At 42.6% G+C, this 144,179-nt stretch overlaps 2 long non-coding RNA genes across 4 annotated transcripts in view; one reads left to right on the top strand and one right to left on the bottom strand.

The window, feature by feature from the left end:
* The window catches only part of LOC308591793, a 94,893-nt gene extending 72,933 nt beyond the window's left edge, over positions 1-21,960 (bottom strand). Inside the window, exon 1 of the long non-coding RNA XR_014010266.1 lies at positions 21,898-21,960. This is a non-coding gene — a long non-coding RNA (uncharacterized lncRNA). The remainder of the gene's footprint in view (positions 1-21,897) is intronic.
* A 9,668-nt stretch (positions 21,961-31,628) lies between these two features.
* On the top strand, positions 31,629-129,599 carry LOC308591792. Of its 3 annotated transcripts, none has more exons than XR_014010263.1 (4): positions 31,629-31,693; positions 33,768-33,996; positions 54,430-54,484; positions 129,367-129,599. It is a non-coding gene; the product is annotated as an uncharacterized lncRNA (long non-coding RNA). The 3 variants fall into 3 exon arrangements; XR_014010264.1 differs by lacking the exon at positions 129,367-129,599 and adding an exon at positions 57,118-57,171; XR_014010265.1 differs by lacking the exons at positions 54,430-54,484; positions 129,367-129,599 and adding an exon at positions 40,807-41,384.
* The last annotated feature ends 14,580 nt before the right edge of the window (positions 129,600-144,179 follow it).

Raw genomic sequence — 144,179 nt, 5'->3', positions numbered from 1 at the left:
TGCTGGCTCCCTCAGCCAATAAAGCGAGATGAGCACCGCAACCCCAGAGTTGGCCACGACTGGACCTAATGGTTAGGGGTCCCTTTACCTAGATTCAACCAGAGTATAGACATCATGGCTGGTAGCTGTAGCTGAAAGCAAAGAAGTCTATATCAAGGCCAAAGGCAGCCAATTTGATGCTGAGTTAAGGTTAATAGGGAAAGCCAACCTAGCTAGGCTTCATATGAATACTAGAATTTACTCCTCCCATGTTGACTGCAGTAAGAACAAGTTGTCAATAGAACTGTGTGCTCCCCGTTTCCAATTTGGGGATGATCTGCTGCCAATTCAACCTGGATCTAGTTTTTGAAGCAAATGGGGGCCATGCACAGTTTAATTAGGGTTTAAAATCCTAATTAAACATGTCTACCACCACTTGTAGAAGTCTGTTCCACTGTCAAACAGCTCTTACTGTCAGAAATGTCATTTCTTGTAACTTGAAGCCTTTGGTTCAGGTTCTAGCCTCTGGAGCAAGAACAAACTAACTTGCTCCATGTGACAGCCCTTCAGATATTTGAAAATAGTTATCATATCTTCTCTCAGTCTCCTCTTATCCAGGCCCTTGATCATTTTGGCCACCCTGCTTTGCACATGTTCCAGCTTGTCAACATCCTTAAGTTGTGGTGCCCAGAACTACATACAGGATTCTAGATGTGGTTTGACCAAGGCAGAATAGAGTGGTGCTATTACTTCCCTTGCTTGGGATCATAGGTGCCAACTCCCTGGGGCTCTGGGTGCCTGAGCACCTACACAATTCCCCATGAAGGGGCCAGGCACCCACAAATTTCATCACCAGGGCCATGCACAGTGCATGGTACCCATGGCGCCAGGCACCCATGGTCGCAAGGCCAAGCTGGCAATCCTGCTTGGGACAGCCAAAAATAGCATCAGGGCTTTGGGGCTGCTGCATCACATTGTTGACTCATGTTAAGCTTGAGGTCTAAATCCAAGTAATTTATAAAGGTGTTGAACAACAACGGTCCCAGGCCAGAACCTTGTGGCACCCCACTTTTCACTTTCCCCCAGGATGACAAGGAAATAATTAGTGAGTATCCTTTTGGTGCGGTCAGTCAACCAACTACAAATACACCAAACAATAGCCTCGTCCACCCCACATTGCACCAGCTTCTCCACAAGAATATCATGTTCTCTCTCCCTGTACTGCACTCCTTTCCTGCTTCTCCTTTCAATGTCCAAGCTGAGAAAGGGACAGGGGTATCATTCAGGAAAGGGACATAGCTCAGTGGTAGAGCACCTCTGCATGCAGAAGGTCCAAGTTTTAATCCCTGGCATCTCCAGGTAGGGCTATGATAGGTTCATGTCTGGATCCTATTCAATTCCTGCTGTTAAGTGTAGACAGTACTGAACTAGCTAGACCAGAAGTCTAACTCTGTATAAGACATCCCTGTGAGCTCCTGGGCTGCTGTAGCCAGTGGCGAAGCTACCTGCTCTGGCACCGGGAGCGGCGTACACCTGGGGGCATGGCTGGCACATGTCCCCAGGGTGCGTGACGTGCCGCCTGTGGGGGCATGACTCATGTCGGGGGGGGGCGTGGTGAGCGGCGCACGTCCTGGGGGTGTGCAGTGAGTGCCAAGAATCCCAGGGGGGTAGGGGTGGCCGCAATGTCCCCCCCCGGATGGCACCCGGGGTGGACCGCTTCCCCCGCCCCCACCTTCGTCCGCTAGTGGCTGTAGCAACTCATAAGAAGCTGTTAGTCCTACTGACTCCTTTGCTGCATGAACCAAAGGACATTTAACCACAATATGAAATTATATAGAGAGCCTCGGCAACCCGTTGGGAAGATTTGTTTTAAAGCACAAAGAGAACTGGAAAGACAATTACAATGGCAATCACTGTAAAACAACTAAGAGATCATGCACTGAGCACGCTAACTCAGATTAGAAAAGATCCTCGCCTCATTTAATAGAGAAAATACATATCTAGATTGGCCAAGTCATTAACAACAGAAGCACCTTTAAATTGAAATAATAAAACCATAGTCATCATAAGGAAGCTTGAGAGAAACCAGGCCAACATATGGTTGCAAGGTGTAATTAGAAGCCAGCTTGAAAGGAAGCAACATGCCTTTATTACTTTCAGAAGCCGTTTAAAGAAAGGATGGAACTCTCGTTTCAGCTGAGCTGGGTGTGAAATCAACAAGATCACAACAGAAACAACTCTCTGGACCGTATCCAGACAAGTACGTTGGGTTTCGCACTTGGCATGGTGATGAAACTGATAAGTTTAGCTAGATCTATCGCTGCTTAGAACACGTTGAGAATACCCAGAATTACAGGGGTTGGGGGTGCTTCTATAAATTTTTTATTGATGCAAGTGGGATGCCCGGTGACTCATGGTAAACCTCTGGCATTTCTCGGAAGATGTTCTACTCATCAGTGCTGTATGTGCACCCAAGGGAAGTAGGAAAGGACTGACATTGTAAAGTTTCACAGAGCTGAATGACTCTAGGTCAGGCGATTTCATGAAACCAAACTTGAAAGTTTCTCGCTGTTAGTAACAGCTAGACCGATATCCTAAGAAACAGACTGCTGCTATGTTGTCTTAATTTCTGATTTCTTGATTTTTAAAAACATATTTGATATTTCATTTTCTTACATTTATTTCTCCACTTTCTTCCATTACAGAACTTATGGCAGTATATGTGTGGTTCCCATTTATGGTTCGTATACTGATTTCTGTATCTTAATGTACTGTTCTGTTCCCATACTGGGAACCTTAAGTATCCCGGGCAGAATACCAGTTTAATCATCGTCATCATCATCAACAATATGTTGGGACAGGGGTGAAGAACATCAGGCCTGGGGACCAAATGTGGCTCTCCAGGCCTTTCTATATGGCCTTTGGGACTCTCCCCAGGCCATGGCACTCACAGGCCATGCCCTGCTTGAGGGTTTTGCTGCACTGGAATTAATCCTTTAATTCAGATAATGGCTCCTTGCTTGTCTGGATGGACGACAGAGAGGGGTAGGTATGTGTGTGTAGAAACTAGTCTACTGTACAAAGGCAAAATTAGAGACTTTTTTAGTGCAAATGTTCCCCAATATAAACAAGTTTGGATGCAGTTTTGCCCAATATGCACAATTTTTGCAAAGAGATTCCCCCTAATACAATGTATTTTGTATGTTATTTTTATGAATATATGCATTTATATGCACACCTTATCCTTTTTATCCCTTTTAATGTGCTGGAGAGATGCACTGCAAAATTAGGAGAAGAATTTTTTTTTGAAGTACAGTGGTAATTTGATTCGTTTCTTGTTTCAGGAAGTGTAAATTTGGTGAGTTTTCCTTTCAGTGTGAACTGATTTGAATTTCTCCCTCATCCCTATTGGCAAGGTAACTTGGCACTCATTAAGAGGTTCATTAAGCAGAGAGAGACTCCCCAGCTCATAGTGGCAGAGGGCCTTGATGAGGTAACAGGAGAGTTAACCTGCTTTGAGAGTTGTTGCTGGTGTTTTTATATTTATATATATATATAACAAATTGCATTTGTTAGTCAGCTTACTTTCAAAAAATCTCCAAGCAACTTAATAACAAAATAAAAAACAAACAGCTAAAAAGAATAAAAAGTCAATTTTAAAAGTATGTACAGAGGTACCTTGGGTTACAGACGCTTCAGGTTACAGACTCCGCTAACCCAAAAATAGTACCTTGGGTTAAGAACTTTGCTTCAGGATGAGAACAGAAATTGCATGGCAGCGGTGCGGCGGCAGTGGGAGGCCCCATTAGCTAAAGTGGTGTTTCAGGTTAAGAACAGTTTCAGGTTAAGAACGGACCTCCAGAATGAATTAAGTTCTTAACCCGAGGTACCACTGTACGCACTAAATTCCTAAAATGATCACCTAGGAATACAATCAGACAGAGAAGTCCTACCCTACCCTACTAAAAGCCTGGGTAAATAAAAATGTCTTGACCTGACACCTGACACCTTAAACCTGACAACGATGACACCAGGCATTTTTTTAAAAAAAAAACTGGAGAGACCTTCCATAGATGGGGAGCTATCACTGAAAAAGACTGTTCTTGTGTGGTCACCCTCTGCACCTCCCTAGATGAGGCAGGTGGAGAAGGACCTCTGATGAAGATCAAAGGGTCTGGGCTTGCTCCTGTGAGGAGATGGGGTCCTTGAGGTCCAGTATATGTAAAGACCCCTCTGAGCGAAATGAACATAATCATATAACCTATAGACAAGGAAAAACTACTACTTTTCCAGCTATTATGTGGATAGTTTAAAGCCTCTGCCACCCCAATCTGAAACTGGCTAGCCTTCCTCTAAATGGGTGGTGAGGAACCTTTGGCCCTCCAAATGTTGCTGAGTATCAGCTCCCACCATCCCTAGCTGTTGGCCGTACTCAGACTTGACCCACTGGAGAGGAAGGTGAGGTGCCTTTCTCAAGCGGTGGAAACCTAAGAGGCACTGCCTGCCATGCCCCTGCTGCCACACTGCTGTCTCTGCTTGCAGCTGAGAAGTGGCACCAGCAGCGGTTTCCAGCGAGATCTCACCAAAATCTTGTGAGACCTCACAGAGCACCTGAGATCTTGTGAGGCTTCCCCAAGATCTCAGTGGAAACTGCTGTTGCGGGCACAAGTGTTGCTGTTGGTGTTTTGTGGCAGCCGCTGCCACACAACACAGGTAAGAGAGTAGCAATACCAGTGGGGGTGAGGAGTGGCAGCCGGAGGGAACAGCATGTTCCAATTTTGCCTCAGTCTGCAAAACTGGATGGGCTGCCATTGGTTGTACTTGCTGGGGCTGATGGGAGTTGTAGTTCAACAACATCTGGAGATCCAAAGGTTCTCCACCTCTAGCCTTTTGCTGTTATAGTGATTTCAGATGCGGTTGTGATTCAATATTATAAAACATAGTTACTTTTTGTTGATTTTAGCATGTTTATGTTCTTTCATATTATAAGCTGCCTGCCATTTTTAGCAAATAAATTAGGTAAGAGAAACTTTTGTAAACAGCTAACTAAAATATTGTTATAGAGAAGAACATTCTGCTTCTTAAGGAATGGCGTACTGACATTTCCCAGCACATTCCTTTATAAAAAAAACAATGTCATGTACTGTCGTCGCATCAGGAGCATCTGGCTTTGCAGGACCCAGAAAAAAAATGACTATACTTAAGAGTCGTGGTTTATTATGAAGTGTATCATAGCTGGTTTATAATTACTTCTGAAGAAAATTGCAAGGCAACTTGAACAGCAGCAACACTCAAAGACGTACATTATTAAGGAAGATTAAGGAATTTCTCCCAGGAAAAGAGACTTCAGAGTGACCTAATTGAAGTTTTTAACATTCTCAAGGGAACTAACAGAAATTGGTTCATGCAAATTCTTCACCCTTTCAAAAGAACACAAGTTCTAGAGAACATTATCTTTAAATAAATAAAAAGGAGTTTAAGATCAAAAAGAAATAAGAAGAATAATGTAGGATAATTTGGCTTGGCTTGGGCAGACTCTTCTGGGTCATTTGTTTTACCTCCCCACCCTCCACCCCAAAGATGTAGTGTGCTACATCACATAAGAAATGCAGTTTGTAACTTTTTATTTATTTGGCAACTTTGGAAAGCACTGCAGACATACTTCTCCCTTACATTAAAGTAGGGATGCTGAATTATTTCATTCGGTCCATATTATTAAGCAAACTCTCCTGATTTGTGCTCCTGGGTTAGTATTTTATTCATTTTGTCATCATCATCACCATCCTACCCTTCCTCCTAAAGCAGTCCAGGGCAAAACACACACATGTGATGAAACTATATAAAACCAATTCCATTATAGACACAGACTGGGAAAGATCTTTACTTAAAAGGCTCAACTTGAGGAAGGAATGTCTTCAGCAGGTCGCCAAAATATAGCAGAGATGGCACAATACAGTTTTTGAGTAGAGTAAGTATGAAAATGTATATTTTCAGGATAATAGGCATATAAAAGCACATAATTTAGGGTAAAATATTTACAAAAACAATATGAATGTTCCCTCCAATCACAGCTTGACATGCAAATAGGACAGAATGGACCTATGAATATATACATGCAAAACAGTTCTGCAGTGGCAAAACTGAGACTGAGGAAGAAGCAGACAGCCAGGACCACCCTCTGGACTGGTTGTAAGTAAGAAGGCAGGTGGTTTGGAGGAATCAAGACTGAGGCTGGTTAGGCAGTGTCCCATATGCCCTAATGGACCAGCATCTACTGACAGCAATGTAGCTTCTCATCTTGCTAAGAAAGGACAGGAACACATACAGCTCACAGAGCAGAGAGATGTGAAAGTGTCTCTTACTAGGTTGTGGATAAACATAAAGAGCAGGAAGCATAATGTACTTGCACTTCCTGTTTTCTCACATTACACAATGCCTGAAGCCACTCTTGGATCTCAGGTCTTGGAACCAGGCTTTTCAAGACTCTGGATACAAGTTATGCAGCAGCTCAGATACTGCAAAATTATCCTAATTAACGTGAAATGGGGTACAAAGGTGGGGCAACCAAACAGTCTGTTTGCTTTGATCTCAAACATTCAGCTCAGCCTAGGGCCAGTTTTCCTTAACTGATGATACTATGGCATCACAAATCACAAGTGAAGGTGAAACTGACCAGAACAAAGGCAAAATTGGGAGATTCTTTTTCAAAGCCAGAGGGAAGGAGATCACCTTGAACACAGGGTGTCTCCTTCCCCAAATAGGGAGAGTTTTCAGTTTAGGTCTGTAGCTTGTGATTTTATGGTGTGAGCCCACAATGCTTCAGACACAAGGTGGTGAAAGAAAACACAGTCACACGGTGCCTGTTATTAAGGGGAACAAACATACACTCAACTAATCTTTGAAGAAAATAGTATTTCAGATTTTTCACAAGATAAAATAAGCAGGTACAAAGCAAAATCACTTGGAAATTACATCTTGGGTAAGAAGGTTTGGTTTTGCATAAGGCCTTTTGCACATTATGAAATACAGGACAAACAAGTGCAACACATTCATCTCTTAAAGCTGTGTGATAATTGTCACAGAAGAGCAATTCAGTTCATCAACCCTCAAGGTTTCTTTCATTGATTAATTTTTTACATGTTTCACCATGGCTATCCAAAACAGGGGTAACAAACATGTAAGAATAAGTCCATGAAAATGTGTAAAGAAAAAAATCAAACCCTAAGTATAGTTAATAAATAAAATGGGTTTATCCAGAAGGAGTTCTGTCAGGTTTAGAACACTAAATTAAGTATCCAAGTCATTGGAACTGTGTGTGAGTGTTTATTGCTCATGAAACATTTGTGTTGTTTTGAGAGTTTCTGTTCCTTTGGTTATTATTTCTTGCTGCCATTTTCATTTTTCTTTGTTGCTTTTGTTCTTGTAATCCTCATTTGTCCACAGTTCTCCTTAGTCTGATTGTCTGTGATAAGTTCATGTAATGTATTTATGGCTGTCCATGATGTCATCACATCATGGCATCACCTGCAAAATCATGTGGACCACCACATCCAATAGGCATCTTGGAAAGTCTGGGGAAAATGAAGTTGAGGGACAACGAATATGGTAACAAAACGAACTGCATCACAGCAACACACAAGTGTGTTTGGAGCAAGTACTTTAAAACTGTTGAAAATAGGAGGCACTTTTAGATTAGCCTAGGACAGGCTTCCTCAGCCTTGGCCCTTCAGATGTTTTGAGAATACAATTCCCATCATCCCTGACCACTGGTCCTGCTAGCTAGGGATCATGGGAGTTGTAGGCCAAAAAATCTGGAGGGCCGAGGTTGAGGAAGCCTGGCCTAGGATAATTTGTCATTTTGAAGCTCATCAACATGACAACAGAAGTAAATTATTTTTCTGTGAAATCATCTATAACTTGAACTTAGTGTCCACTGAAATCAGTGGACAATAGTCATAATTATTCACTTGTCCTACTAAGTTCAGTGGGACTTACAGTCAACTAACAGTCTGGATCCAATCCATAGTATATTTTAGGTAATGATGCATATAGCTCTAGCCAAATCCAGGTCAACATCAGTACACCTATGCATGGAAATTATGCTGTCAGAGCAGGCCCACTTAAAGGAAAGGACCTAAGTTAGCCATGTCCATCAATTCTGCTCTGAGTAGAACTCAGAGTAGAACTCAATGGGTACAAACCCATTGAACTGAATGAAAATTAGTTTCTGACCTGGTAATGGAGGTGTATCTATAGAGAAAGGAAATTGCTGGCTTCTCAGTCATATTAAGAAAAATGAGAAGGGTCAATCACTATTGGGGTCCATTCCTAATAAATGGTTGTTGTTGTTATTCCCATTGGACGGTTTCCCAACCCAACCACTCAAAATCACCAACAAGTAGATGTCCACACCTTAGTGAATCTGTCTCTCTTGTCTGAAATGTTGGTCCCTTTTGTAAGACTTCTGACCAAAGAGAAAAGCAAAACAAGTTCTGTTGTGAATATCACGGAATCACTTCAAGATCAGGGCGAGGTCCACTCATTAATGAATGTCATTTGAGATAATTAAGTAGCCCTTTCTGGCTGGTTGGACACAGAGGATGCACAATGTTTACTGGAAATCCCATGGGAAGCCTGGAAGGCTTGGCCTCCAAATAATGTTTCAATTTGTTCCAAACTGGGTATCTTGGAGGCTGGCGGCAACGGCTGGAGGCAATGGCTGTGCAGAATCAGCCTGAGGGATCTCAGACCTGCTAATCTCTGGTAGGTAATTATATTCTGACTGAGGCTAAATTAACAAATATATAATTTGCCAGTTTAGATCTCCTCCTTATTACAGAGATGTAGGAAGTAGTACCTATAATACTGCTTTTCCCAGGCTCCCTTTTATACCTCCAAGGCTTGATGCACTTTATTAATGCTTCCATCTTACAGAAGGGGAGCCATGATAGTCTGCTGCAGCACAAACAAAGAGGCAATTCTTAAATCACAATACCCAGCCAATGAAGTAGACCAAAAAAGCAGGTCAACAAAGAAAGCCTGGTACCCAAAAATAATCTACAATAGGACAGACTCCACACAGAAAGTGACAGAACACCACTTGCAAAGTACAACTGCCAGGTCAAACTGCTCCAATGGATGCACTGATGACTAGGGTAGGGTTGCCATATTTCAAAAAGTAAAAACCAGGACACCCACAACGACCTTTTATTTTTATTTTTATGAAACCACTGAAATTGTTGACCCACAATTTTCCGATTGACTTGCCTAAGATCTATGACAAAGCACTGCCTTTTGGAAATTCCCCCCCAGACGTCAATTACGCCTTTGAAATCCCAGTAATGTCTGGAAAAATCTGGATGTATGGCAGCCCTAAGAGCCTAGGGATACCAAACCAGCACCCATGGGTGCACTTGCACCAACCAGCTAACACCTTCCTTGCTGCCCCGAGGAGGACCATTCTCCCCGTGCTGCAAGTTGATTTGTGAAAAAAGTAATCTATTCTCACCCCTTCCCGCCTTATTTTACCTCCACAACAACCCTATGAGGTAGGTTAAGCTGAGAGAGAGTGACTGGCCACCAAAAAGCTTAACGGTTTAGAAGGGACTTGATCTCTGCTCTCCCAGGAGCCAACACCATGAATGGAAGCTTAAGCACCAAAACACCTTATTAGGACACCTACAATTTGGAACTTCCTCACCTTAAATATGAGACAGGCACTGTCTTGATTATATTTTTGGTGCCTATTAAAGATCTTCGTTTTCCAAACAATCCTCATTTTAAGTGGAGTTTTCTACCCCACTCTATACTGGACTTGAAATGTGTGTGTTTATCACTTTGGGATGTTTTGTGGGAAATGTTTCAGAATTAATTAAATTAACAATTCACCGTAGCTTGTGCAGACTGACCCTATGCATGCAAGCCTTGTTGAGTTCAAGTGAGCCTAGGCACTCTTTCTCCATGTGCAGGCAAGGCTGTATTAGATTTGCTTCTGAGTGAACATGCACAAGACCGCTTTCCAGCTTCTGTCTCTTTCTCTCCCCCTCCTTTCTGCATTACATAAGAGGGACAATCCTGTGAAGTACGTTATGCTGAGAGTTAATGATTGTCTCAGGGTTGCTCACTGAGCTTCATGGTTGAGTGTGGATTTGAACCCGGGTCTCCTTAGTCTTAGAACATCACTCTAATTGCTGCATCATATTGGTATAACCTTGTAATGCAATGTCTTTGAGAATTCCCCTCTTTCTAAGCAGAGATTTTATGTTTGTAGGTTAATTCATTGGCAAGTAGTTTGTCCTGCTAAAGCTATTGCATGTATATTCCCATAAGTAGTAATACAAGCCAACTTGGATATTGCTGACCAGGTAACCTATCTGTCCCTTGACGCATGCATTTGCTAAATATTTTCACTCTCAGACAATAGAGATTTGTATTCTTAAGCCTCTGCATTAATCTCAGGGACATGGAGACTCAAGTTCCCCTCCTACTGTGAAATGCATTTTATACCACACTCCAGTGTTGATGTTTTACCAAAAATTTAAAATGACCTTATTGTTCCCCACTCCATCCTAACATTCATGGGGAAATAAGGCAAAGAAGCTAATTAAGAAATAAAGATTTTGGTCTTCTGCACTTATGCTTGCTTTCCTTTCTAATAAAATATTTAAGCTAAATTGAATTTAACTTAACTTGATGACTGTTTAACCTTAGCAGTCATCAGTTTACTGCAGTTATTTCCAGAGTGTTTTTTTAAAATAGAAAAAAAAAGCTTAAACATCTTTGGCACTTTACCAAAAATGCTCTGGCATCCTCTCTTTGACTGTGAGTTTATAATTCCTGATTCACCGGTGCAATAGTTTAAGGAAAGCAATTTTACAATATTTTTCATTTATAAGAAAACAGATGGAGACGAACGTATCTGCAATTGGGGCTTGCTCAGTTTAATTTATTTCTCAGAGTAAAGTAAAAGATAACTGTGAGGTTGGCACAAGCCAAATTCCATAATGGCATTGCTTGCAAATTATATATATATATATATTTGAGATTACTGTCATGGAGAGAAGCAATTCAGTGTCACTAAGGCATCCCCTTCCCCCATGCAGGCTAAACACTCTCCTTCTTCATTTCCAAATGCTGTCTTTCAAAGAAGAGCTACCCCACAAAGAGAATTAAATTTAACCTCCTCTCTGCAACTTGCTGCAAAACAAACAAACTTCCTAAAGTGACATTTCCATTAGACTTGTGTCTCTTTGTTTTTTTAATGGGAGAGGGATGAAAATTACTGTCACATCGGCATATTGTGAAAATGTCATTTGCAGTGAGGAAAAATCCTCACATGCTGTATTAGTCTTCAGAGCCTTTCATTTCATTCATTCTGACTAACACAGTAGGAAACTCACAGCCCATCAGGGACCTATTGAGGCAGGAACCATTGCAAGCTGCTTTTTTTATTTTTTAGAAACAAAAATGATGTTTATTTCCAATGTTTCCTCTAAAATGCTGAAGGTGGTGACTACAGTTCTTCCCCGACCCCCTTTTAAAAAAATCCTCACAACAACCCTCCAAGGTTGGTTAAACTGAGAGATGGTGATTGACCCAAACTCACCCACCCAAGGAATTTCATGGCTGAGAAGGGGGTAGAACCTGGGTTTCCTAATCTGACACTGCACCACACTGCCTTTCCACATGTTGTCTTGAGAATGAATCTTGCTTTGCCAGATAATAGAGGAGACAAGAATAACATGAAGCCTGCAGCTTCTGGGTAAGGTAACCCTTTAGCCTCCTTTGGTCTCAAGGAGACAGAAAGGGACCCTCTCCCTCACTAGAGGGGGCCACAAAGCTTCTTTTTCTGCCATCTGTATGCAGCTTTCTAGCTACACCCACTGCCTCCATTATCTTGCTCATGAGTAGGCCCACAAGCAGGTTACTGCTCATGAGGAAGCATTCAGCAAGGTTGAATTTCCCAGATTAGGCAGTCGGGATTATTGCCCGGGTGGAAAATCACTGAGTGTCCTGGAAAATCCTGGGCGTTTGGCAACCCATGTTGACTACTTTGCATCTCCATTTACACAGATCAGGTAGGAGGTAAGATCTTTGTAAGATCTTTGCCTAATTCCACGTAGAGCTGAAGAGACAGTATTGGATTAGATAAACAAATGATATAAGGCAGCTTCCTTTTTCTCCTTTTGTTATAACACTAGAACACAGGTCAAGCACATCAGGCCGAATGTTGGAAGATTCAGGACAGACAAAAGGAAGTACTTCTTTGTACAGCACAGAGCTGGACTATGGGATCTGATCTGACAAGAGGTGGTGATGCCCATCAGTTTGGATGGATTTAGAAGGGAGGCTTTGGCAGATGACCCTATCAGTGGCTACTAACCTTGAACAAATAAGGGGTTAGGGTTTGGACTCCACATTCTAATATGTGTTTTAAAAAATACTCATTGGAGCCCTTAACACCTTAAAGTTTGTCTAGTTCTGGCTTAGAGACTTCTGGACAAGGACAGTATTGGCCAGAGCCAAATCTGAATCTGCTACAGACCAAACACAGACACTGAGGACCAAAGACAGAGGGAGCAACATGAGAATGGACTAGCAAGGAATGAACCTACCACCCCCACCCCCACAGCTGCTCCAGCCTTCTGGAATTTTGCAGACAAGCAACTTGCTTGGTCTACTTCTAGGAGTAAGTTATTACTCCAAGTACTGAAAGAGCAGCATGTGCATATTCTTAAAATATTTTCTTGGGACCACTTTAGAGGTCACCTGGAGTGGCATGGTTGCTGGTTTTCTTGGCATTGCTTCCAAGCCATTCCAGGTTCCACCCATGTGGTTAAACTGAACTTGTATGGTTACACAGTGTGGCAGTAAATGGGGGTTGGGTTATTTTTCATGTTATAAAAGCATGCATATGCCACTAAACCATGAGGGTGGAAGCTTTATACATTCCTGGAGTGGTGTGGGAGCAGTCATGGAGGGGAAGCAACTATATGGGCACCAGATAATGTATAAAGCAGCCTTGAGTGATTCAAAGTCAGGATCCTGGACCACTGCCAATTTGGGTGGCCAAGTGTCCTACATTACAAAGGCCAACCCTCTATTTGAAGGACTGTCCAGTCCAAGTTCAGTTTCAAGATAGAGAATGAAAGGAAAGGAAAGTAGGGGCAACTTGAAGTTACCTGTCAACTGTTAGCCCCTGAACAACAGACCAAGCAGGGGCATGGTTACAGTCTTTAAGATGTATAGTATTTCTACTGAAATTATAACCATTAGCAATTATTCCTTTGCACTGAGCTGCGTAAATCAGCACATGCAAATTGTATGCAAATTTACATGCTTTTTTGTGTATACCCCTTTTTGAGCTGAACTATATTTGTCCAGGAACTGTCTTCCTCGTTTCACCGCAGCATCAGCTTTTATTGGTGACTATGGTGTTGAATTAATTTATCTCATATTTTTTATGATAAACACATCACATTAGAATAATACAAACATTATTGTGCAAATTAACATTGTAGTCCAAATTAATAGTCTGCATTATATTTACCAGGGAGTATGGAAAAAGGTCGTGTAGGAGGAGAGTCATATTATGGGCCCTGATTAATCATACTTCATTAGTGCAGACAGGAAGCCATAAAACAAAATTACATTTGTGAGTCAATTGCTGGAAGAAGCAGAGCCAGAGAGTTGTAGTACAAGAATGATCCCCTTTCCTCACTCTTTCTCCCAATGAAACACCTCTGGAACACTCTATAATTGACCATGAAAGAAGCCGCTTTAGATGGGAAGCAGATTAAAAGACTTAAGGAACTTGTTTGCAAAGCTCACCTCCTATCCATTCCACAGTATTCAGGAGCCAGGCTTGTGCATGAGCTAAAGTTAGGTTAGGTTGTATTAAATTCAAGAATTGCTTCCCACAACAAGAAGTCTGGAAGCAATTTAAGACAAACAAAATATAGCAATAAAAATCAATAAATGTACTGAAAACCCCACCAAATAAAAAAGAAAATCAAATCATGGATGCTGTCCAAATGCCCAGGAAAACAAAAATGTCTTTTCCTGGTGCCAGAATGATGATGCCAGGCAGGTCTCCTTGGGGATATTATTCCATAGATGGAAGCTACTACAGAAAAAGCCTATGGTTTCACCACCACCCTCTAGACATGCCTTGGAGGTGACATTCAGAGAAGGGCCTCAAAAGATGATCTTAGGACCTGGGAAGGGTCATATGGAGAAAAGGCTGTCATATAGGTACAGTCATACCTCGGGTTGAATGTGCTTCAGGTTGAGCACTTTCGGGTTTCGCTCCATGGCAACCTGGAAGTAACGGAGCATGTTACTTCCGGGTTTCGCCGCTCGCGCATGCGTATACGCTCAAAATGACGTCACGCACATGCACGGAAGTGGCAAAACATGATCCGTGCATGCACAGATGCGCCATCGTGTCTTACGTTCTATTCAGGATGCGAATGGGGCTCCGGAACGGGGCTCCGTTCACATCCCGAGGTACCACTGTATAGGGATCCCAAGATGTATAACACTTTAAAGGTCAAAACCAAAACTTTAAATTCAGCCTAGAAACAAATTGGTAGGCAGTGCAGTCAGGCCAGAACCAATGTTATAGGTCCAGGCCTGTCCCAGCTAAAAATCTAGCCACTGCATTCTACACTAGCTACAGAAGTGACTTGCTTGGTAGGGCGAAGCTGCTATGATGGCTTCCTGGCAGGTGGGTCACAGTTGCTTACTGGGAAGGGGGGGGAGCACCAGGGAGGTTGGCATGGTCAAAATGGAGAAAAGGTATATTTTGTAAAACACCATTCTCCGCTTATCTGGGAACCTTGTACAGTATACTCACCCTAGGTGACAAGGTGAAGGGCCATAGCTACATGGTAGAGCAACTGCTTTGTATGCAGAAGGTCCCAGTTTCAATTCCTTGGTATTTCCAAGTAAGGCTGGAAGAGACTTGTATCTGTAACCTCGAGAGCCACTGCCAATTCAGCATAGACAGTACTGAGCTAGAAGGACCAATGGCCTCACTCAGCATAAGGCCATCTTCCTATGTGTGGCTATCTACATGGTTACATCTCTCTTTCAGTATCTGGGAGTCTTTACACATCTAAGGTGGGCTCTTTAGCTTAAGCCATTTGGTGCTATACTGCATTTCATCTCAAAAGCCTTTACTGTCTTCTCTGGTGGTTATCCTTGTAGGAGATCTGTAACTGCTTTCCATCTGATGAACAGGAGGCCTTAAAAGTTCAGTGTGTTTGTGCGTGTGTTCTTGGTTTGGGGGCTGCTTGTCTTCCTTTCCTTTCCTTTTTTAAACGTGTCATCATGATATATGGGCATTGCACTCATTGCGGCTTGTCAGGCTAGATCAGGCTGCATCTTGTCACACAGAGAAACAAATGAAGGCAATATGACTGAGTTGCAGATACATATCACAGGCCATTATAAAGTTAATAAAAACTTTCTTTGATGGGAAGTGCATTTGATGTGTTCTCTGAATGTGCCTCGGATCATGTTGCCTTCTCCCCCTGCCACAAGTCAGAATCTCCAAATCTTTCATTCTTCCATTTAAAGTACTTAACTGGTTGAATTCCATGCTACTGAGGCATGCACCAAACCACCCTGTCCCTGATTCCACCCCTCTCCTTTTTCTTCTCCCCACTGAGCCACACTGTTGTTGAGGATACTGCAGAAAAGCAAAACAAAATTCTAATGAAGGTGATATTGTAATAAAAAGAAGTATATTACAATGTTAACATTTATTAATATTAATGAGATTACTATGGCTTCTTATTCATATCTGTATTAATTGACTCGACAACTGGCAGAGGGAGCCTGAGAAAATGAATGCATAAGCAGGAAGTAGAGACAGCAACTCTTTGACATTTATAGAAGGGAAGGGTGCCTCTTAAGTGTAAAAGATGAGTGAACTGGTTTTAGTGGAGGAAAGAGGGATCTGAAGGATGGACCAACCAGGATTGGAGGCAATGTGCCTCTGAATGCCACTTGCTGGGAGTGCTAGTGGGGACTCAGTTTGCATTTAAAGGTGAGCCTACCTAATTTGTACTTTCTGAAACAGTTTGTGAACCAAAAACACACGCATCCTTCAAAATTCGCACTTCTCCGAATTTTTCCATGCAGTTCTCCAGCCAAGTAATGTATGCACAAATGCAAAAGCAAGTTTGAAAAGCATATATCACTGAAAATGACATATACAAATGCATTTAAATAGGCCAAATTGCATGCAGAAATGTATTTAAATAGGAGAAATTTGTACTAAAATGCTGGTGAATTTTTGCGAGGCTTTCAAAAAGAATTGCAAACTGACGTGGAAATTTGGGGTACTGGATTTAAGATTGGGAAAATGAGAAACAAAGAAATCAAAGCTTGTCAAATTTGCCCATCCCCAGCTGTTGTGTTATGCTGTTGTGTTGTGTTATGCTCAGGTCCTGCTTGCAAGCTCCCTGTAGGCATCCAGTTGGCCATTGTGAGAACTGGATGCTGGACTAGATAGGCCTTTGACCTGATCCAGAAGGGCTCTTCCTATGCTATGATGATTCATTTTTTAGAGTCACAGAACTGTAGAGTTGGAAGAGACTCTGAGGATAATCTAATACAACCTCCTGCAATGCAGGAATATACAGCTGTCCCATATGGGGATCTATCCTGCAACCTTGGTTTTAATGCCAGTCAATCTTTTGATTTGGTTCACCTGATTCATACATTACTTATATATATATATATTTAAAAGAAGCATGAATTTTAGATGAGAATTTTCTATCTTGCAAATCAGGAGCAGGCAGACGTCAGGCTAGTGGGTTCCGTTTTGTCTTCAAGTGAGAACCACCAAACCTGGCCTGCTTCCAATTATTAATAATTAAAGAATTCTGAGAACAGGAATTTGTTCTGAGTACCAGAACTCAATGGAGCTCACAGCCTCACACATATATCCACTCCCAATTATCCCAAGTTTTCTTCATTTCATCAAAATTTATGGTGACAGAGGGATGGTCGTTCTGCTGCTATTGTTAAAAAACCGGAAATCAGAAATCCTTGTCAACCACCCAGAAAATCTGGTCACAACCACACTATACATTTAAAACACTCTTATACACCACTTTAACAGCAATGGAGAATCCTGGAAACTATGGCTTTCTAAGGGCGCTGGGAATTGTACATTTGTGAGGTGAGAACCCTTAACAAACTACAGTTCCCAGGATTCTCTGGGAGAAGCCATGACTGTTAAAGTGGTGTAAGAGTGCCTTAAATGTACTGTGCTGATGTGTACAGGGTGTATACAGGGCCCATGATACATGCAATCCGTATGCATGTGGACTCTTTTGCATCATCACTTTCACATAAGTTTGTGTGAGTGGAAGCAGGGCCTGTGGGCATGATCCTCCTCTTGCCTCTGTTCAATTGAACATGTGAAAGGGGCTTCTATGCCTCCCAGTTCAAGCTGCACGACGCTATCTCCTGGCTGCCCCCACCTCAGTTGGGCACTGTGTTGCAAGGGCTGGAGAGATTCCCCCCAAATCAGGAAGCCATTATTATTCTTGATGAAACATCTGTCGACCTCTAAGATGAACATCAATCAATTTCTGAGCAATTAACCCAACAAAGACTAGTACCCACCATTTTGCTCTGTTTCAGCAATCAACAGGGAGCTTATGTTAAAGTTACTACATAAGTAGCACCTCACACTGTGTAGGCTGTAATACTTGAACCCTGATTCCTTGCCGAATGTAGGCAGGGTTGCTAGGCAATAGGGACATATTTACATCTATGGTGGGAATGTCCAAAAACCAAAGCTTTAAGGGTTATTGTTTTCTAAGTAATTGGATCAATTGTTTTTGGCTATACATACCCTGAAGATTATTGTATGCATTTTTTTATACTTGCCTAGTTTTGGTCTTTGTTTGTGCTTGTGCCTGCCCCCCCCCCCAATTATGATATGATTTTTTAAAACTTAGTTGTGTGAATTATTGTGTAATTGATCTCATGTGTAGGATTTATCATAACTCAATAAAAATCTATACAAAAGAGAAAATGAAACAAAGAGATGCAGCAACATTATCTCTTTTACAAAAGCAAGAAGCAAACTGCTTTGAGCCTAGGGAAACGTACCAAAATTTCATTCTTAAACAAAAAACATTATTTCCTTTTTCAACCTTTGATTTATAGAATTGGGATAATTTCATTTCTCACTGGTTTTTCAGAGGTTAAAGCATTTTAAGATGTTAAATAAATAATATCAATAAGACTATTATGGGGAACTGGGCTACATTCTAGGGGAGCCAGGTTGTTCAGGAAGTACCTGGGAGGTTGTTCCACAGCACCTGAACTATGCTGTGCCTTGGTAACTGAAGCTTACAGGAAGTTTTGGATGAAGTTATATAAGTACAACTACAGTATATATGCAATGCCTCTTTTGTTTAATATATGCAACTTGCAAAAGTATGAAGTGGCCACAGCCTTCATTTTGCCAGCCAGTTGGATGGAGACAGATTTAAGAGAGATACCTCAAAAGGTGTTCTATTAGGCAAATTTACAGGGCTCAATGATTAATTATACCCATAATAATCCACTCCCATAGCCACAGGCCCAAAGCGGCTATTACTCAGAATATAAATACCAGCCTCTTTCTCACAGGCAACTCAAGACACCATGGAGTCTGCATTAGTGAAAAACCCTTGGAAAACATTCAGTGACTTTCCCATTCATACTAATCTCAGGAATAAAATTACAGTCTGGAGCTGCATGGAAGGGAAGGGCCATGGCTCAGTGGCAGAGCATGTGCCTTCCATGGAGGCTACCTCAGGTTAAATCTGAAGCATCTCCAGGGAGGACTAGGAAAAGAAGTGCCTCACCAGGTGGGGCAAAGCTGTTATGCTAGCTTCTTGGCAGGTGGGTCCCTGTTGCTTAGTGGGTAGAAAGGGGAGGCAGAGGGGAGGCTGGTGTGGTGTAAACACAGCAGCAGGGATGGCATATTGGCCTCACTAGTCTGTTTGCACCATGCCAACACACATTTCCATGCATGTTTTAAGAGTCATTGCCCACTCTCCTCTCAGGGATTTAACTTCTCATGTCTTCCAGGGGAGGGGAATGAAATCTGAACAACTCAAACACATAATGTATGCACATTAACCATATTTTTGAAAATGGTATCCCAGCATGGCCACAAAATGCCAAACTGGGACATTGTCTTAGCAGAAACAGGTGCCAGAAAGTGGGGGTTATCCCTGGGAAATAGGAGAGAGTTGGGAGCATACATGTACATGTGTGCCAGTCCCACCCCGCAGGAAGAATTTACCTCCAGATTCTTCCAGATGTTCTGCCTGAGCAGGATGATTCAAACTCACAGCAAGTTTCCCTCTGGGCAATATTCGGTGGCAACTATAGGCAAGAAATTACCATTGCCAAGAAACTCTGGTTATAGGGAATGAGCTTTCTACTGTGGAATCTGCCTTTAGCCTTTGGAGCATGGTAGTGCAATTAGGCTCATAACCAGAAATGCTGTGGCAAGAGGAGGTCTAAGGGTGTCTGGGGGTGGAGTGAGGTAAATCAAAGCAAAGAAGTAAGAATCTAAATATCCAGAGCTTAATAAAGTTATTTATCCATTTAGTTGTTACCTGGATAAATTCCTCCCTCCAGAAGGAGCCCAGGGTGATGTACAATAAAAGATTAAAAACAACCAAATGCATCAAATAGATAAAATAGAAAAGAATGAAGCCATTAAATCACAGAATTCAGTTGCAGCCATTGGTTATTAACCCAGCAGCATTTCATTTTCTAAAAAGCCATAGTAAACAAGGAAATCTTCAGGTGGTGTTTGAATGTAAAAAATGAGGAATTAAAGCAAATGCAACTCCTGGGGGGAGGTGTTCCAATGTCAGGGGGCCAGGATAAAGAAGACCCTGTCACACAATTTGAACCATAAGTCCTAGTGGAGTCCACAAGCAGAATATCCTCCCACCTGACCTTAGGGATTGGGTTGGCTGGTATTGGAGGAAGCATCCTGCAACTACTGGGACCCTGAGCTCTTTAGGCTTCACAAACCAACACCTTGAGTCAGTCTGGTACCACACAGCCAGTTATGTCCCTGCATTCCATATTGAGTAAATATAGTTTAGAAAATGTAAAACGACATGTCTAGTGACTCTCAGTTGTCTCAGTCCCTTTGTATTCATTAGCTGGAGCAATGGAAGATTTTCGTGGTAGAACAAAAAAACAACATGGCTAATTTGGTCCCTTAACCTGGCAATTGGGTAGAATTGCTTCACAAATAAAAGGTTCAGCACTTAAAAGAAAGATAATAAGGCTAAAGCAACTCCTCCATGAGGAAAAGTTACAACGTTTAGGGCTTTTGCTTAACAGAGCAAGAAAGGCAACTCACCACCTGGCGCAGGGCAGGGCCTTACATGTCTTATAGGAACTGCTGCTGTGGCTACCACCCAGGAGGACTCCCCTGCTCAGTACCTGAGGGCCCCAGTCCTGCAACTCACCCCCTGGCCCAGGGCGGGGCCTGATGGGCTCTATAGGGGATTACTGCCGCTGCTGCCGCTGGGCAGAGAAGGCTCCATTTTGTTTTGTTTTTGTTTTTTTGTTTAAATTGCTGTTATTTTTTACCTATGTCATTTTAAACTGTGATATTAATGCTGTATTATTAGTTTTAGATTTTGATTTATGTGGAAATTGTTTCCCATTTGGTTGTGTATTTTTTGATGTGGTTTATTTACTGTTTGTAGGGACGTGGGTGGCGCTGTGGGTAAAACCTTAGCGCCTAGGACTTGCTGATCATCAGGTCGGCGGTTCGAATCCCTGCGGCGGGGTGCGCTCCCGTCGTTAGGTCCCAGCACCTGCCAACCTAGCAGTTCGAAAGCACCCCTGGGTGCAAATAGATAAATAGGGACCGCTTACTAGCGGGAAGGTAAACGGCGTTTCCGTGTGCTGCACTGGCTCGCCAGATGCAGCTTATCACGCTGGCCACGTCACCCGGAAGTGTCTTCGGACAGCGCTGGCCCCCGGCCTCTTAAGTGAGATGGGCGCACAACCCCAGAGTCGGACACGACTGGCCCGTACGGGCAGGGGTACCTTTAGCTTTACCTTTATTTACTGTTTATGGCTTTTGTAATTATGCAAATCTTGTTATGCTGTAAGCTACCTTGAGCATTTTTTTTTAACTGTGGAAAGGCGGCATACAAATAAAAAATGATGATGAAATGATGATAATGGGTGGGGACATGACAGAGGTGTATATAAAATTATACATAGTGTGGATAAAGTGAGCAAGGATGTATTTTTTGTCCCTCTCCGAAAATCCGAGAACCTGTGAGATTCAAGACAGACAAAAGGAAGTACTTCTTCACCCAGTTAAACATAGGATTTACTACCACAAGATGCAGTGCGGGTCACCAACTTGGACTGCTTTAAAAAGGGACAATTTATTTATTTATGACATTTATGACATTTATATTGTTTTTTAATTTCTCTGTGTGTGTTTGCTGCCCTGTCCTTCCTCTCAAAGGAGCCCAGGGCAGCAAACACACAGAGAGAAATTAAAAAAACAATATAAAAACAAATTTAAAACATTTGAAAACTGTTAAAAACTTCTGAAAGCAAGAAAAACGCAATAAAGCATCCAAGTCAAATTTAAGAACAGGCATAACCGAATCATGTGTCTGGATACAGAGATCTTTTCTGCGGGTGTCTGAAAGTAACAATTAGGTGCTTGCCTAATGTCAATAAGCAGGGACTTCCAAAGGACAGGGGCTGCCACACTCAAAGAATGATTCCTTACAAGTGAAGAGCAAACATTGTGTAGCACTTAAGTGGAACATCAGTCAAATTAATCGAGGAGAAAGAAGGCTACCAATGGCTACTAGTCATGATGACTATAGTCTATATTACCTCCAGTATGAAAGATGGGTTGTGTGGTGTTTGCCTCCTTGGATGCATCAAGGGAAGGGTTAAAATGGGTGTGATGTGATTGGCCAGTGAGAATGCAAGACGGGAGTAAAAGATAGAGTGGGAGGTTTTGAAAGTCAGTTGAGGTTTGGGAGTTGGGAGTTGAGGGTTGGGTGTTGGAGAAGGAAGAGGGAGGCTTAGGTATGGGTTGGTAGAGTTGTATTGTGAGAGAGTGAGAGGAATTGTTAGGTTGAGTCAAATAGATAGTTAGAATAATCAGTTTGGAGTTGTTAGGAACTAAGATTAGGAAACTGACAAGAGAAAAATATACTGTAACGATACGCTTGTTCCTGCATTTAAAAATAAACTTGATTATTTGTTTATGTTAACAACTGTCTGGACTCCGTGTGTCCCTGTGAGCAGCGGGGTGGCAGCAGCGAAGAAAGCTAACCGCAGTGGTGGCACAGGGTCAATAGACCGTCAATAGACCTGTGTGATCGCCACAGTTTGCCTCTGAATACCAGTTGCAGGAGAACAAGAGCAGGAGCAGTGCTGTTTTTCAAGACAAAATGGTGCTGGAACGCACCTCCCTCAGAAGACTCACCCCAGAGTCCAAAGAGGAGGTATTTGGGCTGGGGGGGGGCAGGTCTCCTTGCCAGCCAGAGGGTAGTTGAGGCTGCTCAGCTGAGGCAAGCGGAACCTTCCTTGCCTGAGCTGAGCAGCTTAAAGCCCCCCCCCACCTAGTGTGAACTAGAACAGCTGGGGGCTTGCTCAGCTGAGGCACAGCTTCCCTGTGCACCAGCTGTTAGCTGGGTGGTTGAAGAGCCTCAGCAAAGCCCCGCTGTGCCTCCAACTCATGAGGAGACCCTCTCTGGAGCCCATAGAGGATGTCCCCTTAGAGCATGGGTAGGTAAACTAAGGCCCGGGGGGTCGGATCCGGCCCAATCGCCTTCTAAATCCGGCCCGTGGACGGTCCAGGAATCAGCGTGTTTTTACATGAGTAGAATGTGTCCTTTTATTTAAAATGCATGTCTGAGTTACTTGTGGGGCCTGCCAGAAGAAGAAGAAGAAGAAGAAGAAGAAGAAGGAGGAGGAGGAGGAGGAGGAGGAGGAGGAGGAGGAGGAGAAGAAGAAGAGGAGGAGGAGGAGTTTGGATTTGATATCCTGCCTTTCACTCCCTTTAAGGAGTTTCAGAGCGGCTAATATTCTCTTTTCCTTCCTCCCCCACAACAAACACTCTGTGAGGTGAGTGAGGCTGAGAGACTTCACAGAAGTGTGACTGGCCCAAGGTCACCCAGCAGCTGCATGTGGAGGAGCGGAGACGCGAACCCGGTTCACCAGATTACATGACTACCGCTCTTAACCACTACACCATACTGGCACACTGGTGTTTTTACATGAGTAGAATGTGTGCTTTTATTAAAAATGCATCTCTGGGTTATTTGTGGGGCATAGGAATTTGTTCATATTTTTTTCCCAAAATAAAGTCCGCCCCCCCACAAGATCTGAGGGACAGTGGACCGGCCCCCTGCTGAAAAAGTTTGCTGACCCCTGCCTTAGAGCTCTGGGGAGGGTTTCCTCATGAGCCAGAGGTGCAGCAGGGCTTTGCTGAGGCTGTTGAGGTCTCTCCCCACCCTTCCAGGGGTCACCTGAGAGGTGCTGGAATGCTGTTCCAGAGCATCCGGCTGAAAAAAAATCCCTGAGCAGGAGAGTGTAATTGCACACACATTCTCCTCTCTTCCTATAGGCATCTGGTTGACCCCCTGTGGGAACAGAAGCTGGACTATATGGGTCTCTCTGGTCTGATCCAGCAGGGCTCTTATGTCCTTCCTATCTCTGAAGGATCCTGCTCCACAAAGACCCTCATCCCTGCATCTCTGGTCTCCTGTGCTGGTCCTTAGTGCTGTCTGCCAACCACATGGTCCTGGGCCAATGTTGGAAAGACCCCCAGCCTTCCTCAGATGATAAGAAGAGTGCTTGTTTCCATTCCTGAGAAATAAGATGGCAGGTGGTTTAAGTTTTAAGCAAGACTTCCCCTGCTACCCCCTTTTCATTATATTTGACATGTTGTAGCCTGAGTTTTGTAACAGACTTGTAGCCTATGGCATCAGACAGGGGAGATGAAATTTAGAGCAAACATACACAAAAAGAAAATGTACAAAACATTGAATTGACAGCTTGCTGAGGTAGCTTTTTGCCAGACCAGCTCTAGCACAGTCACTGCACGTTGATGTACAGTAGTTGACATAGCTTTGTTGTGATGTGATGGGATGAAATCACCATTCAGTGTTCCTAATACCCTATGATTTGCTATATAAAGAGGATGAGGGGGAGTCCAGTACTAACAAGTGTTACAGCAAACCACAGTGCACAGAAAAGCACATAGGGATGACTTTCTGAGCTACGTCTTCTTAACAAACAAAATATCTGCACCAGCACACTAAGAATGCCATAGGTCCTTTCCCCTGCCTTTCTTCCAAACCATCCCTTATGGATTCCTGAGTATTTTTGCTCTTCTAGTTGGAAAAGCAATGCCTGGTTCCATTGCAATGTACAGCAATGATGCTATAAGGTGCTCATTCCTATAAATCCTCTAAAAGTCTTGAAGGCCTTAGCTAGGGAAAGATCACCCCCAGTCTAGCTCTTCTCTTAGAATTGGATCACTAAACCAGGGTTTCATGATTTGGAATAGGTTTACAGGTTAGTTGTTGTTGTTTAGTCGTTTAGTCGTGTCCGACTCTTCGTGACCCCATGGACCAGAGCACGCCAGGCACTTCTGTCCTCCACTGCCTCCCGCAGTTTGATCAAACTCATGCTGGTAGCTTCAAGAACACCATCCAACCATCTCATTCTCTGTCGTCCCCTTCTCCTTGTGCCCTCCATCTTTCCCAACATCAGGGTCTTTTCCAGGGAGTCTTCTCTTCTCATGAGGTGGCCAAAGTATTGGAGCCTCAGCTTCACGATCTGTCCTTCCAGTGAGCGCTCAGGGCTGATTTCCTTCAGAATGGAGAGGTTTGATCTTCTTGCAGTCCATGGGACTCTCAAGAGTCTCCTCCAGCACCATAATTCAAAAGCATCAATTCTTCGGCGATCAGCCTTCTTTATGGTCCAGCTCTCACTTCCATACATCACTACTGGGAAAACCATGGCTTTTACTATACGGACCTTTGTTGGCAAGGTGATGTCTCTGCTTTTTAAGATGTTGTCTAGGTTTGCCATCGCCTTTCTCCCAAGGATCAGGCGTCTTTTAATTTCGTGACTGCTGTCACCATCTGCACTGATCATGGAGCCCAAGAAGGTAAAATCTCTCACTGCCTCCATTTCTTCCCCTTCTATTTGCCAGGAGGTGATGGGCCCAGTGGCCATGATCTTCGTTTTTTTGATGTTGAGCTTCAGACCATATTTTGCGCTCTCCTCTTTCACCCTCATTAAAAGGTTCTTTAATTCCTCTTCACTTTCTGCCATCAAGGTTGTGTCATCTGCATATCTGAGATTGTTGATATTTCTTCCGGCAATCTTAATTCCGTCTTGGGATTCATCCAGCCCAGCCTTTCGCATGATGAGTTCTGCATATAAGTTAAATAAGCAGGGAGACAATATACAGCCTTGCCGTACTCCTTTCCCAATTTGGAACCAATCAGTTGTTCCATATCCAGTTCTAACTGTAGCTTCTTGTCCCACATAGAGATTTCTCAGGAGACAGATGAGGTGATCAGGCACTCCCATTTCTTTAAGTACTTGCCATAGTTTGCTGTGGTCAACACAGTCAAAGGCTTTTGCATAGTCAATGAAGCAGAAGTAGATGTCTTTCTGGAACTCTCTAGCTTTCTCCATAATCCAGCGCATGTTTGCAATTTGGTCTCTGGTTCCTCTGCCTCTTCTAAATCCAGCTTGCACTTCTGGGAGTTCTCGGTCCACATACTGCTTGAGCCTTCCTTGTAGAATTTTAAGCATAACCTTGCTAGCATGTGAAATGAGTGCAATTGTGCGGTAGTTGGAGCATTCTTTGGCACTGCCTTTCTTTGCGATTGGGATGTAGACTGATCTTCTCCAATCCTCTGGCCACTGCTGAGTTTTCCAAACTTGCTGGCATATTGAGTGTAGCACCTTAACAGCATCATCTTTTAAAATTTTAAAACAGTTCAGTTACAGGTTAGAGTGGGGTACAAAACCTCAGGTTTGTATAGGGTTGCCAGGTCAGGGGCATCCCAGAACCTGAGATTTCAGGGCCCAAACCTGAAGCCTCAGGGTGGCCTCTGGTGATGTCCTGGTAAGGTATAGAATGTAGTCTATTGTACAAAAGGAAGTATCATATTTGTTGCTCTGCCCACTATCAAGTAGCTACCAAAAGGTTTTCCTAAAGGAAATGCATTCCTTCTGCTGAAAAAGGTTATCCATCTTCGTGTTAGATCATGGTGACTGAACACATTTAAATCAGTGTCAAGTTCAGAAAACGTACATGATCATGATCACTGATAACCTTTAAACTTCATTTTTATTCTGAATTTTGTAATCTTATTGTACTTTATATTTATACGCCACTTAGTTATTATGGATAAATGGTGGTATGGACATATTTTAACACATAAGCAAAGAACACAAACCACTTTCAAACAGTTTTAGATAGGTACTGTAGTTTGGTTGTGGACTTATCCATCTGAGGGGCAAATATTTCTTCCTTTCTTCTTTCCTCGTTTCTTTGTTTTCTTGCATTTTGCTCATTGTTTTATTTAAGGCTTTATATCCCACATAATTATTCATATTTCTAAGTGGTCTACATAAAAACAATCCAGAGAAAATGAGACAATAAAACAATACAAAAATTATCATAAAACTGAACACCACCTTAAAACACCTGCTGCAACAAAAAAAGTATTAGGTGGCATTCAGACAGCACTTTGTAGCACTTTCCTGATGTTTCCTTACCTGAATTTTTTCCCGTGTCTAATGTGCTCTTTCACACAATGTAACAACCATTTCTAGAAATCTACTGAAATCTCGTAGAAGTTTAGTGCTTATTTCTGTGCTATTTGCTTGGGGGGGGGGGAGTTTGTGACTCTGTAACCCAGAGAATTGTGTGAGCTTTGTGCTGCAGGGTTTTCATGGCTCATGCCACAAAATTGGGAAGGGGTATATCCCAGTATACAGTTCTTTCTCATGATGCGATCATGCACATAAAGGGTGGCGACATATCTGATGATGTCTGCTGTTGACGTATGCTGTTGTCTACTGGTGGTGTAGCGGTTAACAAGCCAGAGTTCCAAAAATGCAACAGGCAGTATAAAGGGAATATTAGAAACTGGTACAGAAGTATTGGCATTAGAACAAGGAAAACTAGTGCTATAGCCCCACATCTGAATGCACCCTTAGTTATGCACCTGAAGTTCCACCTTTCTTCCATCATGGCAACCAAGGCAGAGTGCATGTGGCCTTCAGGCATTCACCTATCTGGGCACTGACCTGATCCAGACCTGCTTAGCTTCAGCAAAGTGGTGACCTCATATGCCTTCAGGCCATATCCTGGAACAATATGTTAAGTGATGAGTGTCCTGATTATAATTGGAGACTGGGAGCTCTCCAACTCACTCATTCTCTTCTTGTCCCTTGAATGTCTACCTCCTTCTGCTGTTACCTTATTCTTCCTTTACAGGACATCCTTTAAAATATTGCACAAACATGGCATGGCAATAGCAAGGCTATTACTACTGCATTGATGATGACACTGAGTCTAGAGCTGGTCATCACAAACATTCAGAATAAATTGGTCAAACAACTTGTCCTAGGGACTTTGACAAGGTAAGAAGACAGAGGCAAAGTTGGATATTGAAAAACCACAGATGTGTCTTCCTCATAATGTTGCTACCTTTGTGGCACATTCAACACTGAAATCAAGAAGGAACCAATGTGCATTTTAAACCAGGGTGGTAAGCTGTGGCACTCCAACTCCCATCAACCCCAGCTAGCATGGCAACAGTGTGCCAACAACCTCTGGAAGCTCACAAGTTTCCCACCCTTACCTCAAACTAATGGCTTAGTTCAGAGGGTTGAAGAAGAAAATATCCCTTCCTAGCAGAGATGAGAACCATCTTGGACCCTGGAAAAAGGAAACTGTCTCTATGAGGTAAACTACTGCATTGCTATGCAGCAATTGCAGTTGAGCCGAAATGATCAAATCAAGTTGCTGTCTCTTGGGATAAATTTAACAGGTAAATCAATTAAATATAACTCAGGGAGATCTCAGAGCATTACAGTGAGCTGCCTCTGCAATTCACAAGTGAGGATCAGGGAAAGATTTTGCCCTAGTCTCTGTTGCCTGCTTTTCCATGGAGCTTTGAAAGCTAGGTGCACACTCAGACCTGCGTTTATGAGCCACGGCACTGTGGTTTAATAATTGACAAGTAAAGCCTTCGCTCAAAGGATGGGAAGCATCTTTGCATCTTTGCCCTGCCACGTTTAATTTTTACTTTAATTACACTTTTAATTTGTTGTTTGAAAGGTTTTTATGCACCACCCAACAATACTGAATGAAGACTATATTATAGAAGATAGAGAAGACAAGAGAAGGAGCTCATGGGAATGATTTGCCTGTCAATGTGTAGACAGAGGACCATATAACACTCTGCGGAGCCATAGTGAATCCTAATAATAGGCATATCTCTGCTTTTCCCAGGGTGGTACCGGGGAAGAGAAATGTGATTGCACCCACTGGAACTGCATGTGTTCATCTGAAGCTGTGAACAGAGCATGTTCACCAGGATTGGCCCTGCTGTAGAGTGAAGCAGTTGCCACAGGTGGCAAATGCTGGGGTGAGTGATGATATGTTGGAGGACAGAGCTAGGTCCTGATCTGTGCTCCCTAAGTTAGCCTTTTGCCCTCAGGTGAAATAGAGGAGATGCTGCCATTAAAATACACAGCTGAAAGAATGCTAGAAGTGAGATACCGGAAATATTTTGAAGGCGTAAACAAAGAAAGATTGCATGATTAAGTATGGACACTGGCTATAAGCTCAGATAAAGCAGAAACCATGTTGTTGTTGTTTTAAGTAGCTTTCTATTTAGCAAGATTTTATTTTTCATGTAAATGAGGAACGCAGCATCCACATGATCCTGTCACAATCTACCAACATGTGGAACTGTCTCTCAGTATCTCAAGAATAATTTAGATGGCAAATTTGTTCTTCCAAAAGAGCCCCAAATGCCCAGGTACAAAGACAAAGGCATCCTACTTCTGAACTTTCACTGATGCTCAAACACTGTAGAACTCATATGACTCACTTTTAACAACATTAACTTATTTTTTCCTTTGTATATTCTGTTACATCTTATTTTGTTAATTAAAAAAAATCAAGAAGAATGATTGGCCTATGTATGTGGAGTGGGAAGTCCTAAAACTCAGGCAGCAAAAATGTTTTGGGGCAGCCCTGCTATTCTCTCTCTTGGAAATTGGAGCTATGCCTTCCTGCATGTTCATCTTCCCTGTCACATGAACAGAGCTACTTATTATCACCAGCAGTACACAGGGCCACCACCCTTCATTGTCTCAATGGACATTTTGCCTGGGAAAAGTGCATGTTGGGATTATTAGTCTGCCGAGTACCATTCAATCCTTTCCTGCAGGATTGTGCAAGAATATGTGTCCTTTTGCTTTGCTACTCTGTTTATTTTCATTATTAAAGATCTCATTTCATCTGCTTGTCATTTGCAAAAACTGCATGTACTGCTTTCATCCAGGGGTAACCTGTGTGGTGCCCTCTAGAAGTTGTTGTTGGACTACAAATCCGATCAGCCCTAGCTACCAGAACCCATGGCCAGGGATAATGGGAGATGTAGTCCAACAACATCCAGATGGCACAACATTGGCTACCCTGCTTTATTCCAATATTTATTTTGTTGCTCATTCTTGTAGATTTTTGTCTTTGAACTTACTTTAAAATATTTGTTTCAATTTTCAATGCATACAACACATGAAAAACAATTAGAACAACAACATGAAAAACAAAATATAAAAATTAAAACATATGAAATAAGTACATTTGTATATGGGTAGATTTTGCAATAATTACCTCTTTTCCCTTGAATTTATTGTTTAAAAGTACAAGGAGATGGATAGAAGAAGGTCTAAATCCAGAATAGAGAACCTGTGGCCCTCTAGATAGCACCAGACTCCAGCTCCCATCAGCCCCTGCCAACATTGTCAATGGTGAGAGATGATGGGAGTTATAGTCCACTGGTTCCCCATCCCTGATCTAAATAAACACTACAGAGAAGATGAGCACCGTTAAAAAGTATTATTATAAAATCCAAAGGGTGCAGTCTTATATATCATATAACCTTGGAGCAATGAAGAGGCAGAAACTTGCATTTTAATGCAAATCATTATGTGAACTAAAACACAAGTGTCCTTCAAAATGTGCTTTTCTCCTAATTTTGCAATGTAGCTCATTGTATTTGGGGAAAGTGCTTGCAACAGGATGCGTATTAGGTAAAATTGCATATAATGATGTGTAGGAGAAATTTGCATTAAAATGCCGTTAAGAGTTTTCATGAAAGGCCTTGAAAGTGTGCAAATGTGGAAGATTCAACTTAAGGTTGGAAAGATGAGAAAAAGAAAGAAACCGTAATTGACAGAATATCCTATCCCTAAGGGGCAAGACCCCTGCTCAATTTCTCTGAATGTTTCTTTACCCTTAAACAAAGTTATTTATTTATTTATTTATTTATTTATTTATTTATTTATTTATTTATTTACATTATATCCCACCTTTCTGCCAATAAGCTCAAGATGGCACACATGGTTCTCCTGCTCTCCATGTGAGCCTCACCCATTGAGATAAGTTAGGCTGAGAGACAGTAGCTGGCCCCACATCATCTGTTGGGCTTCATGATTTGAATCATGGTCTCCCAGGTGCGAATATATGAGACTGGTTTGTTGGAGCAGACTATCTTTCAAATATAGGGTGCTTTCTGTGAAGTAGGAACCAGAGGCCATCATAGGTGTCATCAGGAATATAGCAATGGAGACGAGAGGCCAAATAAGTGACGGAGAGGAAACCATTGGCACGCTGTGTATGCCACAGTTGCTGAATTAATTTAACACCTTTTCTAATTTGAACTGGAATTCAGCAGGAGTGGAATGCAAGTAAAGCCTGAGGTAAAGTCAGGAAAGTGCTCCCCCCCATACAAAAGTTGATTTTTTAAAAAACAACAGTTCTGACAGTTGGACAACATCATCCTAAAGGAAGCAAGCTAGCTTAAAGAGTAAGAGGCGGGCTGTGTGGTCCACATAGCTCTGTTCTCCAACCCATTCCCACAATTACTTGTCCCCTCAGCAACTGCTGCCTGAGGCAGCCACCTCACTCTAGCAAACAGTAGAGACAGCTCTGAACGCAGGGCAGAGGAAAACAGAGGAAAATTAAGGAAAGGAGCAGGGAAAATCTCATCCTTGCTCAGTATAAAGCACATTCATCTGGAGAAATTGTAGGGTCAAAATTTCTACCCTCCTTCCTCCATTTTTTAGGCTTTTGAAGCAATACCTTTTGATTTTAATCCAATTGGTTTTTGTTTTGTTTGTTTGTTTGTAAGGTTTGGGGGGGGGGGTTGAGAGTGAAGTGCAGGCAGAAAAGCTTCCAAAATGTTCTGCCTGGGAAATAGATGAATGCATATTTGCTATGGTCTGAGAAAGAGTTAAGTGTGCCCTTTCATAATAAAAAAGCAACACACACACACTGCAGAATGGATGGGATCCAAGTCCTGGCTGAGAGAAGCAAGACTCTGAAAGGCACAAATCATCCTGAAGTTCAGTGAGTTGATAAAGTTATTAAAGAGAGGGAGGCAGGGAGATTGAAGACGAGGAAGGGGTGGCGGCAGGAGGTGACTTTGGTAGTACCTTAAGTCTGTGCAAAAGCAGAAAGAGGAAAACCAGAACAAGTCTGACAGGATAACAATCTATAGCAGCCCCGATTCCCTTGGGGTTAGAGAGAGAGAGAGAGAACAGCACAAACTCCTTTTCTTCGGCTGCTGTCTTGTGTTCTTGGCAAAAGCATCTTTGGTTTTACTTGCACAAACTTGGCTCTGAGGTTTCTTTACTGTTATTATTAGCAAGTAGGAGAAGCAAGACCTTCATCTTGTTGGCGGGGAGAAGAGAGTGAATCAGGCTGTAGCTTAAGGGTGGGGCCGAAAATGCCCCCAGATCGGCCATCGGGCCATCTGCTTAGCAACAGGATCCTGAAGGAAGAGAGGGAGAGAGAGGAAGGCCAAGTGGAGCAATTCTACAGTTGGGCCAAATTCCAGCATCTTGGTGCCAAGTGCTGAACTTTCCTGCCAAGACAACAAACAAGGGCACTTTAGAAAAAGCCTCCAGAGTAAAATATTTTTTCTACTTCTCCCTCTGCAAACTTCTTTGCCCTGGCTGTGCAAGTGATCAGTTATGCTTTCATTACACAAGTTCAAACAGGAGGATGCAGTTATATGTATATATATATATATATATATATAAATTCTTTTCCTTATAGGTTGGAACAGTAGCTTCATATGCACAGTGCACACACAGTTCAGCTCAGTCTATCCACGCTAGGACCAAAATTGCCATCCACAATTCTCAAATGACCTGAGTAGCTGCTATGATGATGATGATGATGATGATGATGGCTGTGCACCAGATTTGCCAGAGGGCTGAGTGAAATTGGGCATATTCGGAGGGCCTCTCAAGCAGCTTCTTCATCTGATCCTGCATGGTGATGGATGAGGATCTGATCCTGCACAGCGCCGGTGGCTGCTCCTTTGGGGGCAGCTGTCCTTGCACGCAGAGGAACTGCTCACAAAGGAGCTGAGGTGCAGTACAGTACAGGGAATATTATGCTATTTAGTTTATTTATTGAATTTGTATCCACATTTTTCTCCAAGAAGTTCGAAGTGGCTCACATTTCCTCAACCCTGTAAGGTAGGTTAGGCTGAGAGGCAGTGAATGGCCTAACATCACCCAGTGAGCTTCATGGCCAAGTGGGGATTTGAACCCTGATCTCCTAGGTCCTAGTCCAACACTCTAACTGCTACGCCACACTGGTCTTCTACTGTCAGACCCTTGGCTCACCTAGCTCAGTACTCACTGCTCTCAACAAGAGAAGCTCTCAGACATCTCAGACAGAGGCCTTTGCCTTCACCTTTGCATGATCATTTAACAGGAGCTGCCAGTCATGGAAGCTTAGAGCTTCTGTATGCAAGGCAGGTATACGGACAAAAAATTATGGAGCCTCTTTTTGGGGGTTGTGACTGCACAGTACTAATAACACAGGATCCTAAATCCTTATTTGTCAACATAATAGCCTGAGCCTTTGAGGTGTCCACCAGCGGAGTGAGAAAAACCCTAGAAGATATGGGGTTTATTGACTTCTGGATTAGAAGGGCCATTGGTTCCATTAGGTACAATGTGTAAAGTACACCACAGTTATTTATACTTACGGTCATCAACATGTATCTCACAACATGGCGAGCCATTTCATAATTTTAACAGCCCATGTTCTATTAAATGCCATACTAATGTTTTAATAATGCTTTATTAAAGGATACAAAAATTGGGTCAGTACTTTCTGGTGCATGGCCACCCCATTTTTTTTATTACAGTTTGCTAAAGAATATATCACATAAACTTCCCAGCCATATATATGAAGCCATTTCATAACATGCTTTTCACAGACTGTGATTAAAGCTGTTAGCTTGATCTGTAATTACATTTGCAAATACATTTTTATTGAGTTATGCAATGGGGGGGATTAAACTTGCCAAAAGCATAATGGATTATGTAGCTTGAATTCCAGAAAAGAATGGAAAGAGAGAATACAGAAATCTATATCTTATAATCTAATGCACCTTCTGCAGGGGCCCAGGTCTTTGGTGTCACATGTAGGATATGAAGTGAACCATTGAGTAAACATAAGTGCATAAGAAGAGCCCTGTGGATGGATCAGCGAATCAGTCTGAAGGTCCATCTAATCCAGCAATGGGTTCTCACACTGGCCAACCAGATGCCTGAGGCAAGGTCACAAGCAGGAACTGGAGTGCAACAACGCTCTTCCCATATGCGTTCCTCTGCAACTGTTCTTCAGAGGTAGGTAGAACACAGCCATCATGGCTAGTGGCCATTGATAGCTTTATCCTCCATAAATTTGTCTAATTCTTCTTTAAAGCCATTTAGGTTGGTGGCAATCACTGCCTCTTGTGGAAGCGAATGTCATAATTATATGTGCTGCATGAAGAAGTACTTTCTTTTGTCTGTGCTGAATCTTCCAACATTTCGTTTCCATGGATGTTCTAGCATTATGAATGGAAGAGAAACTTTTTCCATATTGTGTAAATTCATAGACTCTTATGTTATATGCCTCTTACTCGCCTTCTATCTAAACTAAAAAAAATTTAAAGCAAGACTAAAACCCTAAGAAGCAGACACGCATGGTAAAGAGCCATTTATCAAGCTAGCAAAACCCTCCAGGGCAAATATTTCATTTCAGGTAAGATATAGCAGTCTATATACATATATAGTGGGGATCCTCAGGCCCATGAGCTGAACGTGGTCCTCCAGGACTATCTGGCCACTGGGACTCTCCTCAGGCCACTCCCCCTCCCTAGGACACACCCCTCTTCCCAGACCCCACCCTTGTTGGCTTTGCTCCATGTTTGCCTGGAGTAGTGGTAGGTGAGGAGGTGCTCTGAGCACTTTTGCCTCTGAGTCACACCCACCACTGGCATGTGGCCCCTGGAAGTTTTCCCATGAGGGAATGTGGCCCTCAGGTTGAGAAAGGTTCTTGGGATAGGCACATGTCAACAATATATATGAAAAAGAAATGAATTTGTATGTTTGTGTGTGTATGTATACACACACACACACCCCTACGTACACACAAACCTAGCAAAATAGTTCAGAGGATAATGCCCAGAAAATAATGACTCCTGATAGCTGAGACTGTTGTGCCTAGAAAATGACCATCCTTACATTTACTTACCACTTTAAGACTGCATAATTTAGTTTGGAATATACAACCAGAGGAGGTGGGAGGAATAGCCCATTTTCTCCCATTTCACTTAAATTCCAGTAAAATTGAAGTTCACCCTTGGGCCCACAGTCAAGGTGACATCTAAGAACACGGTTCCATTATTTTCTCTGTGTGGAAAGTTAATACCATTGCAATAATGACAGATAATACAGTGGGTTGGACAGTTGTTTTTAGTAATGTCAAGAGCTCATCAGGAGTATTCTGCAAGGGTACTTGAGCCTGAATGGAACACTTGTGATGGGAGCTAAGAGGCCTGAGCTCAAGCCTTTAGCATATTTTAACTGTGCATGTCTGATTGCTCTCAGTGGAAGTGATCTGCTTTGTTTTGAGTGGCTTTCTAAACACCTCACTTGAGCTCTTGTGCTCATGCTAAGAAATAAAGGAGCCACCAGCCTTATTCCAACAGGACATCCTTTCCAAGTGAGATTGCTCATACCAGTCTGGTGCATCCATGCATAGAGAACTGAAAGGAAACTACAGAGCAGAACACACTGTGCATCTGGGTGCTGTTTATATGGCAACAGAGCAGTTGCTTAATTAATAGTGCAAGGGGGCTGCATTTCCAGAATCCCACACAGACATTGTTTAATGAGGTAGAGAGTGATGTAATTTTGTAATGTGCTTGCAGAAATACAAAATGACTTAAAGTTGTTGCTTGGCTAATTTTGATTCAGCCGGACACACACCCTTTTTAGTTGCGCTCTCTCTCTCTCTCTCTCTCTCTCTCTCTCTCTCTCTCTCTCTCTCCCCCCCCCCCTAAAATGTTTCCCAGTGCAAGATATGAATGAGCACTGCTGGGTAGGGTCAACTGTAAATGCTCTTGTATAATTTGTTCAATTAAGTTGATGCATTTTAACCATTTTATACAATCACCGTGATCTTGTGACTAGGGTCACTTTCTTGTCTGAAGCATTAGACAAGCTCCTCCTAGGTTCCATGTTCAAAAACTGATCAAACTGGTAATATTGAATCTTGCTTCAACACAGACAAGTGCCCTTCACCACAGCAGGCTAGCTTAGTGGAATTGTGTGGAACACATAGCTCTATTCTGCTGTTGCCTGTCCTGCAAGTATCTACTGCTTGAGGCGACTGCCTCATACTGCCTAATGGTGGGACTGACTCTGACTAGAGGACACTCAGAAGTCAATTGATAAACCAAATTAGTGGATTGTGGTTTTGAGTGAAATGTCCAGAGCTCAGGGTGTGATCATACGACTGTTTAACCAGATTCTCAAATGAGTTGAATTTGCATAAGTCACTTGAAACCAATGGACCTAAGTGTGTTTGCAGGCCATGTTTGCAACTCAAACTGCATTTACGACAACCCACACTTATCTCTTCTGGACTCAGCACAGATACATGCAACTGACATCAAGTGTTTGTCAGATCATGTGAACACAGGTTCAGAAATTTCAGGTGGTGGGATGTGAGGTCTATAGACTTATATCAACATAGAATCATAGAATCATAGAATCATAGAGTTGGAAGAGACCACAGGGCCATCGAGTCCAACCCCCTGCCAAGCAGGAAACACCATCAGAGCACTCCTGACATATGGTTGTCAAGCCTCTGCTTAAAGACCTCCAAAGTAGGAGACTCCACCACACTCCTTGGCAGCAAATTCCACTGTCGAACAGCTCTTACTGTCAGGAAGTTCTTCCTAATGTTTAGGTGGAATCTTCTTTCTTGTAGTTTGGATCCATTGCTCCGTGTCCGCTTCTCTGGAGCAGCAGAAAACAACCTTTCTCCCTCCTCTATGTGACATCCTTTTATATATTTGAACATGGCTATCATATCACCCCTTAACCTCCTCTTCTCCAGGCTAAACATGCCCAGCTCCCTTAGCCGTTCCTCATAAGGCATCGTTTCCAGGCCTTTGACCATTTTGGTTGCCCTCCTCTGGACACGTTCCAGTTTGTCAGTGTCCTTCTTGAACTGTGGTGCCCAGAACTGGACACAGTACTCCAGGTGAGGTCTGACCAGAGCAGAATACAGTGGCACTATTACTTCCCTTGATCTAGATGCTATACTCCTATTGATGCAGCCCAGAATTGCATTGGCTTTTTTAGCTGCCGCGTCACACTGTTGGCTCATGTCAAGTTTGTGGTCAACCAAGACTCCTAGATCCTTTTCACATGTACTGCTCTCAAGCCAGGTGTCACCCATCTTGTATTTGTGCCTCTCATTTTTTTTGCCCAAGTGCAATACTTTACATTTCTCCCTGTTAAAATTCATTTTGTTTGTTTTTGCCCAGTTCTCTAATCTGTCAAGGTCGTTTTGAAGTGTGATCCTGTCCTCTGGGGTGTTAGCCACCCCTCCCAGTTTAGTGTCATCTGCAAATTTGATCAGGATGCCCTTGAGTCCATCATCCAAGTCGTTGATAAAGATGTTAAATAAGACCGGGCCCAAGACAGAACCCTGTGGCACCCCACTAGTCACTCTTCTCCAGGATGAAGAGGAACCATTGATGAGCACCCTTTGGGTTCGGTCAGTCAGCCAGTTACAAATCCACTGAGTGGTAGCAGAGTCAAGACCGCATTTTACCAGCTTCTTTACAAGAATATCATGGGGCACCTTGTCAAATGCCTTACTGAAATCAAGGTAGGCTATATCCACTGAGTTCCCTTCATCTACCAGGCTTGTAATTCTGTCAAAAAATGAGATCAGGTTAGTCTGACATGACTTATTTTTCAGAAATCCATGCTGACTATTGGTGATCACAGCATTCCTTTCTAGGTGCTCACAGACTGTTTGCTTAATGATCTGCTCCAGAATCTTCCCTGCTATTGATGTCAGACTGACTGGGCGGTAATTATTTGGGTCCTCTCTTTTCCCCTTTTTGAAAATAGGGACAACATTTGCCCTCCTCCAGTCTGCCGGGACTTCGCCTGTTCTCCAGGATTTCTCGAAGATGACTGCCAGTGGTTCTGAGATCACATCTGCCAGTTCTTTTAATACTCTTGGATGCAGTTCATCTGGCCCTGGAGACTTGAATACATCTAAACTAGCCAAATATTCTTGTACTGTCTCCTTAGTTATTCTGGGCTGTGTTTCCTTTGCTGAATCATTTGCTCCAAATTCTTCAGGTCGGGCATTGTTTTCTTTATCGGAGAAGACTGAGGCAAAGAAGGCATTGAGGAGTTCAGCCCTTTCTGTGTCCCCTGTTTGCATTTCACCATCTTCTCCTTTGAGTGACCCCACTGTTTCTTTGTTCTTCCTTTTGCTACGAACATACCCATAAAAGCCTTTTTTGTTGCTTTTAACCTCTCTTGCAAGCCTGAGTTCATTCTGTGCTTTAGCTTTTCTGACTTTGTGTCTACACGTGCTGGCTATTTGTTTGAATTCCTCTTTGGTGGTTTCCCCCCTTTTCCATTTTTTGTACACATCCTTTTTTAATCTTAATTCAGTTAAAAGTTCTTTAGATAGCCACCCTGGCTTCTTTAGGCACCTTCCATGTTTCCGTCTCATTGGTATTGCCTGACGTTGTGCTTTTACTACCTCCCTCTTAACAAACTCCCAGCCATCATGAACTCCCTTTCCTTTTAGTATTGCTGTCCATGGGATCTCACCCAGCACTTCCCTAAGTTTTATGAAGTCGGCTTTCTTAACATGTTGTTGCTCCTGTTGGAATACCTATCTGGTGCAAATATACAAATATTTGGATTTCTTTTTAAAAATATTACTTTGTTAGTGTCACAGACATCATTAAATCAAGTTCATATGGCCTTGTATGACAGACTAGGCAAGTCAAGTCAGGTTCACTTGGCTCATGGAAAGAGTTTGGTGTAGACATGTGTGATTTTAAATACTCAAAGGCAATCCCATATCTCTTGCCTTTGATGTTCTTGGAAAAACCTTGTAACACAGGCATTTATCCTACGCCGCCTTCTTCAATGCTTTGCAGATAGACTGTTGAGCTTAGGTGTGGGAGGGCCAGCATCAGATCCATGCTTAACCATGAAACTAACTGGGTGGCCTTGAGCAAGATTTTCTTTCTGAGCCTAACTTGTCTTCCAGGATTTTTGTGAAGATCCAGGACAATTCCGATATTACATTTTTTTAAAAAAAACCCTAATACATCTTAAATACATCCAATCGCACAGTAAGCAATCAGTGAATGGTAGTTTCTAAAAGAGCAACTAGCAGCCATCCAAACTGAAACCAAAGGGGTGGGTTCCCACCCACCCACCCTCTGCCCCACCCTGTGGTCCCAATCCTGATCCCTTCCATGCCTGCTCTCTGCTTTGAGAGGGACATTCCCATTGGTGCAAAAGGGGGCTTTTCTACCAATGGGATATATCTATTACTAGCCATAGCCAGAGTAGACCCATTGAAATGAACATCTATTAATGTTAATGGGTCTGATTAACTGAGTAGGATACATACCAATCCTAATAGCAGATGTGGTGGAGGGATTCCTGATCTGAATCACAGGAAGGCAGTGAAGGCAGTGAAGGTTTAAATTCCCTCTGTCCCATCCAGGATTCTAAACCAGATTGTCCCCCCTCCCCATGCTTGCTATTCTATCTGTCTGTCTGTCTCTCCATGCACACATGATAAATATATATTTGCAAGCTTATCAGCGCATGAATCCCATGAGAGTACATGAATCCTGGACACCCTGAATATCTTCCAACTCCTTTTTGGCTGCTGTCCAGAGTTTTGGGAGGATGTGGCTTCAGTGTGGGTTGGGCATGTGCTGGGAAGTTCTTGTGCCATTAGCCTTTCACTTCTTCCAGCCTTGTAAACTGGGCTGGTCAGGTTGCAAAACTGCCAGTGAGTTTCCTGTGGTCCAACTCCCTGCCTGCCTTGTGCCAGGAACATAAGGAAGCTACTTTATATTGAGTCTGACCATTAGTCCATCTAGCACAGGACTGTCCACACTGACTGGCAGAGGCTTTTTTGGGTTTCAGATAAGAATCTCTCCCAGCCCTACCTGGAGATGCTGGGGGTTGAATTTGGGACCTTCTGCATGCAAAGTAGCTGCTCTATCCTGGAGATACAGTTCTTCCCTGATTTAGGTCATTGTCCATTTAGTCCACTTCTGTCTTTCCTGACCATTAGTGTCTCTAATTTCCCAGAAATGCCAAGCCCAGGACCCATCCTATTCAGAACAAGCTATGTCACAAATGCATATATAGTTTTTATTTTGAAGCTATAGCTAATCTGGGTTTTTCTTAACCACCACACGATTGGCTTTTCAAAGGTATCTGCTCTAGGGAAACCAGAAATGGAACATGTGCTGGCAGATGGTTGCAAAGAGAAATTTATATAATGTTTCTTGGCACTAAGTTTGGCAGCTGACAGAATTACAAGTTTTGCCATTGCATAACCAATACCATGCGGCACCAAAGAAAAATGAATTGCAAAGTCATGTGAGGACTTCTTTTCAGAAGAACTGTGCCAATTCCTTCATTAACCTCTCTTTGCCAGCTCATAGCATCCTGTGTTTTTGGCCCTAGCTGTTTGGATCTGTTCTTTCAGGGACAACCTGGTTCCTTTCTTTGATACAGGGGAAGAAGCAGTAGCTCAGTGGTAGGGGATCTGCAGACCTAGCATAAAAATCCTCTTTTCCATCACTCACTTATTTTGTGGTGTTGGGTATACTGCTCAATGAATATCTTCAATCAAAGTGGTAGCCGACTAGTCATAACTTACAGCACAAATGAAATAATGGCCAAGCACTGTTTTAGAGGCTACTCAATGTATTATTCCATAAGATGTAATAGATTAGCAAGAATGATGCATCTGATGAAGTTAACATTAGTTCCCAAAAGCTTTTGCCATACTAAATGTGTTAGTTTTGAAGGTGCTAGTACTATACCTTTCGTTGTTTTGCTCAGATTTCACTGTGGTCTATTTTACAGGGTTGTTGTGAAGATAAAGCGCCTCTGTCCCATCCACCGATTCTGTCTTACAAGTGACCCTCTAGCTCTACATTTCCACTGTCACAAGAAATGCAGATTATGGGCCACATTTTTTCCAAGGAGCAAAAGAGGGGAATCTCAAGGAAGCAGCTTGCAGAAGACTAGAACAAGTGAAGTAGGGGGTTCACCATGTGTCCCATTTTACAAAGATCATTCTTCTGTGGACATAGTCTTCCTCCCAAATACAGTGGTACCTCGGGTTACAGACGCTTCAGGTTACAGACTCCGCTAACCTGGAAGTAGTACCTCAGGTCAAGAACTTTGCTTCAGGATGAGAACCGAAATCACGTGGCGCGGCGGCAGTGGGAGGCTCCATTAGCTAAAGTGGTATCTCAGGTTAAGAACAGTTTCAGGTTAAGAACAGACCTCCGGAACGAATTAAGTTCTTAACCCAAAGTACCACTGTATAGCAAGATTTGTTGTATTTCTCCTTCAATTTCCTTAAATAATTCTAATGTTGCATCTAAACAGATAAATTGACACATGCAATTTTTATGCAAATATGATAGATAGATATTGGGGTGGAGGAGAGAGGCTGTCAGTCATGGGAGAGATTTTGTTTAGAGGCTGATATATATCACATGGATATGGGACTGGCCGAAATGACTGGCAGAATCCGAGACCAGGGGAAAGAGACGGCGGAAGAAGATTGGAAGAAATTTAAAATTTACCTTAAGAAGAATTGCAAAATTAATGAGTGTTAAAATGTTGTGGTTATAGAAAGTAAGGGATTACAGCTGTATAAGATCAAGTAAAAGAAAAGAAAAGGAAAAATTGAATGAGATTAAGGGGAGGATTTGCTGAAAAACTTGGGAATTGGAATGCAGAAAGGGGAGGTATGGGGAAGTCAGCGAAACAAGTTTTAAGAAAAATTGGATATGAAATTATACATGTTTGTTTTTGTGTTTGTATGTTTGTATTGTGTATTGTTTGTGTTAATATAAATTGTGAAAAACCAATAATTTTTTTTTTAAAAGATATATATCACATGGAGCTCACTGGCAGAGGATCTGCTTTGGTTACATAAACTACCAGGTTCAATCCCTGACATCTCCAGGTAGGACTGAGAGAAAATCTTGTCTGAAACTCTGGAAAGCTGCTGATAATACTGAGCTAGGTGGGCCAACAGTCTGATTTGGTTTAAGGCAGCTTGTTAGGTAATATGCAACACCTGACAAACACACAAACCATTCAGAGTAGCTTTCAGGTAATGGCTACCACACCACAGGGAGTCTGTTATGTACTTATTTTGTCTTCTCAATAGGACAATTGTGAGTACAAAGATCTGTTTATCTGTCCAGCTATCTTGGCTATGCTTGCCACTGGTCAGCTACTTGAGTGGTACCTATCATTATTTTCTCCAATGCTCTCTGTTATTTCTGGTCACTCTCCATATCCATCATATGGGAAAATAGTTGATTTGTGGGTTTCTCACAACAAACCACTTTGCAAATATCCAATATGCAAACTTGGAGCTGTGTTGGGAAGTTTCCATTGGACACGTAAGGCCATATTTTTAGAATGGCAGAACAACCACAATTATTTCTGACTGGAGTCAACAGGAATCTGAACTTCAGGCCCAGTCCAATAACTATCATTCTTGCAACGGATAATTAGCACCTTAGTTTTATGTGAACACTTTGCAATCTTACATTAGAAAAAGCACTCATTTGATCTGGAATTTCTAAACCCTTTGTGGAATGTCAATCTTTTGGTGGGATGTTTCCTCATATTCAGGAACACAGCTGCCAGTCATTTTTTAAATGACAGTAAGTTCAACATGTCAGATCCAACAGCCTTTTAGAATGTGGCTTTTGGGGGTTGGGTTATTGGGTTACTGCTTTTGGTTTGATTTTATATGTTGTGGTCTTGTTGTGAACTGCCCTGAGACCTCTGGGTATAGGGTGGTGTATAAGCTGATAAACAAACAAACAAACAAACAAACAAACAAATAATAGAATTCTTCCCTGGACACTTGGGCTGGCCATGTTGGGTACTGGATGGAGCAGCAAGTCTGTCTCTTTTTCTGTTCTTGGCTAGCCATCTCTATGTGTTCCTAAGTCTTTTAGGATCAGCTGGACTTGATGTTTAAGCGTGTTCTCCTTCACGGAGAGCTCGTTTTGTGGTGGGGGCCACCAGGACACTCCAAAGTTGTAGGGCGGGCTAATTGAACGTTGGCCACTGATGCGATTGGGCTTCCCTTGTTGTTGGGAAGAAGTTAATGTTGCAATTTGTTGATTGACAGCCAGAAATGCTAAAACTCCTTGCACGAGGCTAAGGCTCTTTTCACCCGTGCATTCACCGTGCATTCACCGTTCCCCCCCTCCCTAGAATTAGGGTTGTTTGCTTTGACCTTGCAATGCCTGTCATGGTGTCGTCTGCTCTTGGGGCAGGGGCCCGGTAGGAATTTTGTCCATCTGGCTGATTGGCTGGGGCCATTTGGTTTTTGCCTACTGCGTAGCAAATAATCACAACTTGTAAGGTTGCGGTTAGGCATTGGTTTATGGTTTGGTTGGTTGGTTGGTTGGTTGAGGGGCAAGGATTGGCTGTGCCTGCCCCTCTAATGCTGCTGCTGCAAGGGATTCCGTTAAAGGAATCAGGGGCTAACTATTGCTTGCCCACCCTGTCAAGGGGGCTCGGGCCATAGCAATGAGCTCCTGGTTGCATTTGGGGAGGGCTGAGGGCAGGTTCCCTGCTCTGTCGCTACCCCCAAGTGTATTCCCCTTTTCTGACTTTCGCAGGCATGTGGAATGTCAGTCTGTCCCCCATGGTGGAGGCAGGTAGTCACAACCAATGCCTAAACCACTCACATTTTTGTATTTTAATAAAGTTGTGGCCAAAATTATGCCCAAAACCTTAAACAAAAATTTCTGTGTGGTGTGTGAGTTATTGGGGTGGCCCTGGGGACCTCGACACGCAAATAAGCAAATAGCAGAAGATGAGATTAAAATGTATTAGCAGTGTTCAAATATTTTTTGAGCATCACACAGAAGATGAAACACACTTGATCCAGGAGTTGAGCCTATGCTCCACCTGCACTGTTCAAAGCAACATGCTTCCTAATACCAGCTGCTGGAAACCACAGGTTAAGAGAGTGCTGTTGTTGCTTTCCCTGAGCATCTAGTTGTCCACTGTGAGAACAGGGCTAGATGGGCCACTTTCCTGGTCCAGCAGGGCATTCTTTTTATATTCTTATGTAACCAGTGGGTGGCAATTGCAAGACCACCCACCCATTCCTTGTACTTTTCGTCATTTTAAAATGACCATTTTATTTGATGTTTCTGTCCGGTGGCAGTTTTTTCAACACAGAGAAAAGCTGTGCCAGTGTAATGCTGGTGAGAGGAAGGAAAACTTGCCCGTGATGAGCTTATTAGCACATGAATAGGTTGTGTGAAGCAACCACTGAGAGCAGCAGATGGGAAGAAGAAAGAAAAAGTAGCCCATTGCCAAATTTCTCATAGAGGGGTTTGGGAACTCCTAGCTAATTAGTTAAATAATTTGAAAATATTTATTTCTTTCACAATGGAAGAAAATGATGGCCTCTGTGCTTTAATCAGCAGCATGTCTTCCTACACGGCCGTCCATGAAAAGTTATTGCTTAATTAACCCCTTTAAATGAATACCTGATAATTAATAAACCCATTGGATTGTACCCCAAGGCTGGGAGCTGAAGAAGCCTCCTCTGTTCAAGTATGAAACGAGAAACCATGCTGAACTAATGGGAAATAATTCCAGTAGAAGGCAAACCAATTAGGATTAGTGAATTCCATTTCATTTAAAGTTTCAAGATACAGAAGTAATTTATCTAGTAAATTAATAGTGTTAGTGACTTTTCTAATATATTAGCAAGTGTTTCGTATCAAATTAATGAAAACCAAACTGGTTAATACAGAATGAGACTTATTATAAAGGTATAAATGTTATTGCTGTGATAAGATCCAAATGGTTAATATTAAAAGGTTCATGTTTCTCTAATGGATAGCTATTTTTAATTTTTCCATATGCCAGAGCAACTCAATTTTATTAGTTAAATAAATAAATTTGTCAGTGCGGAAAGACCTGTTTATTTTGGCATATGGTTATGTTCTCCTGAATTTGGGGTTAGAAGAAGGGCAGCCACTTCCCATCTTATATAGCCAGTACTTATATGCATGGGGGTGGGGACATATCCCTCAGTTAGAGTGTGTTTGAAAAGAACAGCAGTGAACACTTTTAGCTTCAATATATGACCTTAATAGAAATAAGAATAAACACCCAGCATTTGGGTGTTGGGTCCTATCACTGTGCACATGATATCCAGCCCATGACCCCCATGTTTAACTGATGCCAAGGAGTCTGTTATCTGGACCCAGTGATGCAGGCTTGCAAACTGAAACTCAGTCCAGACAAGATGGAAGTACTGTTGGTCAGTAGACAAGTTCAGTGGTGTCCAAACTTTTTCAAAGAGGGCCAGATTTGATGAAGTGAACATGTGTGAAGTTGTTGAGCTTTTTAGGATTGAACCCCACAGAAATTGTTGGGTTTAACTTACATTTACACTTAGGTGTTGAGGAGACAGAAGAGAACAGTGACTGTGGTTGAACTTCAAAGAAACAAGCTCTCTCCTTTCCTGGGCTGCTTCAACTCCTGAGACTCTACAGCAGCCTTTGTCAGCCTGTTGCCCTAGATGATGGAGACTACAACATGCATGACAACTGAGGCATGATTCCTCTCCCCTCCTGCTTGCATGCAAGTAGGAAAGGGATCGGGGCTGCTCCAATGGGGAGGCTTCGTGCTGCCTAACTGAGAGATCCCTGCCCCCTCCTGCTTGCACGCAAGTAAGTAAAGGGAAATGAGGAAGGGGAAACATGGTGGTTGAGGTCAAGGCAGTGGCCGCCTCTCTGCCACTGCCATCAGTGCAGCATCAACATCCCAAATGTGTACTGTAGCATTTATTTATTTAGTCACGCCCCCTGGCTGACCAGATTGGTCAACTCAAGGTGTGATGCAGCTGGGGACTCCCTAATGGTGCGGGGGCTAGCCCTGCACCCCACACAGAGGGGAGAGCTCGTGATGAGCCCGCAAAAAGGAAATGGCTTTGGTGGGCAGGTGCTCGGGGGCCGCAAGAGATTGCTTTTTCAAAATTGCCTGAGGGGCCATTTGAAACCAGCCCAAGGGCTGCAAGTGGCCCCTGGGCCGGACTTTGGACATGCCTGGACAAGTTGATTCAGGATTGGGAGTCCAACCTGTTCTGACTAGGGTTGCACTCCCTCCAAAGGTTTGAGTTCACAGCAATGTTGGTCCTGGGAGGTCAGGTGATTGTTGAAAGATCAGATTGGGTAAGGGATGTAGCTCAGTAGCAGAGCATCTTCTTTGCATGGAAATGCTCCCAGGTTGAATCCCCAGCATCTCCGTTATGTCTGGGAGAGACCCATGCCTGAAACTTTGAAGAGCCTATGCAGGTCAGGGTAGACAATACTGAACTAGATGGACCAGTGGTCTGACTTAGTATGAGGCAGTTTCCTATATTAGCTTCCTGTATTCCCATACTTTAAGAAATCTATCTTGAAAACACGTGTACAGTGGTACCTCGGGTTACAGACGCTTAAGGTTACAGACGCTTCAGGTTACAGACTCCGCTAACCCAGAAATAGTACCTCGGGTTAAGAACTTTGCTTCAGGATGAGAACAGAAATCGTGTGCTGGTGGCGCGGAGGTGGCAGTGGGAGGCCCCATTAGCTAAAGTGGTACCTCAGGTTAAGAACAGTTTCAGGTTAAGAACGGACCTCCAGAATGAATTAAGTTATTAACCCGAGATACCACAGTAAAGGTAAAGAGACCCCTGACCATTAGGTCCAGTCATGGCCGACTCTGGGGTTGTGACGCTCATCTCGCTTTATTGGCCGAGGGAGCCGGCGTACAGCTTGCAGGTCATGTGGCCAGCATGACTAAGCTGCTTCTGGCGAACCAGAGCAGCACACGGAAACACCGTTTACCTTCCCGCCAGAGCGGTACTTATTTATCTTCTTGCACTTTGACGTACTTTCAAACTGCTAGGTTGGCAGGAGCAGGGACGAGCAACGGGAGCTCACCCCGTTGCAGGGATTCGAACCGCTGACCTTCTGATTGGCAAGTCCTAGGCTCTGTGGTTTAAACCCACAGTGCCACCCGTGTCCCTCAGCGCCACCCATGTCCCTGCCACAGTATTGCAATGCAATTAATGAATATGCTTTCTTTCACAAAATTCAAGGTAGTATTTTTGGGGTTTTCAAGCAAGCTGTCACCCAGGTAGTGATCAGACCCAGACCTCCTTAGCTTCATCAAGGTTGCTCCATGGTGTGTCTTCAAAACCAATTCCTGGGGCTATTTTTTGGAAGTAGTGATGGTGATGATCAAACTTTAGATACTGATTGGCAAAGCAGTCCTGTTGTCATAGTGAGGAAACACAGGCAGAAGTTGCTCTGGCTGGCACCAACTAGGCAGTGGCAAAGCTGCATGCTCTGCTACCGGGGGCAGATAGCAGGTGGGTGCGTGGCTGGCACCCCGGGAGAGTGGCGTGCATCCCAGGGGTGTGGTACGCTGCCCGTGAAGGTGTGATGTGCCACCCGCAGGGGTGTGGTGCGCATTCTAGGAGCGTGACATGCCACGTGAGGGCATGGAGTCACGTGCGTGCACGGGTGCATGACGCATGTCGGGGGGGGCGCCACGATGGCACCCTACCAGAATAGTGGTGCCGGGGGCAGTCCACTCCCTCCACATCCCTGTTTCTCTGCCCATGCAGCTAGGCCATGAGTGTGGAACTATTTTGAACCAGAGGACCATATTCTCATCTGGACAACTTTCTGGGGGCCACATGCCACTCTGTTTTCTGGACATTTTTAATGTCCCTGTAACATAGTGCTCCTGAGCAGGTTGAATTAGTTTATTCCAAAAGAAACCCAGGAAGTCAGTTTTCTGCTGTTGGAATACAGGTAGGAACATGCTATAGCTCAGCAATGGAGCATCTGGTCAGTGTTGCTGCTGGTCATTGTAGACCAGGCATCCCCAACCTTTGGCCCTCCAGATGTTTTGGACTAAAATTCCCATCATCCCTGATCACTGGTCCTGTTAGCTAGGGATCATGGGAGTTGTAGGCCAAAACATCTGGAGGGCTGCAGGTTGGGGATGCCTGATGTAGACAATATGAGTTACATGGACCAATAATCTGATTTAATATGAGGCAACTTCCTATTTTCCTATGTTATAAACATTGATCACAATTAAGAGGATTGCTGGAGTCACTTCTCTTAGCATCAGTGATGTAAACAATCCTGATGAATGTTAATTCCAAAGTCCCTGGAAATTGTCAAGCCTTGAATTCTCGATTTACAGTTTGTTACTTGAGCGGCGGTAAAAAGGCAAGCATTTAATACAACACACCGCCTTGGATCCTTGCCTGATTCAGTAATACAAATAATTCCAGCCCAGGAGAGCTATTGACTAAAATGAAATTGTCCGGAGATGGAATGCAAAAATTGCCCACAATTTGGCAGAATTTCTATGCAAGAGTGTCCAAGGATTAGGATTATGCAACCTCAGAGAGGAGAATTTCATTAGCTTGTTCTTTTTATCATGCTCTTAAAACAAGATACAATAAAGTGAAATAAAATGTAACGTTAAATATTCTGAGAATTGCAAAAGTACTTGTTTTTTTATTTATACTTGGTGTTGATTTCTATAGCTGGGTCTGCATGCACTAGGGAATGCCTGTGAGTTAATAGCAGTTTAACTGTGATATCATCCAACCCATAGAATCTAGGCTGAACTGAAACTGGCTGAGTTTCAGTTCACATATTGTTTCAGAAAGTGTGAATTAGGTAAGTTTAAATGCAGACTGATTTGAATTTCTCCCTGATCCGTAGATGTGAGAGGTAATTGCTGAAGAGAGTCATGTAGCTGAGGCCATTGCAAGCTGTAATTACAAGTGAGAAATGACTATGAGCTATCTACTTGTTGCAAATCTAATAATGAGACATTACTGGATAGAGTTCTGCCATGTACTCTCTCCCGCAATCCCTGTCCCAGTCCCACAATCCCTCCTTTTTTCTCTTTGATGATTAAAACAGGTGCCGTAGCCCTGCTGCTTTACTTTTAAATGTGGAAAACCAGACAGAGACATAGAAACTTGCAGGCCGAGTGCTATTACGGCAGTCTGTGATCTCGGGTAATCTGATTAGTCTGATCAGACTCTTAGATACACGCTTCCTTTTCTCTCAAGGGATGTTACATCACCTAACCACCATACTGCAACATTACACAAATTGCTTTGTTAACTTAAGCCGGCTTGGCATACAACTTTTTTGGGTTGCTTTTTCGGGGTGGTTATTGTTGCTTAAATGCTTTCTTCCTGTCTTGCTGGCTGTCAAATGATAAATGTTGAGGGTTGCTCTGTTTTGCATGGCGAAGTCCTATCTGCCAAATATCTGCCAACTACCTGCCTACCTGTCTGTCTACACACTCTTAGAGCTTTGAAGCTAGCAGCAGTCCCAAACTGAGCAAGGAGTCCTGTCTATATTAGAGTGCTTTAGACTTACGAGCTGCCCTTTATTGTTCCGGTAGAACTTTGCGGTCCACCAACTGGAGCCAGATGTGAAATTGGGGTTCAGGAAGGGGCACACAGAATGTCAGAAAAATGTGTCTTTCACAGTGTTTTTCACAGTGGCCTACCATGTATCCCAATGGGAAGTCACCAGCAGGACTGAAGCACAGTCATGCAATGGAACTTCCTCTCTCCTCACTTAGGCTCCCAAATTCTGCTCCAGAGGGTCCCCTAATGGAAGGGATACAACCTAGCATCAACACTGTAGGTCATGCACAAATCCTTTTACATACAAATTCTTCTACTCCAGTCAGGGCTGGATTTAGGTTGGATGAGGCCCTAAGCTACTGAAAGTAATGGGGCCCTTTATATATCCAGCTTTTCCCAGTAGTGATGTATGGAAGTGAGAGCTGGGCTATAAAGAAGGCTGATCGCCGAAGAATTGATGCTTTTGAATTATGGTGCTGGAGGAGACTCTTGAGAGTCCCATGGACTGCAAGAAGATCAAACCTCTCCATTCTTAAGGAAATCAGCCCTGAGCGCTCACTGGAAGGACAGATTGTGAAGCTGAGGCTCCAATACTTTGGCCACCTCATGAGAAGAGAAGACTCCCTGGAAAAGACCCTGATGTTGGGAAAGATTGAGGGCAAAAGAAGAAGGGGACGACAGAGGACGAGATGGTTGGATAGTGTCTTCGAAGCTACCAGCATGAGTTTGACCAAACTGCGGGAGGCAGTGGAAGACAGGAGTGCCTGGCATGGGCGTGCTCTGGTCCATGGGGTCACAAAGAGTCGGACACGACTAAACGACTAAACACAACAACAAATATATCCAGCTGTCCTTTGTCAACAACAAATTGTTGCTGTTTTTTGTGTTGAATACATGCTATATGGTAATTTATGGACCTAATAGGTATCTAAAGCCAGTTTATTTGTTTTTTATCTTATATTTTGGAAATGTACATCTAGTTTTTTTATTCAATTTTTTTTGGGGCCCCCCAAGAGAGTAGCTATAGCCCCAGACTATAGCTTGTTTAGCTTATACGTAAATCCGGCACTGACTCCAGTTTCCCCTCCAAGCTTTCTTGGTTTCACTTTCAGCAGCTTAATTTAGAAGGGAAAAAATGTATTTCTGTTGTTCCTTCAGTTACAACTGGGAGTCAGAAATCCTTTCTGAACTACTGCAAATCACCTGAAAATCTAACAATAGACCCTGAGCAACTTTTTGCCCGGTCCTGATCTAATAGTCTTCCCTCATCTGCTTGACAAGTTCAAGGTGTAGCCTAGAAACTAGAAAGGTGGGGGCAATGGTCTATCCAGCAGTTTTTTTGCTCCTTTCACAGTGCGCTTGAAAATTGCTAGAGGATTCAGAGCGCCATTTAATGAACTATGTGTGTGCTTTACAAAACAAAACGTGTATCGAATGCTATCTCTACTCACAGTAGACCCATTGGGGTTAATGAACCTGAATAACTTGGGCTCATTAATTTCAATGGGCCGACTCATTTCTAGGTTTGCATTGCTACATATAGATTAGCCTATGCAAATTCTATGCAAATCTGTGTCCTCTTAATTGGTCTTCCTAAGTAGCTTATCAGGAAGGAGATTTACTTCTGGGTAGCAGCCCCTTTTTAGGCCATAAATTCCCATCTGCTTCATTCCCACCCCTACTTCTCTGAAAATATATGTGATGTCCAGCAGCTTTTTCCGAAAGAAGTCTTCCAACTATATTCTTGCACAAAACCAAGATGAGCTGATTTTGTGGCACATGGTTTGGCAAAGGAGTAAAAAGTAAGGGAGGGAGAAGGAGAGGGAGAACTTGAGACTGTGGCTGTCAATGACAGGAAAGGAAACTTTGGGAGAAAAGACGAAGCATCTGATGATTTCCTTAAAAAGCACAAGAAATCAGAGAAGCCAGGAAATGCCATCCAAGCCAATATGCTTGCCCATCCCAGTTCTTAATCCCATTCAGCGCTGATGACACAGGGATCAGGACTAGATGACATGCCAATAAAAGGAAAGAAGAATAGAATGGAAAGGAAAGGAAAGGAAAGGAAAGGATATCCTTCTGGTAACCATTCAAGAATGCAGATTTACAAACTTGTATATTCAAACACTGCTATATATAGTCCCTTTTCAAAGAAGAACCCCTTAGCACCAGTAATGGACCAAACTCTGACTGCTTAGAGATAATGCATCTTCTTTTGGTACCCACTTGTCTCCCAACATTTTTTTAATTTAAAAAAGTAGCTTTTTAATTGAGGAACTTTAAAGTCCTCAGAGGGGTCTTTACCGAGAGATTCTTAAAGAATAACAAAGGTTGCAGGAACACGTGGGTCAGAAGCCCTGAGCAGGAGGACAGAGCTGTTCTGACAGAGGAACTCTGTCTCACTGTCATTTTAAATATACCCCAGAACTTTGACTCAGTTTTGTCAGAGAATTGGGACAAGGTGAGATGGAATTCACCTTAAGCATATTCAGTGAGAATGACTCTTGTCAGATCCAGAAGGGGAGCGTGACTGGTTTGGTTGCACTGGACACTGAGCCTCAGGAGATGCCACAATGACACTTTAGAATGGAGTGTAGGAGACAGGGGGTCACCAAATATTGATGCCACACAGGGCATAGCTGCCAACATTTTCCTTTTTTAAAGGGAAATTCCCTTATTCCGAATAGGATTCCTCACAAGAAAAGGGAAAAGTTGATAGCTATGACACAGGGCACTTCTGAAATTTGAGACCCCAAGGACTGCCACTGTCAGATATGCATAGTAGTGTGAGACCTCTGGGAAATGCAAATGCCTTCCTTCTTCTCTGTCCTAATCACCCCAAACATATCCTGATTTGTCCAACCTAGACCCTGAAGGAGAATGCTCCATTCCAGAGGCACTGCACACTGCTGGCAAACTTATTATAGATGCCTGACCACCCAATAAGGTTAGGAACTTTCATCTAGAAAGCTGCACATGCAAAATATTCTTAAGGCCTGTACTGGGCCTGACTACCCAACATGGCCTTGGGCTCTCCTGGACAGTGAGAGCTTCCTGTTTGGACCAGTGTTTTGCCTGAACAACAGTCTTCTGGACTCTGGTGTGGTCTTTGGTTCTGACTCCCTGACACAACTCCCTGACCCCCTTCCAACAGCTGTCTACAGCCCAGCCCTAGAACAGAGTAAGATTCCATGGCACTACAATGTGCATAGGAATCCCAGAATCTCAGTGATGGAGCCAGCTACATGTGGATGTTCCTACTCAGCTGTTGCCTGGCCTAGAAGGGCAGGTGTGACTAAAGTCACTCCCCACTGGTCTGCCTAATAGCAACTGGTGCCTCTTATACGTATGGTTCCAATGATGACATGTATGCTGCTGTACTGTGGAATCTCAGCATGGCAAAGCAGTTCCTGTGCTGTTGTGTGCATGATGGGATCACACAATTTCCACTCAGATACTCCTTAGCCGTATGAATTGCATCCACAGTCCTTGAGTGCACTAAAATTATTGCTCAGTTTCATCTAGCTTGAAAACACACACACACACATTATGAATGGCATAAAGCATAATGAATTGCATGAAGAAAGACCCAGAAGAAGTCTTAAGTGGATGCTTTCTTTCTGCATTTAGGTTGCTCTGCTTTGCCAGAAGGTCTTTCGGTCTCCTTGTCATTTTTCCCCTCTACATAACCTAAGTAACACTGATATAGTGCATATTTTCATTTAGCTCTTTGAAGCACAATCCACTTAGCGATTAGAAACCTCACACAATTTAGCAGATACCATCAGTGCAGAAACTTGCTACAAGCATGTCCCTTAATAAGCAAAGCGAATATTTGAAGTGTGGTTTGTGGTTGCTGCTTTTCGTTCCTGGATTATAAAATGAGGACGAGACATGTTTGATGGGTACCTAGATTACCTTTGCCCAGTTCCTGTGACTCAGATGATATGTAAAGGATGGCTTTCCATTACTTGTCAGAGGCCCATTTGCCCCATTATAACCCATGACCATTGTGCTGAAAAAATGTCTAGAAGCATGAAAATGTGGACACTAGCAAACTTTTAGCAATATGTAATAGACTGTTACTGAGTCTAAAGGAATGGGGTGAGCCCTCAGCCTTCCTGAACCCAGGCCAGTGAGAAATGAGTCCAAAACTGGAAATTCTTGGCAATATGGGGAATGCACTGTTTTTGTTTCCATTTGTTTGAAATATGTACTTTGGTTATAGCTCCTTCTATTTGTGTTCTTAAATGGTTTATTAGGTGGAAGCTATCAAGGGTGCAATTTAGGGAAGGCTGGACAAAAGTGGGAAGAAAAATCATTAACCCCTATGTTTCAGAAGAGATGTGTGTATTCTTCAGGAAGACACATTTTGGTTATCATGTGAGGTACCAAACTGAAACAGCAAATGCTTTTAAAATACACCAAGCCTGTGCACCTTTCTGGGAATCTCACCGTACCACTGATATAGCTCTGCTTCCAACAACTAAAACTTTCAGTGGTACTTCTGGGTGGTGATAACTATGGTCCAGCCTAGTGCCTCCCAGATGTTGCTAGAATTTCAACTCCCATCATTCCTCACTTGGCCATGTTGGCTGCTGTTGGTGAGTGTTGTAGTGCTAACATCTTGAGGGCCTCGGGTTCAGGAAGGCTTGGCTATAGTCCTAGTCATATATTAGTCTTTAGTGTGGAAGAGACAGGAGGCCAAGCTTCCAGGACCCAGCCCAAGTTGTGTGCCCAGCTATCCCTCCCATCAATTTCTCTATTAAGCTTCACTCCTGTGACCTGATTTTGGTCACTAGAGACTCTTCTCCCTCCCTCCCTCCCTCCCTCCTTCCCTGCCTCTCTTTCTCTCTCTCTGTCTGTCTGTCATAGAACTATTAAGCCAATGATTTCAAGAATCCATTCAAGCTATTTTTATATGTGGAAATGTATTAAAAACATAGTTTTACTTCTGGTAAAACACAGCATAATCCCAAGGATTCCATTAATATTTTTGTAATCTCTTTCCCTTGCAGTGGGATGATGACCTTGCATCTTTGACACTATTGGTGAAAGGAAATGGATCAAACTGTGAGTAATGGGTTACTTCCTCACATACAAAAACAAAAGTCCTTTTCTCTCCCCAGCCCCAGCCCCACCACTGCCAATTGCTTTTAAGGCCACCTTTTATCATTGTTTTTCCTTCTGAAACATGCATTTAAATAATTGAGGACTTTGGTTTCACCACTTTCTTCTCTCCTGTCAATGAGGGTTGCAAACAAGATTGAATCTATTGTGGGGAGGCATGGGGCTCTGTATGTGAAGGCTGTCGTGCAGAACAAAGGAAGTTCCTTGATAGCAAGTGAGACCACATCTCTCTCTAGCTGAACATAAAAAGGCCAAAAGAGCCTGCTGGATCAGACCAGTGGCCCATCTAATCCAGTATCAAGTTCTCAGAGTGGCCATCCAGATGCTTGAGGGAAGCTGTGTATCTTCCATACGGACTGACAGCTGTTCTTCAGAGTATCAGACAAGACCTTTGTGACGATGCCAGGGACTGAACCTGGGATGTTTTGCATGCAAAGCATGTGCTCTGCCACTGCGCTATGGACAATAGCTCAGGATCATGCATGTACAGTGGTACCTCAGGTTAAGTACTTAATTCGTTCCAAAGGTCCGTTCTTAACCTGAAACTGTTCTTAACCTGAAGCACCGCTTTAGCTAATGGGGCCTCCTGCTGCTGCCGTGCCACCGGAGCACGATTTCTGTTCTCATCCTGAAGCAAAGTTCTTAACCTGAGGTACTATTTCTGGGTTAGCGGAGTCTGTAACCTGAAGCGTATGTAACCCAAGGTACCACTGTACACACAAACACATAGCACCAGGCTGGGACCTTCAATACAAATAGCACACCAGAGTCAGAAGATCCTGTTGGCTACACAGCTGCTTGCAACCCTGCTTGTACTCTGGAAAACATCGAACACACTTATGGTTCTATAAATAAATACATACATAGAAAAGATGGAAATATTCAAATGCAGAGTGTTAATTGCCATTGGCATCTCTTATGAGTAGAATCAATTCACCAAGGATATTCTAACCAGAACAACCCACTACTTCATGCTCAAATGTCTCTCGAGTAAAACAAGTTGCTGTTAGGGATGAATGTGGCATGTCCCTTTGAGGCAACCGTATGGACATTGTACTTCTAAAAAAGAGGGGTGCTTCAAACTCCCCACCTTCCAGATTCAGATTCAGAACATGGTGTGATCCAAAGTGTCTTTGTTTGTTACAGCACTGTCTGGGCATCTGGTGGTGGTCCAGAGAGGCTCTCAGCAGAGACAAATGTTGGAATGGGATGGTTCTACAGCTCTCACATAGGAAGTGGCTTGTAGGTCCAGGAGGTGTCTCAGGTACCAACTACCCTATCCCTCTGTCTCTGGGGACCCAGAGAAACACTGCAGCCAGTTAACGATGACAAAGGCTTTAGCTTTGCTTCAGAAACAGAAGCAGGTAATTTAAAACTTTCAAATCTGGGATGAAATTTGGATGCGTATAATTTTGGAGGTGTTCCTAATAGCTAGCTAGGATCATATATGCAAAAAGATGTATTCACTTACGAAGGGATGGGAGTGAAGATGCCTGCCTGCGGACTATATTATTTGTGAACACAACCAGTGGCATAGCGTGGGGGGTGCCAGGGGTGCCAGCCGCACCGGGCGCAACATTTGGGGGGGCGCGTTTGGCCGGCCCTCCTTGAGGAAGCAGGAACCCCACTGTCCAGGCGGAGAGACCTCCTCCCGCCGCCAGCCTTCGGAAGGCTGCTCCGAAGCCTGGCGGTGGGGCAGAGAGCAGTGGCGTAGCGTGGGGGGTGCAGGGGGTACACACCGCCTGCCATGCCGCCCTGGCTGCTTCAACCGCGTCCGACAGCCGGCTCGAGGCTCCTTCCGGCCGGGTCTCCCGACGGGGCGCTGCGAGCAGAGGCTCCGGCACCAAGCGCCACGCCGCCCAGGCTCGGGTCGCTGTCTGGACGCGCGCAGCCCGCCAAACGCACCATCTGCGGCGCTCTAGTGCCTGCGCGCCAAGACCGCCCACCCGCCCCGACGGGGCCCCCCCTCACCCGTGCCGGAGGCCGGCCGACGCACTGGCCCCAGAGCCGCCCCCTCCCCGCGCCAGAAAGAAGCCGCGTCGGGACTAGCCGGGCCGGGGAGGGGGACTGAGAAGGCTGCGCCGCGACGCCCAAAGATGCGCGTCTTGACGCAAAGGGGCCCGCGGCACCCAGACGCGGAAGGGACCCTCTCCCCCTGACCCGCCACTGAACTGCAATTTCCAGCTCCCTTGGCAAATCCCAGTCCCCAATCCCCAAGATGCTTTATTTGAGGCAGGGGTCCTTTAATTGCAAAAACAACACCACGGAGGGCAGTAGTCACCACAACGTTTGCCCCAGAGTAGAGCCGTCAGTATTAATGACCATGGTTAGGGGTTAGGGGGCGCAAATTACTTGCCTTGCCCCGGGTTTGGGGGCGCAAATTACTTGCCTTGCCCCGGGTGCTGATAACCCATGCTACGCCGCTGAACACAACATTTGTCTAAAGCGTGTAAAACAAAGTCAAGCCATACTGAATGCATTCGTTATTGAGCCATCAAATTTACAGAACAGGGATGAAATCTGTTTCTGTTTAGGCTATATCTGGAACAACTTATTATTATTATTATTATTTACAGTGTTGCTTGTACCATTAACGTGCATGTGTGGAAAATGTAAGTTGCCCTTTCCAGTCCAGAACTGCAGCAGTACCATTTGGTAGTTATTAGCATAAAAACAACATTAACTGTTTCTCCATAGTGCTGAACTCTTTGTGGCCTTCCTAGAAATAATAGATGAAAACTATCCCCAAATAAATACCCACACTTCTAATAAATATTAACCATGGTGACCTTTAAATATGAAGCAAAGAGTTCTGCTCTATTGCTTTGTCCCCGATAATGTGAAAACCACCCCACGGGGTTGAAAAATTGACTGTTCATCGGTCCTCAGGCTGTGTTTGGACGTGTGTTCCAAGAAGGCTGTGTGCCAATGTTCATGAGTGGCTTCATCTTCAAAACACATAGTCTTGCTTTCTTTCAGCTTTCCTAATTCTTCACATTCTTTCCTAGCAGGGGAAAAAATAATATGTTGGCTGCATTAACAGCAGAAACATTTGGAAGGGTAAAAACAAACAAACAAAAATAATCAATTTTCAAGGTCCACTTGCAGATGGATGGAAGTGTTTATGAAACATTTATTGTTCGGTCACAAGAGAAAATGTTGCTGTAATAGCAAAAGAGAGGCATGAAAATAGTGGGAGATTATTTCTACCACCCCAATATGCATTAAAATATGCTACTTTTCAGTTTGCAGTGACTTTAGGGGAAATGGGAATTTGGAACAAGGCAGAATTAAATAGGGTATATACAGTATCTTACAATATCTTGAAAGTCATAGAACAAATAGTGTCGATAGAGAAGACATGATTCTCAGCAAGGTTTAAACCAGGGGTGTGGAACCTGTGGCCCTTGATGCTGTTGGATTTCAACCCCTATCCAATCCAGCCAGCAATAACAGTGGTCAGGTATAATGAGAGTTGCAGTCCAGCAACAGCCAGAGAGTCACAGGTTCCCACCCCTACCTTATGTTCAAAGCCAAGACCCAAGTTAGGCACAATAGTCTTTGGTGACAAAGCTGCAGCAGAGATTTAAAATCACAAAACACGCAGCAAAGAAAAGTGTGTAAATATAGGCTGTAAAACCTTTTAAATGTGCCCTTTCTAGTGAAAGTATCCCACTTTTCCAAAGCATCCCACTTCCCTAGCACAGAGATAGACCACATGTTTAGTAAGTCATAAAATGGTTTACTTACAAAACTATTCAAAGGTCAGATTCATGTGCTTTTCCATACAGCAGTCAGAAAAAAATTGCACAGGCAATAAAATGTTGCTTGGTTACAGAACGGTAATACACACCACCACTTAAACAACTCTCCCCCCTGCTAAGACCATTCATGCAAAATGCATAGGAAGGTGCCTGCAACACCAGGGCATTTCCCAGGAATAGGAACACTCTTGAGTCGGGATATAAGAAGGAAACAATTTTATTCTAACTTGTATTTCTCACAATCAACGCTGCTTTCATTCTGCTGCAGTTCAACTCCCACCAGATACTATGTTATTATTTTCACTGTCCATTGTTTAACAAGACTTATGTAACATACATAACTATTTATCTAATACAGTGGTACCTCGGGTTAAGAACTTAATTCGTGCCGGAGGTCCGTTCTTAACCTGAAACTGTTCTTAACCTGAGGTACCACTTTAGCTAATGGGGCCTCCCGTTGCTGCCGTGCTGCCGCCGTGCAATTTCTGTTCTCATCCTGAGGCAAAGTTCTTAACCTGAGGTCCTACTTCCAGGTTAGCAGAGTCTGTAACCTGAAGCATTTGTAACCCGAAGCGTTTGTAACCCAAGGTACCACTGTATATGTAACTTACATTCATTTAAATGTAAAGGAAACACCAAAATGAAATAAAATGAGATTAATTAATTCTTTGGACATTTAAAAACAGCAACAATAAGAATACTGATTATCTTCCCTTGAGTATAGTGGTACCTCGGGTTACATACGCTTCAGGTTACATACGCTTCAGGTTACAGACTCCACTAACCCAGAAATAGTGCTTCAGGATAAGAACAGAAACCGTGCTCCGGCAGAGCGGCAGGAGCGGGAAGCCCCATTAGCTAAAGTGGTGCTTCAGGTTAAGAACAGTTTCAGGTTAAGAACGGACCTCTGGAACGAATTAAGTACTTAACCCGAGGTACCACTGTAGTTTCTCTTCCTGATCACAGATGAACTTGCACACTGCAGCCATTTCTGCTTCCTCTTCTGCTCTTGTCAGTTTTTCAACATCCCTACCCTTGAGGAGTAATCACATTTAATCTAAAACATATTCCTGAATTGAATGCCCCCCTTGCCCACCCTAAAACTTATCCCCCATAGGACCCAGGGCAGGTGTGCCTACTGAATTCATCCAAAGATGCCTCTGAAGGGGACTTTTGTGAAAGGGTTCATATGTTCCAAATATTGCACTTAGAAATGAAAGCCTCTGTTTTAATTATTGCAGCTCCTATCAGCTTGTCTTGATCTTGGCTGCACCATTTGAAAGAGATGATTACAAGGCCTCTGTACAAATGCGACTCTCAAATCTGAAAAGATAAAATGACCAGTTTTACCGAAACCAGTTTTGGTCTAGCAATCTTGTTGAAATTATCCAAGGGCCCTAAGGGACATTAATCAGATCAGTTTGCATCTCTCTCTGGGTGTGCAATTGCACAACTATTTTGCATACAAACTGCTTGCATGAATGCATACAAAGAAAGTGTTTGCATGGGCATGTAATTAAATAAGATCATATCTGACAAGCAAATCCCAGATAGAATAAGCACTAATTACATGGTTACAGTAGAATCTAGCAGCGTTCCATGGTTTAACAGAACCACATTTCTCTCTCTCTTCCAAATCTGACCATGACTGGGTGTGTCTGTTATTAGAGAAAGGTTCCTCATAATTTGTGAAAAAGGAGGGGGAAACCCTCCTCCATTTCAATTGATCTAGTTCCCAGGAAATGAAGGAAATACAAGACACCAGTACAGGAAGCAAAGTAGCCTTCTCCTTCTCCTTCTCCTTCTCCTTCTCCTTCTCCTTCTCCTTCTCCTTCTCCTTCTCCTTCTCCTTCTCCTTCTCCTTCTCCTTCTCCTCCTCCACCACCACCCCTGCTGCATCAGGCCAAAGCCCCGTTTGGTCCAAAAACTTGTTCTCACAATAGTCAATCAGATGCCTATGGGAAGCCCACAAGAAAGGCACAACAGCACTTTTCCTATTTGTGATTCCCACCAACTGTTATCTAGAACCATATTGCCTCTGGCAGTGGAGATAGAGCATAGCCATATCCTCAATAAAATCTAATAGTTAGCAACAGCAAATTCAATCTCACATCCCTACTGTCCTGCTGTGGCTCCCAGCCTATTCCTGTGCTGATGTCAGGGAGAACCCACCCTCCAGCTCATCCAAACCCTCTCCTACCAGGACAGGGGGAGGCTGCATCAGTGCTTCTGCTGGGGGCTAAAAGTGTGGCTGGTTTTATGGAGGATGCTCAGTCACCTCAAGGGAACACCAAGGACAGCTTGCTCAGGGTTTGCCAAAACATGGAACTGGACCTGTTCAGGTGTGTAACCATTTGGGTTTTAAACACATGTATGCATAGACACAGCATGAATGCAAGGGCTAGTGACTTAATAGACATGACTGACTTAGGTTCATATAACTATTAGTCAAGGCCATCTGGCGAGACCTCAGTGCTGAATGGGGAACCCAAGCAAAGGGGCTCCTGCATCTGAACTGAAGTCTAACACTCTTTAACTATTGTGTTATGCAGTAGATTAGAGATCTTCTCTCCATCCCAAGCAACAGTCCATGTGTAGTTGGTGAGAAGAAGGAAAAAGAATGACAGACAGTTAAGAAAGAAAATTCAATGGGTGGAATAATTCAGAGAAAACTGGCAAGGTAATCTACCCTGTTATTACCCTCATCAAATATAAGGTGCCATCTTTCACAAGGAAGAGCTCTAGGCCCATAGCTTATTGGTAAAGCCTTTTGATTTGTATGTTGAAGGCCTCAGGTTAAATCTCCAGCATCTCTAGGTAAGCCTGGGAAAGACTCCTCACCTGAAACCCTGAAGAGCTACTGCCGGTCAGTGTAGACAATACTGAGCTAGGTTGGCCAATGGTCTGCCTCAGTATAAGGCATCATTCTTAAGGTGTTCATAAGCCTCACGTATAATGTCTCCCAGGCCAGAGACCTTTGAATATTTACACCAGTGAAGTATCAGGCATACAAATCTCAAGATAATTTTTTGTTGTTGTCCCTTCAATATTTCTCAATAGTTTAATTATTGTTTTAAGTAGTGATGCTGTGAAGCAGGATTTTCAGATTTTTGCCTCTTCTGTCCAATTCCCAGGCATCCTTTTCTGAGAAACATGCTGATGAAGCAAGCAATTAGATATCTCCCTTGAAATCTCCCTGTCTTACAAGATAAGGGGAGGCACCCCTATTATTCTTAGCAAAGGGGGGGTGAGGAATGTTGCTCCTCTAACTAAGTGTTATGTAAAAGCTCTGTTACTTTCCCTCAGTAAAGATGGATAGATATTTAGGGCACTATAAGCAGAATGAAAGACTGTCCCAACACAACCCGAGGTGGGTTGCACATAGCAAAGGTAAAGGGAACCCTGACCATTAGGTCCAGTCGTGATCGACTCTAGGGTTGCGGCGCTCATCTCGCTTTACTGGCCAAGGGAGCCGGTGTACAGCTTCCGGGTCATGTAGCCAGCATGACTAAGCCGCTTCTGGTGAACCAGAGCAGCAAACGGAAATGCCGTTTACCTTCCCGCCGGAGCGGTACCTATTTATCTACTTGCACGTTAACGTGCTTTCGAACTGCTAGGTTGGCAGGAGCAGGGACCGAGCAACAGGAGCTCACCCCATGGCAGGGATTCGAACCGCCGACCTTCTGATCGGCAAGTCCTAGGCTCTGTGGTTTAACCCACAGCGCCACCCACATCCCAGATAGGGTTGCACATAGGGATGGACCAAACTGTCATAAGAACCTAGGAAGACCCCTGCTGGATCGGTTCAAAGGCCCATCTAGTCCAGCATCCTGTGCACACAATGGGCAATGAGATGCTTATGGGAAGCCCACAAGCAGCACCTGAGCACAATAGCACTCTCCCTACCTTCACTTCCCAGTAATTGCGCTAGGAAGGCCTACTGCCTCTTACAATCGAGATGGACCATAGCTATCATGGCTATGGTAGCTTTATCTTCCATGAATCTGTCCAACCTTCTTTTAAAGCTACCCAAGTGGATACGTTCTACCTCCACTGTTGGAGGCCACCTCTGAACATCAGTTGCTGGGAGTTGCAGGTAGGCAGAGACTGCTGTTTTGCTCAGGTGCTGCTTCCCCGTTTCCCACAGGTATCTGGTTATCCACTGTGAGAACAGAGTTCAGGTCTAGATAGGCCTTTGGCTCAATCCAGCAGGGTTCTTTTTATGTTCTTATGACAGTTTTGTCCATCCTTAGATTCTTGATCTTTGGCCATAGCTGGTAAACTTGATGCTCAGAGCCTAGATGTTTTCACAGCCATCAAATTGAATGTAAAATCCTCTTGGTGGAAAGCTTCCCCCTTCCTTTGTATATTGCCAGCCTAATGGCTGCAGAATCCAGTCCTTAATTGACTGAGTAGCTTGTATAATGCGGATGGTTAAAATGACGAGATTGGACAGTTATTTCTTGAAATTTGTGTGCCGTTCTGTGACGGCTGTTGTTGTTAAATGCCCTACTAAAACTAGCAAGTCGTAGCTATAGCAGTCATTTTGTTTAGCTGAGGATTATTACACATTTTATGTTCCTGGTCTTTACATTTTATTGGGAGTATTTTGTTAGCTTCATAAATTATTCCATCACTAAGGAGGCAGCAGGCATGTAAAGACCAGATTCAACATAGCTTCTTCTGTGGCTTTTGTTTGTCAAAGCAAAATGGGTCCTCCTCTACCTCCTGGCTTGAAAATAAAACATTATCCTATCTTATTTTTAAAGAGGCACGTTCCCTCTGCAGGGAAATTTCAAAAGTAGAGACTCAGCTTAAACTAATTTGCTCCAATGCACACATGAAGCTCTGGCATATTCCATATTGTGAGAGAGAGAGCTCCATGCACAAACTGCACCTCCTTCTTCTGACCACAATAAATTATAGGGACTGGGTTGTGCTGTATATTAGGGATGGGGAAGAAATCCAATTCAGTTAGCAATTAAACTTCATCTGCAGTTTCCAAAATAATACATAAACGGAAACACATCAATTCTTCAAAATTTGCAGTTATCTGAATTTTGCAGTGCAGTTCTTCAACCAAGTAATGTACAATGGTAGTTTGGTTACCGAACAGCTTAGTTGACGAACAAATCAGCTCCCAAACACTGCAAACCTGGAAGTAAGTGTTCTGGTTTGCAAACATTTTTCGGAAGCCAAACATCTGTTTTGGCTGTCGGCATTGTTTCCAGCGCCAATCAGAAGCCACACCTTGGTTTGCAAACGTTTTGGAAGTCGAACGGACTTCCAGAACGGATTCAGTTTGAGAACCAAGGTACCACTGTATATAAAAATGCTCATGCTAGGGTAAAGTGTACGTAAAAGGGCATACATTTGTGAAAATAACAAAAAATGGGAAATTGCTTTACAAGATTGTATATACCAAAATGTATAAATTCAGCAGAAATCCGAACTAAAATGCTGATTTAAAGAGAATGCATTTCAAGAGAAGTCAACAGGACTCATACTGGATGATCAAAATCTCTCTGGGCATTCTTAGACACCTTTATGTTGTTGTCAGGCAGCATTGCCTGAAAAGCAACATGAAGCAAGAGATTGGGAGGAGTATTGGAAAGGTTACCAAATGAAAGTTTCCCAAGGGGGTATCACATGTCCTAGAGATTGGCATCAGAGCAACCAGTGCTGGTTTTGAACTATAAAGCCTTAAAGGGCTCAGAACTGCAATACCTCAAGGATGGGTCTTTCCATATGAAGTGACCTGGATGGACTCTGTGATCATCATTTGGAGTCCTTCTTTGTGTACCTCTTCCATGACAAGACTAGAAAGTGGCAACACGGGCCTTTTATGTGGTGGCTCCCCACTTATGGAATGCTCTCTCCAAGGAAGCTTTTCTGGCACCTTGATAACATATCTTTAGGTGCCAGGCAAAAATATTCCTCTTCTCCCAGGCCTTTGGCTAATTAAACAATCTATGGCCTTTTAAACTGTGTTGGGGAGTGTTGTTTTTGTTTGTTACTACGTCATGTATTTTTGTGTTTCTATAGAAATTTAACAAATAAAGCAGTAGTAGTAGTAAAACCAGGTAAAAATATTAATCAGCATTTAAAGGTTGGTTGGTTTTTGCTTGCATACATTACCCTTATAGAAGCATTCGTCCTGAATATGGAAGGCCAAAATGCAGTGATGGATAATGTGGTGGAGCAGCAATGATCACATCACCTTCCAATCGCTGAGCTGCACCCACTTACTGGGAAATGGAGAGGCAAGGCAAAGTGATCAGGGGTCAGCACATCTGCACTGTGTTCATCTTACCTTATCCCCTCCCAATAATAATAATAATAATAATAATAATAATAATAATAATAATAATAATTTTTATTTATACCCTGCCCTTCCTGGTTCAGAAAACAGGGCTCAGGGCAGCTAACAACAAATTTTAAACACTTAATTGTAATACAACATAGAAGCAGCATAAAATACAGTATAAAAACATGAATAACAATAAAATTCAAAGTTCAAAAATCAATTTGGGGGAAATCCATCCAATTACCATTAGATAGTCACCAGGGCTAGCTGGCTGAATTAGTCCTACTTGGGCCAGCGAGGAGGCCAGGGGAGAATTAGCTGTGGGGTCTCAGGGACATCAGCACAACTCCTCCCTGCAGGCAGCACCTATACTATCCTTTTAATGTACTTTCTTACAAAACGTGCATTTATGCAATGTGGTTTATTGTAAAATATGCATTTTATATGAAATTTGTCACATTCCTTTCAACCAAGAAGTGCATTGCTAAATTTAGAGAAATGCAAACAGCAGCCAGTCATTTTAACCATTGTTCTGTACTGCCTTCAGTGGGTATTAAGCATTGTTGTTCCCTGCCCTGATACCTTATAAATACTTTTATAAATAACTAAGGAAAATCCACAGGGAAACATATTAACCCAGGAGGTATGGAACAGATTAGTTTGTATCAGAATTTGAATGATGATGATGATGATCCCACAAACATCCTTAGTACGAAAGTTCCATAAGATTCCTGCATTTAACCCTAAAATGGTGGTCTCCCTGTCTGAGAAAAGCAAACTTCTGGATACCATTTCTCTGGCATCCACTTTGTGTGCAAGGCGCTGAAATGATGTGCGTCATTCCAATCTAACATTTTCTGTGAGTGATGCTTACATTTTGACTCTACTTTTTATTCATATTTTTCATAAGGAGAAGCTAAAGTTGCTGCTCTCCGCCAGGGTCACCAAGAGTTCACTAAATGCTGATAGACTGTGTTCTGTATTAATGGCGCTAAGCTAACTGCCTCCCAGTTCTGCCAGATCCCTTTCTTTAAAGAAATAGCTCTGTATTTCACGAGGAAATATTTTGTAAAGCTTTCCCTGCTGATAATTTGTCTGAAAAAAGAGACAGGCTTAATTATTTATATTGACTTGGAAAGTTGGGTATTAGATACGTTCAATAAGATCTGTGCTTTGTTTATGCAGAAATATATGGAAAGAGATAAATATATCCAGATTGTGGAAAGAGCTGATTTCTTATTTCTGAGCTTCATTTCTGCAAGTAGCATTGTTGCCTAATTGTTTGCATTTTTAGCCCAGTTTGCAACCCGGAACTTAACTAACAATTGGAAGTTAAATTGGAAGTGCTGATTTGTCAATAACCTTTAATATAGACTAATGAACGGTGGGGAAAGGCTTGGAGAAAGGAGTTCAGATCTCTGCCATGGTTTTATTGTGTGGCCTTGGTCAAGTCTCGGCACTTCAGTATGGGGTATGTGTAAAGCAAAGCAGGAGCCAAGCAAGCTAACAAACATTGCTCAGGGGAGACTTGTTCCGCCAGGCAAAAGTCCTGCCTGACTTGAAGCTTTTTTTTATTCCTTCCAAGTCAGAGGGAGGCAGACTGGAGGAGGGCAAATGTTGTCCCTATTTTCAAAAAGGGGAAAAGAGAGGACCCAAATAATTACCGCCCAGTCAGTCTGACATCAATACCAGGGAAGATTCTGGAGCAGATCATTAAGAAAACAGTCTGTGAACACCTAGAAAGGAATGCTGTGATCACCAATAGTCAGCATGGATTTCTGAAAAATAAGTCATGTCAGACTAACCTGATCTCATTTTTTGACAGAATTACAAGCCTGGTAGATGAAGGGAACTCAGTGGATATAGCCTACCTTGATTTCAGTAAGGCATTTGACAAGGTGCCCCATGATATTCTTGTAAAGAAGCTGGTAAAATGCAGTCTTGACTATGCTACCACTCAGTGGATTTGTAACTGGCTGACTGACCGAACCCAAAGGGTGCTCATCAATGGTTCCTCTTCATCCTGGAGAAGAGTGACTAGTGGGGTGCCACAGGGTTCTGTCTTGGGCCCGGTCTTATTCAACATCTTTATCAACGACTTGGATGATGGACTCAAGGGCATCCTGATCAAATTTGCAGATGACACCAAACTGGGAGGGGTGGCTAACACCCCAGAGGACAGGATCACACTTCAAAACGACCTTGACAGATTAGAAAACTGGGCCAAAACAAACAAGATGAATTTTAACAGGGAGAAATGTAAAGTATTGCACTTGGGCAAAAAAAATGAGAGGCACAAATACAAGATGGGTGACACCTGGCTTGAGAGCAGTACATGTGAAAAGGATCTAGGAGTCTTGGTTGACCACAAACTTGACATGAGCCAACAGTGTGACGCGGCAGCTAAAAAAGCCAATGCAATTCTGGGCCTCATCAATAGGAGTATAGCATCTAGATCAAGGGAAGTAATAGTGCCACTGTATTCTGCTCTGGTCAGACCTCACCTGGAGTACTGTGTCCAGTTCTGGGCACCACAATTCAAGAAGGACACTGACAAACTGGAACGTGTCCAGAGGAGGGCAACCAAAATGGTCAAAGGCCTGGAAACGATGCCTTATGAGGAACGGCTAAGGGAGCTGGGCATGTTTAGCCTAGAGAAGAGGAGGTTAAGGGGTGATATGATAGCCATGTTCAAATATATAAAAGGATGTCACATAGAGGAGGGAGAAAGGTTGTTTTCTGCTGCTCCAAAGAAGCGGACACGGAGCAATGGAGCCAAACTACAAGAAAGAAGATTCCACCTAAACATTAGGAAGAACTTCCTGACAGTAAGAGCTGTTCGACAGTGGAATTTGCTGCCAAGGAGTGTGGTGGAGTCTCCTTCTTTGGAGGTCTTTAAGCAGAGGCTTGACAACCATATGTCAGGAGTGCTCTGATGGTGTTTCCTGCTTGGCAGGGGGTTGGACTCGATGGCCCTTGTGGTCTCTTCCAACTCTATGATTCTATGATTCTATGATTCTATGAATGACCAACTTTGGCTCCTCCAAACACTGAGAATGACTTAACCAGTAAGCTAGCCTTGGTTGCTCACTAGCTCTCTGTTATAGCCCTCCCTGCCTATCTCATGTGATACTAGGGATGGAGGAGAAGTTCATTTTGGTTTTGCATTTTAAGGCAAACCTTCATAATTTGCACTTCCCAAAACAAGATGCAACCCGAAACACAGCTGTCCTTCAAAGTTCTCTGAGTTTTGTGGTGCAGTTTTCAACCCCCAAATGTATACAAAAATGAGTATATAAGGGAAAGGGGTGCATAAAATGCATATATTATTGAAAATAAACATACAAAAATGCACTGTATTGGGGAAAATTCCTTGCAAAATGTGTATATTAGGAGAAATGTGCACTAAAATGCTGATAAATCTTCAGAATGGCTTTTTAAAAAAATGCAAATGGATGCAGAAATGTGGTGAAGTAAACTCAAGAAACTAAAAAGAGAAACTGAGAGAAGCCACAGTTAACAGAAATGTCAGTCCTTATATGATGCAGCTTTATTGTTTAGACTGTTAAACACTTACATGCTTGCCTCATTAATATCTGCCTTTGCCCAGACAAGAACTGCATGCATGTTAAAGCACTGCTGTTGTTATTGATGTATTTCCTATAATGAACAGTTGCTTAAATATCCTATTTAGGGAGAAGATAAGAAGCTCAGCCTTTTTGAGTAAAGCGTCTCTGTCCAACTTCTACTCTATTGCAGATTGATTAGTAGCACAGAAACCCCCACACTGTGCCTTCTGGTTTTGTGCCATGCACTATGAACTGGCAAGTCAACTGAGTTCAGACAGCGAGCGTCATTTATGGTTTCGAAGAAGCAAATAAGCCTGCCTCCCAACCACTCGGGATGGGGGGAGGTTGTGAAGCCCTTGCAAATTGCAGTCACCTTTACGTCAGGAGGTTAAAGATCATGCTTGTCAACAGGTCAAGCTACAGTGCTAATTCACCTCACTAATGAGTCCCAAACATCCCATAGAACATATGTCAGCAGCTCTGGCCTGCCTCCAGTGAGTAAATAAAATGAAAACCTTATGGAGGAGGTTAGCCTAGCTTTTTGTCACACTTGCATGGGAATTTTCCCTTACTGTTATCTCTGCCATAGCTGCATTGCTTTTACCATCCTGTTGTATGTGTTTCATTTATGTGCTGAGTGAAAATGAGGAATTTTATCATTATTGCCGGGCTATAGCCATAGACCACTTTTGGATGCAAATGGAAAGCATAAATAAAATAAATTAGAGCTTTAGGGGGCTTAACTTTCCTCCATTCCCAGAGAAAATGCAGATGCAAGAGCCAGATTGGCTTCCACCTCCCCAGTTCTCTTACGCTCTCAGTTCCCTGGCCAAATTGCCTCCCTTTTCTAAACGGTAAAAGTCAGATTTGGCTATGTTTGCTGCCTGAGCCAGAAGCTGTCTCAGAAATCTCTCAACTGCTACAATTTTATGGGACAATTTACACACCTTCCAATCCACTTACCTGGGACTATCACAACTGAGATCATTTGTGTGTCTTCTTTACATATGACAATCCTCAATTTGAAAGAATGGTTTGCAGGTGGAATCTTAAAGTTGCCCATCAACAGGGAGCACTCACACAGCAGACCGAGGAAGCACACAGGTCAACTGGCCACCTTCTTTCCAGCAATTTATTTACTTTTATTTAACAAGATTTAATTATATACCACTGTGTGTGTGCGCGCGCGCACACACACACACACACACACACACACACAATTGGTGTAAAATAATAGTCTTTAAACAGTAAACATAACAAAATTATCAAAATATAGATAAAACTAAGAGCTTTTAAAAAACAAACTAATGTACTGTTTGTTGCACACCACCTCAGTCTCCAAGTGGTGTGAGATTCCTGGGGTTCCAGGGTTCATATTTCTGTCGAAATGAGATACAACAGAAACTGTGGGGTCTTACAGTGGTACCTTGGGTTACATACGCTTCAGGTTACAGACTCTGCTAACCCAGAAATAATGCTTCAGGATAAGAATAGAAATCTTGCTCCAGCGGCATGGCAGCAGCGGGAGGCCCCATTAGCTAAAGTGGTGCTTCAGGTTAAGAACAGTTTCAGGTTAAGAACGGACCTCCAGGTTAAGAACGGACCTCCAGAACGAATTAAGTACATTGATGGCACCAGCCTAATATCAATAGGCAGGGAGTGCTAGATAACAGGTACTGCCACACTGAAAGATTGATTTCTCACAAGTATTGTCTTTCTGCTTTGGTTGTATTGTATTTTTATTTAACTTCTAGTAGTCCCCCCCCCAACGTGCCTCTATATGTATGAATGAGCATATGCAAACATATGCACAGGGTGTGTGTCCTCTTTGTAGGCAATGATGACATGCCCTGTTCTATCATCTGCTGAAGAATAATGTGGGGCACTGGATTTCTGCTAATACTAGAGCAGCCATCATGGCTTTTGAACAAACCTCCCCACCCCAGAGTTTCCTTTTAATGCAACTTTTCCTATCTGTTGCCTCCCTGATGGTATTTAAAAACCTTGTTGCAACAGCTCTGCAGCCAGAGGCCTGCAAATAATTATGGCTCGGATTCTGTGGTCATTTTGGATTGGTGTGAACATGATAAATGGCAAGTTTTAATTTGAACTATTGCTCAGCAGACTCACTCAGGTAAGCAATAACTCACTCCAGCAGGCAATAAACCAAAGCAAGAAAATCGCCCACACTTTCTTGAATGTGCTAACAAACTCTTTAGCAGTAAAATAAATATGGTCATGAACTTCCTTAATAAATTGTCCTTTGAAGAGCTAAGGAGGCAAAGTCTTAGACTCGCTAGGGGCCTTCAGGGTAAGTCAGAGAGGTTTTCTTTCTTTCTTTAAAAAAAGAAGTTTTTAAAAAACCATTTAGATTTTTTAATCCATTATTAGGTTGTGGGTCAGAGAGCCATACATAAAGCTAAATAAATACCTGCTACAACATTGATTTTCAAAATGTGAATCTTTTCCATATGTGTGCCTCTGTTTTGCAGAGCATACTGGGGCAAGTTCTAGAGCTCACTGAAACAACAATTGGTGCTCAATGAGGTTTTCATATGGATGTCAAACAGGGGAATTATGCCTAAATTATGAAGGGCATGGGAACTCTTCGCTACGGATTTAGAGTGCTATGGGGGCCATGACTTGCCCCCTACCTATATTCAAGGGCTCCCACAGTCCCTCTGTCTGGAATGTTTCATCATAGTCCTTCACTGGTGAGACTTGGGAGTAATAAACAGTGCCCAGGCAGGGCAGGGCAGGACCCTGGACAGCTCCCAGTGGTCCCTCCTGCCTGACCTATAGAAGATGTTGTCTCAGCAAAGGTCCAGAGCAGCTCAATGTTTTAGGGAGGCTGACATAGCTTTCCACTCCAATGTCGGTCATCTGCAAGTCTTTAAAGGCTTGTAGACAATTCAGCAGCTATGTGCTCCTGAGTGGCTGTGAAGCAGGAGAGAAGCTACTGAGGAGTCATTCTCGGGGTATGAGGATAATGAGAGAGCCTTGTTCTCAGGCCAGGAGGGTGTAGAAGTGGGTGCTGAGGGCTCCCCTACTATTTTGACTTGTGATTCACCCAAATCTGAATCCTCTGATGCTAGGACTTAGGATGCAGGGCTCATGACAATCTTGTCTCATTGTAGCTCTGTGTTTGGCTGTGGAGAGCAATGTGGTCTCAAGCTCTGAATTGCTTTCCTTACTCAGACTATCTCAACAAATACTGACCTCTGACAGCAAATAGCAACCACTGACATGTCTTCAAACTATCCTCTGTGAGGTAGCTCACATGACCACCCTACCCTTTAAAGCAGGGATGGGGAAACTGTGGCCTGATCTCTGCCCAGTAGCACAGAGTGGGTTTGCTTAATTTTCATTTCCCCCCTCTAGGGATTTTACATCCCTTGTTGGACTAGATGACTCTTGGAGTCCCTCCTAACTCTACAATTCTATGATTTCCAAAAAAAGAAAAGAAAATACAGCTTCTGAGAGTCATCATGGCTTGCTTTAGCAGCCTGTTTGTTAAGCCAAATAACAGTTGTATTTGCATACATACACACCACACCCCTTTTTTGGTGTAGATTATGTAGGACATCTGGTTTTAAAAAGTGTCGCAATTTCTAAACATATTCTAACACTCTTGGGAATGGAATATCAACAACTGTCTATTGCGGTGAACCGCAGGTCTGGAAAACATTCCTGCAAACTGAGTTCTTAAATAAACATCATGCATCCATAACACATAATGCAAAGCAACGTTCCTCCCCCTTACTCCCCACCACCATAAACTCAATATTTAGACCAGATGAGGTGCAAAATATGACTTTCCAGGATGAAGCTGCACAATTTACAGAAACACGTACTGTCTTTTCTATGTATACAGAGGAGGGCATGTGGGTTGCAGCTATAGTCAAAGCATTTCAGTTTACTTTGCATTCTCTCTAGAACATGATTTTTTATTTTTATTTTAAGTGAAAGGTTAGGGAAGAAACAAATGGATGCACCAAAAAGGAAGGGGAGAATCTGATACTTACTATATAAAATAGGCATTGTAAATTTGGCTCATTTGCTTCTCTCTATCCATTTATTCCCCACATCCAACAAACTTCTAACCCATATTATCAGATTCCTGAAAGTATCCAGCTGGACTAGAAGGACTCTAATGTTCTGCTATGCCACACCTCATGACAGCCATTTTGTGACTGGCACCAACAGCATTCTCTCAATGTCTGGAATGTGTCCATGGGTCCACAAAGGTTAGTGACCCCGTTCTATCCCAAGTAAAGGCTCCAAATAGGGCAATTAAAAGCACATCTAGAACAGCACCACACAAAGCTACAATATGAGTCAGGGATAGACAATGTGGTGCCCTCCAGATGTTGCCAGAGTTTCAGCTCCGGTCAGCCCCTGCCAGCAAGGCCAATGGTCAAGAAAGATGGCAGCAGTAGCCCAGCAACTTGGGGGCGGGGTGTCTTCATGTTGGTTGGCCCTAGTATAAGGTTGGAGCTACTACCAAAAGGCAAAAGTGAAAGCAGCCTAATCTGATCCTTGTTAACCCAAAGCAAATCCCCATTGCCCAGAAAGGAATGTAGCCCTCAAGCTGAAATAGTTTTCCCATGCCTGACTTTCTGGGTGGGGCAAGATGGTTGGTGATTTGTGGGGGCATTTGCAGGAGCACCAGACTGGTTCTGCCAATGCCATGACACAGCGGAGACCTCCCCCTCCTGACCTGCCACCTCACTCTTCTCCTCCCGATAAGCAGCAGATGTGTGGCACTGCCCCTCTTCACTCCCCTCTCCTGCCATGATGTATAGGATTGCACCACAACGCAGTTAATTACCCTACAATTGGAACTTCTGGAGTGAACTAGGCATCTTTTTAAACTATCTTTCTGATTTCTCTGACACAAAATATTTATCAGACAGCAGCCTCCAAAGACATATAGGGCAGAATCCAGTGTAGGGCTGTTCCCTCTGGTGTAACATGTAAAATTGTGAACCAGTGATGAAAGTGCAGCCAAATGAGAGTAGCACAGAGTGAGCTTAAGGGGGAAAGAGAGTAGCAGTGGTGAAGAGTTCATTTTCTCCTTTCCCTCCCCCTTCCACATTGCAGTGGGAAGTCTTTGACTAGGGATCTTCCTTGTAAACTCAAAAATCTACATTTAAATGTAGGCATTTTGCAAGCTATAGCCTAGAGAAGCCAGCGAGTATCAACATGGCACAGCTATTGAAGAGAAAATAAGCCTTCACAAAATAAAGGAAAGGTTTTTGCTTGGGCTGGGGGGAGGCGGTGGAAGAGAAGTAAAAGAGACGGATCATGGATTGACTTTTCAAAATATTGACAAATAGAAGCAGAGAGAAAGCTCTGTCCATAAATAAGAGGACTATTAACCACAATGTTGCTTTCTTCTAACTGTAATGTGACAGCTTTATCTTTCTTTTAAAACAAAAAAGAATAAAGCTGGATATTACCTTCTTTTTAAAAACAAAAACACCCAACATTGATAGCATCAAACCTCATAAAATATTAGTATCTGTCTCCCCAGCTATTAAAATTAATGGCTATGGATTCCTTTGTGTTCATTCTTCAGCTGTTTTATCACCTGATACAGTGTGTGTGTGTGTCTTTCTTTCTCTCTCTGTGTGTGTATTTCTCTGTGGCCATGTGTTTCATGACCAGCACCATTGAGCAGGAACTAAGTGCGACAACTCTAATTGGAGTAAGAGCTGTGATCCAAACAAGAGCTCATGTGCTACTGCAGGGACGGGGAACCTATGGTTCTCCAGATGTTTATTGAATCCCTGTTTATTAGCCATGCTGGTGGGTATCAATGGGAGTTGGAATCCAACATCTGGAGTGCTGGAGACTCCCCATTTCTGAACTACTGAGAGCCACTGTGGTGTAGTGGTTAAGAGCGGTAGTCTCGTAATCTGGGGAACCGGGTTCGCGTCTCCACATGCAGCTGCTGGGTGACCTTGGGCCAGTCACACTTCTTTGAAGTCTCTCAGCCCCACTCACCTCACAGAGTGTTTGTTGTGGGGGAGGAAGGGAAAGGAGAATGTTAGCCGCTTTGAGACTCCTGAAGGGGAGTGAAAGGTGGGATATCAAATCCAAACTACTACTACTACTACTACTCTTCTTCTTCTTCTTCTTCTTCTTCTTCTTCTTCTTCTTCTTCTTCTTCTTCTTCTTCTTCTTTCCTCACTGCCACCCCCTTTTCTCCCGGCCTTGCGCTGGGTCACTGTTAACAGATGAAGCTTTTCTGATTTCTCAGTGGCTACTAGGCATGATGGCTATGCACTACCCCCAGTGTTGGAGGTTGCATGCTTCTAAATGCCAGTTTCTGGGAAGCACAAGTGGTGAGAGGGCTGTTACATTCATGACCAACTTGTGGGCTTCTCAGAGGCATCTGGTTGACCACAGTGAGAACAGGATGCTGGACTAGATAGGCCTTTAATCTGATCTAGCAGGAATATTTTTCTTGTGTTCATTTCCATAAAGGTACATAAAGGCAGCTCAGAGTCTCAAAAATTAGAAACACAAAAGCACTGATTAGAGAAATGCAGCCTGGAACAGATAGGTTCTAAGGCCCATCTGAAGGCCACATTGTGAACCGTCCTTCAGATGAAGGGTGGGTTTACAAATTTAATAAATAACATAATAAATAAATAGTTCAGTTGGAAAGAAATTTCATAAACATGAGACCACCACCAAGAAGGCCCTGATTTTATGGGTACTGTTCCCAGCTTGATGCAACATCATAAATTTCCCTAGATTAAACTCAATTAATTTTCAAATGATTTGATTTATTATACACGGTTATGTTTTCTTCCCCTTCTACAGCAAATACATTCCAAAACTCTCCATCTCCTGGGGCTCTCCCTGGCCTTTCAGACAAAAATGTTTTGAGAACAACTCAATTTTGCTATTTGCATACTCTTACATAATATAACTTTCCCCTAGTGCTTAATCAATCATGCTGAAATGTCTGCAAGATCCTTTGGGTAGGCCTCTAGAAAGTTAATATCAATGACAATAATCAACTTTTCTTTTCATGAAAAATAAAACCTTAAAAAGTTGCCTCAAGTGGAAGTTGGATTTTGACAATGCCATGCAAATCAAGCCAAAATATAGTGAAAAGGTGTGAGATTCCATTCAGAAAGAACCTTTATATGTAATCTATGGGATTCAGAACATAAGCACCCAGATTTTTGCAAGATACTAGCCCTCTTCATGGGCTCAATCTGTGCAGGGGTGCAGGGGCACATGTACCCCATAGTCTCAGGCCATCCTTCCTACTTGCCCAATCTTTTGCACATTGAGGTGGTAGTTAAACTACCTGCAGTCCTTCATGCTCAACACAAAATAAGTTAAAAGAAGAGTCGACTGTGCATGCCTGTCCAGTTCTTGGAAGTTGAGCTTGGAGCTATTGCTTCAGAGCTTACATAGGGCCTTGAGGATCTGAATTCAGCTTCCATAAAAGGAAGTTTGCAGCCACAGGTTTTTGAGTGGGGACTGGATGTGATGAGATGCCATTCACACAATTAGCAATTTTGATTCCTGTGGCATGGTGTGACACATTAACAGCCCCCCCCCCCAGTTTGCCCATAGCCCGCTGTTAGGAAATGAGTTCTCCGGCATCTGACGAAGTCGTGGTGTCCCACCCTTTGATCACAACCATGTCTTTCATTCTCCTGCACAGAATTCTAACAGGAGGATATTTGTGGGAAACCTCTCTGATTTCACTTTAATGTCCTATTTGAATATAGTAGTGTATTGGGCTAAACTGACTTTTTTGCAGACTCTTGGGTCAATGCTGCTTAATGGTCCAGCCAGGAATGAACCAATTTTGGCCACTGTGGGCTGGCAAGGGGATTGAGTGGTTAACCCACTTTGTTTCCCTCTTGACCTTAAAAACCAAACTTGAACTTTCCTGGGACAGAAATCTCTAGAGCATCCCATAATCCTGCCTTGTTTCCCCCCAAGAGGTTTTTGTTTTTGCCTGTGACCCACCAACTATGAGGTAACGTCTCCTGATTTGGAGGTTGGTAATGCCCTCAATTATTTAATGACAGGGGACAATGTTTGTGCTGAGACTACAACTTGGCTCTCTAGTTTTTGGTTCCAACAAGGCTTTAGAGGAACAGCTCCAGCAACCTGGAAACAGGCACGACAACTTTGGTTTCCAACATACTCTGTAGCAGGGCATTTCCATGTTCAGAGGAGGTCCAAGTCCAACCACCAGAGCCAGTTGTCCTACTGGAGTGCACACACACACACACACACACACACACACGCATGCATACCTTCTATCTAGTGAATGTGGTGCCCTTCAGAAGTTGTTGGACTACAACTCCCATCGGCCCCAATTTGCATGGCTTATAGTAAAAGATGAAGGGAGATGTGCCCAACAGCATTTGGATGGTGCCACACTGACTATCCTTGACAGTATGGAAGCAGCTCCTGGAAAAAGTTATGGAAGGTTCTGACTCCTGACACCCCATATTCTTATTGTGCAATCTCTAACAGATATGGGATAATGCCTTAGAAGGAATCAAACTTTATCCAGTGCAGTGCTCCAGCATATGTCATCTTAGCACCTGCCATTCATCTCTGTGACTGGAATCACGCCAGTTGGCTGTGCTTCCCAGGCTCTAACACACTCACTAGCCACACCTCACACATTTGACAATAGAATGAAGGGGCTTCTCCTAACTGGTCAGGATTCCTTTTTGCTTATAAGGAGGAGCTCCTACACGCTCACATCTGTACATTCACTGGGACCCTTTATGCCAAAGGTATCCAGCATGGAACCCTCCAAACACTGCAGACTACAACTCCCATCAGCATGGCCAATAGGAATGATGGGAGTCGTAGACCAAAATATGTGGAGATCCCTGCTTCAGGCTGAATGCATGCCTACCAAAAGGCATAGCACTCATGCCAGCACTAGGGCCACAGTTAGAGGGCTCAATTCTGTTTCTGCTCATGAATTGAAGTTAGGCATTGGGTCGTAGCTGTTGTGTGAGCTCTCTTAAGGTATGTGCATCACTTTGAATAATTTAAAATGATGAATATTATCCCTCTACACCTCCCCCTCACCATGACGCGCCTTAAAAAGAATATGAATGAGCAAATGGAGATTATTATTTTTAAAAAAGCAAACCTCTCATACGCAAGGCACATTAAAACATTAGTGGTAAAACCAAGTAAACAAGCTGGCAATTGACCCGTCAATTGTGAGGTTTAGCCCCAATTTTTGTGTGTGCATAGCTGAAGGTTGTAAGCTGTACAAACCTTTATTGATCTGGGGTCTCTTTGTTTAAACAGCCCCTACTGTATTTATTTGTGCTGCTTCTCTCAAGTCAAACAAAAGGGGATGGATTGAAGTCAATCTCGGCATGACATCGCTGCCATGTGGTTCATTCACTCTGTATACAGATGTTTTCAATCTGCAGAGTTTGTCTTGCACATCCATATGAGATGAAGCAGGCTTGATTTAGGCTGGGAACAAAGCCAGAAAGAAATGAGGAGATACATCATTGACCCTTAATAAACAAGTTACAGAATGGCCTCGTTTTAGTCATTAGATCAGAAGAACACCTTCTGAGCACTAAGGCACTCCTTTAAAAAGTGCTATTTACCGCTGTTCGTGTTGAAATCAGATATCTGCGTTGGGTTGGGTTTTTTTTTTCCTTCCTTTTTGCATATGTGTGTTGTTATTTTTTTGCAAGCCAGAAAAACAGTACCAGTCTCGATTTAACATTGTGGGCAATGGCCACTTGCCAGATATTCTAGTATTCCGAAAGCATTCTTTTATTATAAGCAGCAATCAGCAGCTTCAGCTAAGCATGCAGCTCTGCTGCATTTAGGAAAAGAGAAGAAGGGAATCCCTCTTTGAAGAGCCACAGAGTTTATCCACATCACCACTTGGGTGTGTCTAGCAGGGCTGGGTCCAGGAGCGGATCTACTATGAAACGAATGAAGCTTAAGCTTCAGGTCCCCTAATCTTGGAGGGGCCCCAGAAGTGACTTTATTCATGCATGTATTCCATGCATTTCCTTACTTTTAATCCCCCACAAAACTTGAAAACTACAAGGCATAGGAAATATTTATTCACACCAGTGACGTTGACATGTGAGATAATCCAGTACAACAGTTTTAAGCAAACTCTTGAGATGTAGTGGAACAACCCCACTGTGGTTACCCAGACCGCATTGCTGGTTGCCAATGGGCTCCCATAACAATTCAAGCTTCAAGGACCCCAACATGTAGGTCTGCCGCTGGCTGGGTTCTGGTCCTGAGTCAGTGGAGGCTGGTACATTTGGGTGAATTGGGCACTGGCCCACCAAACTCAGTCAGACCCCAGCTGCTTGCCTTCTTTCTTAGAACTAGTCCAGGGGGTGGCACTACCTGTCAGCATCTTCCTCCTAAGTCAAAGTGTTGTCTTTGTAGAAATCAGCAGGGAGGAGGATGGTGGCAAAACTAGAATTAATTGACCCTGGTGGTCATATTGCCCTCCTTCCTGCCTGACCACTCCCAATGGACACCAGCACTCACTGCCCTCAGCAAATGCGCCACCTCTCATGCTACAAGCCCCCCCCCCCAACTTGTGTGGCAATAGCACGTGGCCATTGGTATTTCTTACAGTGGTCCAGGGTTGGGGCAGGGAAGGAGCCAATGTCATACGTTCTGTGTGAGCTACCCAGAAACTCCTTGGTCCTGGTCCTGAATTTGCTTTTAAGCTTTTAAACCCACCAAGCACGCCAAAAAGCAAACAAACCTTCATGATCCAAATGTGTTGCCCCACTCCCCATTCACACTCTCTCTGTGTGTGTCTCCTAGTAGGATCCTCTAAGCCAGAGACAGAGAACGTGTGGCCCTTCCAGACCTTGTTGTACTCCAGCTCCCATAATCTCTGCTCATTGGAGCTGGGGGTCCAACATCTGGGGGCCTCCTACACTAAACCATGTGTTTGGTAATCATAACTACCCTTCAGCCTAATCTTACAATTCTAAGGCAACATCCTGCTTTACAGTCCTGACTCTAAAGTATATTTCAAGTCCATTTTAAACATAAAGAACTCTAAGAAGAAGGACCTGCAGGGGCCTTGCAGTCACCCATCAACTGTTAGTCCCTGGATAGCAGACAGAGCAAGCACACAAGCTGCCTGGTCACAGTCTTCCACAATACAGCATTATAATTATTTATATTCAGAATGTAAAATCAAAAAAGCATCTTGTGGCACATTGAAAACGAGTAAATTTTATTAAGTTTTCATGGACTAGAGTCTGGTTCATCATAGACACTAGTCTTTGATATATTCATAAAACGTGTTATGACCTTTCTTGCCTTCTTGTAAGAACAAGAGTCTCAGTGGGTTGTAGTGGTGCTATGAGCCGGTGTGAATGCACCAGAACTTCTAAATGATTAAAGGGTTCCATGCCTGTCTTGTCCGTTTTTAAAAAAATGGCTTGTCTTACTCAAGACAGATCAGTGCACTTGTTTTGAATCCAGGGATATTAGAAACAGCTGGTAGTTCAGATACAGCAAAAGAGCCATTCAAGTTGGCCTCTTTTCCAGCCTTCCATTTTACCCCCTTATATCTTAAAGGAGGAGAGTGTATTATCTATCACACTGCTTCAGTGTAGAATTTGCTGATTAATGCAACTATTAGAGAATCAATCAGTGACTTGTTGTATTACTGAAGCAGGCAAGGCATCAAGAAAGAATTGTAGCATTCTGTGCCAACAGTTAAATCTTTCAATTTTAGCAGGCAGTTCAGCGTAGCTTGGCAGCATTTTAAAAAAAAAAGAAAATTATTATTATTTTGGTCTTTCCACTCCAGTGCTGATAAAATAAAGAAAGTTGCCTTCTGTCTTTTGTTGTTTTCAGAACTGTTGCCCTAAACCAAGCCAGACCCATGGTCTTGCCCAGCATCTTGCCCAGTGCTGCCTACTCTGGGTGGGCTTCTCCAAGACCCCAGGGAAAGGTCTTTCCCAGCCTTGGCTCATAAGAGCCTTTTTAAAAATGAGATGGTGGGGCTCAAACAGGGTTTCTTACATGCAAAACAAGAGCTCTACCACTAAACTGAGGAGGGCTTTAGTAGATGACCGGGGCAAGAAAAATGGGGCATGTATTTGTTATGTCAACATTATCAGCAATTATGACATCACAGGCAGGTTGCGATGGTGCAATGACTATATTCAAAATAAAAAGGGATAAAATGGTGCTGTTTTGGAATAGTAGTCTTGGGAAAATGCATGCAAGGAAATATTTCCAATGCTGAAAAACTGAACTGTCTTGAAATAGCTCTATATGTGATTTATTCTGTATAGGCTGTATCCAACTAAGTTCTACTCTGTCTAAGACTCACATTGATTACCACCCTTCTTCTTCTTCTTCTTCTTCTTCTTCTTCTTCTTCTTCTTCTTCTTCTTCTTCTTCTTCTTCTTCTATGATGATGTCATATTTTCCAAGGTGATTTACAAATATACCATAAGAACAAGTAAAAATAGTTTTTAAAACAGTAGAAAAAGGAACTATTGATAGGTGTTCATTTTACTTTGACATTAAACCTAAAGCAGAAATCTTTTCATCCAGACAGGAAAGCTTGTCTACAGGAAAATGTCTTCAGTTATTTGCAAAAAAGCACAGATAGTGGGTACCTGTTGTATCTCAACAGGAATGCTGATCTACAAAACAGGGGCAGTTACAATAAAATAATGCATGTTTGGTGTGTGTGTGTATGTGTGTGTGTGTGTCTATGGATGAGAGAGAAAGCATTCCTGAAATCTAAAAGCACAATCCTATACTATGCATGTCTACTCAGAAGTAAGTCCCATCAAGTTCAATTGAACTTACTCCTGGCTAAATGTGCGTAGGATTGCAGATGAACAGTACACAACGTGGGTACCAGAAGGGTCTTTTTGGGGTACCCCTCACTCCAGAAAAGAACTCTGTCTTCAGTAACCACCCATTGAATCTCTGGCTGCATCGAACCATGTGATCATTGGGTCTATTTTTACAGAACCATCCCAAGCAACTGCAACATCTATGCAATATGCACCTGCACTGGGAGACCCAGTAAGAAGTGCAGAGAAGTCAGAGAGAGGTTCATCATATCAAATGAGTCAGAGCTGCTACATATTGAAAACATGCAGCAAGATCAGACAATCAATAGGCTCTCCTGATGTTCCACATCAGCTCAGAGGGCTCTCATTGCTCAAGAGCTTGAACGTTAAGCTCCCCCCTTTTCTTTCTTTGCAACACTCCCCCCAGCTGTCAAATCACATTGATTTCCAGTCATTTTAACCTGGTCAAGCTCTGCAAACCCAGTCCCATGTGAGACAAGCCAGGACAGCTAGAAAGCCACACTGGATGCCTGATGCATTCAGTTCTTTCAACAGTGCAAATAATGTGTTGTCTTGCTTACGAGGGTTGAGGGACCGATTACACAGAAGGCTAAATCCTTCATTATCCCCATGATATGCTCTTCACACTTTTGCTATCGATACATGAGGCAGAAACGTTCCCAGTGCTAGCAATACAGCTGTCTGATCAAGAAGGGTTTTCCATGGGCCTTGCGCTGTTTCTGAATTACATCCTACCCCTGGGGGAAGTGGTTTCCCTTGGAGGTCATTCATGGGGTGAACATGTGTTCTCTGTTTCCCCGTCTTTGCTGATGGGAAGGGGAGGGAGGGAAAGACATTGCTGAAAAACATATGGTGTTTGGGAAATAAATATAAATTAAAGGAACAAACAAATTGAAGACAGTCGTAGCAGGCAGGGAACATGGGACACAGCTGAACCTGTGCATAATGTTCATATCAACGGGGACAATGCAAACGATACTTGGGACTTTCATGTGATGGGTTCAGTAACTCTGAACTTTGAATGACTCTTGAGCAGCCGAGAAAGCAAAAACAGGTGCTATGCTGAGGAATCCACGCCGCCAAGTCACAGAAGAGTCGCAGACCAATACACTTGCCTCCGGATTTTGTTCTCCTGTTGCTGTATGTTTAAAAACCATAATTGTGAGCCAGACATTGCTGATAAATGCAATCAAGGATGCAATGGGGAAGAGGTAGATGCCGATTCATTGTGCACCTGGAAGATTTGGCTCCACTGAATGGTGTGTGTCTGTTTGACATTTATGATGTTCTCCCTGTTTAAGACCTTTGTGTTCTCCTTGAAAGCTTTCAAGTATGCTGAACTACATGGACTTTGGGCCTGATCCATAGGGCTTTTCTCATTTACTGGATAGATTGATGCCCCACCCTGCACAAAAATTCCCAGGGTGACTTACAAAACTTCAAAACACATATGAAAAAAATTTAGGCTGTGTAACCTAGGCCCAGGAGACAGATATGACCCTACAGGCCTCTTCATTTGGTCCTTGGAATCTTCCCAAACCAGACCCCTTACTAGCCCAGTGCCTTGGCTACTGTTTGTGTGAAAAGGTGAGGTATAATTCCAAGTGGAGGCAGGTGTTCCTATGTTCTGAAGTCACTTATTTTCTGCCATTCCTTTTCAGCACAGGTAGAGGTCTCCAGGAACTTGCTTAGGATCTATCCCTGTTGCAAAAGCTCTTTCACAGACACCACCATGCAACCCAGGCAAGGAAAGGGCCTACCTGAATCACGTCAGCAACACATCAACACGTCTAGGCTTTGCCCAGAATTTGGCAAGTGATCATAGTGCTGCAGCTGTGGAGCAGCATTTGGCAGGAAGAATCAGCTCAGGCAGCCTTGTCTAAAAAGCTAAATGATTTGGGGAACCATTAGGAAACTTTGTTATTGTATTTTTCCCCCTTCTCCCTGTAGGTTGCATTCAATTTTTGCCTTCTTTCTCTTCTCCCTTGTGGTTTTTCCCATCTACATTTTCTTCCCCTTCTCTCTAATTAGAAGATTATAGAGCTGGATTCCTTTGAGTCTTTGAGACTGGTCTGCTCAGGAGAGGGCAGGCAGTTATGTACAGCATGTGAATGCATTAAGAGCTATTCGTTTTATTACCAAAGAAATGAGTTAGGGCCAACGTAGTGAAAAGAAATAAATCTGGGTCAGGATGGTGAGTTATATGGAAATGGGTGGCAAAAAATGAAGACAAGCAATTGATCATTACAATATCTTCTTTGCCAGCTGGCATTGGCTGTTCAGCTGATGCAAAGTAAACTCGGAGGCTCTCTGGGTTACAGTATATTTTTTAGCGAGGCCTGTGAGTGTCCCTCAGTTCCGTTTCATTATGCAACACTGTATTATAAAGGTATTTAAACAGGGCTCAGTTGCTGAAATCTGCCATTCAACTTGTACAGTGGTACATTCAACTTAATTTGTTCCAGAGGTCCATTCTTAACCTGAAACTGTTCTTAACCTGAAGTACCACTTTAGCTAATGGGACCTCCCACTGCCACCGTGCTGCCGCCACGTGATTTCTGTTCTCACTCTGAAGCAAAGTTCTTAACCCGAGGTACTATTTCTGGGTTAGCAGAGTCTGTAACCTGAAGTATCTGTAACCTGAGGTACCACTGTACAGTCGAGAAGTTTGTCTAAAGAGGTGCTGGTACCAAAGAGGAGGACTAAATAGGAGGAAAGGAGGAGATAGCAAATAAAACAGATGGAATCAGGGCCAGCTCAAGTCATTCTGCTGCCTCAAAAGGTGCAGCAAATGTCATCACTCCCAATCGAGATGCATGGTACCCAAGGCTGGTCAAGTCATTTTTGTATCTGCGGCAGAAAATCCCATGGGAATCTCTCTCTGTTCCTGGCAGTAGAATGATGATTATATTAAATAATGTGCTGCAGCTGATTGGAGAAGGCTGACTGGAGCAAGACCTGCAGACACTGGGTGAGGCATCTTCTGTCTAGAAAAAATTCTGCAGCCTCTTTACATTCCCCCATTGGACTTAATTGAACAGTTTCTTTTCATTAGTTCCTAGGAATGGAAATTTATGAAATCTGAGTTTTGAGTTCATCTACAAATAGGTCTTCTAATATTTAAACACAACAAGGAGTTAATTTTTTTTTTTTACTGGTACTGCTAAAAACAGAAGCAATTCCCACATATTATATACATTATTATACACATTTTTAAATGTATAATATTATACACATGTTATTCACATATGCAATCCAGGATTCCTAAAGCAACCAGTACATAAAACATATGCATACATCAATGCACATACTTGTATAAAAATCTCTTTGGTATTAACTTAACCAAGGACAACAGGTGACCTGTATGCTGAGCAAGGATTTCTTCCTCAGTTACCCATGTCCAAACCCAATGATCCAATGACCTCCTCAGTTTTGAAAGCAGCTTCCTATAGACATTATGACATGGATGTGGGTAATGCCAATGACAGTCATATTTGAAGCAAATCTATTTAAATCAAGGGCCTTAAATACCTTAATTTCAATAGACATTCAGTTGGTATGACTTAGTTGGCTATCACCCTCTGTCTCTTAACCACAGCCTCCTTTGTCTGTTTTGTTTTGCCTCACCCAGTTGGGTCAATGGCCCCTGAACCTGGTCCTGATACCTACTGTTTCACTAAATGATAAGTATGGTACTGGAGCACTAGATCTGTTGCATACAGGGAGATTCAAGGAAGGGATGTAGCTCAGTGGTAGAGCATCTGCTATTCATGTGGATCCCAGGTTCAGTCTAAGGCATCTACAGGTAGGGTTGGAAAAGACCCCTGTCTAAAACCCCGGAGAGTCACTGTCAGTTAGTGTAGACAATACTGAACTAGATGAGCCAATGGTCTGACTCATCTTGTTCAGTAGTTTCCTATGTTCCTAACCAAAGCATCATGAAGATCTCGTCGTCTGTTCAGAAACCAGCACACTAGAGCGAGCCGAAGGTTGACACTGCTCCAGTGTTGCCAAAAAACTCATCAGGCTCACATGTGAAAATCTGCTTAGTGTTGTTCCCACCTTTGCCCCAGGATAGCAAAATTGTGCAAGACGTGGGGCAAAAGAAGTGGCGCCACAAGGGAAACAGGTGGAAGGGAATGAGAGCTGAGAAGTAAATGCAGAGAGACAGAGAGTCAAAGAAAAGCCCTGGAGACAAGACACTTTCTATCTGTGCACACTGCAAATTATGTTACATTAATTGAATGGCAAGATAACCAAATAATCCCTATTTGCATAACGACTTGTAAATTTATGTGAGTAAATTCTGCTGTGATGCATAGACTGTGTCTAGGAAAATGGGGCCCTCTGGACCTGAGCCCCTGCTCTGGACTAGGGATGGGGAACCCTTTTCAGCCTGAAGGCCACATTCCCTACTGGATAATCTCCCAAGGGCCACTTGTGAGTGGTAGGTGAGGGCAGAGGCAAAAGTGGGCAGAGTAACAAATGGAAATGTTACCTTTGTACAGCTGGCTATTTTCTACACACACTCACATGCTTTCCTCTATCTTCCATCCAGAAAAGTGAAGAGTGTTGTTAGAATTCAAAGACACATTCCAGTCAGGCGGAAACACTCTGGGAGTGAAGTATGGGCAGAGAAGGGAGTGACCTGGAGAGAGTTTTGAGGGCCAAACAGAGAATATTAGATGGCTGCATTTGGTCCCTGAGCCTGAGGTTCCCACCCCTACTCTAGACCCTTCTTGGAGTTCAAGTAAGGCATTGTGTTGCCAGAGACTGCCTAGCTGCCTCCCCCAACCTCCTCTTTCTGCCTCAGCTCCTTCCCCCTACTAGCTCACCTGTTCCATGTTTCTCTCCTCTTCCATCCCCTTGCCAATCCAACACTCCTCCCCTTACATGGCCACCCACCCACCCACAACTTCGATCTGAGGACAGGGCCCTTCTTCAGATTGGGACATTGCAGGTGAGACTGTTCACCTGGTGGTGCTCTATGACTGATCTATGGCCCTTTTCCTGGGAACAGGTAGGTAACCGTGTTGGTCTGCAGTAGTTGAAACAAAATGAAAAAAATCCTTCCAGTAGCACCTTAGAGACCAACTAAGTTTGTTATTGGTATGAGCTTTCGTTTGCATGCACACTTATTCAGATCTCTTTTCCTGGGAGTAACTGATTGGCCACTGTGGGGACAGGAAGCTGGAGCAGATGGGGGCCTGGTTTGACCCAGCAGAATCTTCTGTTCTTTTTTTGCCTAGTTGTGGTGATTCAGGCCTGCTCTACTGAAATCAATGCAGTTTCCTGAAATGCTACCCTAGAAGTAACTGAGGCATTTTAAATAGATTGTGCCTTCGTTCTGCTGATTCCAATAGTATGGTTCTCTCTCAGTTCTGGCAGTCAGGAGCAATTAAGGCAACAGAAGGCGAAGTATGTATTATGCATGTACAGCAACTATGTTTTTAATCTGAAATATTAAGTTCCTATTTCTTCTTTTAAAAGTATATTAAGTTAATGACAGTGCTTAATAATATCTTACATGAGATGCTTTAATACCCCAAACAAATACTTAATTTCTGCTTTTCTGCAATTTTGCTAGGATTACATCATGTCAGATTACTTTAAGTCTGCTCTAACCCACTTTGAAAAACACTAATTATTCAAGGATCTTTCATGTTCTTAATGTCACTTTTGCTCTTTCTTTCTTTTTCTAATGCTGCAGATCTCCTGGGAAAAGTTGGCACAGTAGAAGTTTAGACAGGTACAGTAGGCAAGACAATAACAGAATTCATGGAAACCCAATGACCATGTTGCCCTATGAAGCTACTATCCTCTCGTCCCCGTGCCCTCCTTCCCAGGGCAAAAGATGCAAAAGATTTCACTTCTAGAATGTGAAGTGAGGGGTGTTCGCACAGTGGGTGATGTTCAACTAAGTCCTACTCAGAGCAGACCCTTTGCAATTAATAAATCTTAGTTAGTCGTGTTCAGTCACTTCATTGGGTCTACACTAATTGAGACTAACATCGGATACCATCCATTGCATTCAACTAAGTTTTACTCAGAGTGGACCACTGAAATTAATGAGCATGGCTATTAATTTCAATAGGCTTACTCTGGGTAAAACTTAACTGAATGACATGCTGTGAGAGTTCACTCTATGAACCTGTGTACAAGGTGGTGGACCTGAATGCTCATAATGTAATGCTTAGAGAATGTAGAGTCTTTGTACCTGTGTTTGGGATATTTGAATCTGTCTATAGCTATATATCTACACACACACACACACACACACACACACACACACACACATCAAATGAAAATTCATCTTAGTGCAAATTTCAGTGCTAGAGAATGCCCTTGCAACATTTCAGAGAAGTGCAAATTTCAAAGGGTGGATGTGTTTTCTTTCACATATTGTTTTGGAAAACATGAGTTGGGGGTGTTCACCTTCAAATGTAATCCTCATGTGATGCAGGTTGGGGGAATTCTGAAGTCAGCTAAGCTACCACATCCAATGTCCTTTTTGGCTCTTGCCAGCAGGGTAGAGGACTGCTTTTCAGCTCCTCCATCCTTTTTTTTACATCCCCGCTTTTAGTTCCATGGCAGTGCATCTTCTTTGTATGCAGAAGGTCCCAGGTTCAATGCCTGGCATCTCTACACAGACCTTTGCCTGAAACCCAGGAGACCTGTTGCCAGTCAGTATACTAAACTGAATAGAGCAATGGCTTGACTCACTCTAAGGCAGCTTCCTATGTCCATATCCACTTTTGCCATCTCATTCAAAACAATGTGAGGCAAATGTAAGGAAGATACTTATGCCTGGTCCTGACCTGGCATAAAGTTCTCCTAGGTTTTAGGTTGCGCTGCAGGGGGGAGGGCTGGGAAATAATTTTATTTTTGGATACAAGCCTTTCCCCATTCCTACTCAGACATGTTTCCAAGCAGTCGATCCCAATCCCTCTTTTTTTGCCAAACTGATACCCCCTTTTGGTTTTACTTATGTTATAGCTCTCTGGTCGGTAGAGGCAGAGTTATGGAAATTGTATGGCAGTGGGGAGAGCACTTTTCAGAAAGAGAAAAGAGATTTAGGGATGGGCTAATCTGTCAGTTTTGGTTTCTCCCAGTTTCTCATTTTTCCACACTTACATTTAGTTCTTTGCATTTCCACATCAGTTTGCAATTTTAAAAAATGTTTGCATGAAAATTCACCAGCATATAAGAGCAAGTTTATCCCAATATACATATTTTTGTATGCAATTTTGTCTAGTGGCACACATTTTTACAAAACAAATTTCTCTAATATAATGCTATTTTGTATACCTCCCACCACAAAAAGCATTTTAATGTTCTCTTTATCCCAATATAGGCAAACATTTGGCTGGAACTGCATTGCAAAATTCACAGAATTGTGAATTTTGAAGGGTGGCCATCTTTCAGCTCATGCATTTTTTCAGAAAGGGCACATTAGGTAGGTTTGCCTTTAAACACAAACTGAATCAAATTTATCCCACATCCCTAAATGGATGTATCCTCTGACCCTGAGACACCATCTCATCATCTTTAGAAATACAGTATAAATGCATTTCATCCTAAAATATGCATAGGAATTCACAGAAATCAAATTCGTCAAGAACCCTCAATTTAAATATGGGTTTTCATATGGATTTTCTTTCTTTAAAAAATGGCAGATTAATATGGGAACGGGATGGAATGGACTTATGAATGAACACATGCAAAACTGACACAGACCGGAAACAGACTGATCCATCTGTCCCTAATAACAAGGCACTGTCATATTAGGAGGCAGATAAAAAAGTAGCAACTTCCCACAGACAATGGCTGGTGTCACCGAAACATTAAATGAGACTTGAAGGTGTCTTTTCAGATTTGAAACAAACACTTTCCCATATAAGTGCTTCCTTTGTTGTGAAAACTGGCAACATGCATCATGGATGAAATTAATTCAAAAGTACGCCTGGCTGTAAAAATGAGATCGCAGAGCTTAGTTCTTCAGCGTCTGAAACAAACTAATCCATTTGCAAAGAAATTCAGTGGCTCTATTTTCATTCCATCTGATAAACAGCTGCATTCCTAAATCTTTCAGAGAGAAGGTCTTAAACATTCAACACAGCCAGTTAGCCTAATTGCATATGAAAACTTCTAAGCCTCAGCAAATTTTGTTGAGAATCCCTGAGAAGAAGAGAGAGTAGCAGCTACTATAAACCTATGTGCCCCATTATCATCATAACATTTTGAAGACTAATCCATTAGGGGTGGGGGTTGGGGAGAGAAGAGGACAAACTTTTTTTTAAACACCAAATATATAACTGTTCCAGGAAGCTGGTCCTTATGTATGTTTAAAGCAAGGATGGCTAACCTGTGGCCCTCCAGATGTTGCTGGACTACAACCACCATCATCCCTGAACATTGCCCATACAGGCTGAGGGGATTTGTAGTACAACAACATCTGGAAGGCTACACTTGGAAGCCACCCTGCTTTTAAGGAACTCAATTTGCTCCAGTGTTAACCACAGCGATCTTTCCTAGAGTATTTCCCCATCCATGTATCTCACACGGTTTATACAGTTGAAGCAGCTGATATATTTACTCCTAGCTTATTCACAGAATAACAGTGATGAAGTAGATCAGATCTATAATAATATGTGATCTATGAACAAAGGCAATTATAGCCTAACAGCAATGTATGGTAGCCCATCTGGGGCTGCTTTTGGCTGTTCTCTTGCATATTTGTCAAGAATCTGCCAGGATATCCAGGGTATCAAGTTAACTTCATAAAAACCAACTGTGGTAAGGTAGAAGTGAAGGGAGGCTTGTCCAAGTTAATCCTATGAGCTTTTTGGCTAAGCAGGATTTTTTTTTAAGGTTTATGATTATGCATCCCAACATGCTGGCTTCAACATGATCCAAAGCAACACAAGACCCACTTGCAATTTATTGATCTTATATAGAAATCATACATTTACTCAGGCTGTATGCCTACACATATTTTACTTAGAGTAAGCTCTATTGAACACATTGGGACTAACTTCTAAGCAAACACAGCTAGAATTGTGCTGCCACTCATTGATAGCCTACCATGGACATCATGCCTATAGTTCTGCTGTCGCTCAACAGGACATGGACATCCTGTTCACCCATCTCTCTCTTGGAAATATTTTCATTTTACATATGGTGGCAACCCACCATGTGTCAAAGTGCTGCAGTGGGTGCCAGTGAGCAACCAGTCCTGATTCAAGGTGCTAGTGCTAGCATATAAAGCTCTGAATGGATTTATGTATATCTAGAAGAGTATCTTTCCCAAGATCAGCTTCATCAGTTTCAGCCACTGTTTCCTTCTCATCAACTGGCCAATGAAACAGCAGTATAGTGTCAACCCACCAGCTGCCTTATGCACCATCTAGCTCACTGACTGGTAACACCTTCCAGTGTTTCGGGTGGCAGATTTCCAGCCTTACCTGGAGCTGCCAGGGATTGTACTTGAGAACTACTGAATGCAATGCAAATGCTCTACCACTGATTTACAGCCCTTTCTTCCCCTTGGCTCCATAACTCCCTTTGACTCCTGAGGCAGATAAATTAATTGCTGTTGTTTCTGATTTCCTTCCTTTTAAAAACAGTAATCTTTGAACCCTTTCGGGGAAATGAATTTTTCAGCAATAGGAAACACCTTATCATGTACATTTGTGTCCTCCTAGCATCTGAAGATAGGGCATTTGGACCTTGCTATTTGACCTGCATATATATATATCCCCTTCTGAGCAGCTGAGGTGCATAATAAGGAGAGGTTTTCCCCTTATTAGCTGAGGAACACACATCAGAGGAGGAGGTATGTCTGGGAGAAGGGGCGTATCATTGCCAGAGCATCTGCTCTGCCTGGAGAAGGTCCCAGGGCTAGGAGAAGTCCTAGGGCTAGGAGAGTCTGCTGCCTGAAACCTTGGAGAGCTGCTGCCAGTCTGTGTCAATAGTACTCAGCTCAATGGATCAATGGACTAGAAACATACTGTCACATTGAAAGGGTTGTCTCCCATCCCTACTGAGAGATGCTAGGGATTGAAAGAGGGACCTTCTGCATGCAAATCAGATGCTCTACCATTGAGATACGACCCTTCTGACTTTGGCCATGTCTCTACTTTCATGCATTATAAGGAAGTCATAATAGGCTTCATGTTCTGGTAGAGATCAGTAGGAAGCCTTGTGATGGATACAATTGAGTCCTTGGGTCACTGCTCAGCTCAATCTTTTGGGTTGCTGATTATCCATATTAACATATGATGGCTTAGCTAGTTAAACTGTTTTGAATCCTACCACTTTTACTAAACTGAATCTGATGTAAAATGAACAGTGAAATGATTATTAAGCATTGTTTTCTGGGGCAGGTTGTGTGTGTAGGGTGATTTAAGAACATAATGCTTCTTCCGGTTTATACAATGGAGCACAAAATTCAAGGAAGCTAGTTAGGAACTTGGTTGATAGGGAAAAGGTGATAATCAATATAGCTATTTAAAAAAAGAAAAATATAGTTTCTAAATGTTCCAACAGCAAAAATAGAAGCTAATGGGAGATGATCCATTCTGATGGCCCATTGATTTCCATGAGTGAAACAGGATGTGTTAAAATCTTCCATTGAAATGAATGGGATTTCAAGGTGCTTAACTTTTACTTTTAAGAACTAGTTCATTTTGTCTCAGACTGGTTCTTCTCTCTAGCAAAATATTTATGGTTTACTTGATACCTGGGCCAGGTAAGAGCTGAAGGAGGCCCACAGTTTGCTTTAATTAACGTGAAATATACCGTAATTGAAATTGATTTCTTGCTTTTTCATGTAGTTTCCTATGATAACTAAGTTCCTTTAGGGAGAAAAGCTAGTTGTTAGCGTCAGCCAATTTATGCAACGAAGAATCTTCTTCCGTTATAGAGAATGAGTACAAACTTTGTTAAGGTCAGTGAAAAGGATCCTATTTGTTGAATGGCAGTGTCGTTGTTTCATTAGATAGACATGTAACAGCAGGAAGGCAGGGTTGTGGGAAAGAGACCTTTATCATTCAAACAATGAAGGTTCTGCTGCATGTTAGGAAGTAACCAAGAAGTTCAGCCTTGGCTTCCTTCCTCAGCTTCCTGGTTGCACTCCCAAGCGGGTCCCTCCTAGAACATGCCTTTCCCCCTTATAGTTCCATTCATCCTACTATATGGTTCACGACATCAGGACTTACATAACATTATCTGAACAGCAGTTGGGGGAAAAAAGGACTTTGCTCTTTGCTGTTTGTGTGGATTCTTCAAATAAAAGCATATTCAGTGGCAGTAAGAGAATTGGAGTGACATTTGGCCTGGACTTAAAATATGCAGCAATATGTATATTACACTGGTCCACACTAGAAATTCTGGGCACAACTTGGAATTGAATTGATTTTATGCATGTGCTGTTTGTTTCAAACTGTTTTTATATTTTTAATTGTTTGATTGTTGTTTATATTTGAAATTGTTTTGACTTTTTAGATATGCAACAGTTTTATATTTCTTTTTACATTGTAAGTTGTTTTGGGGTGCAATGTGGATAATTGTTTCTTAAATGAAAAACAACAACAACTACTACTACTACTTAACAAATATAGCACTGTTGTACAGCAGGTAAATGTTTTGAAAATAGCGACGGGGTTCCAAACACACCCCATGCAGTGCGTTGTACAAATATTGTGAAACAGTAAGGAGACCTGATGCAGCATGGACAATAACCCTGCAGAGGTGCAAGTCAGCCAGATAGCACAGCATCCTGCACAATAGTAAGCCAAGAACATTTTGCTTACAAGGCTCCCTGTTTACTTCTAAATCAAGAAGGATGCAATGCAGATCAATGTGCATTTTGGGGCCTGGGACATAGTTGGAAATCTAAGAACATGGCACCACAAAACACCCATTTCACAGAAGAAAAAATGGTGATACTGAGACCCCTCCAAGCAGACGAACAAATCTACTCCATCCCAATGGAAAAAAGCAGACATCACTCCAAAATAACTGATGCCCCCAAGCAAATAAGCTAGCAACAACATACCTCATTTAAAAAAAATAAAAATAAAAAATTGATAGATGGGAAGGGCAGAGGGCTTTGGGAAACACCAAGGCTGCTGTCTGTAGTTTCCATGGTGTCCCCAAGCTCTGCATCAGGGATCCCAGTTGTAGAATATATCAAGTATGAAGTGGCACTGATTACAGGGATAGTTTTTTCCATGGACTTTTGGTTGTCAGCCCCAGGAGGGAATTATTCAAGTTAGACACAGTTGGAAGAAGAAGCATGTAATAGAAAGAAGTACAGTCATACCTTGGATCCTGAATGCCTTGGTACTCGGACGTTTTGGCTCCCGAACGCCACAAACTCGGAGGTAGGTATTCCGGTTTTCAAACGTTTTTCGGAAGCTGAACATCTGACGGGGCTTCTGTGGCTTCTGATTGGCTGCAAGAGCTTCCTGCAGCCAATCAGAAGCCATGCTTTGGTTTCCAAACGTTTTGGAAGTCGAATGGTCTTCTGGAATGGATTCCATTTGACTTCTAAGGTACGACTATACACACAAGGGGACTTAAAAGTGTTAAACTTTTGTCCAATATCACTGTTTTGTTATTGTTGTTGTTTTGCAGTTCCACTTGGCTATATCTGAGGAAGAGATATCAAATCATCTGAAATTATCTGCCAGTTTGGCTCTGCCTTTCCTAGTACTCTCTGTCTCTCGTCAGTAGCTACTGCAGATGCACAATATTAGATCTATTATGTGGTTTATCACTGATCACTAGGAGGTCAGTTATGTAACTGGTATGTGTGGATGAATAATCTGTCAATTTTAGTTTCTCTCAGTTTTTAATATTTCTAGTCTTAAATTTAGTTTGTGACATTTCTGTGTAGTGTGGATTTTTTTTCAAGTCCTCACAAAAAAATTGTCAGTATTCTGGTGTCCATTTTTCACATACTGTACACATTTTTGGTCTGGTAAGTGGTCCCAATATGATAAATTATAGAACATACCTTGGTTCTTGTTTTCATTATGCATTTTGTGTTCTCGTTTTGTAGTTTTATGTTGTGAACTGCTCTGTGATCTTTGAATGAATGGTGGCATACAAATTTAATAAATAATAGCAAATAATTAATAAATAACCTGAAGAATGTCCTTGCTTTCATATTTCCTTCCCATTCATCTTCCCTTCTGCATCTCCCCTATTGCATAGCAAGGGACAGTCTTGTTACTTTTAATTCTCTGCATGATGCTGATCACTTTATAAGTGACAAATAATAAAATAATAATAATTGTTACTGCTACTACTAGGAAAAGTTAACATAATCATTTAATATTTATAAAAACAGCTACACAGATGTCTTCACTGTCTGGATCTTTGTAAAATAATTTGCTATGGTGTCTGGTCAGTGCAGACTCTCAAGAAATAAAAGCCAGGAAATAGCTGCCTCAAGCTATAGTCAGCAGTAGTTAAGGGTCCATGACCACCTGCTGTCCAAGTGTCACCTTTTATACTGGTCACCCAGCATGTGGTACTAATTTAAAAAGAGCCTCTCTTTTACGGCACTCAGCTTGCATTGAGGAGCCGACATATGAAGCCTGCTAGCTTGGCTAATTCTAAACCACCCATTAAGGCCTAATTTTCCATCCAGGGCAGGGTCTCTGCAAATGATTATTAAGGAGAAGGGGAATGTTTTATCACGAATCGTTTCCATCTCTGTTTTCAATTTAGAGAAGTTTGCTCTTATATGTGTGAATGTGCATGGGCGAGAGAGTGGAGTGGGGGCATTTGAGTAAATTCTGCTGCTCAAGCCAAGCCAGACTGACCCCGTCAGCTCCCGGCAGGGCTTCACGCCAGGCAGAATGTAAGCCAATCTTCTTCAGAATAAGACAGGAGTATCAGCCTAATACATTGGCTTTCTTCAGAGGGCCAGCGAGATGTAGCACAGTTGTAGCACACTGGATTGTGTAGCACACTGGGACTGGCGGAGTCAAAGACAAGGAGAGAAATAGCAGGCGGAGCCAGAGCCAGTGACAGGTGGAGACCATTTATTCTAGCTTTGCTGCCATCCTTCTCCCTGCTGAGTTCTGCATAGGCAACACTGTAACTAAGAAGGAAGAAGTTGACAGGCAATACCACCCCTTGGACTGGCTGCAAGGAAGAAGGCAGGCAGGTGGGGTAGCTGAGAACTGAGATTGGGAGTGCAGTGCCCCATTTGCCCAAATGGACTGGCTTCAATGTGATTTTGTTTCATGCTGCCTTTCTCTGCTGTTTTGTTTTTTTTTTAAAAAAAATAGTTGTTATATTTGTAAGTCTTCCTGTTGTTGTTGTTGCTTTATATTGAAAGCCGGCATATATACTCATTTTTCTAAACAATAATATCCTCAAAATATTTAAATAACATTTTATTATTTTCTCTTACAATATATATTTAAAGGCATGTGTTTTTGTCTTATTCTTATTCGCCTACAATACAAAATATAGTATGCAGCACCCATCACAGAATACAGGGGTCTACTATAAAAAAGACACATCAACAGGAAGCGTAAAAAGAAAATTATTCCTATCAACCACATCCATTCAAAAGCTATTGTTATAATAATGCAATACCCCACAACTTTGTATACCAATAGCCTATATGTTAATGCTGACGTCAAGACCTCTGACATGGAGAACTGTGTCACAGCATTCAAAGAAAAAAAAGCTATTGAACTGCAATTTTCCAGTCCTTGCATTAGTCCAATACATGTGAATCACTTCATTTAGGAATTCATAGAAATTGAATCCCTCAAAGTAAATCCCAGTTATAATCTACTAATGCTTAGCAGTGTTTATATATGGTTCCATTTTGTACACAAATTGCAATGGCTGGTGCTTTTAAGGTCGTTTAGTAATTTTATCTGCTTAGTTGTGTTTATATGTTTGTATTTAAATTGCACACAAATTACAATGGTTGGCGATCTACTACTGCCAGGGATGTAAGGAAGCATCATTTTTCCATTCTGCCCTGTATTTGTCGTTTGCAGCGCTGTTTCCATTCTGCTGCAGCTTGTTGTCTTACATTATCTGCCTTGCTGTCCACTATGGCAAAATTACGTAACTTACATAAAATTATGCAAGTTATGTTGCTGTTACCTTATTCCACCCCATTCATTTCAATGTAAAGGAAATGCAATGCAAAGCAGGGGGTTGGGGATGAGGGCCGTAATAAATTATGTACCATTTGCAGACTAAAGCAAGAAAAGGGTATTCGCTGGATTGATTTCCATTCCAGACGTGGGACAAATAAGCAAACACAGGCAATTTCCACTCCCATTTCTGTTTTCATCAGGATTCTCTGACATCTTTAACTCTTGCTACTAAAATGCCACATCTGTGGAAGTATATCATTCTTCACGATATAAATGAAAAGAAAATACACACATAGAAGCATTGCATTCCTGGGGGTGGGGGTGGAAATCATTACCTTTACTGTGTTTTGATATTCTAAGTTGGCTACTTAGAATCTGACTACTTTGCTGTCACAACAACATTCCCTATGGAGCACTTTCCCCCCGTGCCCACCCCCAACTTGGTTTGGGCAATGCCTATCGCTAGGTTAATAGTTTCATCCTGATTTATAGGCACATAGATGGAAACACTTTTCTTTTTTTAAAGATTCCAGTCATGTGATTAATCTGCATTTGTGGGGGTACTGACACTAAAAGGGTTCAGCACCCTCAGCTTTAAAATTCCCTTTTTGCAAAAGCATGAAGATTGGTGGAAAGCTTTCTCTCCCCCCTCCCCCCCCCTCCAAACCGGCAGCATTTGCTGGTGCATTTTCAGTATGCTCACTCAGTGGAACCGAAGTAAATATGTTACTCCACAGGTGCTTTTCTTTTGCAATAGCATCCACCCTAGTAATCCATTACATTCATCTCATGCTCTGTTTAGTACCCACTCTCTGAACTGCCTGACTGGTTAAGGTCACTGTGATAATAGGGATGGGTTAAACAGCATATGTATGTGGAGCTCTGGTGTACGCTGTGACCGTAATGCAGAGAAAAGAGGCAGCAGATAGGCTCCTCGCTCCTTTCTGCTGTTCTTTACGGAAAGATCTGTGCACATTTTCATCTACCGCACTCCCACCAAACCTCCTTTCCAAGAAAACCCACAGGACTGGCTCTATCATTAGGTAACATGGGGCAACTGCCTCAGGTCACACGTGCTGCAACGGCAGTTCCTCCTAGCCCCCAGTCTGTTGAGGGGACAGAGCTGTGTATGTTATACAACCTGTCCTGCTCCCCCTATCATACAACCTCAGGAGAGGAATGCAGGGACCCATTAAACTCTGGTCTGTCTCATTTCTACATGGGGATGGGACTAATTCTGTCCCATTGTGTTTCTGTGTGGGGTTTAGAAGGGAAATCATCTTTCCTCTGCATGGTAATACAAATGTAATAACAAAAATAAGAAAAATACTCACAAGGTAGTCTGTGGGCTGTGATGCTTTCTTTGTTGACCCCCCCTCCCTCTTGCAAAGTTCCAGAAGTCATCCTGCCATTCATAGACTTTATCTATTTATTACATTTCTATCCCATCTCTCCACTAGGGAGCTTAAGATGGCACAAATATTTCTTCTTCCTCCATGTTTAGCCTCACAACAGCCTTGTGAGTTAGGTTAGGCTGATATCGTGACTGGCCCAAGAGACAGAGATAGTGACTGGCCCAAGGTCATCCAGTGAGCTTCGTGGCTGAATGGGGATTTGAACCCTGATCTCCCAGGTCCAACATTCTAACCACTGCACCACACTGGCTCTCAAGTGACTAGTGTATGGGGCTCCTTGGCCCTACACAATTTGAATAGCAAGTCTCCTGCTATTCCAAGCACATGGTGGCAAGAACTCCTGAGCACAAACCACTCCAGGCTTCATGTAGGGATGGGGAAAGGGGAGAAATTCATTTTTGTCTGCATTTGAATGGTAAACTCCCTAATTTGCACTTCTCAAGCCATTATGCAAGCCAAAGCACAGCCATTCTTTGACATTCAAACTTCCCCGGATGTTGCAATGACCAGATCCAGTTATTTGCTTCTAGTCCTTAGAGTCCACCACAAAACAAAATGTAACAACACAAAAGTGGGAGAAGGCAGAAATAAGAATGAACAGGAATTGAGTTTAACACAATTACTGTATAACATGCCAGTACATAAAACCATACGGAAAGTTAAAAACAGGCATCAGTTAACTGTTGTGGAAAGTTGTATTCTTCATTCCTTGCATAGCCTATTCTTACATAGATCTTGCAAAACTGCCAGGAGTCTCTAGTGTACTGCCTCTCTCCTAAGAATGAAGTAGATTCTACAGCAGCAGCTGCTGGAATTTCTTACCTCTTGGGGCACTGGGAAAATTCATAAATGAAACATGATGTGTGTGCATGTGTGAGTGTGCGCATGCAATTGAAAGATGGGCTTCATTCAATTACCTCTGTTGACTTAAGGCACCTGGGTGTTTCTGCATATGGAGCCTTTGGATTTTTTATTCAGCAGGCTTCAAATTTGCAGCACAGGACCATTTTACTTCTATCTATAATCAGTGAGATGTAGCTCTTTTGGAGGTCAATAATCATGCGATTTATAAATGGCTCTCTTGAGCCTTGTATGGCAATTAATTACTTGTAAGAGGTTTTACGCTGCTTTTGAAATGCATGAGATATTACTCACGGTTGCTACATTAACTGTCCATTTGTCCTCAAGAGAAAAGTTTACTAAGTTGGGTGGGTTTTCAAAAGTGACGTTACAACATGACTGCTTAAAAGGCAAGATGTGAACCAAACTAGGTGTACTTCATTTGTGTATGAAAATTCTACATGTGATCAGTGTTCAGCTCTAGGCCAGCTGCTCCCATTAATAACCATTAAATCCTGTCCCAGGCAGGGACACCTTGGAGATACTGGCAAATTTTGGCAAGAGAGGAGGCTCGTTGCAGGAGATAGGGTGATTCCTCTTCTGACACAGGACCGCTTAGGACTGGATTCAAATGCTACTCAGTTATGAAGCTCAAGGAGGATCCTTCAGCCAGTCCAAATTCCTTTGTGTGACCTTCAACACAGAGCTATTGTGAAGATAAAATGGGAAGAGTGCCATGTATTGTTTGTTTGTTTGTTTGTTTGTTTGTTTGTTTGTTTCATCAACTACTTCCCATAAAGCACCTCACAATGATTTCACAATACAATAAATAAATACATTGCCTAACTGTGTATCATATCAGTGAAAAATGTGGAAATTACATTTTTAGTTGATTTGTTGATTTTCATTTGAAATACCTCAGATTCGTAATATTTTTGTAAAATTTCCTGATTTTTAGATGAGATTTAGTTTAGTTGTTTACTGTGCTTGTTATGAATTCTCCTTGCATTTTGTAGCTTATTTTTATGTGTAACTTTTGATACTAAAATTTTGCTGTATTTAGTTGTTAATTGTGCTTCATAGAATGCAGAAATTCTCTGGTATTTTAGTATTTGATGTTTTCTTAAGATGTCTTAACTTGTGGTCAACCACTAAGAGATTCATTTAAATATAAGCAAGGGTCATCATCATCATATAAAGAAGCATTTGCTTATAGTGATATGTGTGTGTGTGTGTGTGTGTGTGTGTGTGTGTGTGTGTGTGTGTGTGATAAAAGGGATAAAAATCTCCACTTAAAAGTCTCCACTTGCACTATACATTTAAAGCAGTACTATACCAATTTAAAGCAGTCAAGACGTCTCCCTCAAAGAATCCTGGGAATTGTCATTTGTTAAGGGTTCTGAGAATTGTTAGGAGACCACTATTGTTTTTACATACCTGCAATTTCCAGAATTACCTGGAAAGAGTGGTTGACTGTTAAACCATTCTGGAACTTGTGGTTCTGTGAGGTAAATAGGGATATCTTAACAACTTTCAACACCCTTACAAACTACAGTTCTCAGGAATCTTTTAGGGAAGCCATAGTTGTTTAAAGTGGGATAGCCCTGCTTTGCAAATATAGTGCATATTGGGCCAAAGGCTGATTGAAAGAGGAAGATGTTCAACAGGTGCCAAAAAGACAACCTGATGTGGCATTAAAATGCCAGAAATAAACAACAAGAGACAAAAATTAATAAAAATGGCCAGAATATACCATGGCTGGGGAGAATTAACAGTATTTACAGTTGTTCTCTCTCCAAAGCCAAGCTTTCTGCTCATCAAATACAAAGTACTGCAAAAAAAATCTTAATTCACGCCTGTCCTGTTCATTTGGAACAATTCAGCTCCAAGTATAAAAAGTAATGTAACATGGCAAAAAGTGAAGGAAGGAGGCTTAGGTCTTCCAAACATCACAAAATATTACCACGCTGCAATATTATGTTGGGAGGGAAAGATAGTAATCTTTGCTGGCATATAGAACACTCTGATAGTCCTATTCCTCTGAGGGAATGGGTTCTGGCAGATAAAAAAGACAGAATGATGTCAAGGACGTCTGTTATAACTCATGACACTATACTAAAGATCTGGGACAAATATATATAAAAAAGATTTACTGCCATTACAATACCCTCGGTTCCATCACCGAGAGTTTCCTATCACTAGGATTCTCTGCTGGCTGAGATTGTCGCTAGCAACTCTGCTGCCTGAGAAAGAGCTGATTTGACCAGATTCGATGGTTTGCATAGAGGTGAAGGTTTTTAGGACACATCATGAAATGCATAGCAATGCAAAAGGTCTCCATCTCCCTCTGCCCCATCACCTAGGTTCAGTACCTTCAGTACCTACGGGTGCAGAATGCTGCAGCGAAGCTCCTCACGGGGTCCCTGCCATGGGAGCATATTCACCCAGTGCTTTACCAGTTGCACTGGATCCCGGTGGAGTATAGGGTCAGGTTCAAGGTGCTGGTTTTGACCTTTAAAGCCCTTTGTGGCTTAGGGCCCTCGTATTTACGGGACCGCCTCTCCTGGTATGCCCTGCAGAGGACCTTAAGGTCCATGAATAACAGTAGTTTAGAGGTCCTAGGCTCTAAGGAAGTCAGACTATCCTCCACCAGGGCCAATAACTTTTCAGTGATGGCTCTGACCTGGTGGAATGCTCTGTCTCATGAGACTAGAGCCCTTCAGGATTTAACCTCCTTCCGCCGGGCCTGTAAGACAGAGCTATTCCGCCTGGCCTTTAATTTGAATTCAGCCTGATCTTTTATTTCCCTTCCCTTCTCTACTCCTCCCCTTTTATGAAGATTACCTGCTCTGAGACCCCACAGCTAATTCTCCCCTGGCCTCCTCGCTGGCCCAAGTAGGACTAATTCAGCCAGCTAGCCCTGGTGACTATCTAATGGTAATTGGATGGATTTCCCCCAAATTGATTTTTGAACTTTGAATTTTATTGTTATTCATGCTTTTATACTGTATTTTATGCTGCTTCTATGTTGTATTACAATTAAGTGTTTTAAATTTGTTGTTAGCTGCCCTGAGCCCAGTTTTCTGAACCAGAAGGGCGGGGTATAAATAAAAATTATTATTATTATTATTATTATTATTATTATTATTATTATTATTATTAATTCAATTACTAACATGAATGGAAGAGCTGACCTAACTCACACTTTTCAAAACCACACCCAAAACAAAGCCATCTTTCAAAATTCGCATTTCTCTGAATTTTGCAAGGCAGTTCTCCAGTGTACAAAAATCCATACACTGAGGTAAAGTGCCCATTAAAATGCATATTGTGCATCCAAAAAATGCACTGCATTAGGGGGAACTGCTCTGTAAAAATTGCAAAATTGCAAAGGTAAACAGCTCTTGTTACATTTATTTATTTAATTCAATTTATGATTCACCTGCCCCAAAATATCTCAAAGCAGTTTCACAGTAGAAGTATCAAAAATAAAAATAAAAACAATTAAGAAAAAAAATCATATGTCAAAACAATTCCACATACAGTACAAAAACAATTAAAAACAATGTCATGGTGTAAAAAAAAAATACAATGCAATCCCATACAGATACGGATACGGATACAGATATGGATAAAGATCTCCACTTAAAAAGCTTGTTGAAATGAGAACGTCTTCAACAGGTGCTGAAAAGACAGTAGAGACAGTGCCTATCTGGTTTGTGAGGCAGGGAGTTCCACAGGACATGTTTTACAATGCTACACCTAGTTTCTACATTGTATGGAAAGAACTTCTTGATGAAATGGTATCAGCAGGTGGCATTGTCTCTGCATATTCTATCTCTATTTAAAATATTTTAAAAGTAAGGGAAAGGCAATATTCTCAAGTAAAATATGACTCCCTTACAGCTTTATTGCACTTTTCTGAAGACTTTGTTGACATCTGTAAGCAAACACCATTCTTTTACAGTGTGTATATCTATTGCAGAAACTGAGCAGTGACCTAATCATCACAGCATATCCCCCCAATAGCTGCCTGCGCATGACATTTCCAAATGCTTGGACATAATTCTCCCACTAGAGAATACACTTGATTATGAGAAACTCAGTCACTTTTATGAGGGGCACAGATGTTATGGATATATGGGAAATTTAGCTATAACTCTTCTAGTGGCATGTGTAGTGGTGTTCCAGAAACACTCATTCTCCTCTCTGCACTCAAGTCTAAATTTATTTTGGCCTAGATATTTCACTAATTGGTACCTCATGATCACAGATGCTCTTTGATTGGGGATAATTTGTGTGGGTATGATCAGTGGTGGCTTTAGGGGGGCAAAATGGGACTCTGGCCACACGTTCCCCCCCCCAAATATCTTGTACAAGATTCTGCCTGCCTCCTTTATAGTCAGCCAGTCTCAGTGTGCCTTGTCTTTAACTCAGCAGCACTGCAGGCAAGCAAGTCTTTCCCTACAAGGCACCAGCAGAGGGCCATTTACTCCCCTCTTCCCCCTTAAACCAAGCCCATCCACATCTGTAGTACCCTAGTCCTTGACAGGAAGTGTCCTTATGCCTTTACAGTGGTACCTCGGGTTACATACGCTTCAGGTTACAGATTCCGCTAACCCAGAAATATTACCTCGGGTTAAGAACTTTGCTTCGGGATGAGAACAGAAATCGTGCTCCGGCGGCACGGCGGCAGCAGGAGGCCCCATTAGCTAAAGTGGTGCTTCAGGTTAAGAACAGTTTCAGGTTAAGAACGGACCTCCAGAACGGATTAAGTACTTAACCCGAGGTACCACTGTATTTTTCTGTGCATGCCTTTTTTCTGCGCAATTGCCCAGTTCACTCAAGAAGTCAGGAGGAGACAACAGCCATTGTTTCACAATGAAATCTCAACAGCGTGGATAAAACATTGCCCCGCCTTTTCTGCTGGCTCCGACCAGAAGCTAAAGCATGGGGAGGCAGTATGGGATAGTGACTCAGTTGCTGAGCAGAGTATGGAGTTCCATCCCACAGACAAATGAAAGCTTTATTGCTCCAAGAAAACTTCAGTCTGCAATCCTAGACAAATGAGAATATATCCCACTGAACGTAGCAGGACTTACTGCTGAATAAACATACACAGGGCTGCACCATTTACTTCTCTTTTCTTCTGATTTAGGGATGTGGCAAGATTTCTCTTCTGCATTGGCTGTTGTTGTAAAACACAGCAGCGAAGGGAGAGGTTGCATGAAACTAACACCCTTCTGTTTTCTTTAGCAAATCAAGATGACATCACATCATTCCCATTCTGGAGCAGCAAAGAGAGAAGCTAAGGCAGCCTAAGAACCACAAATAGGCAAACAGTGAGGTGCTCACATGGATGGCAAGTTTAAAGAAATTGTGCAGTTTAAGGACAAATGTGGATTCATAATTGATGTTAAATCTTTAGCTAAAATGAGAGATCATGAACCTGCACCTTGAGGGAGAAATTGATTCAAAAGAGTTGCTCAGTGCAACCAAGAATGTTATTTTAAAAGTTATATAATCAACCTTAAGAAAAACACACAACTTTGGCAGCCCTTCAATTTGTTAATTAGTGTAATATTCAAGATATTTACCCATATTTAGATGTACCTATAATTGCTGTGTCTGGTGAGGTCATTTTCAAAACTGAAACTGATTTTTAAAAACATTACCTGTGTTTTTCTGTCAAAAGAACGCCTAGTAGAATTAGCACTGATTTCAGTGAACATAACATTGGGAAAGGTTTGAATTACAGTGGTTTGACTCTGGACCTTGCTTCCAAAAATATAATGCAGGTAAAGATGTGCATGCTGGGAGAAAGTGTGTATGGAAATGCAGGTGACAGCAACAAAAACATGCATTGCATTGGGGAAACCGCTTGCCAGAAATGTTTGTGTTTTGCAAAAAAAATCACACAAAAATGTATAGAAAAAATATGCATTAAAATGTCAATGGGTTCTTTTGAGGACTTTAAAATAAATAAATAAATTACAATTTGATGTGGAAATGTGTAGAAATGAAGACTGGAGGGAATGTGAAATGGAGAGAAACCAAAACAGACAGATTTGTCCATTCCTAGCTATGGGAGGATTTTATAGGACACTGGGGCTCAGTTTAGAAGCAGGAGGGTGGCAGGGTTCAGAAGGTTTGAGAAACACAGCCTTAATTACAATGTCTTTGGGTTCTTGGTGGTGTAATCAAGCCATGCAGCCAAATGTCCTAACCAGTCTGGCTGCAGATACACTCTCTATCTGTGTGCCATCTCTGCTGTTAGTGGTCTGATTCTTGTAGGAGCAGAGGCTTACTCTATCATTACAATACTTTATTGTAGGAATTCCATACCAAACCAAGAAGAAGATACACAAAATAGCCTATAATTTTCCAGGTTCCCTTTTCAGTAAGGCCTCTGTCCATGCCTTTTACATTCCCAGCATTGCCTCACCCATCTCTTTGAGGCTGCAGGAAAAGCACTGCATACTGCTTCTGTCAGATGGTTCCTAATAACTGAATACAGATTTATGCAGCTAGGAAAACTGCCCTGTACACGAACAGCAGGCACACGTGCATGCACACACATACTGGTACATGGATCATTGCCACAAGATGCTCTGATGGCATCTAGCTTAGATGAAGGGTAGGCAGACGTTAGATCCTGATGTAATAGTAGAGCTCTGAGTGATTTGCTATGGATCAAAAAGGATTTCTGAGTTCAGTAGCTTCATATATTATTCCCCTTTCAAAAAATAAAAAATACAATTATACCGAAAATGCATTTAAAACACCCAAAGGCCAACACCACACACCTATATAAAAATAATGTAAACCAAAAAAAATACAAAAGAAAAAAAATTAAAATAGCAACACTAAATGTCATTTAATGCATTCAGCACTGTATTCTAACTAAAAGCCACTCAGAATAAATGGGTTTTCAAAGCCTCTTAGAAAGCTAGCACTGCTGAGGTTATACACAGATTTGCCCACCACAGGGTCTTTGAGGCCATTATTGAGGTCTGGGCATGTTCTAGGTGTGCTTCACATCACCTGACCTCAAACCATAGCTTTCTCATGCTGCATAACCAAACCAGTTATGTAACAGGGTATAGTCTGAAAGCATGTCATACAGCCTAGTTACTAAAGCTAAGGAAGTCTGGATGGGAACCCTGTGTATCACCCCTGTATATCCTGATTTGAGCTCTGCGATGGAAGAATGAAAGGACATGAAATAGAATCAGCCGTGGCACATCTGGGCTCATGGTGGAAAAACAGTGCTGTGCTCTCAGTGGGGCTGCCACTTGGCAGAGTGGGGCAGGGGCAGGGCAAGATGACAGATAGGTTGGGGGAAGCTCTGTGTTGTCATCAGCAGCCTTGCAGATGAGAGTGCATGCTGCCACTGGCCACCTAGATTTTTCTGCCACCTCGCCCTGCCCTGCCCCTGCCCCTGCTTCTGGGAGGACGACACTGGCACTTCGCCTCACTTGCACATTGCTGTCAAATGCTCATGCATCAATATTATATTGGAATAGTTCTACTAATCATTTGGGTGAAAGTGGAACCATTTCATTTATCAAAAGGCAGTGAATGTTGCTCCGTTTTTGCTGTGCTTCTGTTTCACAAATGGTCTCAACAGCATAGCAAAACCCTAACAATGGGTTTTATTTATGTATTTCAGTGGAGATGTTGAGGCTAATGTCATTATAATTATTGATAAGAACGCATGTCTTTAACTGATCACTCCGTGACACATTTTATCTTTTCAAATCTGAGAGAAAATTACATGTAATAGTCTACCATAAGGTGAAGCCTGGCTTAGTGCAATATATCTTATTTTAAATACATATGGAAAATGCTCTCCTCTAAATTCTCCAGGATTTAAATGTGTTAACATACCCTAACACAAATGGCAGTTCTATATTTCAAATTCCAACACATTTGTGATTGAGAAAATGCCCCTTGAAACCCAATTCATTTGAAGAATATTATGTTCTTTAGGGAACATTTTGGCGACACAATTTTCTTTGGTGTATAGATTTGTCCTCAAGCAATATTTTTCTAGTAGCTGAAAAAAGAAGGCATTAAAGTGCTACTGAGTGAGAAAGAAAGAAAGAAAGAAAGAAAGAAAGAAAGAAAGAAAGAAAGAAAGAAAGAAAGAAAGAAAGAAAGAAAGACACTATATATATTTTACCCAACTCAGTGTGGGCAGCCACAAAGACGCTTTTGAGAGTAAACAAATGAAGAATTGAGAAAATAAGGAAGAAGATGGTATTTAGAGAATGTGAATATTTGGAGAATGCTGGGGACTGAACACTGAGGGGGCTGTTCATTTATAGGTTAGATGTATTATAACAGGAACCGGGTAACGACTATAAAAAATACAGCCATTGGGATAAAAGGACATTCAGATTCTGGCTGTTTCCCACAGGCAGAAGTTGTTAATGTGAATGGAAGTGATTTTCTTTAGGGGTCATGGCGGAGGTTGATTTCGCCAACCCTTTGCATCATGGTAAATATCATCCTACAGTGATAGCCAGCTCTGTGTTTTTTCCCTCTCCAAGCAATGAGGTTGTTTTACTGTTTCATTACAAGGACAACAGTAGGCAAGAACTGGTAGTAAGCTCTGGAAAGAAACAGAATGAATCTTCCAAATGAATCCAATATATAAAACATACACAGCTGCATGTTCAAATCCTATTTAAATTTAAGCTCGTTTCACAAAGCTAAAACGTCCTTTGACATTAACATTGGCTTGACGTTAACATTAGGCTTGTTCACACATTACATTGAACACATGTACAAGTATTTGTGTGAAAGGGTTTACACTTACTGATGTGCACAGCTCAGTTATTGTGTGTGCTGGTACACAGACTGTACACTAATTGAATATTATATTTGCATAGCTACACAAGAGTTAAAAGGTAAAGGGACCCCTGACCATTAGATCCAGTCATGGCCGACTCTGGGGTTGCAGCGCTCATCTTGCTTCACTGGCGAAGGGAGCCAGCGTACAGCTTCTGGGTAATGTGGCCAGCATGACCAAGCCACTTCTGGTGAACCAGAGCAGCACACAGAAATGCTGTGTACCTTCCTGCCAGAGCGGTACCTATTTATCTACTTGCACTTTGACGTGCTTTCGAACTGCTAGGTTGGCAGGAGCTGGGACCGAACAACAGGTGCTCACCCCGTCGTGGGGATTCGAACTGCCAACCTTCTGATCGGCAAGCCCTAGGCTCAGTGGTTTAACCCACAGCGCCACCTGCGTCCCGTGTACTCGCGTACTCGAGAGTACAGCTCAGATATTTGGGTGCACAGATATATAAACTGTTCACTCATTTAATGTTATATGTGAACATACCTTTTCTCTCAGGGTTTACTAGAAGCCAGCAGCCAAAGTACTGGCTGGTTGTTTAAAACCAACAAGCAATTCCTCACCTTTTCTACTCATTTCCTCTCCTGCCAGTCTTTCATTTCCCTCAGACTCCTTCCCTTATTCCTTTGGACTAGTTCTCCTCCTATGCAAATGTTCTCAGCAATCCCTAGCTTCTCTAGATAGGGCTGGAAATGCCCCCTTCCTGAAACCTTGGAAAGCCACTACCTATCAGGGTGGACAATACTAAGTGAGATGGATCAATGGTCTGACTCTGTATAAGACAGCTTCCTATGCTCCTGTATTCTGCTTATCCCTTGGTGTGATCCAGGAGAGGGCCTTTTCTGTTGTGGCGCCCAGCCTCTGGAAGTCTCTTCCCTTGGAAATGTACTCTTTAGCACTGTTATCTTTTCGGGGAAGTTTTTTTGTAAATATATCCCGCCATTATTTTCAAGGTTGCTTGCTGCAATCTTACTCTGTTATATGGTTAAAGTATTTGTTAAACACTGTATCCTTTTAATTTAATTTTATAACTCCCCATGCAACACTTTGTAAATTGCTGTGAGAAACTGTATACCCGAAAAGCTGTATATAGGTGCTTAAAATGCATGAAATAAAATGAATACATGACACCAATCGAAAACAATGGAACATGCTGTATAAAGAAAAGCTTTCTCAAAACATTCACGACGTCTTGCCTTCCTCCTACGAAACGACAGCCCTCCAGTCATAAATCAGACACTGTCAGAATTATAAAGGAAATCTGTTACTTCCATATGCTCCCTGATACCATTTATCACAGATGTGTGCTCATTAACACTGCAGGGTTTTTGTGGGACCAAGAACAGAAAATAATGGGTTAAAAGGACAAGGAGTCTTTAAACACTATCCTCCTATGTTTCTCTGCAGAAAGAATATAGAAAAAAAGTGTACTTTTTACACACCACACAATGTAATTCTGATCCTGAGAAGTAATGTTCAAATGATAAAGATGTTGTACATGATGGCTGATGGTTTAATGGTGATGTTATTGGACATGTAAATTAGATCCATGTCAGATGTGAACTTGAAGAAGATACCTGGAGCATGAAATGGTTTTCAGAGGCTTTTTTCCTTGCTAAAAAATGGCCAAGTTCTCATGTGTTTCTTTTTAGAAGTATCTTAAAAACGCATCAAGTGTTTCCACTTGCTGTTCTGGGCCAGAAAAAAATGTTGTTTATCTATTTTTAAGAGCTCTGCAGCAGAAAAAGGGGGACATAAATTAATGTGTGTACACTCGGGAGAGTTAGATTTAGGCTTATGCTATACTTAAACAGCTAAATGCATTTAGAACAGAGATAACTGGTTGCAACAAATTTGCAAGGACTGGCTTATTTAACAAAGCCCCTATTTGCTTAACATCTTAATCCTGAAATAATCTCTGGCATTATCATTTTCCAAATGAGTGTCAGTCATAGATGCCATTTAGAGGGTAAAATGATAAATAGGCTTCACATACAAGAACTGTCATTCCAGACAATGTTTGCTATGAGAAAGGTATATGCTTTCCTATTCCATTGGGAAGTTCTGTTCAAGCTCCATTGAAATGAATGGCTAGTTCCCCATTCCAATGGGGGTGGGGGTGTTTTGTTTTACAGGAAACTTGTGTAGGAAATATTTTCAGTGAATTCTGTTCCCAAGAAGCCAGTTAGCCAATAAAACTTCAGAATTACCATTAGCACCAGACTACTGGTCCATCTAATTCAGCATTTTCTATTACTGGTGGCCAGATGGACTCTTACAACTTATTCAAGTGATTATAGCAAATAGCATCTCCAAAGAGAGATGTTAATTTCAATTTCTTACAGTTTTCCCCCTTTTCCCATTATTGTCCATATCAGTTTGTGACGTCTTTCTTTTAAAAAAATCCTCACAAAAAATCCTCATCATTTCAGCATGCATTTTGCCTAACATACACAATTTTGCAAGCAATCTTCTCAAATATTTCCATTTTTGTGCACTCTTTGTACTGCAAAATTTTGAGAACTGTGAATTACCAGAGGATAGCTGGGTTTTGCTTTGCGTATTGATTCAGGAAGTGCTACTTAGGTAGGTTTGCTTCAAAATGTGAACATAACATAAGCACATTTTTCTAAATATAAATAAATAAATAAATAAATAAATAAATAAATAAATAAATAAATAAATAAATGGTGGCATTCAACTAAGTTTTACTCAGAGTAGATCCACTGGAATTAATGGACCTAACATAGCCCTGTTCATTAATGTCATGCCTCTGCTCTGTGCAAAATTTAGTTGAAAACCACCCAGTTAAAAAACAACCACCATAAGTGCTAATAATGTTCAGTAATGATTAAGCATGGTTTCTTCATAAAGTTTGTTCCAGCCCAAGCTATCCTGCCTTCATATTTTCATTAGCCAGTTCCCAATATAAACAGATTTTTATAAATGACACAACTTCCAAAGTCACAGTAGGTCATTCTTTGTGGTCGTGACTACTTTGGCAGGATTACAGGTTGTTGGTGGTGAGGAACATTTCAATAAATCAGGGTTTTTTATGATTAAGTGTTTTCAGAAGGTCAAGAGCATATCTTCCTACTTAGAATTACATGTCACTTAATAAAAAAAAAAAAACCACAGTAGAATTTTCCAAGAAGTCAGCCAAAGGAGGGCATGAACAGGGTTTTTATCAATGTATCCTGTTCTGCATGTCCTACTGCTCACTTTCCAAAATGCAGTGTGAAAGAGGACATAGGAACTACCTAAGACCTAGGCTACATGTATACCATACAGTGGTACCTCGGGTTACATATGCTTCAGGTTACATACGCTTCAGGTTACAGACTCCGCTAACCCATAAATAGTGCTTCAGGTTAAGAACTTTGCTTCAGGATGAGAACAGAAATCGTGCAGCAGCAGGAGGCCCCATTAGCTAAAGTGGTGCTTCAGGTTAAGAACAGTTTCAGGTTAAGAACAGACCTCTGGAACGAATTAAGTACTTAACCTGAGGTACCACTGTACATTTAAAGCACTCCCCCCCCCCAAAAAAAAGAATAATGAGAACTGTAGTTGGCTAGGATGCTGGGAATTGTAGCTCTGTAAAGGATAAACAGAGTTCTCAGGTTTCTTGAGGGTAGCCTGAAATGCATTTGAATGTATAGTGGAAATGTAGCCAAAAGCAGGCCAAAAGCAACACAACATTTGGAAAGTGTTATTATTATTTCAATTTATTACCCACCCTCCATCACGTTGAGGTGAAGGAACAGGGTGCCAACTTTAGGGGCTGCACTCCCGCAAGAGTCACATCAGATTGCACCCCTGCCCCCATAGGCACTATTTCAGGGTGATATCGTGGGGCAAGATTGTGGGAGATCGTGATGCCCAAAATGGCTGCTGTGCTCTCATGCAAAAAAAAAAAAAAAAAAGGGATGTCCCGGTTTTCCCAGGACAATTGAGGGGTATGAAGAAGGTCTTTAGGGAAGGTTGCAGACTTTCAGGTATTGGGGGCCTAAGTTGTTTAAGGCTTTAAACACAAATGTGAGCACTTTGAATTGAGCCCAGAAACAAACTGGTAACCAGTACAGTGGTACCTCGGGTTACATACGCTTCAGGTTACATACACTTCAGGTTACAGACTCCGCTAACCCAGAAATAGTACCTCGGGTTAAGTACTTTGCTTCAGGATGAGAACAGAAATCGTGCTCTGGCGGCGCGGCAACAGCAGGAGGCCCCATTAGCTAAAGTGGTGCTTCAGGTTAAGAACAGTTTCAGGTTAAGAACGGACTTCCGGAACGAATTAAGTACTTAACCCGAGGTACCACTGTATTATACTAGTAAAAGATTTGAACTGAAGATGCCTCCCCCCCCCCCGAAAAAACTATCCGCCCCCAAAATAATCTTGAATTTAACCTGCAAAGTAGCCCTAATTAACTTAGAAATTTTCTCCATTATAAACATTTCTCATACTTGTAAAACTACCTTATTCTCTATACAGTAACAGAGAACTGATGACCCTCCAAATGCAGCTGGATGAAGCCCCAGCCAGCATAAATGATGGCCAGGGATGACTGGAAATGTAATCCAGAATGATCTGGAGGACCACAGGTGGTACATGGCAGGGGCATTTTTATAATGAAGCCAGCTGAAAATTAGCTGCTATTGGACTGCTAGTGAAAGGCCTGTTAACTCATTTTGTGAAGATGAAAAAAATGTGTCTTATTCTAAATGCAGTTTTTAATTTTTAATTTATTTTTACTTACAGTCACCCAGAGAACTGATGTTATTAGATGTCTGATAAATTGAATGAACACTCAGTCACCAAGCATATTAATTTCCAAGGCCCCAGTCACTGAGGTCCTCAGGTGAGTCCCAGCTAGTGGTCCCCAATGGGTCAGATGCATGGCTTTTATCCACCAGGAGCTGCATATTCACTACTGCGGGGCCAGTTTTGAGGAATTCCCTTCCAGCTGAAGTCAGACAGGTTCCGTCTCTGTTGAACTTTCAGTGCTAACTGAATACTTTATTTTTATTCCAACAGGCACGCTAACCAAAGTCTGATTTTATAGTTTTAACTGAATTTTATCTTTTCTGTATTTTATTTCTTGTATACTGCTTATAGACAATTGTGGTTAAGCAATGTATAAATCATTTAAATAAATAAACAAGCAGCCCAACAATACCACAGGGATTTTATATCTTTTAATTGACAAATGTAGCTAAGGATGCTTGGCCAGTGTTAGATTCCTAAGTACTTTTTCAGCATCTGCTGTGTGCTAATGCAGTTTTAAATCCCGGTTGAGCATAAACACCTGGATTTAAACAAATACATAAAATCCCGCATGTGAGCATGCCCCATGACTCTGTCCGTGCCCCTTGAAAATAACAGCTAAAAATGCTAAGTCCTTTCCAAAGAGTACAAAAATTCACTACACCCTTGGCTTCCCTATATTGGCCCTGTTCTCAGCTGCTTTTGCCTAGCCAGAATATGTCCTTGAACCATTATAAGGCCTCTTGCTTGGATGGATGGATGGATGGAGGTGGAGTATTTGCATAAACCAGGTACAGGGATCATTTGGCCCTCCATATGTTGCTAAACTACAATTCACACCAGCCCCAACAAGCATGGCCAATGTCCAGAGATTCTGGGAGTTGTAGTTCAGCAACATCTGGAAGACCAGAGTTTCCCCAAACCTGGAATAAACCTTTGACCTTTGCATTGCTGGAAGTTAGTCTACTGTACAAAGGCCAGAGTTATGTGTGTTGCCCCACCTACTTTTGACTCTGACCACACACCCCATTGGCATGTAACTCCTGGAAAGTTGCCCATGTGGGAATGCGACCCCACATATCTGATAAATAACAAACTTGATGTGATAGCCTCCAGATCTTTATTGGATAATGAAGCTCTGAAATGGGCATGCTTGAAGGAATTCTAAGAGGCAAGCCAACAGTTAGAGAATGGATAGATGAGGAACCAATTGATGAACTTGCCACATCCATCACACTACTGGAGTTACCGAGTGCTGTTGTCAGAAGAGAAAACAAACAGAACTGGCATAACACAAAGACACACAAAAGCCCTAGAGCAACATTAAATCACCTCAAGACATCTCCATTAAACAGAATTACTGTCCCCATTAAGTAGCAGTCATTGCCATTTAGTGTCACTGACTATTTAGTTGGTTCCCTGGGAGACATCTCGATTAAGCAGATGTCACACTTGGGTTTCTCCTAAAGAAAGGCCTTGTTCAGGGAAAATTTTCCTCCAGCGGTTGGTCCTTACTGGAAACAAGCCCAACAGGTTCAAGCATATCATCTTATAGCCAGCGGATAGTGACTATATTCTATTGTTCCATTCTTATTCATAAGCCTCATTGACGGAGTAAGTAAGCTTCCAACAGCACTGAAGGCTTCAAGACAGCAAAATCCAAAGTGGTCTACAAGGATGAAAAATTCCCCAACTAAGATGACTAGGGAATAGAACAGTAGATGAAACACAGCAAATGCAGTGTAATGTTGGCCCTGTTCAGACAACAATCCCATGTGTACAAACGGAAGTGGACTTTAATGTCCCCACTATCACATCCTGCAATTCAGAGTGAGAGTTGAATTATAGGGTGCAATCTAAGGCAGGGGTGAGGAACAGGGTCAACTGATGGGCACACAAGCCCCCCCCCCCATACCTATGATATCCAAAGTAGAGCAGGTGGGTGTGGCTTAGCCAAAATGATCTTGCAAGCCAAATGGGAAGTCCTGGCAGGTCAAATTAGGCCCATGGGCCAGATTTTCCCACCAAGACAAGATGGCGCCTCCCTCATTCCATGTACAACAGTGAACCAGACTGGCAATTGAATTTTACTTGAACACTAGCTATGAGACAGATTCCTCCATCAAATTGGAGGAGAGTAGGCTAGCTGATGGGGTGTAGTAGAGAATGTGGGGCTCACAAAGCCCTGTCCACTTTCAGCCCCTCAACATCTCCCATCTGAGGGGGATGCTTCACTCTGCCCTACGGCTGGGCCTGGATTCCCAGATCTTATCTAGGAAATCAACCGTATGAGAACTGGGCCTATGCATACAGGAAAGCTTGTTAATATTTCCCATTTCGAGGTACTCAGCAAGTGGTTCCAAATGTAGGGCAGGTATGCTGTCTGAGCAGAGAAGGCAGATAGACTCTTTCCCTTGCACTACTTACCATGCTTAGGAAAATGATTGGGGAAAATATTTATTTGGTTCAATATTTTTCTTTGAAATTAACCTGACTTTTCTGACAAATGGGCTATCAGTTCCTTTTGCAGTCCTACCATTTTGTTTGGTTTCTCATTTTCCCAATCTTAATTTCACAATACTGTGCATTTCAAAGGGATGACTGTGTTTCAGTTTGCATATTGTTTCAGAATGAGCGAATTAGACAGATTTGCCAATGAATGAGAACTGAATCAAATATCTTAGTTCTCACTGTCCTGGTTTCATTTTACGTTGTTTTTGGCTTTAGTGCGATATTATTTCGTGATATCCATTGCAATTTAACAATGGGATTACTTTTCATATGATTCCATTAACCACACTGAGTGTCTCCATTTGGAGAGGATAATGCTGGTTATAAATTGTAAAAGGTAAAGGTACCCCTGCCCGTACGGGCCAGTCGTGTCTGACTCTAGGGTTGCGTGCTCATCTCGCTCAAGAGGCCGGGAGCCAGCGCTGTCTGGAGACACTTCCGGGTCACGTGGCCAGTGTGACTAAGCGGCATCTGGTGAGCCAGCACCAGCGCCACACACGGAAACGCCGTTTACCTTCCCACTATAAAGCAGTACCTATTTATCTACTTGCACTTAGGGGTGCTTTCGAACTGCTAGGTGGGCAGGAGCTGGGACTGAACGATGGGAGCTCATCCCGCCGCAGGGATTCGAACTGCCGACCTTGCGATCAGCAAGTCCTAGGCACTGAGGTTTTACCCACAGCGCCACCCACGTCCCCTGGTTATAAATTGTATTGTAATGCAAATAAATAAATAAATAAATAAATATTGTACCACTTTTATGATGACAATTTGTGTGATCCACAGAAAAATGGGGAAAGCTTTTCATTCCCTGGTTTCAAACATTTGGTAGCTCCTCCACCCCAAAGTGCTTGTATGGGTGTATGGGTTTTTCCACCTCCATAAATATATATATATGATGTATTCAAGCCACATCACTCTGTTCCCTTTTTCTTCTGAATGTCCTCAATAAATCACTGACCAGGACAAAATAATTGTCCTTTCTGGATTTTTTTTTAAGGGGCAAAAAAAGAAAGGAAAGAAATGGATTAGAAAATAAATCCGTGTCTGTTGCTTGCTTCTTGGGAGATGGAGAGCTTTATGCATTTCAAGTGTCTTTCCAAGTCTCTTGCTAATGGTAAAAACTACATTTCCTTTAGATTTGGGGAATGTTGGCCTGAAGTCAGAATCTGCTCTTAACATTTCCAGGCCTGGGTGTCATATAAATTTGAGATATATGTCTTTTCTTTGTATCTGAAACACCAGTGTTTAGTGGGCTGAGAACACACTGAAGTCTAAGTTATATCCTTGGCGTCATCCTGCAGTCTGATTTTTCAGCACATCCAGCCTTGGATTGATGCAGAGAGCATGAATCTAAATATATATTGGGTAGAGAAGTAGCTGCAAAGGCAGGAGAGCTATATTTATTTTTAAAAATGTATTATATACCACTTTTCACTTCTTAGGGCCCCTTAAAGCAGATCACTTTAAAAAGTTACGGCACTGGTCCCATCACCTCCTGGCAAATAGAAGGGGAAGAAATGGAGTCAGTGAGAGATTTTACTTTCTTGGGCTCCATGATTACTGCAGATGGTGACAGCAGCCACAAAATTAAAAGACACTTGCTTCTTGGGAGAAAAGCAATGACAAACCTAGACAGCATCTTAAGAAGCAGAGACATTACCTTGCCAACAAAGGTCCTTATAGTTAAAGCTATAGTTTTCCCAGTAGTGATGTATGGAAGTGAGAGCTGGACCATAAAGCTATAGTTTTCCCAGTAGTGATGTATGGAAGTGAGAGCTGGACCATAAAGAAGGCTGATCGCCGAAGAATTGATGCTTTTGAATTATGGTGCTGGAGGAGCCTCTTGAGAGTCCCATGGACTGCAAGAAGATCAAACCTATCTATTCTTAAGGAAATCAGCCCTGAGTGCCCACTGGAAGGACAGATCCTGAAGCTGAGACTCCAATACTTTGGCCACCTCATGAGAAGAGAAGACTCCCTGGAAAAGACCCTGATGTTGGGAAAGATGGACGGCACAAGGAGAAGGGGATGACAGAGGACGAGATGTTTGGATAGTGCTCTCGAAGCTACCAGCATGAGTTTGACTAAACTGCGGGAGGCAGTGGAAGACAGAAGTGCCTGGCGTGCTCTGGTCCATGGGGTCACGAAGAGTCGGACACGACTAAACAACTAAACAACAACAACAACAAGAAAGCTCCACCAGGCAGGGATGCAATGGAAACAGCACTTCACTGTCACCAAGCAGACTTGTTGACAATATGGTACTAAGCTACACTGACCAATGGTTTGACTCAGTGCAAGGCAACTTCCTCTGTTCCTAATTGGTGACAGCAGTGAGGAGCAAGAGGCGGCCATGATGGTGGTGAGAGGTTTATTGAGGGCATCTTGTTCAATGATTTCTCCTACCACCAAACCTGAATAGTATCATGCTGCTGTGATGTAAACATGTTCACAGCACCTCATACTTCCCAGCTTTCCAGAAAGTATGATGGGGGAAGAAGCCTTATATTAAAATTGAAGCTGCCAACAGTACATTGTGTCAGATGGTTGTTTGCAAGTGGGACTTCCAACCAAATGTTGTAGCCAGCCAGCCACGCCCTCTTCTCAAGACACGCCAGTCCACTTATCCTACTTCCTGATTTCGCACTTGTGCTTTTCCAGCCTTTTTATATATGGTTAATTTAAAGAACAACCAAATTTCTGTTCCTTGGATTGCTGGGGCTGTGGTCTCGCAGTTTTTATTTTGTGTATTTTGACCATTTATTTGTCTGAATTTCTTAGCCACCCTAATAAGACAACATAGCTGTTGATGGCTTGGTGTAGAGTGTATGTAAAATAAGTAAATGCTCCCAGTTTCTGCTTCTTAAAAAGAAGATAAAGTTGGTGTGGAAGTGTGATTCTGAATTGTGCACAAATAAAAATAAATGAAGACTGGCATTGCCTCCCTCTTCTTATTTTTCCCCTTCAATGCTTTCTTCACACAAATATTCCTACTTTTGAATTCTCACTGCTATTGATCCTGGGAAGCTTTTATTTTTGCCAACAGCAGGGAACTCTTCATTCTGTGCTCTTTGTCGATGGGCACTGATTTGTGGATGTAAGCTTTGTAATTTTACATTTTTGGCATGCTCGGTGATGTAACAACTCTGAGCTATGACCCATTTGATCATTATTCAGGGTTCCCACTAGGGCAATTGGAGTCCATTTAAACTTATTTTGTCTCCTTAGCAAAAGACGTTCTCCATTCACGCCTCCCTTTGCCCCCCAAAAAGCCAGCACATGCAATGATACAGCAGTCATAATTGGGTAATAAAATAAAAGACCACGGCACCGAAGAGGTTACAAACCATTTTGTTCAACCAGACTATTTACAAGAAGCAACAGGGTATCTGTTTCCTGTCATCTCCATCATATATCTTGAGCTCGAGAGACTGGAGCCCAATTACAGCCTGATATCTAATCAATACACACCTTATTCCTAGAGCAGGAACTAAAGGAGAAGGCCCGTGGGAGGCAAAGTTCAAATTACTCTACTGTCAATTCCAGATAGCAGCTAATGATAGCATATACTTCTTCAAGGAGGGGGATGGGAGGGACGGACATAGGATGCAATTGGAGAGTCGATACCCAGATCCCATATGCAGATTCGCTTATAGTTTAAATTCCTACAATTCCTCCTGAAAAGCAGATGAGTGGAGGGGTTATATGCTCCATGCCACAAGTCTTCAGGGCTTTAAATAAGGGATTCAGATAACATCGTAATTCCAGATTCTGTCCTGCTTTATAGAAGACGGGCAACTTAGTTTCAGGCCTGTATTTTCACTCACATACACAAAATATCCAAACAGAAGACCCAGCTGATGCATTTATAGCTCTCTAAAGCTCTGCAGGCACATCCATAGCATATCCCTTTCCAAATGGAGTTGTTAAATGAATTCCTCTGGTTGACCGTATCAGTCAGATCAGCATTTTGTAGTTCTACCATAGGGATGGGCTGTAGCTCAGTGGTAGAGCATCTGCTAAGGTCCAGTCCAGGTAGGGCTGGGAGAGGCAATACTGTGTGGACAATACTTAAAGAGATGGATCAAGGTCTTACTTGGTCTAAGGCAACTTCCAAAGTTCCTGTTGTATTGCCGAATCAACAATCCAGCTAAAATGCCTGGGTTTAAAGCAAAGTAAGACCTGCATATGGGAGACGCGGGTGGCGCTGTGGGTAAAACCTCAGCGCCTAGGACTTGCCAATCGTATGGTCGGCGGTTCGAATCCCCACGGCGGGGTGAGCTCCCATCGTTCAGTCCCAGCTCCTGCCCACCTAGCAGTTCAAAAGCACTCTTAAGTGCAAGTAGATAAATAGGTACCGCTTTATAGCGGGAAGAAACGGCGTTTCCGTGTGCTGCGCTGGTGCAGGCTCGCCACAGCAGCTTCATCACGCTGGCCACGTGACTCAGAAGTGTCTCCGGACAGCGCTGGCCCCCGGCCTCTTAAGCGAGATGGGCGCGCAACCCCAGAGTCGGTCACGACTGGCCCGTACGGGCAGGGGTACCTTTACCTTTACGTTTTAAGACCTGCATATAGAAAATGAAGCTCAATGGTGGTACCAATGTCTTATGTTTCTGGGATAGCTCAGCATGAGACTCTGTTGGCAGATAGGAGCAGCGGCTTGGAAGAAAATAGGGTGGGCAAGAAAGGAGCATGGAGGTCTTTGTGCCAGAGGTGGGAGAGCAATGATGCCTTGTTCTAATGAATCAGCACTCCCTTCTTTTTTAAAAAAATATGCAATCAAGCTATGCTATTTATCTGATAATTGTGCCAATTGATCAACCCGGAACTTCCAAAAATATCCTTCAATGGGCATTCTGCCTCCAGCTGTGTTTATGGCAGATCATATCATGTATGTAAATACATTCAGATGCATCCTGAATTATTTTAAAACAATCACTCTAACACTAATCATTTGATAGACACAAGCCTTTTCTTTTAAGAAGTACATCTGAGAATGCAGTATGTAAAGATATGCTTCCAGGGTACCATGTGAAGGGGGACTAGGGCTGGCTCTGGGGGTAGCATCACTGGTCTGAGGCCCACGCCCAAGCCAGGGAGCCCTCTGCCAATTTCAGGAGCCCTCTGGCCCTGCCGCTGCTCCCACTCATCTTTGCTGCTGCTACACGTTCACCTCTTCCCTTTAAATAAGCAACCAGTAACAGGAGCCAGGAGAAGCAGCAGCAAGCCCCCACATAGTTTCTCCTCTTCCTCTCAGCAGGGGTGTAGATTGGGCCCTTAGTGACAGGGCAAGCAACTGGGCAGCAGTGACAGTGGTGAGGAGAAAGGGTGAGCACTGAGAGCATCTTGCCCAGGGACCCGCCAAATCCAGGGCTGCCCCTAGGGAAAGCTCAGTGCTGGAACTCCTGCCTTGCAAGCAGAAGGTCCCAGGTTCACACCCCAGCGTTTCCAGGTAGGGCCAGAAATATCACCTGTCTGAAACCCTGCAGAGCCACTGAAAGCCATTGTGGACAATGCTGAGCTAGATGACTTAATGATCTGACTCAGTCCTATGCTTCTCTGTTTGGGAGCTGTTCCCACTTCTGGGTGTTGCAATTGATGCCACCCAAACAACTGAGAAGTGCTCTGATTGGGACTGCATACATAGTCTGCTCACCATTACTTTCTCCATTCTATTCATTGGGCCAAGCTGCAAATTTTGATATACATACAGAATGTCCCATGTTCAATCCCTAGTATTTCCAGGTAGGACTCGGAAAGGCTCCTACCTAGAGCTCTGGAAAGCCAGTGTTTGTAGACAATACTGAGCAAGATGGACTGACTCAGAATGGCCCAAGACAGTATACAGTCGGTTGCTAAGTTCCTTTTTCAAGTTCAACTTCAAAAGAAGGCTTCAATCTGTCACACAGCACACTTTGACCAGCATTTGAAGCCTTTCTTGGAGAGACTGTGGAACATAACTCATTTCTGAGATGTCATTTCTTGTACCTTACATCAGAAAGCATTGCACATGCCTTAATTAAACCGACCAAACAGCCTTGGAAGCTGCGCTGTTTAATAAGGGATGTACACTGTAATTTCCAAGGATGACTTAATGTCTTACTTCAGTTCTCCCTGTGGCTCAGGGAGCCTAACTGTTAAAAATGGCTGAGGTGAGATTCAAGGCATCATCTGTGTTCTAAACACTGTTTTCCTCCTGAAGGCTGGCAGAAACAGATAGCAATTTTCACATTAAACTTTCCAGCTAAGCATTTCATTTGAGATGAAACCGGCACTTTTACACCAAACAACAGGGTGTAACTTTCCAAGGAGTGGAGTGGATTTACTTGGTCCCATGTGGTCATGTTACTTTAGGATAAATATGAATTTGAGACCCAGAATTTCTTTTTGCAGTTACAAATTGAAAGGAAAAGAGCCCATGTCACCGGAGCTCCAGGAGATCTGGAATCAAGTCCTACCTTCACTAGGGTCACATTTATGTTTTTGGCTTTGCCAACAGGACTAGCTGTTGAAGAATTCCTGAAGGAATTCGCATCTTCTAAACTACTGCTGAGTTTCTAGGGTTGGTTTTAACGATGAAAAACTCTTATTCAGAGTCATTCCCACAAGGCAATGAGTGGGTGGCATTGGCAGAGTGACTGGAAGAAAGCAGATGGAGTCCACGGAGAAAAGAAACTAATAAAGTGTATACCATGTGAAGAGAAATAAATGAAGAGTTTTCTTTTTCTTAGGTCAGGCCTACACAGGGGGGAAACTCATTCAAAACAACAACTCCCAACTCCTCCAACTACATACCTTTCAACATTCCTCAGATGAAAATAAGGACATTCTATTTTAGATCAGTGTCGTCCCTGCCCTGTCCTCCTCTTTCCTACTTCTCCTTCCAAAATGCCAACCATGCTATTGGTGTGGGGTTCCTTATTAAGGGAGGGGAAGGGCTGTAGCAGTCCAGTAGAAGAACACATTTTTGCATGCACAAGGCCACATATTCCATCCCAAGCATTTCCCTATAGGGCTTGGAAAGACTTGTTTCTGAAACCCTAGAAAGTTGGTGCCAGTCAGTGTAGGCAATGAACTAATAGTATGATGTGGTATAAGGCAGCCTCCTAAGTAAAAAAGGTGGTCTTCAGATCTGGCACCTTCTTTCCTATGGGTCAAATAAATCTAATGCATGCTCTGCATGTGAGATGAGATTCAGTTGCGATCTCATGTCAATAGCATTCCATAGAGCTAGGATCAGAATTTCCCAGGCAAGGAGTGACGTGCAGATGTACACAGGGGAGATTAGCCACACCAATCCATGTCAATATTTATGTCTCTCTGGAAAAGTTCTTCTCTTTACCAACGTGGGATTTTAATTTCCAAAATGCGTGGGAAGGCTGAAGGTAGTGTTTTAAGGGCTTTAAAGGAATCCCCTCAGGTTGTTTTCTTGATTGAACTATAAACCTGAATTATTACATCACACCTCCGGTGAAGGTAAGTCTCAGCTCTGTTACTGCTTCCAGCTCGTCTCTCTAGTCACTGAATACTTGGGTCTGACATCAGCACATATTTTTGGTTTCCATTTAAATCCAAGTGTGATTTTATTAGATTCAGATCACTTTTCAGTGGGCTCGCCCAGGCTGTAAACTGATGATTAGACTAAGGTAATAACAGCTTTAATAGAGTTCAAAGGTAATTGTTCCCACTGAAGTGAGAACTCACTGAAAGGCATATTAAATCAGATTGATATGGAGACCTGAGATGATCATGTTTTTCAGGAAGGTTTTACACTGAACTTCGAGCTTATTCTTCCACTGGTAAGAGATGGGAGTTTTTTATACCAGAGGTTCATAATAGCTATTCTTGGCAGGCAGGAATTAGTACAGTGGTACCCCGCAAGACGAATGCCTCGCAAGACGGAAAACCCGCAAGACGAAAGGGTTTTCTGTTTTGGAGGCGCTTCGCAAGACGAATTTCCCTATGGGCTTGCTTCGCAAGACGAAAGCCCATAGGGAAATCTCCGGGGACCTGTTTTAAATTGCTGGAGGTCGGGAGCAAAGACTTTCACCCACAGCCGGCCTTCAGAAGAGGTCCTGGACCTCTTCTGAAGGCCGGCGGGGGGCAAAAGTCTTTGCTCCCCCCCCCGCCTGCCTTCCCGGGACAGCGGAGACTTCTCCGCTGCCCCGGGCGATCTTAAAATGCTGGCGGGCGGGAGCGAAGCGTTCGCTGCCGACCCCCAGCATTTTAAAATCTCCCCGGGACAGCAGAGAAGTCTCCGCTGCCCTGGGCGATCTTAAAATGCTGGCGGGCGGGAGCGAAGTCTCTGCTGTCCCGGGGAGATTTTAAAATGCTGGGGGTCGGGAGCGAACGCTTCGCTGCCGACCCCCAGCATTTTAAAATCTCCCCGGGACAGCAGAGAAGTCTCTGCTGTCCCGGGGAGATTTTAAAATGCTGGCGGGCTCCTGCCATAGGCGCACGTCACCTCTCCAGCCGGGAGAGGGTCGCAGGGGGCTGCTTTAGCCCCGCGGCCGCTCTCCCAGCTGGAGAGGTGACGCGCGCCTATGGAGGCTCCTGCCATAGGCGCGCGTCACCTCTCCAGCCGGGGGAGGGTCGCAGGGGGCTGCTTTAGCCCCGCGTGCACTCTCCCAGCTGGAGAGGTGACGCATGCCTATGGAGGCTCCTGCCATAGGTGCGCGTCACCTCTCCAGCCGGGGGAGGGTCGCAGGGGGCTGCTTTAGCCCCGCGCGCGCTCTCCCAGCTGGAGAGGTGACCCGCGCCTATGGAGGCTCCTGCCATAGGCGCGCGTCACCTCTCCAGCCGGGGGAGGGTCGCAGGGGGCTGCTTTAGCCCTGCGCGCGCTCTCCCAGCTGGAGAGGTGACGCATGCCTATGGAGGCTCCTGCCATAGGCGCGCGTCACCTCTCCAGCCGGGAGAGGGTCGCAGGGGGCTGCTTTAGCCCCGCGCGTGCTCTCCCAGCTGGAGAGGTGACGCGCGCCTATGGAGGCTCCTGCCATAGGCGTGCGTCACCTCTCCAGCCGGGGGAGGGTCGCAGGGGGCTGCTTTAGCCCCCCGCGCGCTCTCCCAGCTGGAGAGGTGACCCGCGCCTATGGAGGCTCCTGCCATAGGCGCGCGTCACCTCTCCAGCTGGGAGAGGGTCGCAGGGGGCTGCTTTAGCCCCGCGCGCGCTCTCCCAGCTGGAGAGGTGACGCGCGCCTATGGAGGCTCCTGCCATAGGCGCACGTCACCTCTCCAGCCGGGAGAGGGTCGCAGGGGGCTGCTTCTCTGCTGTCCCGGGGAGATTTTAAAATGCTGGGGGTCGGCAGCGTTCGCTCCCGACCCCCAGCATTTTAAAATCTCCCCGGGACAGCAGAGACTTCGCTCCCGCCTGCCAGCATTTTAAAATCGCCCCGGGACAGCAGGGGCTTTTAAAATGCTGGCGGTCGGCAGCAAAGCCCTCCTGTCCCCGGAGCTTGCGGGGCGGGAGGTGGGAAGAAGGGCTTTTCTTCCCACCACCAGCCTTCAGAACAGCCTTCTGAAGGCTGGGGGTGGGAAGAAAAGCCCTTGTCCCCCCCCCAGCCTTCAGAAGAGGTCGGGGGACAGACTGTCCCCGGACCTGGTCTGAAGGCGGTTTCCCTAGGAACGCATTAATTGATTTTCAATGCATTCCTATGGGAAACCGTGCTTCGCAAGACGAAAAACTCGCAAGAAGAAAAAACTTGCGGAACGAATTAATTTCGTCTTGCGAGGCACCACTGTACATCAAATATAACATGAACCCCATTTGCAAAGTGGTGATATACATCCAGGGTACCTACACTGGGGTGTTTTAAGCTTTTTTGGGATAGGCCTTTCTGGAAACCACCTAAATTAGTCAGTGGTAGATGGTGGGGGCCATTGTGTCAAACCTCACCCAAATTTGGAATATGCATATTCCCACTACTAACTTCTCTGTTTTAGGGTATAATTCAGTCTTCCTTTGCTGAGAAAACTGATTTGGTGGGAGGTGCAGGTGGCATCTTAACATATAAACATATCACTCAAGAATCAGACCATTGGCCCATCAAAGCCTAGTATTGTCTGGTACTGGTATTGACTGGTATTAGCTCTCCAGGGTTTCAGAGAGGGCTCTTTTCTAGCAGTACCTGAGGTGTCAGGGAATGAAACGGGGATCTTTGCAGGTATATCACCTACCTTTGAGCTAGGACTTTTCTCCTAAGTAAAGTGGTGAACAGGGTCAAAGTGAGAAGAGACCAAATCTTCATCTGAGGGTGCAAACAGGTAGGCCAAAAAGTTCTGGAGGGACGGTATCCAGAGCTCAGTAGTGTGCAGTTAAAGACAGACACAATGTCAGGTTCCAGAGGTGCTGCATGGGGAAAGGGTGGAGAGGAGACAGTCAGCTTGGTAGGTCCTCTTCACTAGCAGACATGCTTCTCAGCCTGCAGGTCAGCTCCTGGCATAAGAGACTGTATAGGACTGGGTAGGGATCTGTCAATTTCAGTTCTCCAAGTTTCATCCCCCCCCCAGTCTTCCACATTTCTTTAGCAATTTGTAACTTTAAAACACCAACAGCCATCATGAAAATTTGCCAGCATTTTTGTATTATTTTATGTTTTGGTTCAAATATTAATTTGAGAAGTGTGGATTAGATAATTTCTCATTTTAAAGGGGAAGCTAGTTTGACTTCCTGAGTTGCCTGACCGGCAGGGTGTGTGGCTAGCCCCCGCACCATTAGAGAGTCCCCGGCTGGTTCACTCCTTTTGTCGACCAATATGGTCAGCCAGGGGGGCATGGCCAAATAAATAAATACTACAGTACACGTTCGGGACACAGCTGCAGCGATGGCTGTTCTCAAAACAACATCAAACCTTGCGTTATGTGAAATACATTCGACAAACACACAAGACGTAACCAGCTGTGCCTTCACATAAACAATACTCTTCTATATATTCTTATCACAATATCAAATGTTTATCTTGCACATAAACAACACATAAAGTGCAATAATATAGACGGAAGTCCCAATAGATCAGATCATTCATAAAGACCAAATGTCTGCTAGTTTCTGTTCCACCAATGTTCATAAAGTCCAAATTGGAGCCTGCTACAGTTCCACAGAGTTGACAAGGATTTCCGGAATAATGTCTTGTTCCACTCTCATGGGCTTCATCAGTGGTACATGTTCATATGTAGTATTTCAAAGTCATGGAACTCGCTCTCCTGGGCTTCATCAGTTGTACATATTCTAAGCAATATAAATGAATATAATGTCGTAATTCAACATATTTTAACAAATTGAAATTATATAAACAATTGTGCTATAGAAATACATACCATATATGAAGTATCAAAATAATAGAACTCATACCATAATGGTTTCTGCAGTGAACAACAACTGTTACAATGTAAGATTATATAGAAAGGCGCAGCATTGATTTTAGTTACAGGTGACAGCAATCTGCAGCTGTAAGGTTTTCTTCTTAAAGTGATCCCTTTAAAACAACGAATGTAAAACAAACTCTATCCATACATAGGTGTTATACATACAGGCATTTGTAATGACTCATAGAAAGCAACTATCAATTTCATTATTCAAACCTGAGGGATGCAAAGAGTCAAGTAGAAAAATAAATCTAGCTTCTTTCTGCATAAGAATTTTCTTTGCTCATTCTACAGGACCAAGATATACCCAAATTACGAAAAATGTCATATCTTCATCCAAATGGGATGCTTGAATAAAATGTTGTACTAAAGGAGCATCAATTACATTGTTCCTAATCCTAGACCGACACTCTGATATTCTTACTTTAATAGGTCTAAGAGTATGACCTACATATAACAATCCACAAGGACATCTAATCACATAAATTACACGTGGAGTTGCACATGTAGCAAATGCCTGTAAAACAAACTTAAAACCTTCTTTGTTGGTAAATTCTTTTACATGCAGTGAGTATTTACAGGTGGTACAATGACCACATCTGAAAAAGCCATGTGGAGGATTAGATAGAGTATGTTGTGTGGGTGTAGATTTTAAATCTGTGTGCACCAGTTTATCTCTTAATGATTTTGTGCAATGTTTGGCGAAAAGGGGAATCATATCACATCCAGGGATGTCCTTAAGAATATGCCAATGCCGCCTTATAATTTTCTCAATCTCAAAAGTCATATGGTTGTACTCTAGAGAAGCATAAATGTGCGTGGATCTTGTGCTACCGTGTGAACAGGATGTAAGAAGAGTGGACCTCTCCCTTAATTACATAATTTGGATAGCCTCGTTTTAACAAAGATGCAGAAAGTATTTTTGAATGGGCTTTAAAGTCCTGTGGGTCTGATGAATTCTGTTTTAATCTTAGGAATTGACCTAAAGGAAGATTGTCACGGAGGTGTTTGGGATGATTTGAACTATAATGTAATAAAGAATTTCTATCCGTGCTTTTCTTATAAGGACGGACTTTAATTCTAGATTGATCCACATAAATTTCTAGGTATTAAAAAGGTAGGGAGTGTGGACTCGATGTTCCTTCAAAAGTCAAATATGGACTCAGACTATTTATCCAATGGTTAAAAGATTCAAAAATATCCTCAGAAAATATAAAAATAAAATCATCTATGTATTGGCCGTAAAACAAAACGTATGCACTATATGGATTATTATGCACAATGTGTTCCAAATCAAAATTCCTCATAAAAATATTGGCTACACTAGGAGCCTCCACAGTGAACCGGAAGTTGTTATATATTTCTAACACACTTCCTTATAACAAAGAAAACCCATAATCCTAACCAAGCACTCAGCATATAAAAAAAATAAAATGTACACCAGACTGCACAAAAAGTTAAACTATATACTATGAAAACTTTCTTCCAAATAATATACTGAAGCCAGAACACTGAGTATGTCCCGGGTTGATTTTGGAATATGTGTGTGTGCTTATGCTGGAGTAGCCCTACTGACTTATATGAATTTCCAACAGTGTAAATGATGAATGGATCGCCCCTGTAGGTTTAACATCAGTTAATTTCCATTTGTTTTTCTTTGCCATTTTACTATTAACCACCTTCGTGTGAGTGTCTATTTGTCCAATGCAATCTAAGAAACAATCACCCAAATTGATCTAGTGTTAACCTCTGAAAGCATAAAACCTAGACTGGGTTTATCTATTGCTCAACCCTCGCTGCAGCATTAATTCCCTATAGTGCTCACATCTGTGTCTCTGTCACAACCCAACATTTTTACCTTCCCCCCCCTCCCAAAGCAAAGTGCTTCCATAAATAAATGCCACTGTAAACAAATCTCAGAGGCCCAAAGATGTTGGAGAAACCCCATTTGAATCAGCTTTGTTTTTGCCTCACGTATGTATTGCATATATATAAATATAAGATACATAAAATGATAAATTTGATGCAGGTGTCACATTTTTTAGAGCTAGGTAAGGATTGATAGGGTAGAATAGGATGATCCATCATCGGAGGCAGGGTGGTACGGTATTGGAATTTCAGAAATCTGTTCCCAATCACATCCACTGCTGGATGACTTGGTAACGACCCTATTTGTGATGCGTTACTGAAAATCAATATGCTGCATTCAAGGTCAATGTACTGTTAGAAAACTCTTTAAGCACTGATGGATGGATTGTGCTCATTCAGAGTAAATGTGAGAAGAAATTGACAGCTGAGTATCCTGATCTTTTTTTTGCCAAAACTTTAAGAGACAGCCTTCCCTCTTGATAGAAAAATATGATTCCCTCGGGGATTATGTCATTCAGTTTCCTTTGTTGCTTGGCTTTTGGAGAATTTAGGTAATTGTTTAATGCATCTGTCTTCACACAATTAAGAGGCTTCAAAGGCTGCAGCCACATGTTAATGATTCCCTGGACTTCACAAGCTGAATAATATTAATCATTGCCAAATCATTTGAAAGAAGGCTCTTAAAGTTTACAAGAATGGTGTACATTTTAACTGGTTTACTAAGAGACTGCATGGAATAAAGATGGTGTTTGTTTGTTTAAAAAACCCTTTGCTTTTCCCTTTTATAGCTGGCCAGAAAGATATGTATGTGTGCACACATAATTCATAACTGGGTTGGATCCATCATGGAAGAGCTTTTTTTATCTTGTATAAGGACAGTGACATTTAAGATGTTCATCTGTTCATACAAATACAGTAGTACCTCTGGTTAAATACGCTTCAGGTTACATACGCTTCAGGTTACAGACTCCGCTAACCCATAAATAGTGCTTCAGGTTAAGAACTTTGCTTCAGGATGAGAACAGAAATCGTGCTCTGGCGGCGCGGCGGCAGCAGGAGGCCCCATTAGCTAAAGTGGTGCTTCAGGTTAAGAACAGTTTCAGGTTAAGTACAGACCTCCGGAACGAAGTAAGTACTTAACCTGAGGTACCACTGTATGAGACTATGGATGGACAAATCAGTCTATTTCTGATGTGTCACTTTCAGATGCATTGAGCCATTCTTCCGTTCCATCTCATTTCTGTATTAATCTACACTTTTAAAATCTGCATGAACGTGTACATTTCTATACTATCAAAAATACATTTTTAAACATTTTCCTCTCAAAACAAACATCTTTTATATATAAAAAAGGATTTTGATTGTTTTTTAAACCAAAATCTACATCACATTGCATGTGAAAGCTGATGAAAACAAAGTTTTGATCTGTAGAATCCAGGAGCTTCAGATAGGTCAGTTTGTATCAGAATTTGCAAAGGTAAAATTCCTCAAGTGTTTCGACATGATAGAATATATCTGTTTACACAGCATGTATTCTTTTGGATTTCAGGAGGATCAGAATATTTTGGGTGTCTTGAAGAACAATGGGAGTCAACAGTCCTTGCCAATCTGCTGCAAATCACACAGAGATCCAAGAGGAGATCCTTATAGAAGGTCCATTTAGTGTTGCATCCTGCTCTCACAATGGCCCAGCAGGTGCTTATGGGAAGCCTGCAAGAAGGACCCAAAGTGCAAAAGCCCTCTCCCCTCTTATGGTTCCCTGCAACTGGTACACAGAAGCATACTACTCAGCGGCGTAGCGTGAGTTGTCAGCACCCGGGGCAACGCAAGTAATTTGCGCCCCCTAACCCGGGGCAAGGCAAGTAATTTGCGCCCCCCCAACCCCTAACCTGCGAGTTGCCGCTGGCGCTGCCGCGCAAACAACGCTGCTTGCCCGGAGGAGGATGGAGGCAGAAGCAGCCGCCGCCTGTGGCTGGGCCGAGGGGATGGCGGCGGCGGCAGGGTGCAGAGGCTGCCCGTGCCTGGCCAGGCGTCGGTGGCGGCGTCGGCGCTGCTGCAGCGGCTGCTCCTCCTGTGAGCAGTGAGCGGAGCGCAGCCACAGCGACGGCGGGGGGCGCGCGCGCTAGGGTGCAAGGCTGGCGGTGGCGGCGGGGAGCCCGGCGGAGGAAGGAACTTGTCCCTTCCCTCTGGACTCGCGCCCCCCCAGATGTTGCCCCCCCACGCTACGCCACTGATACTACTTTTGAGGGATAATCGCTTTATCTTCTATCCATTTGTCCAATACTCATTTAAAGCAGTCTAATTTGCTGCAAGTCATGAATTTAATAGTTCCAACAATCCTAAAATTTTCTAAATATGCCAATTTCTTCAACCAAGCTGGCCTTGCAGCCAAGTTAGTGGTGGTTTTTTTTTTTTTGTTTGCTTTGGCAATAAAATAAATTGAAACACCTTTTGATCTTTTATATTACAAGCAATGTTCTTTTTATACCTTTCCAATGAAAGGTATCACTCTTGGAAGCAGTTATTCTGTTACAAGCCAGAGACTTCCTCAAAAGAAAACAAGTAGCTTTCTGAAGCTAGTGTAATGCTGTGAAAATGAGAGGTAAATTCCTTAGTAAAATTAAATTAAAATAAAGTGACAGATTCATGTGACCCTTCATGACTACAGTGAACCATTAGGACTGCCCATCCTTCCAGGTAAGAATGGAGGAGAAATTAAATTTAATTCACATTTAAAAGCAAGTCTACCTTATTTGTACCTTCCAAAACAATACTGAAAGTCTTCCTTAGAAATTTGCACTTCTTTGACTTTTCCAGTCAGTTAATGTGCACAGAAATGCATACACTACTAGGGCAAAGTGTGCACAAAATCCATATATTGGTGAAGATGCACACAAGATACAAATAAATGGATTATAGAAGGGGAAATTGGTTTGCAAAGATGCATACAAAATTGCATATGAAACAGTGTTTGCAAAATGGTGCATATTCACATTCAACTGTTGATAAATTTCCTTGAGGACTTAAAAAAAAGCTGAAGTGGAAATGTGGACAACTGAACTTAAGAAAGCTGAGAAACCAAAGTTGACAGACTTGCCCATCTCTAATTTCACTTGAATCTTTGGAATGCTAATTGTGATCTGTATTAGAGAGAAAACATCATTTATAAAACTAGCAGTGATGAGGATCATGTTAAGAAACCATTTCTAAATCCCACTGAAGCATGTTTCTCTTCTTATAGACAGGGCTAGATTTGGAAACAGGTGAACCAGGAATGACTTGGGGCTTTTGGTATGAAGGGATGTATTGTCTTATAAAACAGGGATAAATCATGTGTGCAAATTGTGCACCAGTGAAATTGGTCACAAATAAAAGAAAAACAAGGTAACAAGAGAACTAGATGCTCACTGCTCAGGTTTCGAACTCTATGCTATCAACCTCATCTCTCTCTCTCCACATATTAGCATTTGCCCAGCAAAACTCTATGTCCCAAGGCACTGTAAGCCATTGGTTGCCAGGTCACAGAAAACAAGTTGTAACTCTCCCTCTTTATCCATTAGACTTGACTATAACAGGAGTCTTCTTTGCCCTGGGGTTGGAGGTTATGACTCAACTTGGTGGTGTTAGGGAAAGTCTAGCTCCCATCTTTGACGGTCTCTGCTTGCAGTATAAGGACTGCTCTTCCTACACTGTTGTACATGGCTGAAGGCTCTCATTCACCTGTTGCAAGCTGCAAGCAATTGCTTCATAACAGCCTATAATAATATCAAAATATGAACTGCTGTCTGTGCACTATGCAGTTCATGAGCTTGTATATTAACTTGAGCAGAACCACCATGTCCAAAGGCCGGGGTAATGGAAGGGACATCTGGAGATCCAACAGCATTTGGAGGCCCACACGTTCTTCATCCCTGCACTAAAATCCCACCACTGAACTTTTAGAGATGGGGTGGAGGGTGAAGTGAAGACAAAGGACAGTCATTGGGTTGGATCAGTCTGAAAGTAGATCAATAGAATTCAACAGGCCTACTCTAACCATGACTAAGGACTTATCCACATTTCCTCTAGTCCCAGTGCATTGCCCCTGGGGAAAACTGCTCTTTAGCACTCAGTCGGAGCAAACAGCAATTTGGGTTTTCCCCAGATTGCCAGTTGTTCTGATCTATCACTATAGAGTGAGTTTTCCCTTGGAAAGCAGTAGTGATAAAGGAAAACCATTAGGATCCATGCCTAGAAAGTGTACTCAAGCGGAAAACCACTCGGACCCATACTTTCTAGGCACAGCACAAGTGGAAGTATGGACAAGCCCTTAGTTTGAATCCAACATCAGGATTGTACGTGATTGTAATGACTCATTAAATAAGAAAAGACATTTTGCACAAGCTCAAAGGTACACTTTACTTCAAAGACTCCAGTACTCAGTTATCTCTCTTTGAAGGTTGATCAAGACCTTTCTTTTCCAAGCATCTTTGAGTTGAGTAGCTGATTAATTTAACTGTTCTTTGTTGATTACCCCCCTGCCCTGACCCAATGTACCTGTAATTGCACATAGCTCGAAAGTTATTATGAAAAGCACTACAGAAATTTCGGATAAGCGTTGGGGAAACCATTTGACTTTCTTTCCTTATATGTAAAATAAACTGATTTATTTGCAAATGCTTGTGAATCATTGGTTGTCAGAGTGTTGATAATAGAAGGAAAGAAAAGAGGAAAGGGGAGGAGGTGAAGTATAATTTACCATGTGGTTCACCAACAGCTTAATCTGTTCCGTTGACACAATAAATGATGTCAGAATTCCTCACCTACTGTGTCAACAAAATGGATGTTGTCAAAAACAGTAAGACATCTTATTGACAAACTCTCAAGTCATTACACTCTTCAAAGTGGTTTTGTCTTCTCCCTAAAATTATTGAACAAGTAGCATTGATTCATGGTATACGCTGATGCCTCAGCAAAAGGCTTATGAGGGTATTCGGAAAATGACTAAAACCATTAGCTGGATGGGCTGTCTGACCCACAAGACAGTTACTCTGGGAAATTAAAATGTAAGCCAACTATGTCCCCCTGAAGTTGATCGGACTCAATGGGACTCCATCCTCTGAAACCCAAGAAAGATGGCTTGGTTTCTATGTCAAGGTGTATTCCTCTGTTACTATGTGATATGATCTCGAAAAATGCTTTCATAGAATTCCTACAAGTGCTTTGTTTGAGCAAGGGCTGTTATAATGTATGTGTCTTAACTCACACTTGTGTCCAGAGCTCATATGTTTTCATACACTAAGTACCAAGAGGTTTCAGATCTTTTGTTGGAGTAATGACATGTGTTCAGTATGAATATTTGTTTATCCTTAACCTTATGCCCACAATAAGTTCTCACACAAAAGAAATAAAGACAAATTGGTTTATAACATGATATGAAAGTGACAGAATATATAAAAATGGTGCTTCAAATAGCAAAATTACAATTTAAGCAGCAAACCCTACAGTACATGCACAACTTGATCTAAAGAGTGAAAGATTCCCAAACCACTCTCAAAAGCCTAAAGAAAGTAAGTGTAACAATTTTGCCACAGAACAATTTTGTCACAGTAAAAGCAAAGCAAGAAAGAGAAGGGGATACCTGTCCTGAAGTGAAGCATAGTTGAGAGCTAACCAGCAATTGAAAACCATTGAAAACCTAGTGTTTAAGTACTATTTTGAGCTAATGCATTGTAATGGAGAAAAGAGGAGGAGTTTGAGATGAGCAAAGTTTGGATTGATGCAAACCTATTTACAGGACAACCAAATTATGCATTCTGAGGTGAATAGGAGAAATAGGAGAAATAGGAGAAATTTGTGTCAATTGTATTCAATTGTACCGAACATTTACAACTAGTCTCTAACATTCCATTTCTCAGCAAGATGCTTGAGCATGTGGGGCTTCTCAGCTCAAGGTTTGTTCCCCATGCTGTTTAAGGTCTACATGAAACCATTAAGAGAGATCATCCAGGGATATGGAGTGCAGTGTCATCAATATGCAAATGGTTCTATGGAGAAGACAGAGATACTGAACCAGTGGCTGGAGGTGGAAATAGACTGGATGTGTCAGCCAGCAATTGGGGGGGGGGGGTGAACCTGAATTCAGATGAGACAGAGTCCTCCTGATCCGCAGATGGGGATTCATTGTGTGTAGCACACTCTTTGAAAATCCAGGTTTCTAGTTTTGGGGTTTCTTCTGGGCCCAGCCTTGACCCTGGATGCCCAGGTGTCAGCTATGACAAGAAATACCATAGTTATGCTAATGTGTCACCTACACCCATTTCTGAGCTGAAGTTTGGTAAGCATGATGCATACTTTAGTAACTGGACTATTGTAATGTGGGAAGAGTAGGGTCGCTCTGGAATCATGTCTAAAAGCTACAATTGTTCTAGAAGGCAGCTTCCAAGATGCTAACCAGGGACATATATAGGAAGGATGTGACTCTCTTATTGAAACATCTGGAACCCTGTTTCCCTTCATGTCCAAAGTGCTAGAAATGACCTTTAAAGCCCTTAACAGTTTTGGACCAGAATATTTGAAATCTTGTCTGCTCCTGTTTGAACTTTATCAGAGGCCCTCATGGGTGTCCAGTGATGTCATAAGCTCCACAGAGATGTAATGAAAGGGGTGGGTTGATCCCAAAGAGGAGGTGGAAAAGATCAGGGAATTGGAGCTGGAGGAGGGTCCAAGTGAGATGAAAAAGTTAAAATAGCTGCAGAAGGGGACCAGTGATCAAGAGATTCAGGAGTTGGATTGATTCTGTGGAGCATTCAAGTGAGTTGTAATAGATATCGGACACCTCTAGTCAGTCCACTTCTGTCAGTCCTGTCAGTAGGCAGCCTCCTTCTGGGGAGGCACCTGGGTAAGTCGGATACTAAGCCAGCACCTCCAGCACCAAGGACACAGAGACACCAGTATGAACAAGCCTCACAGGCCTAGCCCACTTGCAAAAGTGGCCATTTGTTGCCCAGACTAGATAGGCCTGTGTTTTCTTTGCAACATCAAGGCTTGTGCCTGTCCCACTCTTCAAAAGGAAGAGACAAGGAGCATGCCACTTGCTGGGTCAACATCTCAGTCCATGCTTAGCCATGAAATTCATTGCCACTCAGTGAAGACAATACCAAGCTAGATTGTCTCAATATAAGGCAGCTTCCTGTGCTTCTAAGATGTGGACATGGTGCTATCCAATGCCATGCTTTATGTCTCTTATTTTGGTAAAGCATCTTTTGCGCACACAATTTAGTGCTACTTTGCCAGGATGAATTGAAACTCCTTTCCAGACACACCCTAACATACTGTCCAATACGTTAAGAAGCAGTTTGGCAGCTGTGACTTTTCCATCTATTACATAGCTGTGATTAAGCCGTGTAATTAATTGAGTATATAAAACATTTATCCAAACTGAATTTATGGAGCTGCATAAAATATGGATTGGCTTCACCAATAATCCATACTAAAAATACACGATACAAACAAAGCTGAAGAAATATCAGCTAGTGTCGGAAATATGGCCAGTGCCTCAGCAGTATATAAACATAATTAATATAGTCTTAGAGTGGAAATCTTTAACATACTGCAGTTGGCTCTCTCAGTCCACTTAAAGTTCAGGGTCTCTCATGATATACATTTTTAAAGTGGAATTGCAGAGACACAAAGTAAGAAGTCAAATAAGTCATTGCTCATGTGTTCACCTGCTCCTTCACATATCGCCTGCTTTTTTGATGTCAGCTGACATGCAGTGCTGGGAGATGGGAGTGGCTTCTGTGGGGTCGGAGGGGAAAGTAAGTGATGATTGACAGGCTTACTTAAGAACAGGGATGGGGTGATCTATAGAAGAAGAAGAAGAAGAAGAAGAAGAAGAAGAAGAAGAAGAAGAAGAAGAAGAAGTAGTAGTAGTAGTAGTAGTGGTGGTGGTGGTGTTTGGATTTGATATCCCGCTTTATCACTACCCTAAGGATTCTCAAAGCAGCTAACAATCTCCTTTCCCTTCCTCCCCCACAACACACACTCTTTGAGGTGAGTGAGGCTGGGAGACTTCAGAGAAGTGTGACTAGCCCAAGGTCACCCAGCAGCTGCATGTGGAGGAGCGGGGAATCAAATCTGGTTCACCAGATTAGGAGTCCACCACTCCTAACAACTACATCACACTGGCTCTCTAATGCTGGTTTTCTCAGTTTTGCATTTTCAAATTCCATTCTTAAATTCATTTCTCCACATTTTTGCAGCAATATGTGATGATGATAATGATGATTTTAATCCTCATGAAAATTCATGAGCATTTTAGTGTCAATTTCTCCTAATAAACACACTTTCCATAATATAATACATTTTCATATGTTACTTTCACTAATATATTCATTTTTATGCATTTTGTTGTTGTTTAGTCATTTAGTCGTGTCCGACTCTTCGTGACCCCATGGACCAGAGCACGCCAGGCACTCCCGCCTTCCACTGCCTCCCGCAGTTTGGTCAAACTCATGTTGGTAGCTTCAAGAACACTGTCCAACCATCTCGTCCTCTGTCTTCCCCTTCTCCTTGTGCCCTCCATCTTTCCCAACATCAAGGTCTTTTCCAGGGAGATTTTTATGCACACTTTCCCATAATATGTTCATTTTTTGGTTGGAGAACTGCATTACAAAATTTGGATAAATGCAAATCTGAAAGGAAAGCTGTGTTTCAGTCCTCATATTGTGCAAATTGGATGGATTCACCTTTAAATGTGAACCAAATCAAATTCCTCCTCATCCCTACTTTAGAAATGTAAAAAAGATTGTAAAAAGGGGATTTCAATCCTTTTGCAAGTAACCAACTCTTTCTCATAATAAGAAAAGTGAGCCAATCGCCAATGCCAGAATACCTGTGTATTCTACTTTTTGTGTATGAATTAACACAGGTACTTTTTTAATCCCCCCCTTTTTTGCAGACAGGGCATTAATATATTGAGGAAATGACTAGTGTGTCCAGATAGTAAGGCAAAAACATCACTGTTTGCTGGCATTGATGCCTTTTTCGTCTTTTCCACCTTGCAACCAAAGAAAGAATGTCTAAATCAATGGTGCAGATAGCCTTTCAAGTACAGTAGGTGTTCCTAAATTTAAGGACACCTGATGCTTAACACTGGTATACTGACAGTCTGGTGTTTCTTACAGTATCTGTATCTGAGAAGTCACATTACAGCACTTTTAGCCCTAGAAAAGGGAAGGAGAACCCTTTTATGTGAGCATTTTAAAGCTCAAAGCCCTAATCTAGGATGTGGTATATTTAGTCAAGTCCTCCATTATTAATGTTGATCTATTGATTTGATACCTGAAACTCTTAACAAAAAAACCCCCCTTGTGGAAACTAATTATGGCCGGCTTCCGAATTCTCAGGACTTCTCTCTCTCATCATCTAAGCCTTCCGATTCGCAATCAATAGCTCCACGTTCATTGAGAAATGTAGAGATTTAAAAACGTACAGTTTGTGCATTGTGAGGGCCTACCCTGTAAAGCGTAGCTCCAGCATCCTGCAAACTGATTTACAAAGGCAGTTCTACATCTTTTCAACAAATGATCTCTCCTCCCATTGGTTTGAGACGAAAGTCATAACATTTTGCATAGGAAGGGAAGATGTAATGGTGAGATGCTATCTGGAGATTCAGGCTTCCGGAAACCAGTTCCATGTTGTGTCACATATATTTTACACATGCCCTTGACATTTTAGCTGCAAATAATCTTTCCAGGTGGAAGCCGCTTAACTGTCCTACTAGCACATTTCTGGCATAGGTTCCCCTGCTATTTGACAATCTGTTGGGTATGAGCCATGTGTTCATTATTTATTTTAAACATTTATATACTACTTTTCCCCATAAAGAAGCCAAAATGAGGTTTGCATTAAAACCACTCAGTTAAAATAATATAATATTTAAACTGTAAAGGCAGTAAAATAGCATCAGATCAACACAACAACAGTTTCAGCACTACAGCATAATACTATCCCATTATCTAAAGCGGGCTTGCTCCAATCTACCATAAGCCTGGATCAACACATAGCTGGGTGACTAGGAGAAGAAAGCTCAATGTGGGCATAATCATCTGTGCCTCCAGGAAATTCCATAGACAGAGGGCAACTGCCAAGAAGGCCTCAAAGCCCTGGGCAGGCTAGTAAGGGTAGAGGTGCTCTGACATCGCTGCTGTAGACAGTGGTCAGGTCAGAGCTGGAGACCAGGAGATATGCTAGGGATCAGGGTCAAAATCGGGAAACAAAATTAAGGGGCTGCCATTGCCTGGGTAAAGTTTCAACCTAAGCAGTGAGCCTTTCTATCAGTCCCCGGGTCCAAATGCCACCCCCACCCCCCAGTGTTATACAATTTTGGTAGATACGTACAATCTTTTATGCATGCATATAAGGGACACATGTAGATAAATGCATGATCCCAAATATCCTGTTTCTATCATCAAATAAAATTACATCTGCTCCCATAAACCACAAAAATAAAACAGAAACACAGAGCAAGACCAAGGCCATCTTTAGCCCACAGATATCCCTCCAGTCACACAGCAAGAAATTCTTCCTGAGCCTCCTCTCTGTGGAACTGGTTTAACAAGTATTGATAACTATTTAAGCAGACTTATCAAAATAGCAGAGATCTATGTACGACTGAAACAGGTCCCTGACAATGGATTCTGGAGTCAAGGTATTCGCCATTTCAGAAGCATGTCTCAGACAGGCCAGGAAGGGCAAATATCAGGTATTGTCTGGCGTCTGGATTGACAGACTTGTGAAAATGTTGGTAAAACATGAACTCTGGGCATGATCTGATTTACATGTACAACCCATTTTGTGATATATCTGTGATGTTTTTGGGTGGCTTTTCTGTGGCAGCAGTGGGTACTCTCTAAGGGTTTAAAAATTGTAACAGGATTTTGTTCTGTGTCCCTTCACCTCTAGTTTCTGCACCTGCTTATTCATCTCTGACCAAGAATGAACTAAAGGGATAATGGGTCTCTTCATGGGGTCTTGGGTTGAAAAAGTAATCTCCATTTTTGGTATAAAACCAGGCCTGTCTATCTGCCCCTCTCAACACTCTGAAGGCCATCTCTCTCCCTGACTTTGTTTTGCACCCTGAGTGTTTCAATCTTATAGGAGAGAACTTTGGGCAGTTTGTAAAAAGCTTGTTTTGTGTCCTGGTGGAATTAACTGGCAGGGAAATAACAGAGCAAAAGACTGTTGTGCCAGCAAGGTACTTAGCCTTGAACATTAGCCACTGTAAGCCAAAGAATTCATGGGATTCCTTAAACTGCCAAGGCAGCAAAGTATGAGCAGATGGAACGAACTGGCCACACCAGAGAAAGAGGGGCAGCATTTAAATTTTTGGTGCAGGTGAGAAGGGTGAGATGGAAAACAAAGAGGTCTGAGTCGAGGGAGCTTCAAGAAAAGATTCAAGGCTTGCTTGCAAATCCGTGCAAGCTTTAAACTGCAAAACAAAAGAACCTCTACAAGTGCTTCTTAGGTACATTTGTTGTGGATACTTTTTAATACCATATAATCAGCATAAATATAAATGCTCTGGAAGAATAATTGTGTGTGGTCTGGAAGATGGAGAGGAGGCGACCAAGCTGAAAACAATGTATTGAGGAAAGGAGGAAGGAAACAAAGCAGGCATACATTTTGAGGAATTAACTCTCTTAAGTTTGGTGGAACACCAATTTGGACATCAAAATAGCGACCCAAATGGGATATCTGCAGTATATGTGGGGCATAGATATACTACTGCTTGAAGTAAATTGCCTGGATACAATTAAAACTCCTCCCCAAGTTACATTTCCTAGCTTCTACAGTCATACCTCGGGTTGCAAACACTGCGGGTTGCGAACGTGCCTCCCGCACAGATCACATTCGCAACCCGAGGTTCCACTGTATGAGGAGCCACATCACAACTTGCTCTTCATATTTCCATACAAGACGTGTGCATGAGGTGGGCAGGTGGGGGGCTGTGCCTTGTGAGTTTTGCTGGCACAGAGTCTCCCCACTCTATTCATCTGTTGCTTACGCAAAGCAATGAAAGTATATTTCAATTCAGTCTAGTACATTTATATTCCTGTGGAATATTTCTAAGGTGGCAGTTCGCCTTCCTGGGGCCTCAGTTGATGAAACATGTCAAGTTCTCTCACATTGATCCTTTTATGAGGATTTAATTGCACCCCACTTAAAAGGTATCAGCTAACACTTCTTCATGAAGTCATCCAAGACTTCTACCACAGGCGCATAGTTTGGTAATTAAAAAAATAAATATCAAATTTTAACAGCTAAAAAATGAGATATCTTAGATACCAGCTCAGCTTGGTGAGACACAAATTAGGAACCACTTAAGGACTCCAATCAATGAGAAGTTGGTTTGATAAACAACATATCAAACAGTGCAATTTTATAACAAAGTACAGGATACATATGTGCTTTGGACAATAACATGTGAATACGAGTTAAAAACACAGCGTGGAGAATGCAGTAAATGCTAGTGTAAACATAGCCTAAGAGCAAACTCGGTTCTCCAAATGGCAGTCAGTATAAAAGCCAAAATGACACTAATCACACACAAAAAGGAAAGCATCACAAGGAACTGATGATTTGCAGAAATACCAAAAAAGAAAACTAAAGAAAAAGACATTAACAGCAAGAGGGGCACCCTAATAAAGATTGAAGGTGCTCACTGAGCACAGAATACTGGCTAAAACCAACAACTTTTGGGAGAGAGGGTGGAGGGAGAATGAGGAATGGAACAAGGTACAGTATCCTGAACAGGAGCATGCCAAGCTGCTGTTTTGTTGCAGGTCCTACCTGTTGAGTATGGATGGAGTCATTTTAAGCACTAGTCCTTTTTGCTAGCTACCCTAAACATGCAAATGAGAAGGGGGAGTAAAAATATGGAGACATAAACAGAGACCTTCCTCATCTCTTGTTGCTTCATTATTTCAAAGCCCAGACATTTGGTTTTATCTAGAAACTGTTATCTCTTTGTGATGATCTGACCTGACATTTATCCAATCAATCTAGGAAGGGGGGTGGGTGCTGGATACTATTCTGTTCTCCACTTTCATTGCCTCTCTGTTTTCTTTTTATGTCATCACCGTCACCTTGGACAGTCAGATGATCATATATCCCTAGTAATGCTCTCTTCTTGTTAATAGCCTCGAATTGCTACCCACATTGGCTTTTAGTTGTGGCTTGTTTCTTTTGAATGTTGAAATGGATTTTGGTCTACACTTTCCTTGACATAGAGTGCATTGCCAGTGCAACACTGACTGACCCTATATTTTTCATTGATCACATACTCAGGGATAACAGTGCCCCATTGATTTTTATTGTTCCACCAGGTTTCTGATATGCCTCCTGTGTCTATGTTCTTTTTCAATGCAGGGCATTCTAATTAATTTAATTTTAACTTTTGAGCAACTAGAAGTTATAAAGAAAATCCTCAATATTCCTCACCCCTAATTCATGTGTATATGATGGAGTGGGGGTTAAAGCATGGCAGCTTAATTGAACTGATTGCATCTCAGTGTTTTTTATTGGGACTCTCATCTGGTTACAAAGAATCTTTAATTGATTAATTGTTTGCATTTTAGTTAGTTCATTGATTAAATCTGCATAAACCTGCATGTGAGAAAAATATTTTTAAAAGAAAAATGCATGCTTTCTTGGTTTATGGACTACACACACACTTGTCATAGGTGACATTGTCTTGTCATAGGCATTTCCCATTGTCTTTCATACAAAAAAGCACTCCTCTTGCAAGGTCATAATGCATATGATGCCATCTGGGTGTTTGGGACTACAATGCCCATCAACCCCAGCCAGCACGAACAAAGGTTAGGGATGATGAGAGCTGTAGTCGAAAGCACTGGGAGGGTACCATATTTGCTATCATAGTCATAGTGCACATGATGCACCCATCTTCCTCAAGCTAAGCAGGTCAGGGTCTAATTCCCGCCTGGATGGGAGATAATCCACAACATCTAAGCTCAGGTTCCCAGATAAGAAATGGTGTCTTTGCTTGGTTAGTTGATTGTGCTATGAAACTACAAGAATAAATGAAAATGCTATAATGGCCTGGACATCCTAGAACTTCTCATCTGTATTTCCAGGTGACATTTCTACACGTTTGCTAAAATTACTGGCTCCTCCCCATCAATCTCTGAGGTCTATAATTATTATATCCATAATTTACAAACCAAGCAGGCAGGTCATCCTAGGTATCGTAGAGTTTGTACAGCCACGTAATTGTTGACTAGGAGCACCAGTATCCAACTATTTGCATAAGAAGGGATTGCTGGCTCTGATGAATTTCTAAGGGATTGCTTTGCATTTATAGAATTATATTATCTGGTGGCTGGTAGTCTGGGCATCAGGTGAGGGAGTGCTGGTTGACAGCAGCTCAGTCAGTGGCTGGCTGGTGAATTGTGTAGACAATAGCTAAGCAGAAATGGTCCCTCAAAATTCTCCATCCTATTTTTGGGTAGAGAAGCTACAGGTGGGGAAGAACCACTTCACTGGCTTACTCCAGAGGGAGGAGAAATTCTAGAACAGTTTCTCAGGGCTGGAGTTCATTATTATGGCTCCATCTGCACTATACTGTTGCAGGCCACCCAAATCTCCAAGTGGTGTGAGATTCCAGGGCTTCCAGGCACTTCCTCAGGGTCCATGTTTCTTTTTGGAAGTGAGGCACAGCAGAGCCTGTAGTGTCTTTAGGATATATGGTTTATGTACACACATACACAACCTAATCCTACAGTCAGTACTCCAAGAGGTGCTTCTATCCCTCATAGCCACAGTCTTGATTCAAACAGATTCTGCTTCTCTCACTTTTTAGCTTGCTGCTTTTACCAGCCTGCAACCTTCTTTCTTTCTTTCTTTCTTTCTTTCTTTCTTTCTTTCTTTCTTTCTTTCTTTCTTTCTTTCTTTTACTCTAGGCCACATCACAGTCAACTTTCCACTCTAAAGTTGTGGCTTTTGTTCTTCTAACCATCTCAGAGCTGGAGGAAGGGCCCCACCCATTTGCTGTTTGGCACAGAGCCCCCTCCTTGGCTTTCTGAAATGACTTATTACCTTTCCTATGTTCTCTTAATGACCCATCTCCCAGGTGATCTCCAGAACACAGGAAACTGGGTCCAGGAATTAGGAGTATGGCATCCAATTTAACTCTCCAAGCCTTGATTAAATTGTAACCTACAGGACCCAGGAATCTAGGGGAGTCTGGCACCCACAAACCCATTACCATACATTCAAAAGGTGTTTATGAACACAGATGGCAAACTTGCTGGATGCAACGTGTGGACACTCATTGAGTCAGAGCTATTCGTGTAAGCTTTGTCTCTTGCACTAGCACAGGTAGCCGCTGTCAGCAAGGGTGACTAGCGAGTTAGCCACTGTATGCTTGCATGGCACTGCCTTGAGTTTGTTCTGCCTCCATGTTACCTCCCAAAGGTTAGAGGTAAAGGTGAGACTTCCCCTCTCCTTTGCTTACCCCACAGCAGCAGTTAAAAGGTTCTTTCTAGCAATGCACTTCACAATCTGCTACTGTGTGTCACGTAAAGCAATCCAGCATTTTATTTCATTATGTATTGCTGAGTATGAGTAGACGGAGCTGTGGGACATTTTCAGGATGTAGGTGAGTCGGGTGCAACGTGGCATCAGAACCCCTGGCCACAGCACGATGCTTGGCTACCAAGGCACCTAAATGTCTAGGGTGGCCGTGGAGACATAGGACACCCTGTGCTAGGAATTTACTGGAAGTAGACACCCTAAATGCAGGTAGGTGGCATTGGCTTGGGGCAATGCTAATTGAGAGACAGGAAACATAGGGATGGGAGCTAGCTCAACTCGATCTGTCTGTGCTGCCTCAGGAGGAACTTGCTTAGAAGTTCCACCTCTTCTCAAAATGTCCAGAGGATGTTGATGACAGAATCACTTCCTCCCATATCCTGAGGCAATCTCCTTTCCGAGGAACCTTCCCTCCCTGTTGTTCAGCCTAGTATGCATAATTTGCAAGGGGGAGGCAGTGCAACAAGAAAATCAAGGAGCACAATGGGATAAGGTAAGGAAGACACTACCATTTATTTATTTCTGGTTCTTCTGATCCTCCACCCACTCAAACTGAAGTTTCACCCTTTTCAAAATTCCCAGCAGACCATTTAGTACTATAGTACTAAATTGAATTGGAGTCCCGCCAATGGTTGTTTGTGCCAATTCTATCTCAGTCCTACAGTTGTAGCAAGGCCTGTGTATTCAAGGGGCTCCCTTCTTCCTGAATCTGTACACTAGTTAAAATTTTCTAAAGCCATTTTCAACACCCACACCCACACCCAC

This window comes from Podarcis bocagei (assembly GCF_964188305.1).
Source record: "Podarcis bocagei genome assembly, chromosome: 7".
NCBI classification, from domain to species: Eukaryota; Metazoa; Chordata; class Lepidosauria; order Squamata; family Lacertidae; genus Podarcis; species Podarcis bocagei.
This window is presented reverse-complemented; position numbering and strand designations above follow the sequence as displayed.